The sequence below is a fragment of the Bos indicus x Bos taurus genome, chromosome 13, assembly GCF_003369695.1.
Source record: "Bos indicus x Bos taurus breed Angus x Brahman F1 hybrid chromosome 13, Bos_hybrid_MaternalHap_v2.0, whole genome shotgun sequence".
In the NCBI taxonomy this organism is placed as follows: domain Eukaryota; kingdom Metazoa; phylum Chordata; class Mammalia; order Artiodactyla; family Bovidae; genus Bos; species Bos indicus x Bos taurus.
Genome location: NC_040088.1, coordinates 41,774,607 through 41,918,785, shown reverse-complemented (window position 1 = coordinate 41,918,785; position 144,179 = coordinate 41,774,607). Strand labels below are relative to the sequence as shown.

The window sequence follows — 144,179 nt, the reverse complement described above, 5'->3', positions numbered from 1 at the left end:
GCCATATTTTTTGAGTAATTGAGCCCAGTTTTAGAAAACAAGAAATGTCTGTGTCTGTCCTTGTCTTTCAACCATTACTCTCTGTTTGGTTAAGCTATACAAACATCAGGACTCTGATGTAAAAGACTTTTCTTTTGTGCATTGCACATAAATGTCTTTAATCTTTTGAATTAGGAATTTATTGGTTGGGTCTTCTAGGGTAAATTCAGTGAAGTTCTGAAATGTTTTCCTCCGAAAAGAGAGGGAGGAGGAAGAGCAGGGTCAGGGAGGCTCATACCTTAACCCTCACCCCCAAGAAAAATGTTTTACTGGCACAAGAGAGTAGGGGAGAGTCCAGCTGGTCTTTAGCCAGCTGAAATCTGGGACCCAGAGGCATGTGCCTTGGGTCAGGCCAGGGTAAAGGGACTGCGGTGCAGGTGACCAGTTGCAAATAAAGGTCTTTCCTTGGGATTTCAACAGCAATAAGCAAACAAGCTCATGAGACAAGGGTTAAGCCTCACGGCTATGCTCTGCCCATTGGCTTTGGTCCTTCTTTCTTCTGACCCTTTCTGCGATGTCTCGGTCAAGGTCACATCACAGTCTGGCAGTTCCCTATGGTTTGCCCATGACTTGGGGTTCAGCCAACTCCCCTCCCTTCCATGGGCTCCTAAGGACAGATAGGAGGAGCCCCATGAGCAGCTGGGAGACAGAGTGAGCAGAGGCTGCTGTTTCTGTGTTCTTTTCTGTCCCCCTCCTGCCCACTCTCTGCCCCATCACAACATCGGCCTTTCTAGCCCCACAAAAAGATTTCACGTGGAATTAAGGTCTCTAGAAGGCAGTTGGACCCATTACAGGTTTGCTTGGCTGTTTTCACATGAGGGGTAAAGTTATAATGAAATTTAACTGAATTAAATTGAATGAAATTTTAATACCTGAAAAGGTCTTTATCTTAATACTCAAGACTCTCAGAACTTGCATTTTTTTCCCCCCTGGGAGTTTTCAAAACATAACTCTCTGTGAGATGTCACCTAAAGGACTGCTGGGAACTGGGTGTATGGGTTTGCCAGAGCTGCTGTAACAAACACCACAGACTGGGCAGCTTAAACAATAGAAATAGGAGGTCTCTCATTTTTGGTGGGCAAAACTGAGAAGTCTGAGGTCAAGGTGTGGGCACAATTACTTCTTTCCAAGTCTGTGAATCTGTTTGTCCTCCCTCCCAGCAGCTAGTGGTTTGCTGGCCTACAGGAGTTCCTTGGCTTGTCGACATATCAACCCCATCTCCGCCTTCCTGTTCACATGGCATTTCCCCTCCTGCCGTGATGGATTGGGGGCCCATCTACTCCAATGTGACCTCATCTTAAACTCAATGTACTGCAATTACCCTATTTCCATCAAAAAATCACATTCTGAGGTTCTGCTGCTGCTGCTAAGTCGCTTCAGTCATGTCTGACTCTGTGCGACCCCATAGACGACAACCCATGAGGCTACCCCGTCCCTGGGATTCTTCAGGCAAGAACACTCAGGGTGTTGTAAATTCAAAGCATAAATGAGGTGGGAACCCTGTTCAATCCTTCAGCCCACGACATGTGGTGGGGAACCCTGTTCAATCCTTCAACCCAAAACATGTAGTGGGGAGTCAGTGTGTGTGTGCTCAAACTCCCTCCCCACACAACTACAGACACAGATTGATCATCTAGTATGTTGTGATGGTGGACAGCGTGTTGGTGGGAAGTGGGGTGACCAGCTATCCTGGTTTGCCAAGACTAAGAGGGTTCCTGGGAGGTGGAACTTTTGGTCCTAAAAACCACAAAAGTCCAGAACAAACAAGGACGAGTTGATCACCCAAGGGAAATTGTAACAAAAACACCCACAGAAAAGCATCAGTTCATGCCAAGTTCAAAAATTCTATCAAACTGAGACTTTCGACTGAAGAAAGATTCATAGGTTGTTAGGACTTGGAGTCATCTTAGGGATCTGTCTGCGGGGCTTGGAGGGGTGGAATGCCTATCTGTGACCCCACCCCACATACACAGAACACTGCCCAGGCCTGACATTCAGCAGCTTCTTAAGGAAACCAGTGGATGGATATATTCTTTATAGAGAAGTTGAAGAAAGAGTGACAAACAGCTTTTTTCAAACACAAGATTCATAATTTAGAAAAAAATGGATTATATTGAAAGACAGTTAAAGATATAAATATAGATATAGATATAAAGAGGGATAAAGTGAAAGTGAAGTCTCTCAGTCGTGTCCAACTCTTTGTGACCCCATGGACTGTAGCCTACCAGGCTCCTTCACCCATGGAATTTTCCAGGCAAGAGTACTGGAATGGATTGCCATTTCCTTCTCCAGGGGATCTTCCTGACCCAGGGATTGAACCTGGACCTCCTGCATTGCAGGTAGACACTTTACCATCTGAGCCACCTGGGAAGCCCGATAAAGCTATAAAAAATATTGTGGGGAGCACATACCGATACTGTTGTTGTTTAAGCACTAAGTCATGCCCAATTCTTTGTGACCCCATAGACTGTAGCCCACTAGACTCCTCTGTCCATGGGATTTCTGAGGCAAGCATACTGGAGCGGGTTTCTGTTTCCTTCTTCAGGGGGTCTTCCTGAACCAGGGATCGAACCCTTATCTTCTGTGTCTCTTGGACTGGCAGGCAGATTCTTTACCACTGAGCCACCTGGGAAGCCCTCATATAGACAAAGACTCATTTAAAGTTATTTCAGGTTATATATCAAGTTAGAGAATCATATAGGACTTGAAAGAGTTGTATGAAAAGAAACAGGCTTCCCAGCTGGTGCTAGTGGTAAAGAACCCACCTGCCAACACAGGAGACCTAAGAGATGAGGGCTTGATTCCTGGAACGGGAAGACCCTGTGGAGAAGAGCGGTAACCCACTCCAGTATTCTTGCCTGGAGAATCCCATGGACAGAGGAGCCTGGTGGGCTACAGTCCATAGGGTTGCAAAGAGTCGGACATGACTAAAGTGACTTAGCACGCATGTACATGCATGTAAAGAAAACCTTTTTTAGTTATATGGAGAGGGACATAAAAATATATATAGCAACATTTAGAAAATTGTATCAAAAATGTTACAAATTGAATGTAGACAGTTATGGAAAGAGCTGTGTAGGGACCAGCATGCCTCAAAGCTAAAGAGATTCCCGGGGGAAAACTATAGAAGATGGTATAAATGTTGCATCAGAGGAGAAAAGGAAAGAGTGAGTTTATTCCAAGCTTGTTCAGAACACTGGATCTCATATACCCTAGCTTGAACCCTACAGCCAGAAAATCTAGGTTTGAACCATCTGCAGTGACCTCCCTCCCCTGAGGCTCAGACCCCAGACCCCTCCAGTACTGAGGATGGATGAGTGTGGACCCCCCTGACACTGGCCTTGAACCACTCCCCACCCAAGTGTAATTGTCACCTCCCACTTCCATCCAGGCTGTGCCTTCAGGGGTGACCAGAAGTTTCCCAAAAGCTGAGCCTGTAACTCTAAGTCTTATAGCTTTGAATTATTTGGCAGGTGCTCCCTGGAAGCTGGAGTGCAGGGTGAGGACAGTTCAGTTCAGCTACTCAGTCATGTCTGACTTTTTATGACTCCATGGACTGCAGCAGACCAGGCTTCCCTGTCCATCACCAATTCCCGGAGCTTGCTCTAACTCGTGTCCATCAGGTCAGTGATGCCACCCAACATCTCATTCTCTGTCATCCCCTTCTCCTGCCTTCCACATTTCCCAGCAAAAGGGTCTTTTCTAAGGAGTCAGTTCTTCGCATCAGGTGGCCAAAGTATTGGACTTTCAGCTTCAGTATCAGTCCTTCCAATGAATATTCAGGACTGATTTCCTTTAGGATGGACTGGTTCAATCTCCTTGCTGTCCAATGGACTCTCAAGACTCTTCTCCAACACCACAATTCAAAAGCACCAGTTCTTTGGCACTCAGCTTTCTTTACGGTCCAACTCTCACATCCATACATGACTACTGGAAAAACCATAGCTTTGACTAGATGGACCTTTGTTGGCTAAGTAATGTGTCTGCTTTTTAATATGCTGTCTAGGCTGGTCATAGCTTTCCTTCCAAGGAGCAAGCATCTTTTAATTTCATGGCTACAGTTACCACCTGCAGTGATTTTGGAAACCAAGAAAATAAAGTCTGTCACTGTTTCCATTGTTTCTCCATCTATTTGTCATGAAGTGACGGGACCGTATACCATGATCTTAGTGTTGGAAAAGGAGACAGAGGAGTAGGTGTCACTAGGCAGTGGCTGCTGGGAGCCACCAGGACCCTGGAGAGGAACCTGGGGTCTGTGCCTCTCATCTCCCCTCCCAAAGCCTCACCCCTAGACCCTCTTCACTGTCAGGGGGCAGTCTCAGGGGCTTCCCAGCCAACAGATGAGGGAGAAAAGCCCAGGGTGGAGGTGCGGGGAACAGCAAACTACATAGCCCTGGGGAGACGAGGCCATTCTGGGTGCCCCTCCCCATGCCTGCAGCCCCCAGACTTAAGGATCTGGGGCCACCTTCTCATCCTTCCAGCTCCCCTCACCCCCTCCTCCCCTATACCCAGCATCACCCTCACCCCCACCACCCACAGCCTGAGCCCTCAACTCCTGCCTGTCAGCTGGAGTTCTCCCCATGTGGGGCCCCTCACCTCCTGGCTCCCCTCTTGCCCCAGCCTCCTGGGTGCTGCATGTGGTATCCACCCTTCTCTGAGAAATCCTAGTGCTTCTCAGATACCACCTCCTCCACGAAGCCTTCTGTGATCCCCGTCCTACCCCACGAACACACACACACTCCCCCACCATCACCACCACAAACAACTTGTGCACACATGTACCAGGCCACACACCTCACACATCCCCCACACACACACCTCATACCACCCTCTATCACACAGACACATGTACCCATTACATACCCTCACATACATATCCCACACATACAGTACACACACCACCCACCACACACACCCCACCAGCCACCTCCTGTTTCTTGTGGTATTTTGCTTAGAGGTCTGTCGTTGGGCACCACATGTGACTTTGTAACAGTTACTTCTTTGCCCTCCCAACTTTGCCTTACTCGGGCCTTGAGCAAGTTCTTTGCCACATTAAATTTTCTTCCCCCAAAACAAATCAGGGTCACATGCATGGTGGCCTCAGTGAACACGAGGTAAATTCAACCTGCTACAATAACACTGGAGTTAATCTAACAGGTTGGAGAAATGCAGGGTGGTGGGAACCCCAGGCCGCAGGGAAGGCAAGCTGGGCATGAGCTCCACCTGAAGGACAGGGCACCCATGGGCCCACACCCTAACTTCAGGACCGCCACACAAGAAGTCCATGTGGGTCTGTGGACACTAAGGCCCCTCTGATGGCCGCCCCCCTGGATCTGAGGATGCGGGGCCCAGACATCAGACCAGGGCTGGGCCTGGAGTTGAGGGGCTTTGTGCTTCAGCCTGCAAGTTAATAACGGATCATCAGGTGTGTTTATGTGGAAAAACCGTCACATTCTGCAAATGAGCCAGGTATGTGGTGTCTCCCTCATCGGGAATTCCGCACACAGCTAGATGCACTCGCAAATTCACAATTCAGAATTAATTGGTTTTTAGGCCATGCATTTAGGTCAGATCAACCAGACACTCCATTTCCTGTGGTGAAAAGAAATTAAGTCAATTCCCACCCCCCACCCCCCAGCAGCCAGACCCCTGGCACTCATCTCGCAGGCCTGGCAAGCCGGCCCTCTGAAAGCAGGGAGGAAGCCAACCTTTAAAGGCATTCTCATTATCTCTCCGGGAGATGTCATTAAGTACTGTAAACATGTCCTGAATGAGTCCATGTCACAAAGACTGCAAAGTGTTTAGAGAATAAAAACCTATAAGCGCCCAAGTGAGATAAAACAAGGAGGGGGAGAAAAGGGGAGAGGAGATACTCAAAAAAAAAAAAAAGAAAGAAAAGTAAAAGAAAAGGACTTCTTGACCAACCAGTTGAGGGAAATACGGGGATGAAAAGGTAAATTTGTTCTGAGGAGCTTTTACCTGGGGGTTGAGCCGGAGAAGCAGGGACAGAACCCACCTGGTCTAAGGGCTTCCTGTCCCTGGTCCCAGGCTCCTTGCAGACATCACCAATCTATCACATCGATGTTGCCCACTGAATCCACACCTGGCAGACATTGCTAATCAATCACATCCGTCTTCCATTCAAAATCCACCCTGGCGGACATTGCTACTCAATCACACCTATTTGCCTTCTGAATCCAGACCTGGTGGATATCACTAAATGACCACACCCATCTTTTTTTTTTCTTTTTTCCCCCTCAGCATTCATGAGCTATATTTGATGGATGACCTAGTATAAGCTTAAGGTGTACAAAGTGTACAATTTGATTCATTTACAAATTGCAAAACAAGTCCTACTATAGGATTAGTTACCACCTCTATCCCATCACACAGTTACCACTTCTTTATCGTGATAAGAACATTTCAGGGGGGACTTCCCTGGCAGTCCAGTGGTTAAGAATCTGCCTTGTAATGCAGGGAAGGTGGGTTTGATCCCTAGAAGGGTAACTAAGATCCCTCATGCTGCAAACCAACTAAGCCCACCTCCCACAACTACTGAGCCCTCATGCTCCCTGGAGCTCTAGCCACAATTAGAGAGTCCAGAGTCCGTGTGCCATGAAACAAGATCCCACATAATGCAACGAAGACTGACACAATCAAATAAAATAAATAATTTTTAAAAATTTCAGATCTACTCTCTTAGCAAGTCAAGTGATCACACCCATCTTGCCCTCTGAATTCCCATCTGGCCTCAGCATTCTTGAAAAGAAAGGATTCTAATCAAACAGTCTGACCTTTCTGATATTTCTGTCTTTGAGGATCTGGGCTGTCTGTCTTTCCAGTCTATGAGTCTGTACTGTAAGGAGGAGCATGATTAACTGAGATGAAATGAGCACATCTCTTTATTTGTTACTTCACTTAGCTTATAGTTTACAATCAAGTTAGGGAAATAAGACACTTGAAGGTCTGCACTGATTTTCATCCCTGGGAGGGAATACTATGGGCTCACACAGGCCCGAAGATAGGGTTCAGAGTACATACTGCGTGGAATCAGAGGGTCAGGGTTTCCAGGGAGAAATGACAAAACCAAGTTTCTCCTTTGGACTCTGCCCTCTGTCACCAGAAATGCTTCCCCCACCGCTACAGACAGCAGGAAGTCCTGGAAGTTTACCACCACCACCATCCCCCACCAGGCAGGCCTCAGCCACCAGCAGGCTGTGTTAAAGCATAGCCACCTAGCTTGGGTTGGGGAACTTCTGAGGTGCACATTATGTCCCAGGGCCCTGGGAGGGAGGTGGGGGGCTCAGGCTGAAGCCACCTTCTGCGCAGCTTTGAGGTCATAGCCCTGCTTGGCTTCCTCCCTTCTTGCCTCACTTCTTCCCTTCCTCAGCATCCTTGGGGATATGTTCTTAACACTTCATCATTTGACATGAATTCTCATCTTGGGCATAGAAAACACAGCAGATGATGAGCTCAACATTCAGAAAACGAAGATCATGATATCTGGTCCCATCACGTCATGGGAAATAGATGGGGAAACTGTGGAAACAATGTCAGACTTTATTTTTGGGGGCTCCAAAATCACTGCAGATGGTGACTGCAGCCATGAAATTAAAAAGATGCTTACTCCTTGGAAGGAAAGCTATGACCAACCTAGATAGTATATTGAAAAGCAGAGACATTACTTTGCCAACAAAGGTCCGTCTAGTCAAGGCTTTGGTTTTTCCAGTGGTCATGTATGGATGTGAGAGTTGGACTGTGAAGAAAGCTGAGTACCTAAGAATTGATGCTTTTGAACTGTGGTGTTGGAGAAGACTCTTGAGAGTCCCTTGGACTGCAAGGAGATCAGCCCTGGGTGTTCTTTGAAAGGAATGATGCTAAAGCTGAAACTCCGGTACTTTGGCCCCCTCATGCGAAGAGTTGACTCACTGGAAAAGACTCTGATGCTGGGAGGGATTAGGGGCAGGAGGAGAAGGGGACGACAGAGGATGAGATGGCTGGATGGCATCACTGACTCGATGGACATGAGTTTGAGTGAACTCCGGGAGTTGGTGATGGACAGGGAGGCCTTGTGTGCTGCGATTCACGGGGTTGCGAAGAGTCGGACACGACTGAGTGACAGAACTGAACTGAACTGAACTGATGAGCTCTTAGAGGGCATAGCACAGCCCTCACCTGTTCTCTGTCACCCTCAGGTGGACCACACCGCTCCTACTCAGGTGGGCTTGACCTCTGCTCCCAGGGCATGTCTGGCCAGGTCTATACTGTGCAGAGTCAGGGGCTGAAATGGCTGGAACAGACCTGACAGGCTGCACACGTAACCTCCCTTGGTGAGGATGGACATGGTCTGCCCCACAGGCAAAGAGCCAAGTGGAGACTTCCTATGGGGGGCCCCTAGAACACTGTTGTGGCCACACTGGCTGCCATGAAACCACTAAAGGCTATGCAAAACCTACCCAGGAGGAAGTATGAGAAGAAACCACACAGGGTCACCTATCTCTGGCTGGACGCTGTGCCTATGATGCCCCGGGATCCTATCTAAGCCTTCTCAGGACCCTCAAGTCTGATTTGACCTCTGCCTGCCTGGTCTTCTGCTTTTGAAATGTGGTGTTGGAGAAGACGTGAGAGTCCCTTGGACAGCAAGGAGATCAAACCAGTCCATCCTAAAGGAAATCAGTCCTGAATATTCAGTGGAAGGCCTGATGCTGAAGCTGAAACTCCAATGCTTTGGCCACCTGATGTGAAGAACTGACTTATTTGAAAAGACCCTGATGCTGGGAAAGATTGAAGGCAGGAAGAGAAGGGGATGACAGAGGATGAGATGGTTGGATGGCATCACCGACTCAATGGACATAAGTTTGAGCAAGCTCCGGGAGTTGGTAACGGACAGGGAGGCCTGGCGTGCCGCAGTCCATGGGGTCACAGAGTCAGACATGACTGAGTGACTGAACTGAATTGAACTGCCTGATCTGGTCATACCACAGTGCTTCTGCCCTTCGGTCACCATCACAGCCAATGGAGCATTGCAAGAAAACCCTGTCTTTTCCATCTTTGCCGGTCATCTGGTGCCCAGTGTGGTATTTTTCTCAGAGTTGAAATCTGGATTCTGAGTTGAAAGGTCCTGCGTATGAAGGAAAGAGGAGCTTGTATAGCTGGTCCCTTCCCACTGGCCAGTCCTCAGATGTTGGACCAGGGCATCTCAGTACTGCAAGATGGCCATGACCATTATCCCATCTCTGCTTTGTAACACTGCAGGTTATGTGCAGTGATAGCGTATTCTAAGGCCAGGGAGGTGAATCTTGTTTTCCACCTGAAACAGAGCTGTCAGATTCTGAGCTGGCATCCTCTACCTGTACTCCGTTGTCTGGAACTCCAAAAACTGATTGCTCTTTTTTTTTTTCTTCCTTTGCAGGAAGTGTGTGTGACTCTGGCCAGATTCTGAAAAGAGTGTAGATTCATTTTCCACAGCTGCTGTGACAAATGACCATCCACTAAGTGACTTAAAGGACAAACTTCTTTTTTGATGTGTCTGTAGGTGAATGGTCCAACCAACGTTGGTCACAGGGGGCCAAAGTCAAGAAGTGGACAGAGTTGTCGTCCCTTCTGGAGGCTAGGCAGGGGTGGGGGTGGGGTGGGGGCTATTTCCTCAGCAGACTCACTCTCCTCAACTGTTCCACTGTGGCTGGCGGCCTCTTTGTCCATCATCAAAGCCACAGTGGAGGGGTGGGGGTCTTGAGGCCTTCCTCTGTGCCCGTCTTCTTCTTTCACATCCACATCTGAGCACTCCTTGTCTGTCTCCTGCTTCCACTTTTAAGACTCTGGTGATTATATTGGAGGGGGGGGGTCCCACAATACTATGTTCCATAAAACTATCCAAAAAGCATGTCATGAGATGTCATGGATGTTCACTGGTCAATACTTCATCAATACTCACTCATTACGTGTTAGTGAGCATCTCTGCTCTGCTGGTCAATGTGCTGAGATGGTAAGTACGTGCTAAGTCACTTTAGTCATGTCAGACTGTTTGGGACTCCATGGACTGTAGCCCACCAGGCTCCTCTGTCCATGGGATTCTCCAGGCAGGAATACTGGAGTGGGTTGCCATTTGAGACCCAATTATAAAAAAGAAGTGAGAATGACAACCATCCTGATTTTCTCAAGACAGGGGTTTCCCAAGACACAGGACTTCCATTGTTGAGGCTGGAACAGTCCCAGGCAAACTGGGATCCTTGGTCACCCCAGGTGTGATCTCTGCCATGAGGACTTTATAATCCAAGAGGGCCATGAACAAAGGGCAGCAAAGTTGACTTTGCTGGTTGCTGTACGTACTTTGAGACAAAGAGGAAAGGAACTGAAACAGAGATGGACAAAAAAGTAGTCCCCCTTCTCTTGGGAGACCCCCTTTTGGGTAACACTGACCACACTCAAATTCAGGCTCAGCCCTACACATGCTGCTTTTTTAAATTTATTTTTAATTGAAGGATAATTGCTTTACAATATTGTATTGGTTTCTGCCATACATCAGCATGAATCAGCCATAAGTATACATATGTCCCCTCCCTCTTGAACCTCCCTCCCACCTCCCATCCCTTCCTATCCCTCTAGGTTGTTACAGAGCCCTGGTTTGAGATCCCTGAATCATAGAGCAAATTCCCATTGGCAATCTATTTTACATATGGTAGTGTGTATGTTTCCATGCTACTGTTCACACCTCACAACAGCCACACGAAATGAGGACAGTTATTGCCTGCAGTTTACAGGGGAGGAGACAGAAAAAGAACTCACTGGCTTAACATCACACAACCACTGTTTTAGGTCAAGTTCCCCAGAAACCGGTGTCCACTTCAGCTTTTAAGTGGTAAAGAGGAAGGTGGAGCCAACCTTGCAAGTCCCAAAGCAGGGTTACTAAATCTCTCTTCCATTCTGTCTGCTTTCATATTCTTACAAATTTTCCTAAAACACAAGATTTATCTTTGATTTTTAAGAATTTTTCTTCTGCAAGAATACTCTTTATTCACCGGGACTGGGGTCACACAAATATTTAAGCTCAATGTGTGCTTCCATTAGAATGGACAGACAGGTGCGCATTGAGGCATGTTGGTCATTTGCTCTTTTTTCCTTCTGACACTCGCTAATAACAGAGACCTACTTAGTATGTCACTGATAAGATGATGAAGATTCAGTGAAACTCTCTGGATCTCAGCAGTTTTTCTAATGGCTTTTAGGTGTCATAACCCATCATGGAATTTACACATACATGCACACACACGCACACACAGGTCGTAATTACACCAGTGCCTTTGTGTGAATGGGAAACTAGGAGGCAGTGTTGTGTCTTTTCAGAATTATCCCAGGAGTGGTAACTCCTAATTTCAAACATCAGAAGGCCTCCTTATTCACTGCAAATGTGATGTTTTAGTGTGACCTTGGCTCCTTACTATCTCAGAGAACAGATTCTTTATGGGCTCCAGATGGAAAGTGGAAAGTTAATAACCCCTTGTAGACAAAACCCATATGTTTTCCACGCACTACAGGGATGCACTTTGTTCACAGTGTCATTTATGTAAAGTGAAATTAACACATAAATGATGATAGATTGCTGTTTTCAAACTATTCTAGATGTAGCAAAAAAAAAAAAAAAGTATTTAGTAATGCAGAAAACCTGGGTTCCATCCCTGGATTGGGAAGATCCCTTGGAGAAGAGAATGGCTACCCCCTCCAGTATTCTTGCCCAGAGAATTCCATGGACAAAAGAGGCTGGTAGGCTACAGTCTGTGGAGTCACAAAGAGTCGGACATGACTGAGCAACTAACACTTTTACTTTCATAGACATTTAAAAGTCTGAAAGAAGAAATAGGTCTTCCAAATGATAAATAGGAATCACCAATTTCTCTTGTAATTGTGTGTGTGTGTGCACATGTGGTCTATGTATGTTTGGGGGGAAGCCATTCTCATGCCCCCAAATAAACACAAAGAATCTTTATTCAAAAATTATTTATGTATTTGTATTACTTAGATAACGTTTGACTACAAGTAACAGGGATAGAAACAAGAAACATTCATTTCTCTCAGATGTAAAATCTAGATTCTACTCCATAAATTCCTTGGAGCCCTTTGCAGCTTAAGTTTACTGTGTCTAAGCTTCAGCCTTGGTCTTCAGAGCAACACTACATCCATTTTCAGGCAGGAAGAGTCCACACAACAAGGCTGTTTCATCTTATTGGTCTGACCTTGGTCACATGGCAACACCCAGCCCCAGGGGAAACTGGGAAATGTAGTCTTTTACTTGAGTAGCCAAGCACCTTGCTAAAAACTGGAGTATGTGACTGTGAACAACAGGTGAATGGACGTCAAGGAATAAGAACAACCCTGACAAAAGCATCTAGGATAATGTCTAAAGATGTCAATATGGCTAATTTCAATAAGGATTACTCATGTTTCTTCTTAAGTCAGAGGGAAATTCTTCTAACCCTTGGCTTGCCAATTCCTGGGCAAACTAAAACCTGAGGTCAACTCTAATTGTAATGTTTCATGAAGATTTTTTTGGAACATGAAAAATCAGTCTGGCAGCACCAGCTCCCTTTATCAGGACCAGATTCTATAATACATCTTTCTTTAATTAAAAAATTCTTTATCAGAATGTATCCTTACTTTCTCTTCTTCGGCATCCCACATCCAGTGACTTATCCATGTGGGGACATAAAGACCTTGTCTCCTTACTTACTCAAGGTCAGCACTGAAGGGTCATCCACCTTCAGAGTTCCCAGGGGTCAGATGAGGCTTTCTGGAGCCTTCATTTCAGCTCAGGACTATGCTGACCATGCCTTATCCTCTTCCTCCTCCAAGAGCACTTTGCAATAAACCTGCACATAGACCTCTATCTCTGAGGCCACTTCCCAGGGAGAAGAACCAGCCAAGTGGCCATACTGGGTCACTCTCTTGTCACATCCCTTACATTAGTCAACTGTCTCCATATAGTGTCTCCACACACCATGCCAGTCAGTGAGCATCTCTGCTTTCTGCTGAAGGCTGGCTCCACTCAGCTGTCCTCTCTCATGCTAAGGATCCCTCCAGATCCTTCATTATTTGTGAGAATAGACACCTTTTGGAGGATCATAATAATTAGGGACATTATGCCATCACAAAGTATGGAGGAGAAGGGGAATCTGGCTCCCTGAGTTCCCTCTCTGCTCTGCCATATCCATGCAGGGTGAAGCTGGCTGAGTAGATTTCCTCCTCTCTAATTTGAGGACAACAACCTTGCCTTAGAGGGCTATGGATTAAATAAGCTAATATGGTTTCAACAAAAAGCTCTTTTTTAAAATTTTGGTCACTTTGTGCAGCTTGAGGGATCTTAGTTCCCTGACCAGGGACTGAACCTGTGGCCAAGGCAGTGGAAACGCCAAGTCCTAACCATTGGACTGCCAGGGAATTTCCTGACTTTTCAATGCTGTCCTACTCACTTCTTGTATACCCTAGGCCAAGGTAGAATTTACTTGCTGGAATGGCCAAGGGCATGCATCGGCTTTCTTATTGAACCTTGCAAAATCCAAAAGCTCCTCAAAAGGGATATTCATTTTTCTGGTGGTGCCAGCCTTCCCCTGTGTCGATAGTCACTCTACTTCCAGTTTCTGTCTGTGCTCATTTTGTTTTCGACCTTGTGTGGCTGCCATGTGCTGGATCTTCCCCCCACCCACCTGCCCAATCTTTCCCTCTGGTCGTAGAAATTCTTAGCTCAGTAAAACACAGAAATTTCATGTGCTCACTCTCAGAATATGAGACCCAACCATTGATACAAAGTCTGCTCTTCCTGATAACCTGAAAACTGAGTCGAAGCAGTGGTTCTCAAAGTATGGGTCCCTTAACCAGCAGCATCATCAGCCACAAACTTGTCCAAAATGTGAATTCTTGGCCCCAAAACAGAGACTGAATCAGATTCTCTGAGGGCAGAACTAAGCAATCTGTACTATAACCAGCTGTCTAGAGGGGTCCTATAAAGTTTGAGAGTCGTGGTTAAGAGGGGCCCCAAAATATATAGACAGGTGAGCTTTCCTGGAGAAACCTACACTAGCCTTCAATCCTTCCCCTCAAATGCATATAAGTGTTGGGTACTTACCTTAACCCAAACAGGTTTCCCAAGGTCTTAACAACCTTTGGGAAAACAAATTCATTCATGAAATTTTTAGAGCAAATGAATACTAGGTCTGGCAAATCTTTTCCTACCTGTCCTCAGCACTCCAGCAGCAAAAAAAAAAAAAAAAAAGAAAGAAAGAAAGAAAGAAAAGAAAGAAAGAAAATGGTTGTTAAACTTTCAAGCCACCTGACCTGGAAAAGACTCCAGCTGCTGACGGTGGATCTGACCACACTGCAGGCAATAAACGGCTGGCTAACCTGTCTTTATTTGCTTTCTGCTCAAGATAAACATTTATCACTGGGCGTATTGACTAACACCATATCACTTTCCACCTTACACTTTCACAAAGGGAGCAGGCTCCCCTTGGGAACTCAAACCTTTGTGGGGCTCAAGAGACCCCCAAGTGCTGCTGTGGTTATGAGACACCATGGGATTCAGCGGGGTGTGGGGTCCCCTCTGCCGAGGAGAGGTTACAGTCGCTGTGCTCCAGAGCAGGGTTGATGAGGAGCAGATGCTCTGCCCATGGGAACCGATCAGGGAGCAAGATGGTTGCTACCCAGTGAGATGTGGGGGCCACAGGAGGCCGGCTGAGGTTCTAGGAAGTGGCATTGCCCAAGTGCAGGTCTCTACTCCAAATGCCTGCATTATTCTTGCCCTGGGAAACAAGTTGCAAATAAACCTTCCGTTTATTGAAATATAGCTTTTTTTTTTTTTCAATTTTTGCCAATGATGGGAAGTCAGAGCTAGAGAAAAACCAGCCATATTGGCTTCATTTGGAATTTACACAAAGCATATGAAAGATTCATTATTGTCTGTGAAAGTTTTCATCTTTGAAGCTGCCTCTTTTCTGATCTAGACATCAAGGAAGGGTATAAATGAAAAATAATGGGTAAATAGGTATTTATTCACAACCAGCTCCTTCTCTGATTTTTTGTTTGGTTGGTAACCATTCCTTGTAGCTATGAATGTGATTTTTGAGTTTATACAATTGGGGATTATATTTTTAAACCATGCATCTTGAGAGAAGTAGTTTTTAAATTAAACATAGTTTAAAGGGGTCCATACATAAGGACTAACCCAACCTACTATTTTCCAAACAAACTGTTGTGACATTAAATTTAACGTTTTCCTATTTGCCATCTATTTTCATTCTGGAGAGAACCTTGATTGTCTGTGCTTCAGGGGAACTGATGTGGAATGATGGCTTTGAGGCTACTCCTCTGAGTCCAGGGACAGCCCATGGTGATGCTGAGATCACTGGCTGCAGTTGTTTCTTCATGTTTTTCTGTATGTATTTTCTGGCTTAAAAAATTTAAAGTCATCCTTTAAAAAAAAAACTGATCAAAAGCAATCTTTTCCAGTCTTTGATTTTGAGATATTATAAATTCAGGTACAGTTGTAAGAAATCATACAAAGAGAGTCCATGTATATTTCAGCCAAAGGCACTGCTGAAGGCAAATTTTTGGGGTATCTCCCAAAGAAGAGAGGGCTTTCCTGGTGGCTCAGTGGCAAAAGAATGCAAGAGAGGCAAGTTGCAGCCCTGGGTCAGAAAGATCCCCTGGGAGAAGGAAATGACAACCCACTCCAATAGTCTTGCCTGGAAAATTCCATGGACAGAGGACCCTGGGGCTACAGTCCATGGATTCACAAGAATTGGACACAACTTAGTGACTAAACCATTACCAATATCCTGTAAAATTATAAGCTATTGCAACAGGATATTGACATGATGGAGTCAGGATGTAAAACATTTTCATCACCATGAGGATTCCTCAAGTTGTACTTTTTCAAACCCTCATCTTTCCCATCCTAGCCTCTCCACCCCTGGGAACCACAAATCTACTCTTCACCTCTATAATTTTTTCATGTCAAGAGTGTTATGTAGGGCTTCCCTGGTGGCATAGTGGTAAAGAATCTGCCTGCCAATGCAGGGGACACAGGTTTGATCCCTGATCCAGGAAGATCCCATGTGCCACAAGGGAACTAAGCCCATGCACCACAAGTACCGAGCCGGTGCTCTATAGCCTGGGAGCCGCAACTACTAAAGCCTGCAAGCTCTAGAGCCCGTGATCCACAACAAGAGAAGCCGCTGCAGTGAGAAGGCTGTGCACCACAGCTAAAGAGTAGCCCCTGCTCTCTGCGACTAGAGAAAAGCCCGAGCAGCAGTGAAGACCCGGCACAGCCAAAAATAAGTAAATAAAACTTAAAAAAGAGGAATATTATATAATTGGTATCACACAGTATGCAATCTTTGGAGATTGAATTTTTCCCCTTCAGCATACTTCTCTACAATGTATGCAGAGCATTGCATGTATCCATATTTTCCTCCTTTTTATTGCTGTGTAGTCTGTCATGGTACAAATGTACCTTCTTTTATTTAACACTTCACTTATTGAAGGACATCTGGGTTGGTTTTAGGCTGTTGTAAATGAAACTGCCATAGAAATTTGTGCAGATTTTTGTGAGAGCATGTCTTCATTCCTCTGAGATAGATGTACAGGAATACTATTTCTGAGTCACATGACAATAGCATACTCAGCTTTCAGAGAAACTGCTGAATGGTTTTCCAGAGTGACTGTAGCTTACTATCTTCGCACCAGAAATCTAAAAGTGATTCAGGTTCTCTATCCTTGTCATTATTTGGTATCATCACTATTTCACATTGTGGTTTTAATTTGCATTTCTCTAATGACTGCTGATTTCCCTAATCCCTAATTGATTTCCATGTGCTTATTTGCAATCTATGTAACTTCTTCTGTCTTCTGTGAAATGTCTCTTCATGCCCATTTTTAATGGGATTGTTTGTTTTTTTACTGTTGAGAGTGCTTTACATACTCTATAATACTAGTCCTCTTTGGGCAAGTGGCTTGCAAGTGTTTTCTCCAGGCTATAGTCTTGTATCATCCTTTTAAAGGAAACTTTCACACAGTTTTGAATTCTGGCAAAGTCCTATTTATAAATTTTTTTCTTTTACGGATCATACTTTTGATGTCAAGTCTCAGAAGTCATTGCCTCATGCTAAATCCCTAAGATTTTATCTTATGTTTTCTTCTAAAAGTTTTATGTTTTACATGTACATTTAAGCCCATAATCCATTTTGAGTTAATTTTTCTCTAAGGTTTGAGACTCAGGTCAAGGTTCCTATGTTGCCTATGGATGTTCAGTTACTTTAGTATCATTTGTTGAAATGGTTCTCTTTCCTCTATTGGATGACTTTGTAGCTTTGTCCAAACTCTTTGGGGCATATTTCTGTGGGTTCACGTCACATTCTTTATTCTGTTCTATTGATCTTTGTATCTATCCTTCTGCTAATTCCTCAGTGTCTGGGTTATTGTAGCTACAAATAAATCTTGACATATGATAAACTGATGTCTCTGTCCTTTTTCAAAGTCATTTAAACTATTTCAACTGCTTTGCCTTTTCATATACATTTTAAAATAATCTTGCTTATAGATATAAAAATCCTTACTGAAATTTTGGTAAGAATTTCATTAAACCTCTAAGTGAATTTGGGGAGAATTAATATTTTCACCATTTTTGGTCTTCTAATTCATGAACACAATATGTATTCTCCATTTATTTATATCTTATTGGCTTTTCAAATCAGTATTATGCAGTTGCCAACATAGGAGTCCTGTATATATTTTGTTAGATTTATGTCTAAGAATTTCTCTATTTTTGGATAATTATGAGTGGTATTATATTTTAATTTTGGTATTCAGATGTTCATTGCTGTTATATAGAAATACAATTAACTTTTCTGCATTTATCTTCATCCTGCAACTTTCTGAATTGACTTGTAAGTTCTAGGAGAATTTCTGTAAATTCCTTGGGATTTTCTATGTACCAATAGATAAATCATGTTGTCTGCGAGACAGTTTTATTTCTTCCTTTCTGATCCATATGCCTTTTGTTTACTTTTCTTGACTTATTGCACATGTTAGAAGTTTCAGCACTAGGTTGAATAAGAGCAGTTAAAGTGAGCATTCTTATCTTATTCTCAATCTTAGGGGAAGGTTTTCAGTTTTAATATTAAGTATAGTGATTGGAGAAGGCAATGGCATCCCACTCCAGTACTTTTGCCTGGAAAATCCCATGGATGGAGGAGCCTGGTAGGCTGCAGTCCACGGGGTCGCTAAGAGTCGGACATGACTGAGTGACTTCCCTTTCGCTTTTCACTTTCATGCATTGGAGAAGGAAATGGCAACCCACTCCAGTGTTCTTGCCTGGAGAGTCCCAGGGACGGGGGAGCCTGGTGGGCTGCCATCTCTGGGGTCATATAGAGTCGGACACGACTGAAGTGACTTAGCAGTATAATGATAGGTATAGATTTCTGTAAATGGTCTTTATCAAGCTGAAGACATGCTATCTATGCCTATTTTTACATGAATGAGTACTAAATTTTGTTAAGAACATTTTCTGTGTATATTTATATGATTATGTGATTTTTCTTCAATGACCTGCTATTCTGGTAAATTACATTGATTTTCAAACCTTGAACCAGCCTTGCATTTCTAGAATAAATCCCATTTGTTTATGGTGTACAATTCTTTCTGTGTTTCACTATATCCTATTTGCTAATATTTTGTTAAGAATTTTTGGTCTATGTTCATTAAGGATACTGGCTTGTAGTTTTCTTTCTGAAATGTCTTTGTCTGGTTTTGGTATCATAAAATGAATAAGAGAATATGTTTCTTCTCTTCTGTTTTCCAGATGAGATTATGTAGAATTGATATTAATTTTTCTTTATATATTTGGTAGCATTCTCCAGTGAAACTATCTTGGACTGGAGACTTTTTTGAATGGGAGAGTTATTAAATTACAAATTCAATTTCCTTCATAGTTATAGGGCTTTTCAAATTATTTTACACTGAATGAATTGTGGTAGTTTGTGTTTTTCAAGAAATTTGTTCATTTTGTTTAATCTGTCAAATTCATGTATTGTTTTTAGCATTTCCTTATTGTTCTTTTGTTGCCTGCATGATCTATAGTGATATTGCCTGTTTCATTCCTGATATTAGTGATTTATGTTCTTTTTCCTTTATCAGTATTGCTAGAATTTATCAGTTTTATTAATCTTTTCAAAGAACACACTTTTTTCATTGGTTTTCTCTATTTTCTGCTTTCAATTTCATTGATTTATCTTCATTATGTCTTTCTTTTGTTTGCACTGAATTTATTTTCTCTAAGTCCTTGAGGTAAAAGCTTATTTCATTGATTTGAGACTAACTCTTTTCTAATGCGCATACTAGTGCTATAAATTTCCCTCTCAGAACTGCATTAGCTGTGTACCATGCATATTGATATGTTGTATTTCCTTTTTTATTCAATTCACTCTTTATGACTTGAGAATTCTTCTTTCAATAAATTTCTGTTTGTATGAAAGTGAAAGTGAAGTCGCTCAGTTGTGTCTGACTCTTTAGTGATCCCATAAACTGTAGTCTGCCAGGCTCCTCCGGCCATGGGACTATCCAGGCAAGAACACTGGAGTGGGTTGACATTTCCTTCTCCATAGGATCTTCCCAACCCAGGGGTTGAATCTAGGTCTCTTGCATTGCAGGCAGACTCTTTGCCATCTGAACTACCAGGAAATCCCTCTGTTTGTAGAAGATATCAATTTTTATACAATTTTTGAGATTTGTTTTGTGGCACAGAATATTGTTAAAATTAGCATATGTCTCATGAAAGCTGAAAATAACGTGTATCCTGCTGTTACTTGGTAGAGGGTTCTCTAAAGGTTGAAGATGTCCCATGGATTGATAGTGCTGTTCAGTCTCTCTTTTCTTCTTGATCAGTCTAGCTGAAGGTTTGTTGATCATTACATAGCACCAACTTTGGCTTTTGTTTCTTTCCTCTACTGTTTCTCTATTTCATTTATCTCCACTGTAACAATAATAGCTGTCTTCTTTCTGATTGCTTTTGACCTAGTTTCCTATCCTGTAAGTTACTGATTTGAGATCTTTCTCCTTTTATAATATAGAAAAACACTGACAATTTTCAATTTTTACAAATATTTTAAGGGGAAAAAAAGGGATTATGTACAGATAGATTTCAGCCTTTGACCAGAGATTTCATATCTCCCTTATAGCCTGGTTTCTCTAAATATGCTGGTCAAGAGTTCATTTTAACTGCTGAAGTAAGAAATAAATCATGTCCCTGCTTTTTAAAATGAATTATAAGTTTGAATAAAATTAGAGCAGTGAGAAGGGAAAGTTCCATTTTTATTGAACACTCTTGAATTTGGCCCTCTGAACGTGGCCTCCCTCAAGGAGGGAAATTTTCCTGAGTGTAGGTGCCATCCCACCCAGTCTAGGATTTCTCTTCTGTTCCACATCGCCCATGTTTCTCTTGTCCTTTTCTTCCCTTACTGGTCCTCCATCATTTACTTGTTCACAGGAACATTCATTCATTCCTAAGTTCACTCACTTATTCACTGAACCAAACTTACAAAGTGCCTCTGCGAGCAGGTCCTGGGGATTGAGGACACATGAAACAACCTGAATCTTGACCTTGAGAAGCTCACAGTCCATGAGGGTCCCACATGTTCCCTTGTCAGGAACCACCCCAGGAGCAGAAACATCCCACTCTTGACAGTCTACTTATTCCTCAGCCACAGGTTCATACGCTTAAGGTTGCTGGACTACAGGACATAACAATAAGGGTCTTTTATTTATTTTATATATATATATATATAAAATTTATTTTTCTTGCCACACCATGCAGCATGGGGAACTTCTGCAACCAGGGGTTGAATCCTTACCCTCCACAGTGGAAGCATGGAATCTTAGTCACTGAACTAAGAGGGAAGTCCTAAGAGTCATTTATTTAAAAAAAAAAAAAAAGAACCAAAGGATGTCTATTGAAGTGAATATAGAATTCTTCAGAACAGTCACTTGGAAAGGCTAAACTCTATCAGTGTTTACAATGGTTTAGGAATTTGTAGCACACCCATCAGTACCTTGGCTCTTTCCCAGGGGTCACCTGCCAAAGGATCTAAGCATGCAGGAGGCTTCACCCTTCTTCTACCTGAAGGAATTCTCTGGTGCACTTGGGGCAGGCTGGACACGTGGAGGTGCCAACACCGTAGAAGCTGCCACTAGCTGAACAGAGCAGGGCAGGGTGGGTCTACACCCAGCTTCTCCCCCTTAGAAGGAGAAGGGGGAGGCATGTTCTACACAGTCTCAGGAACTCTCCAGTTGATCTGAACCCTAAATTTGCAAATATTTGAAAACACAACTGCTTTGTATTTTAGAATATTTATATATTTATCCATGCCTATATTATGAACTACAAGGATATCCTGGTGAGCCCTCAGGGAATGGGTCACTGAGGTGGCAGGAAGAATAACTTTATCTTTCGGGGGCAACTTGATTGTCTGGATTTCACTCTCAGTTCTGCAACTAGCTGTGTGATCTTGAACAAATTATTTAGTTTCTCTGTAAAGTGGGGATAATGACAGAACATACTGTAGGGTTTATTGGGAGCAAACACATGACAAGTGCTTAAAATAGTGTTTGAGACACAGTAGCGCATTCTAGAGGTGTTGTCATTATTATCATTGTTCCTATGCCTTTTTTTTTTGTCATTTTGAAATTTGTGCCATATTTATGTATGAAATTTTTCAAAAAGATATGTAACTTGAAAACTTCAGTAGACATCAAAGTAGTTTTCTGACAAAAATCAATCAGAAATTTTTGTTTGCATTTGATCTGTGCATGCTAGAGGAAACCTTATCTGTATCTTTAACTCCATAAAGAATTTTAAAATGCAATGATCATTAAATAACATAAAGAGAGGAAAAGCCTTTGGGAATAGGCCAATAGCTGGTTTTTCCATTCGGCTCCCATAAGAATCTGCCTCTGTGCCAGTTTTACAAAGTGCTCCTTATAGTCATTTATTTCTGGTTTGACAACTGGAGGGTTTTTGTTTGACTATGATTCCTGGGTCCTGAGTAATTCAGGCAATGGTGATATCAACTGCGTGCAAGCCTTTGCAAGGGAAAACCAATTATTTATCAGCTGAAAAAAAGGTGAATCATTTCCTAAAATTGTTTGCTGACTTTGAAACCCACACTGGGTGCTTGCACCGAGTGGGGACCTGCAACCCTATCGTTCTCTGGAAAAAAAAAAAAAAATCAAGTTTAGGAACAATGGGGAAGTATACAAAATAAACACCACCCTGCCTCCCAACAAACACCACCAACAAATGGCAGTAGCCTGGTGGAGCCATGCGGGGACTATAGGCTGCTCCCATTCATTCCGTGGAAAGTAGCGCCCCACACCCCACCCCACCCCACCCCACACCCTAGCGCGGCAGCTGTGTTTGAGCTGGCATTCACCAACTCCGAACAGCATTCAAGTAGAAAAACCTCACATGGCTTTTTTTTTCCTCCCCTTAACTGGGAATCCAGCAGAGTGCTATATTGAAATATCAAACACTGGTAATCATTTTAGCGGTACTGTTAGTTTGGATAAAATGTCTTTCCTATGGTAGCTAATTGCTTAAATATCTGCAAACTGATATCCTCTTTGTAGACATTTATGCTGTCCTCTTTTTATAACTTTATTTCATTTTCTGTTCATTTCTGATGTTGACTCAAAGGGCCTTTATCACCTCGTGCTGATAATCTGTGCTTTATGGCCGCTAGTGTGATTGCGAGCAGTTGAAGCCGCGTGCAAAAATACACACATATAAATATTTGAACAGGAAAAAGAAAGTCTGATGTAGGCCAAGGAAGAAATGCATGCATTTCAACAAATAATGCCACTAGAGGGAACTTGACTCTAAACCAGGACCAGGCAAGGTCACCCTGTCCTTGTACCACCTGTCCAGTGGTTATAAGTGCCAGGGTCGATTCCAAAGAGCCGGGTCACTCCAGGTCCCGCAACCCAGGGTGCCCAGCCAGGGGCCACGCTGGCAGCCCTAGGACATCACTGTGGTGCCCTCTCTTGGGTCAGGATCACTCACGTCATTCCCTCTGCACAGAGCAAGTTCACTCTTACAGGGAGTTAAAGACCTGGGAGGTTGGAACGAGTTTCTCGGGCCATGCATCTGGCGCCAAACCTTACGGGGGTTCAAAGGACATGTTGCAGTGTGGCTGCCTTGCCCATTTTTGCGAGGGGAACTTCCCTGGTTTTTCATGCCTCTGAGCTGAAAATGAGTGCAAAGTGGCATTCGACTTGGAGAGGAAGAGCACCCAGGAAGCAAACGTGCAAGCAAACAGAGCAGCTCGCTGGGCAGCATAGCTGCCGCTGGCCGCCGTTGTCCCTGACAGCCGGGCGACACGCCACCACCTGTGTTTGCACACCAGCTTTCCCCGATCTGCGAGAAAATGGCCCGGCCGGTCACATGGCAGCCAGATCGGCCGGCACCATGGGAATACAAAAGCGGAGCTTTTAGCAGAGTTAATCATTAATGCGCCTCTCTTTGTCCAGCCCGGAGTGCTGACAGCGCTTTGATAGCCATGTTTGCCATGGGGGAGGCTGGGTCGCAGCCAGGTACTAAAGAGCCCAGCTCCCCTTGCAGTGCCCGCAGGCTTGAGACCAACCTGCACGCTGCCCTCCACCCCAACCCCCCAGTGCACCCCTTGGGCTGGTTCCTGGACACCCACCTCGAGGCCCATGGGAGCCCCAGGGTTGGGAGAGGCATGATTAGAAAAGACCATGATCCTCCCCACCCCACAAGTCATCTCTCCCCGCAACCAGAAAAACACACACGCATAAAACTAAACTGAGGATGTTTTTCATTTGCTTTAATGTGGGTCAGGGGTGGCCTATTTTGGTATAACAGCAAGGGGCATGATAGTCCCAAAACTTAGCTTAGAGACTCACCTGTATAAGTGTATTCTGGTATTTCCGTCACAGCAACTAAAATACAAGTGTCCTTGACAATTTTTTTTAAATGGAAAATCCCATCTTAACAACTGTGAAAGAAAGTAGCTTGTATGCCAAAGGACTGGACTGGAGTTAGGGTAAATGCAAACCAGGTTAAGATCCCCTGGCTACCTGCTTTTTTCTGACTCTGTGAGGCTGCCCCTTCCCAGGTATAGAAATATCCAAACCTCCCCAGATTCCTGCTTTTGCCTTCAGCTTGCCGAGAATGTCCTTTGGATTCATGCAGTCAAGTCACTTTGCCAACCCCCTTGAAAACATGATATAAACCATGAATGTCCCATTGTCCCTTAGGAACAATTGAAAACAAGCAAATCAAAAGTCCATCTTTGAAGTCTGGCTTACAAAGGAGCAGAAATTTTTAAGGTTGGGGCCATTGAAAAGCAGAACTTTTTTCAAGGAATTTGAGCACATGAAAATCTTGCTGATGGCAATTGATCGCACATGAAAACATGCTCAGAAAAGAAATTAACCTCAAAAAGTGGTCCTCCTGTGTGTGCTTGTGTCTCCTTTGGGAAGAGTCAAAATACCTTTAAAGATTTTATCCAATTGATCTTTATAACATCTAGGGCATACTGGAGAATGACAAATTTTATTGCCACCTTTTTTTTTTTTAATAGATGAGGAAGTGAAAGTCGACTGGCTTTTGCTTCGTCACCTTGGAACTGTAACTACAGATGAATGATTGGGATGATTCAAATCCCAGGAGGATTAGATTGTGCAACCCATGTCTTAGGGTAGACTAAGTCCTTGTTTTTGTTGTTGTTTATTTGTTTGTTTGTTTTGCTTTTGCACTTTGCACTCTGCATTTTCAGCCTGGCTTTACTCAAGGAAATTGTTTAACCCTGCTCAAGCTTCTCGGTCACCTACTATGTACTACAAAGTTCTTGGCTCTGGAGGTAATACAAGTGGAGACAATGTGGTTCCAGCTGTGAAGAACCAACTCAGGAGGAGAGTCACACAGCACAAATAAATCCAGCACCAGAGAAAAAGTGGGCAGCACTTAACTGCCGCAGGATGAAACGCCCAAGTCCTGACATAGTGGAGTTTTGCCCCAGATCTGAGAACCCTCTGCAGCGTGGAAAAGCAGGTGATTTCAGAACATGTGGATGTTAGAATGTGGAGAGCATCCAATTCAAATAGTGTTATCAGTTTTAACATAATGAGCAGGGACTGTGGTATTATTTAATCAGCCTTCCCTTTTTAAAATGCTCTTTGTCCAGCGAACACAACCAAGCTTCACATCCTACCTTGATCATTTCATCCCAGGCTCATCAGCCACCGTTTTGTGGGTAAAGTTAGAGTTGATGTTATTATAAAAATCCATCTTTTTTCCTCTACTATATACATGTGTGCATTCTAAGTTGCTTCATTTGTGTCTGACTCTTTGTGACCCCATGGACTGTAACCTGCCAGGCTCCTCTGTCCATTGAATTCTCCAAGCAAAAATACTGGTGTGGGTTGCTGTGCTCTGCTCCAGAGATCTCCCCGACCCAGGGATTGAACCCACGTCTCCTGCATTCCAGGCAGATTCTTTACCGCTGAGGCACAGGAGAAGCCCCTACTATATACAGTTGGTCTAGAATATAAACTTTGGTTTTGCAAGAGGCAAAGCTGTTATCTAGGCATGCATTCATTCAAATATATTTCAATGCATGCAAGGGGCATAAGAGAAAAATATGCTGTTATTTTAGAGGCTTAAGATGTTATCAGAAATTAAATGGTCATTTGGGGAAGATGGTGGAGGTCAAATGATGCCTTGATGTTGATATATTGATATTAACTGACACTGACATTTTCCTGTCATTGCTGAAGTGGATTCAATCCAGAGAGAAAGATGGATCTGTAGTGTGTGTTGTTTTATCTCCTGTGGGGGTGGAGACAGAAATCTTAGTTCACCCTAAATGCGATGCAAGAGTACAGATAGTGTATTTGGAATGTGATTCCAGGAAACAGGGTGAGAAAAGAAGTGAAAGATAAGGGAGCATGTGTTAGTGGTCAGGCCACCACCGTGAAGCCTGCATCTTAACCCAAGAGGGTACATGGTTATCTGCCCACCAACTCCTGCCTTTCACTGAATCCTGGGGGTACAAACAATCTCTGAGAGGCCAAGGGATGAGAGGCAGGAGTCTACAGCCAGGACAGACTTCGCTGAAGCTGAAGTAGAGAGAAGAGAAGGGAGGCTGACACTTGGAGCTGACTGAGGTCAACGCAGCTTATCAGCAGAACCCTAGGCATGAACACCATTAAACGTGGGGTAGACAGATGCCACTTCTTAGAGCAGCTGCAGTTCTCTCTGGTGCCTTTTGTTTGTTATGCAAGCATACTTGAGTAGGGAGAGAGAGTCTCCCAAAGACCCAGATGTCCAGTCTTACAAGTCTTATCACTGAAATTTACTCAGTTGTGTCCAAGCTTTTGTGATCCCGTGGACTGTAGCCTGCCAGGCTCCTCTGTCCATGGCATTCTCTAGACTGGAGAAAGAACACTGGAGTGGGCAGCCATTCCTGACTCAGGGATTGAACCCATGTCTCCTGCGACTCCTGCATCATAGGCAGATTCTTTACCATTTGAGCCCCCAGGAAAGCCATGGTCAGCTCTGGGAGGGTCCACTGCCAAGGTTTTGCATGTGTCCATGTGAGTGGTGCGCTTCTCCAGTAGAGTGATTTGCCCAGAATTTGGGGAGCTCTCCTGGCTTGGCTGCGCTGTTTTGGAATGAAGATTCAGGAAGTGGAGTAAACGCATTTATTTATTTGTGTTTGTAGCATGTTTAGAGTCCTGATGCTTCTCTTTGCAAGGTCACTTTTCTATGCTCTGCTCAGTGAATCCAAGCCCCTTGCAGCAACTCAAGCCTGCTCCCTGTTCTGCCCAACAGAGTTGGGGGATTTTGGGGTCATCATGGGGAGAGGTTGGTGCAGCCAGGAGGGCTGAGTGTGTGAGGTAGAGTCTCAGAGCGTGGTCCCTGCACAGGCAGCAGCAGCAGCATCGCCTAAGACTTCTCAGGAATACAGGTTCCCAAAGTCCACCCAAGACCTACTCACTCAGAAACTCTTGCAGGGGCCCAGGCATCTGTGTCTCAGCCCACCCACCAGGAGACCCTGAGAGTAAGAGAAGAACCATAGGTGGGGCTGCTCTGGGGGCTCCACTTTGATGACTTCAGTTCCTCCTCCCACCCCCACTATTCTCAGTTTTATATACTCTTCCCTGTGTATTCCTGTTTTCAGTGATATTCAAAGTTACAATTGTTCAATCACTCAGTCGTATCTGACTCTTTATGATCCCCACGGACTGCAGCACGCCATGTTTCCTCATCCTTCACTATCTCCTGGTGTTTGCTCAAACTCATGTCCATTGAGTCGGTGATACCACCCAACCATCTCACCTTCTATTGTCCCCTTTTCCTCCTGCCTTCAATCTGTCCCAGAATCAGAGTCTTTGCCAATAAGTTGGCTCTTCTCATCAGGTGGCCAAAGGATTGGAGTTTCTGCATCAATATCACATTACTAACAGCTTTGCAGAATGAGAAATTATCCTGGTCCTATACACATTCCCATTAAAAACTGAGTGAATCAAAACCCACGGGAAACATGAAATCCTAGGAAACAGGTGTTTGGGTTGCCCCACATCAGAATCTAACAGCCTGAAGGTGTTTGAAAGGCTGGCAGTCTGTTCCAGGAGAATATTTTCTTCCCTGTGTCCTCTCTGGACTGATCTTGAGCACAAGAGAAGGAAAGTAAAAAAAAAGTCCTTCTGCTCCTGGAGCAGCGTGGAATTAAGCAGATTCAGGTGTGTAATTAGGGCAGTGAGGAGGGAGACGAGGTCAAGACTACAGCACTGCCCCCCCCTTCTATCCCCAAGATCACACTCTCTGCAAGTTCGGGGGGAACCTGCATTTTCCTGCCCCCACCCCCAAGTCTGTGTACCTTTGGGATGTACTTATCTTACACTGGGTTTTGGAAAGCCATCCTGAATACACAGTGGCCTCGAAAGGCAAACCGATGTATCTCCCTGTGCTCCAGGTCAGCTGAAGACCCCTTATCTATCCCAAAGCCTGGCCCCTTGCAACCACTGAAAGGAACAATGTCAGGCTGCAGGGAGACCTCTTCTGATGGGATTGTCAGGGATAAATTTGGCTACAAAGACATTGCAGGTTGGGTTCCTTGGGAAGCAGACACTGAGCTGGAAACTAGCAGGATGTTTATTAGGGAGCGAGCGCCACACTTGGGCAAAGAGATCACCTCAAAACCTTAGCTGTCCCCAAGGGTAGGCCTTACAGGTAGTTCCTACTGGGTACAAGGAGTGGCCTGCCCCTCCATGCTGAGACACTGAGTGGGAGATGCTTGGGCAGGGACACAAGCTGCAGATAAGGTCTGCCTGGAAGGACTCCCTGTGATGCCTCCCCTGATCTAGCACAGTGGAGTCTGCCTTGTCTGTGGACTTAAGTATGGACCCCCATAGCAGAGGGACCTGGCAGCGTTCAGATCTCCACTCATGATTTTGGAAAATCATCTGATATTTTATTCTTATTGCCAAAAAAAAATCAGCTAAGGCTTCCCTGGTGGCTCAGTGATAAAGAATCTAACCTGCCTGCCAATGCAGGAAACACAAGTTCAATCCCTGGTCTAGGAAGATCCCACATGCAGTGGAGCAACTAAGCCAGTGGACCGCAAATATTATGCCCATGCTCTAGAACCCATGCTCTGAAGAGAAGTCACTGCAATGAGAAGCCCATGCACCGCAAATGGAGTAGCCTCTGCTCTCCCCAACTAGAGAAAAGCCCACGTAGAAATGAAGAGTCAGTATAGCAAAAAACAAATTAATAAAATTATTTAAGAAATCAGGTAACAAGTAAGACTTCATTTTCCCTAATTATTAAAAATAAAAGCACAAAGGAAGCATACTTTTGTGCCTTTTTTTTGCAGGACTTCTTAGGGGCACTCATTTTTTCCCTCAATAGTCAAGTGGAGGATAATTTCTTATTCCTGATCTCACTTCATCCCCAGAGCAATGTTTCAAACACAAAACATACATTTTGAATCATTTCATGCCACAACAAGAATTGAAAGTGTAAACTGTGGTGGGGTTTGGTGGATGTTTATCAACCATTAGGATGCTTATGTTGTTGTTCAGTCGCTAAGTTGTGTCTGGCTGTTTGCAACCCCAAGGACTACAGCATGCCAAGCCCCTCTGTCCCTCACCATCTCCCAGAGTTTGCCCAAGTTCCTGTCCATTGAATCAGTGATCCCATTCAGCCACCTCATCTTCTGTCATCTCCTTCTCCTCCTGCCTTCAATTTTTCCCATAATCAGGGTCTTTTCCAATGAGCTGGCTCTTCACATCAGGTGGCCAAAATATTGGAACTTCATCTTCAGTGTCAGTCCTTCTGATGAATATTCAGTGTTGATTTCCTTTAGGATTGGTTTGATCTCCTTGCTATCCAAGGGATTCTCAAGTCTTCTCCAGAGTCTTCTCTTAGGAACATTAAGATAAACCTAAAACCACTAACCTGTTCATAACAGCAGACTGGGATAGCCTATGTTGTCCACCAGCAAATGAAGCAATAAACATGGTAAATCTAAGCCATGGGATACTATACAGCAATGAGGAAGAAGGGACCGTTGACACATGTAGGAATATGAATGACCCACAGACATTAAACTTCATGAAAGAAATCTGGCTTGAAAGACTACATATTGTGTGATTCCAACTACATAAAGTTCTAAAGCAGAAAAAAACTAAGCTCTGGTCAAAACTTAATAGTGATGGCCTTGGGAAATGAGGCACAAAAAGGTAGACTGGGATGAGGCAGGAGAGAACTCTCTGGGTTGCTAGAACTGTTCCATCTTGTCAGGGACTTGGCTCACACAGATGTCTGCATTTAGCCAAATTCAGCGTATGGTAAATGCAAGGTTAGTGCCTCCCACCACAGGTTAAACTTTTATCTTAAAAAACTTCAAAAGAATAGTGAACTCTAGTCACAATAAAATGCGTGCTAATGTGTATAGGGGTGAAATGTATGGATGTGTACAACTTACTTTGAAATGCATCAAGAACAATGGTGGGTAAGGAGGGCATGTAGGAGGAGAAAAGGGAAAGTCAATGGTTGTGGGATCTGGGTGGTGGGCATGTGGGTATTCACAGAAAAGCTCATTCCAACTCTTTGCATTTGAATTTTTTTTTTTTTTTTCTTGGCTACATAGGGTGACACATGGGATCTTAGTTCCCTGACGAGGGATCAAACCCATGCTCCCTGCAGTGGAAGCACGGAGCCTTAACCCTTCTTTGCATTTGAAAACATTCATTATATAATCCTAGGGTGGTGGGGGGGAAGTCATTAAAAATAAGTCTACACCTCTGCTATACAGATGGTGATTGCAGCCATGAAATTAAAAGACACTTATTCCTTAGAAGGGAAGTTATGACCAACCTAGACAGCATATTAAAAAGCAGAGACATTACTTTGTCAACAAAGGTCTGTCTAGTCAAGGCTATGGTTTTTCCAGTGGTCACGTATGGATGTGAGAGTTGTCCTATAAAGAAAGCTGAGGGCTGAAGAATTGATGGTTTTGAACTATGGTGTTGGAGAAGACTCTTGAGAGTCCCTTGGACTGCAAGGAGATCCAACCAGTCCATCCTAAAGGAGATCAGTCCTGGGTGTTTATTGGAAGGACTGATGTTGAAGCTGAAACTCCAATACTTTGGCCACCAGATGTGAAGAGTTGACTCATTTGAAAAGACCCTGATGTTGGGAAAGATTGAGGGCAGGAGGAGAAGAGGATGACAGAGGATGAGATGGTTGAATGCCATCACCAACTCAATGGACATGGGTTTGGGTGGACTCCAGGAGTTGGTGACGGACAGAGAGGCCTGGCGTGCTGCGGTTTATGGGGTCGCAAAGAATAGGACATGACTAAGCGACTGAACTCAACTGATTACTGAACCTACCCACCTGCTTGGTCATCACAATCCCCAAGCCATGATGGAAAAACCCTTTGCTTCTGCATGAGACTCTTGAAGGCTTTTACACGAGTGAGGGGAGAATGTCATGAACACTTCAGAAGTATGTGATTACAGTCACTGCTTGGTGTGGACCAGAACCAAATGATGCATCTGTTTAGAAGATGTTGAGTCACTCCCTCCAGCTAGGTCATTGAGAGCCCAGCATGAACAAGGAGGGTCTTCTGTCATCTCTACACTCGGCCAGAGTGTGTTTTTCCATCTCCAGTGATAAGAACACCTCATGGAGCAAACGCATGGGCTATGTTCTGTGTTTTAGATGAAGATAATTCTTACTTATGAACTGAGTATTCATGCTCTCCTAAAACTCACCAGTTGGTGCCCTAATCCCCAAGATGATGGTATTTAGAAGGAGGGTTTTCCTGGTGGTTCAGACAGTAAAGAATCTGCCTGCAATGCGGAAGACCTGGGTTTGATCCCTGGGTTTGATCCCTGGGTTGGGAAGATCCTCTGGCGAAGGGAATGGCTACCCACTCCAGTATTCTGGCCTGGATAATTTCATGGAAGGAGGAGCCTGGTGGGCTACAGTTCATGGGGTCACAAGGAGTCAGGCAAACTGAGCGACTTTCACTTGGGGAAATAATTAGGTTTAGATGAGGTCATGAGGATGGGGTCCCCATGATGGGATTAGTGTCTGTGTAAGAAGAGATGAGAAACCTTGCTTTCTCTCTCTCCTTCTCTCTCTGCCTCTCTCCCACATAAGAATACTGAAAGCCAGGAAGATAGCATTCAGACACAGAACCTGCCAACACCTTGATCTTGCACTTTCGAGCCTCCAGAACTGTGAGAAATACCTGTCTGATGTCCAAACTACCAAGTCTCTGGCATTTTGTTATGGCAGCTCAAGCAAAGACATCATTGCTCTGAAACCTATTGCAAGATTCAGGCTTATTCTATAGACTAGGTTTTAGTAAATGGCCTTAAGATGTCTCGTTGTTTTACCCACAAGGCGTTGGTGGAAACACATGTCCCTTAGTGCATTCACTATGGACAAGGGAGGATCCAGGAGAACAGGGGTGGGAGGCACAAAGTTTCTAGGTCTAGTGTCATGAAGGAGATGCTGTTGGTTGTGGAAACCTCCAAACGCTGCAGCACATGAAGCAGAGCTGCTATTGCCTTAGACATAGGTTTACAAAGGTGAGTAGGGTTGGTGGGTTCACAGTGGAGACCTTTGGAAAGCTTGACAGAGAAGGGTGAAAGGGACATGGACAGTAAAAACTGTTAATATTTACTGGGCTCTTACTGGTGCTAAGAACAACTCTACAAGCTTTACAATTAATTCTTAGAGCTCACAAAAATTCTATGAAGTAGGTGATTATCACCTCCACCAGACAGCCCAGGAGATGGGGACTCACAGAGCTGAATAGGGCTCAGAGTCCCGTAGACAGCACGCTGGAGGATGGGAGTCTGCCAGGGGCCAGACCTCCTGGGCTCTCTCATGAGTTCACTGTACAGCTCTGACCCTCAACTTCTCCCATGGTCAGTGGGGCTAATGACAGCTGCCCAAGAGAGGGGCTGGGGGACTCCGTGGAATGGAGTGAAAGCATGAACGTGTTTTGGAAAATGAAAATCTCCCCAAACATCAGAAACTGTGATAGTTGTCCTTCCGATCTCTTCTGCAGAAGAGAGGTCCCTCTTTGATCAGTTGAGGGAGCATCCCAGGCACCAAGTGATGGAAGTTTCTCTATATCAAAGGGGACAAGCAGCCGCCAGGCACACGAGTGGAGTTGAAGCCTCAGATCCTTGCTGGCAAGAGTCATGGTTTTGCAGGCAGGTGGCCTTGGCAGTGAAATGCTGGGAGTTTCTAGAGAACACCTGCCTGCCGGGGAGGCCCCGGCCACTCATCTTCCACAGGGGCCCTCAGCGGCTGGAAGGCCCAGGTGATGCTTGGCAGCCTCATTCATCTTCAGCAAGAGGGCCTGGTGCTGCACTGGCTCATTGATGGGCCTCCCGCCCTCTTGATGGTGGCAGCTGCCTTTCCCATGTGGCCTCTGTCCTCACTTGGAACGTGGGTGGTGAGGAGGGACCCCAAGTTTCCAGGCTGCCTGGGGCCACCTGCTCCATCTTTGTTTGCAGACCTACTTGTTCCCCACCCTACGGGCCCTCTGCATGCTCAGCAGATGTTTTGCTCATGCTGTTTTCACAGGCAAAGCTTTTTTCTTTCCCTTTTTTAGTATCAAGGACCCAGAAACAGCTGTCCAGTTGACCATGTGTTACTATGGACATAAATTATGAACTATGAACACCTTTCCTCTGCAAATAACTGCTTCATTTAGAGCTGTCCTCAGACGCCATCGTCCCCTCCTGGGCGCCCCATCTCTGGCCTCTTCACTTGTCAAAAGTTTCCCCAGGAGGATGCCAGAGAAAGTCAAGCTGAAGATGCATCTTTGGACCAAGTTCTGCAGCCTCCTGCAGCTCAACAGGGACTTGGTGAAGCCCCAGCTCACCCAGCTTGGGGTGGCCTCTGCCTTCCCCACCTCACCATGGCCCTGGTGCCTGGAAGAGTCATTCTTGCCATTGAAGAAACCAGAGGGAAATTTGAGGAAACTTGAATCACCTGAATGTAACCTCTCTGTCCTATATAACAGATATATGTCCTATAACCTCTATACCTACAGCTATCTTTTCTAAGCACCCAAATTCTGCCTGTCTCTATGACCTTGGTGTGAAAGTGTTTCCTCTGTGATCAGAGACGTCAGTAAAGCAAGAGGGCCCAGGATACCCAGACAGGGAAAATTTCAGGGAAGGAGGAGTGTAAAGTGGCCAGGGAGGTGTGTGAAGATGATGTTGAGAAGCCCAAAGCCATAGTTTTTACGTCAACTTTGAAATGGCCGCCATTTTCGCCTGCACTGTGGACAAGCTCTGGAGTAGTGACCTGGGCCTTGACCCTGTCTTCTTAGGCTCAGTCAGCCCTGGAGGCTGAGCTATAGGCTTGGACTTGACATCTCATTCAGCCCAAGGAAGCTTTCTTTTTCTCACTGGGATACTGTCATTGGCCTATTTGCAAAGTGCATGAAAAGAAAAATATGGATAAAATCGAGTAATACATTCTCAACACCAGAAAACCAGTTTTAAACCCTGCTGGAAAACTGGAGTGACTCTTCTGTTGCTTAGGGAAGCAGCAGACAGAACGTGACAATTTCTGTCACACTTGGACCTGGTGAAATGGACAGAGCCTTGGACTTTGAATAAGGACCTGTGGGTTTGAGTTCCTGCTTTGTCAGTGGACAGTGTCTTGGGAAAGTTATAGATCTGTCGCTTTAAGTGCCTCCAAAATAAGAGGTATAATTATGACCAAAACCACTAACACCACCTCTGCATCTTGATTAATCTTCCCAAGTTGGGAGGCAGGTGCTTAGGGTTCAGGTGTGAAAACCAAGGGCACAGAATGGGGCAAGTGGAGATGGGATACTTAGGGGATCTGACATTCCCAGGGGGTCCTCCTGGAGTCACCTCCCCCCCCCAAGGATCTATTTCTATTGATCTGTCTCACAATAGAAACTACTAGCAGTCAACACTCGACACTTGCCTTCCAGCTGTCAGCCTGAACCGTAGCCCTCCATGAGCTCCACTCACCAAAGGGGGAGACATGTCATGTCAAGACCCATGGTCTTGGCTTTGCTCCACTGCCTCAGACCAGCGAACCCCCATCTCCATACTAACTTGTTGGTGCCCTTCTCCACGCTCTTGACTTCTCCACTGGCTCCTGTCAGCAAAGGCCCTCTTCTCTGCCTGGGCTCGGTTTACCTGATAATTATCTCCAGAATGCCTTCCCCTACATTGTTCTGGGTTAGAGTTGGCCCAAACGGACATGCGCACAAGGTTAGAGCTGCAGAAGCAAAGCAGTGGCCGTCACCAAGGGGTTGGATAAAACAGGCATGACAACAGACAGAACTACCTGACGAGGCTCAGCTTGTCTTGGTTCTGTGCCTTTGTCCAGGGCATCTTCCAGATGCTCAGCCCTGCTGACCAAGAACCAGATTGGATATCCAGAGCGGAGGTGACACAGAGAAACAGCTTCCCCTAGATCTCTTCTGGAACTCCTCCATCACAATCACTCTTCAGTGATAGGTTGTGCTTGTCTTTTCAGATTGACTGGTTAAAGCATCTCTGATTATCCAAGCTCCCTTCCAAATCTTCACTTCTCCAGCTGCTCCCAGAAGCATGAGAAGTCCAATCTTCTCCTTTAACATCCACTGTAGCCTTGCTTCCTGTCCACACAACATCCCCAAGGCTTCCCAGAACCACAAGACAGGACGAGTAAAGAAAATCATGAGATACCCTGAGTGAAAAAGAAAATTTATTCCACTGCAGCATTTTTATAACAGAAAGCTCTGTCATGAGTGATTCATCACTGCATTTTACAAAATACAGGAATCCCCTCACAAGACCAGCAGACACATTTTTCAGCACCTTACTTTCTGAAACCTTTGGGGTGATCCATCAGAACAAAATAGAACTGAGGGCTAAAGCCTAAATCAGGAACATTCCCAGAAGAGAGTAATGATTCCTGACACCTGAGGGGCTCCATAAATATCCAACGATGTGGCAAAATTCTAAAATGAGAATTACCTAAATTCACTCCTAACATAAAGGGCTGGGAAAAGAGAAGGCCGATGGGAAATGAAGAAAGAGAAATTACAAAATCAAATGAGCCAGAGGACACCTCCCTATAAGACAAGGAGGCGGGTTGTGAGACGAGACAGTGGACCCTCTTGAAGTGTTCCAGAAGTAATGCCCATGGTCTGGTGGCCAGTGCCCAGCCTGTAGTGGCTATAAAGAGAGTGTGTCAGGTGACAGATGGACTCCAGCACTCCTGGGTGACCTTACCTGGGGCACGGGGTGGGGCCTGAGCTGAGGGGCCTTGAGGAGAAAGATCAGCAAACAGGAAGGAATTAAAATGTCTCCTACCAGCCCTGGAGATAAGCCTTTTATAGGGGCAGGCTGAGCAAGATTTTTTTTAAAAAAAAGTTTGTCCCAGAAGAACAAAGAAGTCATTCTATTCCTTTGTTACATGGTGGATGGGGGTGGGGCTGAGTGAGGAAATCTACTCAGAGCTTTCAGGAAACTAAGGCAGCCTTTGAAATTTCCATTTTGAATTTAACCATTGACATTTTTATCTGCTAGGTATGATGCAGGGGACACAAAGAAACCCAAAAAGTGGCTGATGGGACTGGGCTGCAAGCCACCCCACATGACACGTGTGAGTGATGCTGAGGCCAGGTGGGGCTCAAACAGGGCTCTGAACCAGGGAAGGGGGCCCTGGCCTGGGGGTGACACCAGAGGAGGCACAGAAATGAAGAGGGATATCTTGAGGCAACAAGAGTTTGCCTTCCCCTTCGCATTCAGAAGAGTGAAAGGAGATGAGATGAATTTAGAAGACAGGGGTCACTTGGTGAGAGGCTCACAGGTCCAATGAGGATGGCAGGCTTGGTCCTGGGAAAGCGAGGCTCTGGACACCGGCCATGGGCATCTTTTATGTGATTAGGCCTGCTTTGGGAGGCCAAATTTGTTCAAATGTAATACCATCACTACTTCATCCTTGAGTTTTTAAAGCATTAAATTGAGATACCTGAAAATCTTGAGGCTCCAAGTGTCATTCCTCTTTGGAACTAGCTAGTTGGTAGAGGTCCAGTCCTCACAAATTGATGGAGCTTCTCTCCCTGTGGGGGTCTGGCAGAGCAGAGGGGCTAGGTGCCCCGGCTACAGAGAGAGGTTGCAGAGGTGAGGCAACACAGGAACGTTGGCCTGAGTCAGGGTCCTGAGGGGCCAGGGATGGTCCAGAACTCAGCTTGGATGAAGAGGGAAGAAATCTGAGTAATCGACAGTATAAAAGCCCACTGCCAGGTCTCCGGAAGCCCAGCTCCCTTGGCCGCTCAGGACAAATGCAAATCATCTTTGCCAAGACAGGAGGGCCTACAGGACAAAATGGCCCTTTTTGCTAACCTCTCACAGAATCACAAATGATAGGAAACAAATGTTTGATATCACCTCCCCACACCCCACATAGCCTGTCGTTTTTAATTAAATAGGGAATTCTAGAAACATCCTGGTGCCTGGGGAGCCTCTTCTGATTGGCTGGTCTGATGGCTAGGAGTCCAGTGTCCTTTTCTTGCCTTGTTCATATCGGTGTGTTCAGGGTCTATACATGTCTTCTGTGTGCATGTCTACGTGTGTGTGCTCACCCAGTAGAGCAGGGGTCACTTGCATGCTACATTCTAGGCAGAACTAAACCACATCCTTTAAACAGGCCGAAAAGTTTCTCATAATTTCCAGTGAGGAGGTTGAACTTGCTCACTGCCCAGGCAACACTTAGTGTTGAATACCCTGGCGATTCTTCTGGGGCTTCTGGTGAGGACACTGACTCCCACTTGCTGGCCAAGATTCCGGATCTGTGGGCTCTGAGCCTGCAGGATGCCTGACCCCACAGTGGCTCATGGGTACTGTAGAGGCCTGGCCACTTATCTACAAGCCATTTGAAAGACTGGTATCTCAGTTAGCCACCAGTCAGAATCCAGACCTTGTCTCATTTCTGTTCTGAACACAGTAGAGCTGCAGCTTGGGAATTCTTAAAGCAGGGATTTGCAGATCACAGGTAGGGCTCAAAGTAACCCCTGGAAAATCTCTGAAATGACCCCAGAAGATAATGCTACATCAAGTCTGGCTATGTATACCCTCTCCTGTCCCTCTGTCAGTGCCAGAAAATAGTCAGCTCTTCACAAAGCAGCTGGGAAAGGATGGGCTAAAGTCCAGGATCCATTTGTCCAAAGCTCCTTGATGGTTGGTGAAGCAGCTCCTGCCTGGAGAAACAGGTGGGGATCAGAACCAAGGGAGCAGTAGGCCTGCAGGCCAGCAGCCAAGGCCGGGGGAGATCTCAGCCTAGAGGCGCTGGACTCAGGGAGGCTGAGGACACACAGGGTGGTGCGTCACCTGTTGCTGCCCTACCAGCTGCCCAAGCAGAGCACAGTCACCCCTGCGTCACACTCCCCACCTCTCAAAACCAAACTCCGGCCAGGCCATTGGGCTGGATCTCCAGAGTCTGGGTCGCCCGGTGTCCACATGGGTATCTTTGGCCCCACAGAGGTAACAAGCAGGCTAAGTCACTGCAGTCGTGTCCAACCCTTTACAACCCCATAGACTGTAGCCCACCAGGCTCCTCTCTCCATGGGGATTCTCCAGGCAAGAATACTGGAGTCAGTTGCCATTTCCTTCTCCAGGGAATCTTCCCGACCAAGGGATTGAATCCAGGTCTCTTGCATCTCCTGCATTGGCAGGCAGATTCTTTACTTCTTGCACCACCTGGGAAACCCAATAAGACTTTTGTTTGAACTGACTGCTTCTCACCCCTAAGAAGCTCAGAAATGAGCTGGGTTTTCAAATTCACTTCTGAAATAAAAGTACACGGGGTACTTTTCTGTAGCAGGCTAACCAAAAATACATAATATCGTAACACAAAATAAAATAATTTTTTCAAGTGGTAAAGGCTAACTGAGATACCAACCTTTCAAATGGCTTGTAGATAAGTGGCCAGGCAGTACCCATACAGTACCCATGAGCCATTGTGGGGTCAGGCACCCTGCAGGCTCAGAGCACATAGTTGAGGAATCTTGGCCAACAAGTGGGAGTCGGTGTCCTCACCTGCTTGTCACCTACCTAAGGTCACCCAAACACATTTTGACCTGGATAAAAAAAGTAAAAGAAAAGAAAGGAAAGGAAGACAAGAAAGGAGGAAGGAAGGAAAGCAGAAGAAAGAAAAAAAAAAAGAAATGAAGGAAGTTTGGAGGGAAGGAGTAAGGAAGGAGAGAGAGTCGGAGGGAGGGCGGAAAGGAAGGAAGGAGAAAAAGGATTTTCTCTTTGAACAGGAGGGGAGGTTGCCTGGGACTGACAGAGGGAAATAAGAGGAGGAATTAAAATGGCGCAGTGACTAACAAAGCTGCAGGTGTAAATGGCTGTCTGAGATCCTTGTACATGTCTAGTACCTACAGTCTACTGGCAGCTGCCTGCTTCCCACAGCTTGTGAGAGGCAGCAGAGGGTTGGGACCACAGCCCAGACAAAGTCAGTACACCTGGCCTGTGGGCTGCTCTGTGACTGAGGGTCCTTCGGCCTCCCAGCCCTTTACGTGATGGAAGCGGAAAACACCTAAGGATGAAAAGGTGCCTTTAGGTCAGTAATTCAATGCTCCTGAATTTTGTCCAACCATCAGGCAAGAGAAGCAGGACAGAACCTGCTGTCTGTGTTGCAGGTCAAAGATATGGAACATTACTAAAGTTGCACAGGGTGTTGACAATCAAACGAGACAAGCCCCCAGCTCTCCCCTGTCCTGTTCTCTCCATCATCATGACCAGAAGAAGAAGCTGTAAGTGACAAAGAGCTTGTGGCTGATCAACTTAATGTATGTGGAGGCTGGAGAGCTTGGGAAACTTATGTCAAACAGGCAAAGACTCAAGCCATCATCAGAATAACTCCATATCTGAGAGGCAGGGTTTTCTCCACTCTCTTTGGCCTTTCTGTGACCACCCACGTGGGCTCTGGGTATCACTGGAAACCTGTCTCCTCAGTTTTTGCTCTGCTCCTGTTTACCTGTTTTATCAAGAAGGGGGCAGTGTGTCTGTTTGTGCTTTGCTGGGCATTAATAAAGATAAGAGAGGCCGTAGCTACCAAACAGAGTTTTCAAAAACCCTCCCTGGTTTCCCTGGCTGCCAGGCTGCGTGCACAGACATACAGAGCCACTGATGCAGGAACTATTATCACCATCCGATTATTGTCATTGTAATGCCTATTCAACAGCCCCTTTGTAAGTTCCTAGAGGGCAGGGACCGTGTCTTGGGCTGCTTTTCATGAATTCATGCCTTCCTGCTCCCATTCACTGATTCTACAAACGTTTATTGAGTGCAGACCTCACCATGCCTGCCACAGTGCTGGGGACACAGAGAATATATCATATGCTGGGTGTCCTCAGTGGCACAGCCCTGCCCTGGAAGCCAGCCCTCCTTCTGTCCACCCTTCCAGGAAAGAAGCCCCCCATTGGGCATGGGTTGGGCTGTCTACAGCTGCCTTCAGGCCACAAGACCTCTCGATATCTTTATTCCATCTGAACTTCTACAGTGTGACCGTATTTCTTTAACAATAAAAACAAAAAAATCTAATGAAGTCTAGTTTTTAAACCTATCATTTTAAAACTAAACTTCTACTTCTCTCATCCTTGACTGCCCACTTGAATCTCCTTGGGGATGTTCAAAGACGGATGCTGGGTCCCACGTACAGCATGTGCGATCTCATTGGCCAGTGCCCCAGGGATCTTCAGAACTCCTAGATGATTTGAACACGTGGCCAAGTTGAAAAATACCCTTCAAAGAAGGGACAGAGGAAAGAAAGCCTCAGGCTCGCAGGTGGGGGCTGCTTTCTCTCAGATTTGTTTTTTGTGCCACTGCCTGTGTGGCAGTGAGGTGAGGTGAGGAGAAGATTTTGACTCTCCCCGTCCTGAGCCACTTGCTCCCCGTACCCGAGACGTCCGTGCCTTCCTAGCTGCCCTTGCCTCAGGATACCCTCCTCTGCCTGGGACATGCTACTGTCACCTCTGGGTCAGGTAAGGCTCTGGACTCTGGCCCAACAGGGAGTCGTCCATCTCTTTCAATTCTGGCTTCCATACCCTGGACTCCAGGATCTCACCCTCCTGTTTTCTATGACTCACACTGTCGGATACAAGCTGCTCTCTTTCCTGGTGGCAATGATGTCCTTTAGGAAGGGGTACCTCTTAGAGGCATCAATCCTTACACCAATATGGGGGCTTTGGGAGATGCTAGGAGAGAAGGGCCCCAGAGCCTTCCTGACACATGGTGGAGGAGCTCACCCACACCTGTGTCCTTGAAGTTCATCCCCAAGGAAGTGCAGACCAAGAAGACTCCTGGAATTGCGAATGGGCAGTCCCACTTCCTGCCCACTCAGAGGGTGAGCTTTGTTTAGAAAAAGGAAACTGAGTTTTGGCAAGGATGTGGAGGAACGGGAACTCTGGAACCTGTGTGGCTGGTGGGAAAGTAAAATTGTGTAGTTTCTGTGGGGGTGAGTTCCTCAAAAAATTTCTGTAGAATTGTCCTGTAACTCTGAAATTTCACTGCAAGGTATGTGCCCAAGGAACTGAAAGCAGGGACTTAGACACATGTACACACGTGTCATAGCAACATCATTCACCATGAGCAAAAGGTGGGAATAGCCTGGATGTCAGATAAATGGATGCATTTATGATTAAGTTATATATATATATATATATATACACACACACACACGTATGTGCATGTATAAATGATTATCTAATGAGTAAATATATATTTATTCAATGAACAATACACATATTAGGAGACAACATGTTAATACAATAGGCATTAAATATTAGATGATGTTACAAAACACATAATGTAATCAAAATTGAAACTGAAGGATGAAATTAAGAATGCAAAGAAGAGGACTTCTCGTAGTTCTGAGAATCCGCCTGCAATGCAGGAGACCCCAGTTCAATTCCTGGATCAGAAAGATTTCCTGGAGAAGGGATAGGCTACCCACTCCAATATTCTTGGGCTTCCCTCGTGACTAGCTGGTAAAGAATCTGCCTGCAATGTGGGAGACCTGGATTCAGTCTCTGGATTGGGAAGATCCCCTGGAGAAGGGAAAGGCTACCCACTCCAGTACTCTGGCCTGGAGAATACCATGGACTGTATAGTCCGTGGGGTTGCAAAGAGTTGAACACGACTGAGTGAATTCCACTTCACTGGTAGTCCAGTGGTTAAGAATCCACCTTCCATGGCAAGGGGCGTGGGTTTGATCCCTGGTCAGGAAACTAAAATCCTGCATGCCACAAGGCACAGTCTTAAAAAAAAAAAAAAAAACACGAAGGAATTCTTACTCAAGCTCCCAGTGGTGACCACCCACCTCTGAAAACTGCCCCCTATTGTTTCCCTTTGCCTTTAAATTCTGAGAGGTCAAGTCTGAAGAGGTTCCTCACCCTCTATCCTGCTCTTCTTCTTGGATCCCATGAAAATTTAGATTTAAGGATAAAGTTCTTTGTGCAGCCATTTTTAAGGTGTCTGTTTTGTTGCTCTGGAAAGACACTGTGGGTATCTAAATTCCTTCCAGTGGGTCTGTCTGCCCTGAAGACAGGATTTGTTTGGGGTGACCCCATGAGGATGACATGAGGCTGGACGGTCACCCAGAGGCTCTGGTGCCTGGGCACCAGTGTGGACACATATATGTGAGAGTCTCCAAACACAGAGTGTTTTCCACTTTATACTTGATGCTCTTGGGAGCCCTTGCACGCATCTAACTTCCTGTTTGCCTCTAATCAAATCCAGTCCCTTGGATAGATAAGAGTCTAAGTGAGACCCAAAGATAACACAGCTGGGTGGTGACGGGGTCAAAGCCTCAGGTCTCTGAGGTTGCCAACATGAAGACATGCCCGAGACAACCATCATTCCAGCAACATCATGATGCCTATAAGACAAAGATGAGGACATGTTACTTCTGAGCAAGGAAGGCAGAGCAGGAGAAATCAATGTGAATTTTGAATTCACATTGAAATTTTGAAAAAGCACACTTTTTTTTTAACAAAACGAAATCCGTGAATTGATTTTGTTATTGTCTCATATCTCTACCCTAACGTGGGCAGTTGTGCAAGGAAATCGATCTATTGAGTCATGTGACAATGCCTAGATGTGACTGTTACAGACCTCAGAAAACATGAAGTTCAAGTGGTTGAACCCAAGTCTTCAATAACATAACCTGCAAACTCCTGAAACTGTGATATTTAATCAGAAGATCTTTTCCATACATATAAAAAAATATATCTGAGGGGAGGGAGCTTCTAATTTCAAGGACAAGAATGAAAAGAAAATCAGCAGTTAGTGACATTGGAGTGAATATTGGAATTCCCCTAAAAGAAGAAAAATTGGGGGAAAAAAATCAAATAAATGAGTAAAGTAATTATACACATGGAGCCATGCAAAATGATCGATGGACAAATACAAAACCCATATGCCCCTTTCAAATGTCCTCGGGCAGCAACCACAGTACATCACGGAGCGAGGTGTGAAATTCACATGAGACAGGAAAGAGCCGAGGGTCCCCGTCCAGTGAGCAGCCAGTGGACATGTTGGACGGGGCCAGGGTTCCAACAAAGGCTGCTGCTCTGTGGAACAGGTACAAGACAGATGGCTCGTTAAACATTGCCAGCATACTTGAGTGGTGCCATTCCGCGGTCAGAGCCTGGATAATGGTCACAAGGACATTGTGTAGCAGCAAGTTGGCTAATTTCAACCGGGCTAAAGCTCTTGCTTATCTTTGTTGGTTTTGCAAAGATTAAGGCCCTTTCTCTGCTTTGAATGCACCACAGCTGCCCAGCAAAGCATTCCTGAAGTTTTGTCTGAATTCCCGCTGTTAAGAGGGGGCCCTGCAGAACTTGGCACATGCAAAGACTTGTTTGGTTCGTCCTTGGAGTTGCTTCTCCCCAGAAGATCTGGGCCACTCTTTCCCCTGACTTCTGAGTGAACGATCTGGAGTCATGGGGGTCTTTGCAGGAAAATCTCCCCCGTGGGGCTTCAAAATGCATCTGCTGTGGATTTTTATTTCAGATTAAGACTGATCCATTCACTACTTTTGTGGAAAAGGGTAAACACTGTCGTAAATTCCATCCGGTGAATCATGGGGGGTGGTGGTTCAAATTCAACGTGTTTGCTTTCGAAAGGGGGCCCTTGGCTTCTTATCTTTATGTACAAAAGAAAATCGGACTCAGCCTGGTCCTGCAGCCAATGGACGCACACCTGGCCTGCTCAGCTGCTGTGAGGCCTCCAACCTGAAGCTCCTCTCCCCTGTTTGCAGACAAAGGCAGGGGGCGAGAGGCTGATGCAGAGGGGGCTGGGCCAGGGTCTGTGCCCACAGGCCCAGAACAGAGCCAGTTGTGGGCATTATCTGGGTACGTTATGAAAAGTGATGCCTTGACTGATTAGGTGTTTCTGGCAGCTCAGATGGCGTCTTCTCTTGTAGATGGTGTGTGGCTATCCTACCTTGCTAAGTGCTATATTTACCTGAGGCAGCTTCCTCTGCCCAAACTGATCATTTCCAGCTATATACAATTGAGAATTTGTGCCCAGTAGATAAGCTTTAAAATTAATCTTTTTGACTACATCTATAGAAGCAAAGAAGGAACCAAGAAAGTTGATTTTACCTTCTTCTCTCTCTCTCCCTCTCTCTCTCTCTGTCTTCATACACACACACACACACACACACACACACACACACACGTACCCTAGATCCCAGTGTCTCTCTGTAGTGTCAGGTTTTGTCAGGATTAAGCAGTAGCTTCTGGTGAGCAACCAAGTTCTGAGGATGCACTTGAGGAAATGAAAGATATTTCATTCTAAAGAACTTTCCATTTAGAAACTTCAAATGGGAGAAACCAGTGAGAAGTGGGGTGTTACATTTTGTGTTATTGTATGTTTGGAATTCAAGAAAAGAGAAAAGCATCAGCTTGGGAGGTCACCCCAAATTTTTTATAACACTTAAAATAACCTTCTATATCTCTTTAAATGCAAAAAATTAGAATTTTCTTGGGCTCAAAAATCACTGCAGATGGTGACTGCAGCCATGAAATTAAAGGACACTTGCTCCTTGGAAGGAAAGCTATGACACACCTAACCAGTGTATTAAAAAGCAGAGACATCATTTTGCTGACAAAGGTCTGTATAGTCAAAACTATTGTTTTTTCAATAGTCATGTATAGATGTGAGAGTTGGACCATAAAGAAGGCTGAGCACCAAAGAATTGATGCTTTCCTACTGTGGTGCCAGAGGAGACTCTCGAGAGTCCCTTGAACAGAAAGGAGATTAATCCACTCAATCCTAAAGGAAATCAGTCCTGAATATTCATTGGTAGGACTGATGCTGAAGCTGAAGCTCTAATAATTTGGCCACCTGATGTGAAGAGCCAACCCACTGGAAAAGACCCTGATGCTGGGAAACATTGAACGCAGGAAGGGAAAGGAGTGACAAAGGATAAGATGGTTGGGATGGCATCATTGACTCAATGGAAGTGAATTTGAGCAAGCTTGGGGAGATGGTGAAGGACAGGGGAGCCTAGTGTGCTGCAGTTCATGGGGTCGCAGAGTCGAACACGACTTAGTAACCAAACAACAACAACATGGCATGGCATGTCCACCCAGGGCTCTTCTCTTGATTTATTCTGTTATTTTCCCACCATCTCCCATCCGTGTTCTGGCTCCACAGCACACACTGGTGTTCCCCCTGCACCGTGGGGTGTGGGCAGGTCCTCCAGATAGGAGGGGCTACCTGTGCTATAGTTATCTACTTAGAAAACGGTCCCTTCTTTGATTCTAGGTCAGCCTTCTTTGATTCCTCTAGTCAAGAATCACTAATTTCCCTTATGACATGGTCCATTTACCCTGGTTCAAATATGTATTTATATATAGAATGTCATTCCCACCTTTGTTCACTCACTTTTCAAAGAATCAGATTGCAGTGGAGGTCTGGGCTGTTTCATTGATTTCTCTTCTTATCTTTTTTATATTCTTCTTTATTCCTACTCTGGTTTTATTCTAATTCTCTTTTTTCCCCTAGTATGTTTCATTTTGCCTTTGGGTCTTTGGTTTTCAATGTGTCTTGCTTATGATAATGTACTCAAAATGACACAAAACACAAAATGCCACTTAGGTATTGGCCATAGAGTTTGACATTTTCATCCTTGTTCATTTATAAAAATTTTGCAATATCTTTTAATTTTGTCCCTTGAATACTATTGCCTATGTGTTATATAATTTGTGAGCCCAAGAGATATTTGACACTTTCTTCTTCTTATTTTGTTATGATCAGAGAGCGTAATCTGTGTATACTGATAATTTGGCAATTGTTCTTTTGTTCTGGGAGAACTTATAAATGAATATTCTGTTTGCAGGTATATGTTTATGTATACCTATTAGATCAGCACTGTCTAATAGAAATGATGCAAGTCATATATGTGTGTGTGTGTGTGTCTGTGTGTGTGTATATAATTTTGTATATTTTTTAGCAGCCATAGTAGCAAAGTAAAAATACACCTGAGTGTCAGTGACTCAATCATGTCCAGCTCTTTGTGACCTGCATAGACTATAGTCCCCAGGCTCCTCGGTCCACAGGATTTCCCAGACACAGTTACTGAAATGGAATGACATTTCCTTCTCCAGTGGATCTTCCTGACCCAGGGATCAAACCCAAGTCTCGTGTATTATAGGCAGATTCTTTACTGCTGAGCCACCAGGCAAGCCAGAGAATACAAATACCAAATTCCAATGAGAAGTCCAACAGAAGACAGTGGTTTGGAGACTCCAACATATTTGGCTAATATTAGCATACGACTTTTCAAAGTGGGATCTATTCCAGATACCCCATGCCCTGAAGACACCTCCACTTGTAAGTGTTATGGGAGTGTGCCCAGCTGGCCTGTCCCCAGCAGCAGTGACCTGGGTGAGGTTGGATTGATCTTGGGCACCAGCTCTCCTTCCTCAATAAAAATCTATTAGACCAGAAGCCAAGGGATTTGTTTCCTACATCCTCGGACAGGGATGTTTTTCTAGGATTTTGCTTCTTAAAGGCGAGTTCACTTTCTTGGACAAGTGGGTGTCCCAGTGATAGAGCCCAGCTTTCCATGAGTGGACAACAAACTGCATCCTGGGCCTGTGTTACCAGCATTTCTGAATTTGAGTTGGAATTTTAGTGTTAGAAGCAAAGCTACAGAATTGATTATAGAGAGAAAGAGTAAAGGAACTTGGGAAATTCCCATGTCCTTCCTGCTGAGGATCAGCAGGACAGGAGGTTGGGAAGAGGACTGAGTGGAGGTGAGCTCTCCTGCAGGCATCTCCATCCAGCCCCACCTGTCAGCTGCTGCCCCGGAACTGGAAGCTTTCAAAGTATCTTAAGCAACCACATTAAATCCCCAGTCTGTCTTCTGTATCCATATGATCCCTTTTATCTGAGAAGGTGAAAGTGAAGTCAATCAGTCGTGTCCAACTCTTTGTGACCCTGTGGACTGTAGCCCACCAGGCTCCTCCATCCATGGGATTCTCCAGGCAAGAATACTGGAGTGGGTTGCCATTTCCTTCTCCAGGGGAATCTTCCCGACCCAGGGATCGAACCCAGGTCTCCTGCATTGCAGGCAGACGCTTTAACCTCCGAGCCACCAGGGAAGCCTGCTGAGAACTATCTTCTAAAGATTACGAACAGAGCCTCAGTACTATCTTAGATTCTGGGGTGACTGAGGCCATGAAATTAAAAGATGTTTGCTCCTTGGAAGAAAAGCTATAACAAACCTAGGCAGTGTATTAAAAAGCAGAGACATCACTTTGCCAACAAAAGTCCCTCTAGTCAAAGCTAAGGTTTTTCCAGTAGTCATATATGGATGTGAGAGTTGGACTATAAAGAAAGCTGAGTGCCAAAGGGTTGATGCTTTTGAACTGTGGTGCTGGAGGAGACTCTTGAGGTCCCTTGGACAGCAATGAGATATAACCAGTCAATCCTAGAGGAAATCAGTCCTGAATATTCACTGAAAGGACTGGTGCTGAAGCTGAAACTCCAAAACTTTGGCCACCTCATGCAAAGAGCCAATTCATTGGAAAAGACCCTGATGCTGGGAAAGATTGAAGGCAGGAGGAGAAGGGGACAACAGAGGATGAGATGGTTAGATGGCATCACTGACTCAGTGGACATTGAGCAAACTCCAGGAGATAGTAAAGGACAGGGAAGCCTGGCATGCTGCAGTCCATGGGGGTCACAAAGAATCTGATAAGACTTAGCAACTGAGCAAGAAAAACAACAATGTTCAAACTCCATCCTTGTCCAGTTAACAATGGGCTTTTGGATGGTTCATTTGGCCTTTCAAAGTTTCAACTTCTTCCTCTGTGTAGCAGTGATAAGACCCACCTCACAAATTTTTCAGAACTGGAAGATACAGGGACTGAAAAACTGCCATGGACAGCTCTTGATAGCATTAAAGATTTGCTCTAGAATGGCTGCCACCATTATTGCTGCTCTGGATCACTCTTAACCTTCCTGTGAGTCCAGTTGTTAAGTAAAAACTATGGCCCAAAGGCCTGCAGTGTGAAAGGCAGACATCTACCACTGGGGTCCCAGGGCAGGGGCTCAGAGTGACTCATGCCAGAGGCTCCACTGGCTTCTTTCAAGAAAAGCGCTGGACCATCAAGAGACTTCTAGATCCAGGTAACGCTCTCCCAACCCTGTGACCCTAGATGGGTGTGCAGGAAAAAAAGGAATTAGACGGGTCCATCCAGCCCCTCCAGCTCAGTACTCTTGTGGTCCTAAACCTAAGATTCTGGCCTTGATTGACTAAGAGAAGAGTAATGGAAGGTTCATGCACCATTATCTTCCTAAAGAATGCTAAGCATGCCACCCCAGAAGAAATCCAGTTTTCTCAAACCCTGAGCAGCCCACTCCAAGACTTCTACCTCCAACATTGCCCTTTTGGCTCGCCTGCTTAGGAGGCTCTGAAGAGGTCAGAGGAAACAGGATGCAGCCTCCCCATCTCAAGAGGACATCTTTTGGGGAATTTCCCTGGTGGTCCAGTGGTTAACAATCTGCCTGGCAATACAGGGGATGCAGGTTCAATCCCTGGTTGGGGAAACGAAGAATCCTGCTTGCTGGGGAGCAGCTAAGTCCAAGAGCTACAACTACTGAAGCCCGGACACTCTGGAGCCCATGAGCCACAACTCTGGAGCCCGTACACCACAAAGAAGATGTCACATGATGTAACAAAGATCCTGCGTGCCACACCTAAGACCCAACACAGCCAAATGAATAAATATTTTTTTTAAAAAAGAGAAGACATCTTTCAACTGAACTAGGGTCAGCTTCATTTTCAACTTGGGGTAACATTCCAGACTGATATAAAGAAAATGGATTAGGCTGGCAATTCCTTGATTCCATTCACAGACCCTGAGAGCCTGTGGTGGTAAGTGCTGTGCTGGCCCCTGGCTGAAGCTGAACGCTGTCTAGAAAAACAAAGCAGGTTTTAAAGAATAATAAACGTCATTTAGGATGTGACTAACAGATGCCCACTCCCTATGTGTGTCTTTATGTCTATAATCTTTCTGCCTGTAACTTTCAGGCAGCTTTCCTCTGACCCACCTTCCACCTGGGCCCAAGAAGGCATATGCTGGGAGAACGACGGTGATTCCGGCCAGCACGGTGAGTCAGGGACATATGGTGTCCTGAGCTCCCTGTTTACTCTTGTTCCTGGGGGATTAGTCAGCCAGAGGTGCAGAATCAGCCTGAATGCCATCTGCTGTTCTTCAGTGCAGGCTGAAGGGGACAGGTCAGCCCTACATACCTTGATAGCTAGGGGAGGGCCTGGACCATCCAGAATGCAAAAGCTGCAGCCTGATGAAAGCAAGGCTTCTGTTCTTCCTACTGGCAGGCTGTCCTTTCTCACCAAACAAGGGAAGAGCTGCATCTGGGGAAGGAAGATGGACCTTGAGCTACTGTGGTTCTGGTTTGTCCCAGGCTCCTTGGTGGACTCTTCACAGCCCCAAGACACCAGCAGCTGCCCTCACTCCACTTGGACTGGTCTGCAGCCTTGGGAGTTGGTCTAAGAGCTCAAGGTATTCTGCACAGAAAGCTGCTGATTTGTCAGTGGAAAGATTCTAGTCTTTGGCCCCTGCTTCCGCCTGCTTTTAAGGTCAGGTCTTGAGGTCTTGGGTAACTTTTTCAACCTCCCTAAGTCTCCCTTTCTTTGTCTATTGAATGGCGATCTTCACAAGGCTGTTGCCTAGGATGAACTGATCTGAGATAATCTATGTAAAGCACCTGGATTTAGGAGGAGTGCAATAAAAGTGAGTGCCCTTCCCCCTCCCCTGGATTATGTGCCTTTTACCCGCGCTTCATGGAGATTCCTTAGTGAACAGAAAGCTGTTACATCATTTGCTTGTAATCCTCATGATAAAATAAAATTCCCATCAAAATAATGTTAATGGCCCATTGGCATGTCTGGGTCACAGAAATAATGATGTGGTGAAAATAAAATTGAGGCTATTGGCTCAAGGAAAGAGGTTAGCAAGTCACAGTGTGCAGAGAGAGAGATAAAGAGAAACTGGCCTTGGGGGAGCCTGAATCATTCTCCATCAAGAGCAAAATTTCACATACAACACAGGACTCCTGTGAGCTCTCAAGACACATGCTTTGGACAAAATACTCCCTAGTCTCCAGCGTTCTAAGTTCACTTCTTAGAGTTTTCTATTTCATCAACACTGACTCCAGTTCCCAGCCCACCAGCCCCAGGAGGAGGCTGATGTGGCTATGGGTTTCATAACCTCCTTGTGGGAGATTTTCTATCATTTGGGTGACAAGGTATAACGTTGCAAGTCACAAAACTCCAAATGATGAAGGCATCTTCATCAGATTTCTGGGCTTCCCGGTGGCTCAGTGGTAAAGAGTCTGCCTGCAATGCAAGAGATGCAGGAGATGAAGTTTGAGTTCCTGGGTCAGGAAGATCCCCTTTAGGAGGAAACGACAACCCATTCCAGTATTCTTGCCTGTAGAATCTCATGGACGGAGGAGCCTGGTGGGCTACAGGGTTGCAAGAGTTGGATAGAACTGAGTACACACCACCAGATTTCTACTAGTGCCATGAGTTTTGTTATAAGAATTGTCCCATTTGCAGCCACCAGCTCCCAGGTGCAATTTTCAGCACAGAAATCCCCTGGAGCCAGTTATAGGGAAACTGTGACAACATCCGGCCAACTTCAGAGAAATTGATTTGGGCTGGGAGGGTGGACTTTGTTCACCCATGGTGTTCCAATGAATATTTTCAGGCTTAAGGAACAGACCGTCCAAAAATAAAATTCATTGATTTTTCCAAAGGGCAAGGACAAGCAGATGGCCCTAGTAAAGGAGGTCTCTGCCATGGCTTTCCTGAACTCACTGTATTCATGTTGAACAGATGCTCTTCTGGAGGATGAAGAGAAATCAAGACAATCAAACGAGACAAAATTACAGTTGGCTACCATGAAATATGCAGTGGGCATTTTTCTGTAGGAAAACTGAAGAATCCCCACACTCCATGCCCTAAGCACATTCATCTCCAGCTCCAGGGACTGTTGGACCTCCGGTTCTGACTTCTGGTCCCCATACCAGCAAAAGATGTCTGGGACCAGGACAGCTCTGTTCATGCAAAATAAGACGGTCAGCAGAGTCCAGACAGCACAGGCAGGAGGGGAGCCAACTGCACAAGCTTCTCCTTGTTGATACAAAATGGTCCCCATGGCCCGGGTGAAAAATAAGGGCCTTCAGGATCCATGAGAATGTGCTCTGGCTCCAGCGAGCTCACTTCTGAGATAATCTGGTCTCTTCCAAGATGGTCATGCTCTCAATTCTTCCCAGGCTCTCATAAATGGAATAACAACACCTGTGTTGAAATGGGTTCTCAGTGTACATTAAATATGTTTTTAGAGCAAATGTGGAGACAGTTGACTTGCGCTAATGGAGGAATTTAAAAAAGGAAGCTGGAGAAAGGTAGGCTGAAGAGCCAATGAGGATCCCTCCTGCCCCAGACCCCATGGGCGCTTTGGCTGGTGGTGAGGCCCAGGTCCCACCTTGGTGTCTTCTTTGAGCACTGAAGGCTGCTTTCCAGGTGGGACGTGGACACCAGAGTATGGGCCATTCTGGAGAAGCCACTGTTTCTGGTGATAATCCACATTTGAGCCGTGAACAGGGCCTGCCTTTGCTAGTGTCAGACGGGAGACGTGGAGAGGGTGGTGTTAGTGGTTACTTTTCAGAATCATCCAGAATCTTTCTGAATTCTTCTCCAATGGAGACAACCTAGCTCATGTACACAATTGCTTTTGGGGTCTAACTGTTGTCTAAATTAGCCTTGCTTCCACAGACAAAGATAAATGGTATCTTGAGAAAAGTGTAGGGATTCGATGGATTTGAAATCACTTACCAGCTGGTCTTTACTCCTCACATTGACATTTATGGTGGCTAGACTCCAGTGACACATGCCCCTGCCTTCCATTCCTGAAAAGATCCAAAGTCACAGACAAGCAAAATCTGGGAGCTGAAAGCATTATAGAAAACCTGCCATTGGTTACTACATTGATAAATTAAGGGGAGACATTTTGTAGGAGCATGGCTCAGCTGAGAGCTCAGCACTGGTATTGCAATGGCACCTGTCTTGCTGTGTGGCCCTAGGCAGTCTCCTTAAGCTCTCTGATCATGCATTTCCTCATTTGTAAATGGAGAGAAGACACCTGATAACACCTGCCTCAACTATACCTTATGGATGTCCAGGATCCAGTAAGAAAATTGGCCTGAAGGCCTTTTGAAAAATCGGAAAGGCTATAAAATCTTATAACAGTACACTATCATGGTTATTATGTCCAAGGAACACCAGCTGGAAGACGACAGATCGTCCTCTATCTACTGGTTATTGCTGCTCAGCATCTTCAAAGATGTATGTTTGTGTTCAAAGGTCACCCTGACTCAGTCTGTGGGTGTCAATTATAAAATTCTTCCAACTTTTTTGTGCATTTGAAAAATGTTCTAATAAAAATGTTGGGATATGAAAAGGATCACCTTATCTGAACACAGTAGTCTTGCACAGGTCTAGAGGCAATGAGTTTGGAGTCTCCATTTTGAACAAAAAGAAAAAAAAATGGCAGCATTATCAAAATGGGAAATAAAACAAGTCATAAATTCTGGCACAATGAAATGTGTCATAGTCTATGATATTCACCAGTCTTATGTATAGTAGAACATCATTCTCTGAAAAAGAAAAATGTTGAGTCTGCCATGGCACATGACTTTGAGCAAATGCCCTTTACCTGTTAAAACAATGTGTAAAAAGATGGTACAGTAACTCTGTACCTGTAATGATGTTCAGTAAAAGAAGCAGCCAAGAGGCAGATTTTTATATACTTATGGCAATTGTGTTCAATAAAAAAGAAAACAGAATGACTAGAGGTAGAGGTACCCAAAAGATCACAGTGGTTTAGAGTGAGAGGGTTAGGATCACAGGAGGAGTTCTTCTTTTGTGTAAAATTTTCCTTTGATGTAGTTTTACTCCATTTATTATAGAAAAGAAGAAATATGATTTTCATTTAGTGTAATTCTTTGATATTGAAAAAATACATAAATGGCAATTTGTGTACACAGGTCCTCTGCCTGGCACAGCTGGCAAGAGCAACTTTGCTTTGAAAGAGGACCTCATGGGCTGCCAGGAGCATTGTTCATCTGTGGCTGCCCCGTGACTTTGGACACAATAGTTGCCAGGTTAAGGAGCGCCCGCTGGGAGCCCGACCTGGTTCAAGCCCATTGTTACTTTAAATGCTCCTTGGAGGAGCCCACATCGCCAAGCTTTGAAGTTGTGTTCCCAGAGCCTGCTTATATCAGAAAGGCACAGACTTGGTGTCGGAGGTGGGGAGATGTTCAAGATGATCCCAAAGATCCTGATGGTCCCCACATGTGGCCAGGGAGCACTGAAGACCCCCTGCAAAAGGCCAGGATGTTACCAGTTAGAAAGCTGGACACAGTTGGGGCATGTCTTTTAAAAATCTAGCCAGTGATCTGCCCAGCCTTTAGGGAAACAGCTCTCAGGCAACACTAAGCTGCCTCTCACAAAGGAACCCAAATTGTTCCTTGTTCTCAGGCAGCAAGAGGCAAGGTCACTTCTCAGAAGATCACATGGAAAGATCTTGGTTTCCCCACCAGGGCCAGCCAAGGCCAAGAGGCTGCAGGGCACCAGGTCAAGACTGTGGAGTCCTACCTCTGCCCTGCTCCCAGTCTCCAGTGACCTCTATCTCCGGAGTCTCTGCTCCAGCCCCCACTGCCCTGGGGAGAGGTCCTCAGGGCCTTCTTTTGCTTTGGAAAACCTAAGATTCTTCCCAAGGCACTAAGCTCAACAAGTTAGCCGCAGTATTTTCTGAAGACCATCTATGTGTAAAGAGCTAAAATGATAAATATAAATGCACCGTGACCTTCACAGAGGCATCCACTGTGCAGTATTAACCGCTAATAGTTCTTCCCTGATGGTCCAGTAAAGATGCAGGGGACACAGGTTTGACCCCTGGTCCTGGAAGATCCCACGTATCTCCAGGTGACTAAGCCCGTGCACCACAGCTACTGAAGCCTGAGCACCCTGGAGCCTGTGCTACACAACTAGAGAAGCCACTGAAGCAAGAAGCCCAAGAACCATAACTAGAGAGTAGCCCCTGATCGCTGCAACTACAGAAAGCCTGCATGCAGCAATGAAAATCCCGCCCTGCCCAAAGTAAATAAATAAATAAAATTTAAAAACAGGTATCAAGGAAGATAAGGTTCTATAAGTAATAGAAAAATGCTACAAGTCGAATGCATTCAATTGCTTTAGTCGTGTCCAGCTCTTTGCAACCCCCATGGACTATAGCCCACCAGCCTCCTCTGTCCATGGGATTCTCCAGGCAGGAATACTGGAGTGGGTTGCCATGCCCGTCTCCAGGGGCTCTTCCTGACACAGCTATTGAATCCATGTCTCCTGCGGAAAAAATCACTGATATCTTCCAACCTCACCACTTGCAAAGCTGTTTTCTATGGACTTTCCCTGAATAAGCTCATTTAAGCCCCACCACAGCTCTTTGACATGGATATTATTTTTATATGCATTTTACAGAGAAGGAAACTGAGGCGCGGAGAAACAAAGGCACTCTGGCTCCAGCGCCTGGGGTCCTGATCACCTGCTGTAGCGTGCCCCCGCCATCTCCCACGCAGTGACAGCTGTTGTGAGCTCTTAGCTGGGCACTGGGGTAGGGAGGCAAGAGCACTTGTCCAGGTGTTATGGAAGTTTTCTACTACAATTTGGGCTTTTTGACACTGTCAGAGAATAAAATTCTTCATTCATTTATTTCAAACTCTCAGAGTGACACTAAATAAAAATATTTGGTGTCCATGATAAAAACAATATAAACAAACTACAAAGAACTTTTCTTAACTGAAGACAGGACCAGAACATGTTCCTATAACCTCAGTGCTTGCCCTACCCCAATCGCAGTAACGGTCGGGTGCTTTTTCTTCACCGTTTCCCCACATGTTTTCCCCACCATAAGGCTGGATGCTTTGTCAATGCTTGATCCCTGGCACACAAAACTTAGAGAATGGGTTAAGGATGTGAGGACAAGCATATAGAAGAATCCAAGCAGAAGGAAGGGAGTTTTATTTTTATTATTAAAGACTTTTTGATATGGACCATTTTTAAAGTCTTTATTGAATTTGTTCCAATATCACTTTTATGTTTCAATATTCTGGCCCCAGCGCATGTGAGACCTTAGTACCCTGGCCCAAGTTCGAACCCATGCCCCCTACATTGGAAGGCAAAGTCTTAACCAATGGATCGCCAGAGAAGTCCCTGAAGGAAGGGAGATTTTGAGCAAGGTCCCTGGAGCCCCGGGAGATGGGCCGCTGAGAGGAGGTAGGGGAGGAAGTGGGAGTGGAAGCGCATCTCGCAGTCATGCTGCAGGACTAGAACACAGCTGTGGAGGCAGGGGGGCCCAGTGGGGTTGCAGTAGAGCCTGCGGGGTCTGACTTTCTCTTATGAAGGGTCCCCATGGAGGAAGCATAGGAGAGGAAGGGCCAGAGGTGGTGACGAGAAGGCAGCGCTCCCAGGAAGCAGACAGAAGAGTGGCGGGGGGGGTGATCTCCTGAGGACAAGGCCTAGGTGATGGTCTGGTTGTGAGGGAGGAGTTCACGTGCCTCCCAGGTTCCTTGTATGATGTCACCCAGCGTACAAAAGGCACATGAAAGAAGGGCATGGAAGGGATCCTCTCTGTGACTCTTCTGGACTTTACTGGACTCACATGCATAGTGAACTACCAAGAGAGGCCAAGGTGCTGCCCAAATATTCTGGCCATTGGACACTTTCCACAGAGCACTTTGAAGGGTCAGTGCTTGCAAAGCCCACTTTGGGGAAGCCCACATTAGGTACCACAGCATCTGCACTGGATACAACAGCGTCCTTGTAACCAAGCTGGGGGTACCAGGTAAGACCATGTGTGCAGAATCCCTGGCACAGCTGGGAGTCAGTGAGCATTGGTTCTTTCCTCACATCAGATGATAAAAATGGAAGTCATTCTAAAAACCAAAGTAGCTCAAATGCATACAGAAGATCTCAGGAGGCAACCTGGGACCCTACATCCTGCAACCTCTTCTGAGAAATAGCTGGGATGTGGGCTCAAGTACCAGATTTACAATGTCCTGGCTGTGTGATCTGGCAGGGGTTACTTAACCTTTCTGAGAAACGATACAGGGCACAGAGTCAGGTAATCTAGTGTGTAATACCAGTTATACCAGTAATGGGCTACCCCAAACTCAGTGGCTTAGTCAACTCATTCCTTATCAACTTATTTATTGTCTCTCACTTATTATCTCCTACCTATTGGTAGGAAACCAGGCAGGTTTAGCTGGAACCTTGGCTTCAGTCACAGCATTGGCCAGGATGGGGTCTCATGTGAAAGCTTGACTGGAAGAAGATGGCTTCTCAGCTCAGTGTGGTTGTTTGTAGAATCGGGTTTCCTGAGGCTCAGTTCTTTACTGGCTATTGACTCACCCTCGTTCCTTCCCCTGGGGACCTCACCAACACAACTGGTGGCTTGCTCCATCAGAGCAGCGAAACACAGAGATTGCCAGGGAGATGAAGGTCACAGTCTTTTGTAATCTAATCATGGAAGAGATGCCCCCTCACTGTGTTCATATATTTATCTATTTGTCAGAAGCAAGTTACTCAAGGGGCGGAGATGACATGAAGCCATGGATCCAAGAGGTGGGAGCGCTGAGGATGGTCTTGGAGACTGCATGCCACACAGATGCATTGTCGTATGGGACCCACTTGTTTATACTTGTGTTGTTCCTGTACTGCTGCTGCTACAGTTAAGTCACATCAGTCGTGTCTGACTCTGTGCGACCCCATAGATGGCAGCCCACCAGACTCCCCCGTCCCTGGGATTCTCCAGGCAAGAACACTGGAGTGGGTTGCCATTTCCTTCTCCAATGCATAAAAGTGAAAAGTGAAAGTGAAGTCACTCAGTTGTGTCCGACTCTTAGTGACCCCATGGACTGCATCCCACCAGGGTCCTCTGTCCATGGGATTTTCGAGGCAAGAGTACTGGAGTGGGGTTCTCAGTCTGTTTAAAACTTCCTGTGAAAATTGATCAGTCAGTCATTTTAGCTGATCATCACCTTAGAGACAGCCAAAATATCTCAAAGAATGCAGGTGGGAGAAGGAAAAAAGAAACTCAAAATCAGAACAGTGGCTATGGTACTTAGCACCTTGAAATGATCTTAGACCAGGAAGGATCCAGAAAGCCACTGTCCATATTTTTCACTCTCAGATACCAACAGTCTTAGAATTATGCCATTAGCTATCTCTTTTTCAGAAAGCAAAAATAATGATAATTCATTGTTTTTAGGACTTTATATATAGGAACTTATTTAATCCTTAGAACAGGATTAGGTTCTATTATCCCCATTTACAGATGAGAAAATGAGTAATAGAAAAATCACAGGACAGAGCTGATTCCCTTGTCCCTAGTGAGTGGCAAGCAGGATCCTGACCCTTTTTGTGACTCCACTCTTTCATCTCAACCACTTCTTGGTGTAACCTGTTAAGGGTGGGGATGCATGATCTCTGGTCACTGTTAATAAGGAGAAACCAGAGACCAGGCTCCAGAAAAACTCTAGAGATGTGAGGCAGGGAGAATGGGGTTGGGGGTGGGGACACCAGGAAGATTCACTCCCATGTCAATTTGCCAAGGTCCTTACCCCCATTCTGCATCTCTCTGGATGCCTGTTGGTCAAGGCTAGCTGAGTTCCTGATGAAAGTTCTAAAGGACCGGGGTCCTAGCTACCCTCCTGGGAGCTTAGATGAATTTCTTGGACTTTCTAAACTCTGAGGTAAAGAAGATACTTTAAAAAAACAACAACAACAAAAAAAAAGCTCTAAAAATTGCCTTTCCTATGATCAAGAGCCCACAAACAAGCAGGCCTGGGTGAACTTCAGAGGCAAATTTGGGCCCCAACCTATAAAGACCACAATGGCCCTCTTCACAGATGGATGGTCTATGTAAGTGCAAAACAAAGCTTGGAAGTCTGACAGCACGTGTGCATGTTCTGAGCTTGGGCAAGCCAGGGTCATGGTATGCCACCTTCAGGGGATGTTCTGGGGAAAAAATTGTTACCATGGGGTGTCAGAGTGGTCTCCTTGCCTTCTTCTTCCTTGCAGAGCAAAGCAGCAGTTTACCTCCAAGGAGAAAAGAAAAAAACTCCAACTTTCTCACAATTGGGTCCTGGTGGTGACAGGGATAACCATGGACATTCTAAAGATGCCACAGAGTTAACAGTTGAGTTTAGAAAGAGACAGAACTCACCATATCATGTGACCACGGGAACAGATTGGAAGTGGGGCTGAGAAAGCAGGATTGTCTACCTCCCTTCCTCACCTCCTAAATAACTGAGAAGCCAGTTGAGAAGTCCAGGATTTTTGCCATTGTTCTGCTCACCTCTGGGACTAATTAGCACCCCTCCTCCCCCAGAACTAAATTAGTGCCACCAGAAATAAAGACGATGCGGGTAGAGGGTGGAGAACAAAGCACTTCCCAGGGACTGGAGGTTATGCTCTGGGCCTGAGGCTGGGAAAGCGAACCAAGGGGCCATGTGACCTGCAGAACTGGGGTCCAGCTCTGGGAATCCTGCCCTGGGGAGCCTCGATGGGAGGCTCCTCACAGCATCCTCTGAGAAGAGCACTATGAGCCCACACCCGCATGCACACAAGCACCCTGCCTTCACACCGCGCTGTGGGGGTGGACCGTGTTCCCCTCGAGGACTCCACACACCCAGAGCCAGGTAGGGGAGCCCTCATCCAGAAAAGAGGAACATGATCTGACAGATCAAATCTTTCGTTGCCTCCACAAGTCCCCCAGCTCTAAAAAGCCTGCCTTAATTCTAAATCAACGTCTTATTATATCTGGGCTTGATACCTTTGAGGAGAAAAGAACGCTTTTGAGAAGTCTGGGGACCTGAGAAGCTCTCTCCTCTTTTCCTAACCATGGGAGTCTGGGCTTCCCTCCAAGTTCCCCATTTCCTAGCTATGTGGCCTAATCCAGGTGCTCGCCCTCTCTGGGCTTCAGTAGCATCCCATGAAGGTCAGAAGCATCACAAACAAGGTAGCTTAGCATTGAGTGCTGAGTCGTATAAAGTCCATGATGACGTGCCTCTTGGTTGGCCCCTCACTTCTGAAGCATCTCTACAAAGATTCTGAAAGGCACTCATGTCTCAACTCACACAGTCAGACATGGACAGGCTCAGGCCTCCCAAGGCTGCCCTTTTCGCATCCTTCTTAGCATCCCCTGATGACCGACACTCAGGCTCACTCCAGACTCATGGGAGAACTGCCCACATGGTCCAGCCTCTTGGAGTGCAAGCTACTGGCCAACTCAGCCCATGGAGCAGGGCCTTAGGATTTGACTGGCAACACGAGAGAAGACAGGGTGGATGAGTTTAGAGGGAGAGGAAGTGAGTTCACATTGCACCCTAGGTGGCCGTGGGCTGGGGAGGGCAGGGGTCCTGTGCACAGGTTACATTTACACCTGGAGTTTCAAGGAAGGGTTGTCCTTGGAGATGCTGACTGGGCAGATGTCTGCAAGTAGCTTGAGGAACCTTCAGTGGGGACGTTAGGAGTCACCAGACAGCTCATGTATATAGGCCTTTCCTGCTGCCTGACGTTGGTCACGTTGCTCAACCACTTGAGCCCCACTCAGTTTGCTCATCTGTTGAGGGAGAGTCAGGGCCCTTGTGACCTTATTCAGGAATGAAATGAGTACAAACAGGCCTAAAGGCTCATAGTAGGCAGGACAAGCACTCCAGAACCTTCTCTGCCACTAGGAAAGGAGAAGGGGGGAGTGGTGCTGAGGGGAGGGGCCAGGAACAGCCCCTGGTGAGGGAAGGGCTGAGGAAGGGTCTTCAGAAAGGAGGGAATCTCTGAAACACAGTGGGGAGCCAAGTGAGGGGCCTCTGAAGCATGACCCTGGACTATTTCACAAGATCCAGGGAGGAATCAAGGAGGGATCCACAGGTGAGACAACCCAGAGGCCACTGGCATCACTGGTAGGTGGGTGGCTGCAGTGGGGAGAGAGAGACCAGAGGGGCAGAGGGAGATGACGGCTCAGCTGGAAAAAAGAGGAAGCAGGCCGTCCTGAGAACAGTTAAAGCAGCTGTGCCAGTGAAACCCGTCAGTTCGTGTGATACAATGCATCCAGGGGAGTCTTGTGCTTGTGGTACAGCTGGGCAAACCGAGGCTCGGAGAGGCTGGGAGACTCATTCAAGATCTGCCCCTCCTCTCTGTCCCCTGCACCATCGCTCAGTTCTGCAGCCCTCACTTCCTGCCTGGATTTGCCACGTCTCCTAACCACTCTCCCTGCCCCATCGGACCTCCTGCGATTTGTCTTCCGGCCAGATGTCCAGGTGCTTTTTCTAAAATTCTGCACTCCTCGCTTAAGCCCCTGCCCTGGTTAACCATTACCTTTGAGATAACATCCACATTCCTCACCACCCAATCCTGGCCCCTTTCTCATCCATCCCCCCTGCCTCTCAAGTCTCCTCCTCCACCCTCTGCCCCAGACTAACTGGATTGCTCGAGTCGTCAAGGTAATTACAAAAACAGCGTAGACTCCTGGGCTCTCACTAGGGACTGCACAAGTGTCTCTCTCCTTCTTTGCATCCACCTGAGATGGACAAATTATTCATCCCTCATAAGTGAGGCAGCTGACGTTAAAGAGGCTGAGTCACTTGCCCAGAAACTGGTTTGTCAAACCCAGGTCTCAGTAGCTCTAAGACCCATGCTCTTCACCATCAGGCTCCAGGAAACCGGCTGACTGCACCGTGTGGACCACCTTCCATGTCCTTCCCCAGCCCCACCCAGGCAGATGCCTTCTGGTCTGAATGCAAGGCTCAGCCCTCTGGAAAGCCAGGTGGAGCTCTGGCTCCCAGGATGGCTCCAGTGGCTCAGAAGACTTCCCTTTATCATACTCCTTTCAAGTGATGATCCCATCTTCTGTAGGATGCATCCTGGGCTTAATATTATCTCTTCAGGAAGAGAGAACTCCCACCATGGGAAATGGACACATCCTCAAGCCTGTCTCACACTACACACACACACACACACACACACACACACCAACTCCCATGCAAACAGCTAAGTCATTTTCTGGGAGCCTGTCTGCTTTGGTCCAATTCCTGATGCTACTAGGCTGGGCCTATGGAGGGATTTTTATCCCATTTTGATACCCTTGATACATGGTAGAAGCTCCATGGATGAAACTTGAGGGAGTAAATAACGAAGAACAAGAAAAACAGCTAGTCTTTCTTTTTTTTTTTTTTTTTTGAGAACTTACAAAACACCAGGCATCAAGCTAGGCATTTGGCATGGATTATCTTATTTTGATTGCTGACAATAAAAACTATGAGATAGGGAGTTTTCTTATTTACAGTTTATTGATGTGGAAACAAAAAATCAGAGAGGTTAAGCATGTCACTTAAAGTCCCACAGCTACAGTGATAAAGGATTGAGATTTTTAAACCAGTTTGGCTGATGTCAGAGTTTGAGGTCTTAACCTTGGGCTGCCTTTCCAGAGCATGAAAACTTTTTACTGCTCCTAGGAAATGCCATTCAGTCCCCCACCTCCCTCCTTCCTGTCCCCACCCCTAGGTCAAACCCACCAAGATCATGTCATACTGTTTTCTTTTCTCAGTGTTTCTCTTAAAAAAAAAAAAAATCACATACAACTATGACAGTAATTTAAGCATGGGGCTTCCCTGGTGGCTCAACAGTAAAGAATCTGCCTGCAACACAGGAGATGTGGTTCAATCCCCGGGTTGGGAAGACTCCCTGGAGAAGGGCATGGCAATCCAACTCCAATATTCTTGCCTGGAGAGTCCCATGGACAGAGGAGCCTGGAGGGCCACAGTCCATGGGGTAGCAAAAGAGTCGGACACAACTGAGCAACCAAACAACAGCAACACATACATAACTTGTCCAGTTTGAAAAACAGTAAAATTAGTACGTCCTTTGACCTGGATGCCATGATTTCAACCTATTCAATAACTGAGACACGCTGTTATGTCTTATGCATATGTCTTATGCTTCTTTCAACTGAAGATTCTATTATATGTGAAATGTAACCTTGACGTAATAGTGTCTTTGCAGGAAGACAAAAACCTCACATGGTAAATGCACACAACACTAACCCCTCCCTCACGACATGTATAAAAATAAACTCAAAGTGGATGACAGAACTAAACATAAGATTATAACACTTTCAGGAAAAAAGCAAGTCAGAAAGCATTTGGGATCTTGAATTAGACAAGTATTTCTTAAACATGACATCAAAAATACACAGGAAAAAACACATGAAAAAAACTATAAATTGGACTTCACCAAAATTAAAAAGCAAAACTATTCTTAAAAAAACACTGTTCAGAATTCTTGGGTAGTCCAGTGGTTAGGACTCAGCTCTTTCATTGCTATGGCCTGGTTCAATCCCTACTCAGGGAACTAAGATTTCACAAGCTGTGAGGCTCAGCTAAAAAAAAGGCACTGATAGGAAAATGGAAAGACAAGACCCAGACTTGGAGACAACATTTGCAAAACATGTATCAGATAAAGGACTTGTTATGTTAAAAAAAAAAAAAAACACTTTAAATTCAAGAAAAAGAAAATAATCCAATAAAAAAAATTTTGACCAGACACTTCACCAAAGAAGCTGTATGGACAAATCATCATATGAAGAAATGTTGTTCATCATCATTTGTCATTAGGGAAATGCAAATTTAAACCACCATGAGATACTAATATACCCATATTAGAATTTCTATAGAATACTGACCTTCATGTATTGCTGGTAGGAGTGAAAACTGGTATAACAACTTTGGAAAACAGTTGGGGAGCTCCCTAAAAAGTTAAACATATGCTTACTATATGACCCAGAAATCTTCCTCCTAACTATTTACCAAGGAGAAATGAACACCTATGTCCACACAGAAACCTGGACATGAATGTTTATAATGGCTTTATTCATAATAGTCCTAAACTGAAAACAACACAAATGTCCTTTAAATGAAGACTAGGTAAACATCCTGTGGAGCATCCCTGCCATGGGTACCACTCAGCAGAAGGGACTGATGACTAATACATGTGAGAAAGGGGATTCATTTCAAAGGCATGCACAGCGCAGAAGCCAGGCACAGAAAGGCAACACGATCTAATTCCATCTCTGTGACATTCTGAAAAAGGATGGAGGATTCTGAAAAACTCTAAGGATAGAAAACAGATCCTTTATTGCCAGTGACCGGGAGGGAAGGTTTGACTACAGAGAAACACAAGGGCACTTTTTGTGGAGCGTTCTGTATCTTGATTTTGAGGTTTTTATATGACAGTATGTGTGTGTGTGGTCAGTCGCTTAGTCATGTCCGACTCTTTGCAACTCTATGGACTGTAGCCCACCAGGCTCCTCTGTCCATGAGATTTTCCAGGCAGCAATACTGGAGTGGGTTGCCATTTCCTCCTCCAGGGTATCTTCCCGATTCAGGGATCAAACCTGCGTCTCCTGCCTTGGCAGGCACATTCTTTACCACTGAGCCATCTGGGAAGCCCACATGACACTATGCATGTGTCAAAACTCTGGGAACTGTACAATAAGAAGGATGCACTGAAGTGTATGTGAATACCTCATTAAAAAAAGGAATTCCTGTTCAGAGAAGTCAGTGGTGGAGGAAAAACCAGGTGACAATGAGTTGAATATCTGCACTCAGGTAGATTTTCTATCAGGAGCTACTCTACCTGTGAAACAATTAGTTGCCTTTGACACAGACTTTAGGAGGCATCTGAAATTCAGAAGCAATAGAAGGTAGAGAGTAGCCTCTTAAAATGAAGGAAATACAGTATGTCATCTTGTGATTATTTAATGGAGAAATAAATGGCAACTCACTTCAGTATACTTGCCTGGGAAATCCCATGGACAGAGGAGTCAAGTGGGCTATAGTCCATGGGGTAACAAAAGAGTTGGGCACAACTTAGCAACTAAACAATAACAACAACAATGTATAATTTATGTTTAACCTCGTGAAGGCCAGCTTATCCAGACCTTTTCTGACCCTGAGGCTATGTGTTAGCCGCCCACCTCCAGGGTCCCTGAAAGTGCGGCGAGCATCCCTCCTATTTCTCTCCCCGGGGTGAATGTGGAAATAGGACAGTAGCCATGAAAGCAGGGATGTCCATCTATGTGGACAGCTTCCAGCCAGCCTCCTCTTTCAGGCATTTCTCAGTTGACGGAGAATAGATGCAGGGTCTGTGTTTCCATTTCCCAAAGCTTAGCGCTGGATGGAGGATCCACCTTGAGATTTGAGACCTCCCCTTCAGCGGACATTGGCTGTGCAGGTGTCCTGGCCCTGTCTCTGTCCCTGCCATAGGCGTGGAGACCCAGCCACGCCTGCTAATCCAGCTGCACAAAAGCACAGTAGCTGCTAGGATACATCTGCCTGGCTTTCTTCCACCAAGAAAACATTCACACCCCAGGCTTCATTCTTAGAAAGTCCACAGACTTTTTTACTGAGAAAATAGATTCCAGGAAATTATACCTTCAAAAGCCTTTTCCTTTAGAAGAATAAGTCATTTGTGATCAAAATCAATACCAGCAATGCAGGGAGGTGGACCACTGTGTTCCTGAAGAGATGCTCTGGGCAGGATTTGATATCACCTGTGGGTACCCGGCAGATGAGCACAACCTGAATCTCATTATGAGGGAACAGGGAAAGATGAAAATAAGGATCTGTATTCTTCGAAACTGTCAATATCATGAAGCATAGAAAAGGTTCTAAAACTATTTCAGAGAAAGGAAATCACAGATGCATAGTATCATGTGCTGGGGATGGAGAATACCAAACAGTACGTTCTTGAGTCAAAATTACTGATTAAATCAGAACACTAATGGTAAATTAGGAAAAAACACCGTCAACGTTAAATTTATGGAGATTGTCAACTGTGCTATGGTTATGCAAAAAATACTCCATTTCATAGAAAATAACACACAGAAATACTTAGGAGTAAATAGGAGACATTTGGTAGGGGAAAGTCATGCTGTGTGCAACTTACTCTCAAATGGTTTGGAAAAAAATAGTTCTTGAAATTATTTGCATTATTATTGCTGCTACCATTGGGATGATTATTATTGTCAAAATTATTAATAAAAAACTTTTAGGGACAGGGTCAGCCAGGCCAAAAAAATAAAAGTTTTGAAAACGTTAACACAATGACTTGTCCTTAACGCAAGTCATTTTGAATATACATTAAACTCCGTGAACTTGGTTAATTGCAGAAGGTTGGAGGAGGAAGGATGAGAAATGTGGTTTTTCTGGGCCCTACAAAAACCCCCCGTAGACCAGATCCTTATGAAAATGTCAATTCTAAATATCACTTGACAGATGCTTTTCCCAGGCTTTTTATTGGGACAGGCGTCAGGCGCACTATCTCCTTCAGACAATGTCTTGGACTGTGTGGGGAGGCCCCTGCAGACACCCGCCTGCCAATCATTTCCAGCACCACCATTTCCATTTTCCCCCTAAATCCTCCAAAGAAGGACTGAATATTTACAGCCGTCATGTTAACATTTTCCCTTTTCCACTGTTTGGCTTGGCCGAGACATTTTTGGCTGCATCGATGACTGTGCTGGTCAGTGACCCAGGCAGTCCCACGAGGTCCTTCTTCTTCTCGTGGTCATCGTATTGCTCCTTCTTAGGGTGGGGGGCGGGGGTGCATAGATTATAAGGAGGAAAAAGAAATGAACACCAGTCCCTTACTTTCATCATACATTGTGGTCTTGATAACATGTGTTATTAACAGAAGAGGGAGGAGACCTTGGCCTTGAGTTTGGGGGTATAGATAAAAAGCCTTATAGCAATTGCCAACTCTTAGAAGATTAACACACTAAAAGTGCAATTATTACACCCACAAAATCATTAGGGACCGGATGGATCTCCTCCATGTGGTGACTCAAGGACCCAGGCTCCCTGATGCTGATGTCATCAGCATCTCCACATATCCTGCACCAGTGCCCTGCTGGGGAAGAAGGGAGGTGCAAGAGGAGATTTATGAAGAAGTCCAGTGGCTCACATCACTTTAGTCCACTTCACACAATCAATAATCTATCATCGATATCTGCACTCCTCTCCTGAGACACAGGATCTCCTTCCCTCCCCTAGAACCTGGGTGGGCCTTTATAACTAACACGGCAGACATGATGGTAACAAGTGACTGTGCATGACTTCTAAGACTAGATGATAAAGGCAGCACACCTTTAGCTTGCCTCACTCTCTGTGTCTCTTGGGCTCACCTCAGACACCAGCAGCCATGCTGGGAGGAAGTCCCGGCCGCATGGAGATGCCCTGTGTGTGCATTCCAGCTGAACAGTTCCCCAGCCACCAGCTGGGATCAGCTGCTAGACCAGTCAGCAAATGAGCCATCCATTGTCCTTTGCAGAATTTTGACCTGTGAAAAAAAATGAGACATAAAATCTTTTTGTTATTGCTTAAAGCCACTAATTTTGGGCGTTACTTGTCACACAACTGTAGATAACTAACACAATGAGCATGTTGCCAGTCTCTGCCATGATTCTCAAGCCTCTCTGCATGGTTACTCATCAGGACTCCATGACTACCAGCCAAGGGGAAAATTACTGCAACCATGGTAACCTCCACCACCATCACTATTGTGTCCATAGGGCCTTAGTAAGAAGTGTAGATGTCCGACCGGAAAGAGGAAATTGTGGAAAATTTTGCCAAGGCCATTCAGGCAAGATTGAGAGAACTTACTGGTGACACACCCTGCAACTGGCAACCACAGAATGGAGGTGGTATTACCATCCTAGTCCTGAAGGGACAATGTGGGGACTGGTTAGTGGAATCTGATATAACCTCTAAGTATAGAGAACAGATCAGCTGAGAGGGATTGAGACTTTCAGAATGCAACCACCGTCAAATGGAGGCCCAGCAAAGACAGAGAGAGCTAGGGGAACAAACACCCAAATTCTCTCTCCTCTCATGCTCTGATTTTTCATTGATATTTCCTATTGGATGAACTCAACAGAAAAAGAACAAGCAACCTGGCTGAACAGTCAATAGGGTCAGCCTCCCAGGGGATGGAGCAGGATGAGAAGGTTAGGGAGTAGATCTGGAGGGGGGAATGCAAATGTCATGTACATGAACCATCAGCCCCACCGTCTTCCTCCCATCGGCCCCACCATTATCACCCCCAGCATCACTACCATTACCACCATCACCCCCATCATCACCACCACCATCTTCATCATCATCTTTCAGTTCAGTTCAGTTCAGTCGCTCAGTCATGTCCGACTCTTTGCGACCCCATGAATCACAGCACGCCAGGTCTCCCTGTCCATCACCAACTCCCAGAGTTCACTCAGACTCACGTCCATCGAGTCAGTGATGCCATCCAGTCATCTCATCCTCTGTCGTCCCCTTCTCCTCCTGCCCCCAATCCCTCCCAGCATCAGAGTCTTTTCCAATGAGTCAACTCTTCACATGAGGTGGCCAAAGTACTGGAGTTTCAGCTTCAGCATCATTCCCTCCAAAGAAATCCCAGGGCTGATCTCCTTCAGAATGGACTGGTTGGATCTCCTTGCAGTCCAAGGGACTCTCAAGAGTCTTCTCCAACACCACAGTTCAAAAGCATCAATTCTTTGGCGCTCAGCCTTCTTCACAGTCCAACTCTCACATCCATACATGACCACAGGAAAGACCATAGCCTTGACTAGACGGACCTTTGTTGGCAATGTCTCTGCTTTTGAATATGCTATCTAGGTTGGTCATAACTTTCCTTCCAAGGAGTAAGCATCTTTTAATTTCGTGGCTGCAGTCACCATATGCAGTGATTTTGGAGCCCAAAAAAATAAAGTCTGACACTGTTTCCACTGTGTCCCCATCTATTTCCCATGAAGTGATGGGACCGGATGCCATGATCTTCATTTTCTGAATGTTGAGCTTTAAGCCAACTTTTTCACTCTTCACTTTCACCTTCATCAAGAGGCTTTTGAGTTCCTCTTCATTTTCTGCCATAAGGGTGATGTCATCTGCATATCTGAGGTTATTGATATTTCTCCCAGCAATCTGGATTCCAGCTTGTGTTTCTTCCAGTCCAGTGTTTCTCATGATGTACTCTGCATAGAAGTTAAATAAGCAGGGTGATAATATACAGCCTTGGCATACTCCTTTTCCTATTTGGAACCAGTCTGTTTTTCCATGTCCAGTTCTAACTGTTGCTTCCTGACCTGCATACAGATTTCTCAAGAGGCAGGTCAGGTGGTCTGGTATTCCCATCTCTTTCACAATTTTCCACAGTTTATTGTGATCCACACAGTCAAAGGCTTTGGCATAGTCAATAAAGCAGAAATAGATGTTTTTCTGAAACTCTCTTGCTTTTTCCATGATCCAGCGGATGTTGGCAATTTGATCTCTGGTTCCTCTGCCTTTTCTAAAACCAGCTTGAACATCAGGAAGTTCACGGTTCACGTATTGCTGAAGCCTGGCTTGGAGAATTTTCAGCATTACTTTACTAGCGTGTGAGATGAGTGCAATTGTGCGGTAGTTTGAGCATTCTTTGGCATTAGTACCTCAAACGTGCATACTACTTCCGGATTTACAAAATAATTCCTCATACTTTCTCTTGTTCATTCCCAGAAGGTCACCCCTGTGGGATCCCCTGCATCTAGCAGAGGGTTTGGTCCATAACTGGTGTTTAGTTCAATACTGCAAATACCAGCATATCCGGTCTACTGAAGGATTTCAGAATCACAGGCACAGAGAGTAACATCCCAAGACAAATATGTCAAGTATCACAAGAAAGACACAAAGTGTTAGGAAGGTTTGATTAAGAAAGACTCATGGGGGTGGTAATGCCCGAGACTGGTCCTCGGTGTGAAGCAGATCTCATCAGGAAGAGAGAGAGCTTCCATGTCCTGACAGCCACATGAAGGAAAGATTTAAAGGTGAGGAAATAGAAATCATGTTCTGGGAAGAGGAAATACTTCCATTTTGCTGGATCATGGAATCTACAGAGGTAAGACCTAAGTTACAAAATTGAAAAAAAGTGAAGTGATCATATTGGGATAAGTCACAAAAGCCAAGAAACACTTACATTGAGTACATCAGGTGCTGGGGAATCAGGGATGGTTTTTGAGCAGAGAAAGAAGCAATCTAACTGTCCTTTGGAGAATTCGGTTTACAGTGGTGGGAGGATAAGTGGAGCGAGTGCATAAATGAGGTGGGGAGATGACCCACGGGGCTGCCCTCACTTCAGAAGCAAGCCTCTTGCTAAGGGAACAAGAGCAGAAACAGAAGAAAGGGTGCGGCCACACACTGACAGGCTGAGACGGAGAGGGTGAACAGTGCTCTTCTACATCAGGCACAAGGGACTCCATAGTTCAACATCATGCTTTTTAATTGAGTGACTGCTGTGTGCCAGGCACTGCCCTTGACTCTGTGGACACAGCAGGAAGCCAGATACATGAGGCATCTCCCTTCTCCCCTGGATTCAGTAAGAGAAAAATAATGCCCTCAGATCAAGCAGGAAATTCAGGACTAAGAGATGGCATATGTGCTCTCCTTTACCTGGAATAGCCTTCATCTCTTCTCCTTTGCCTAGAAAACTCCTATACATCCTTCAAAACCACCTGGAACTCCCCAACAATTGAAACACTTGTCTCTGATTCTTCCCACTATGCTTTTCTCAGTCTTTTGACATCTTCCTTCTCAGATAACTAGGATTTCAAAGGTTTCAGAAAAGCTTTTATAATTACAATAGATTGTGAAAGGTCTCTTGGAAGTTGTGTTAAAACTCTAGTAAGTTTTAATGTGTAAGACATATAAAAAGCAAGTTTGGGATTATCTTTCAGAGCATATTTGCAAAGGGAAAAGGCAGCTTCAGTGAGCTGTGTTGGGGAAGGAGGGGTAATGTGATAACTCACTCATCTTCCTATACCACCTACCCAGTCCTCTCTACAACCCCTCACACTCCATCCCAAGGTACTTAAGCCAGCAAGAGGCACCATCGGCAGAGTTCTAGTCTAGGTAAACCACAAATGTGCTCTAGTCAGTGGTATTTTTAAAACCAAGAAATACAAGTGCATTTATTGGGGAAGGGGGGAAAGGCAGAGCATTTGAAAGTGGGCATCTCCCAGGAATCTGCCAATGGGCACACAGCTACTTGGGCATCTCTACCCGTACATGACAGGACAGGATGGGTTGGACTTAGGGTTGGGTAGGGGAGGTGGTCACAGGCGTTTACTTTGCAATTGCTATTGGACACTTTCTGTCCTCAACTCTAGGCTGAGGGCTGCAAGGCGTAAGGTGAGGGAGACAGCCCCAATTCTAAAATGCTCATGTTCTCATGCAAGAGAGAAAATTCCTGTAAATGAAGTTAACTCGTAGTTGTTACATGCCAACTGCCCGGTACAGCAGGAGAGGTGAGCCCTCACACCTGGCGGACTCAGAGTCATGTTTCCACCAGGTGCCCAGTGAAGGGTGGGTAAACCATGTTGATGATGCCAGGTGAAGCAGTTTGCATCTGTGGCTGTGAGTAAGCTGGGTCCTGGCTTGCAACAGGAAGAACCAGCCTCATCCCCCAGGAGAAAGAACCGGGAAGATACAGAACTCAAAGGAAGGATGATGTCAATAAGCAGGTTAGTGTAGAGTCTTCATGCTGGGAAATGAGGCTGAAAGAGTCATTTGAGATCAGATGGAGGCTGGTGGAGAAATAGTTCAGAATTTTGTCCTGTAAGAAGCAGGATGGCTGAGCTCAGGAGTGGGGAGGCTCAGTGATACTTTCTGGATGCCAGTCCACAAAGCAAAAGATGCTGGGGATGCCAGCCCAGAGGTGAGACAGGAGAGCCTGGATGTATGTGTGGTGAGAATGGAGAAGCATATCAACGAGAGATGAGGCTTCATGAAAGGAGAGCAGGCAAGAAATACTGTGCCTCAGGAAACATGGAAACAGTGCATGTGAGGTGATGATGGAGCCTCCAAGTGAGGCTGTCTGGTAGCTGAAGAGGTGAGACTACAGAGGTCAGGAGGGAGGCAAGCTGGATCCTGAGAGGAGGGTCGTCTATGGGGAGGTGATGGTTGGGATGAAGAGGAGAATGAGCGGATAGTTATGGATGTGGCTTCAAAACCAGAAGACAGTCAGTAGCTGCATCACCATGGGAGCCAGAGGGAGAGAGAGTGTCAAAAAGTGAATGGTGTTCACTGCTGTCACAGACAGCATCCCAAGGGGGACAACCATCAGACTGGTGTTCGGGGGTCACCCCCTGAGGGTACTCTGTTAGTAAACAGAACCGCAGGGAATGAGGAAAAGCATGAGAAGCAAGGCCGTTGCTGCATCACCTACTGAGGACTTGAGCCAGATCAGCAGTCACCCTAAGGAGGGAAGAGGACGAGAATCCAGGAGAGTGTGGGGCCCAAATGGACAGGAAGATGACCAACCTAGAACCAGTCTACCTCTGACATTAAACTTCCAGGAGATTTGGGGCAAATGTCATAATGAATGTGAGCCCCAATTTTTCCATTTTGTATTAATATTTTGGAAATGTTCAAACACCTTAAAAAGAATAGTATATTCCATCACTCTGTTCCTACAATCACTGACCCACAACCAATCCCAATTTACCCTTACTTCATCCACCTTCTTTCCCAATTGGTTCATCTGGAAGTTAGGTCTAGATCTAACTCCTTCTAAATCACTCCCTTCCTTGATTAATTCTTTGAATGCCACTTGAAAAGATAAAGGCTATTGTTCAGTTGTGTTTGACTCTTTGCGACCCTATGGAAACCATTGCTACATCTAAACAGTTAGCAGTAATTCCTGAACAGCCCAGACATGTTTGAATTTCCCCACTTATCTCATAGCATTGGAGGAGGAAGAAGTGCTTTATCCCAGTGAAAATCCAAACAATGTCCACCCATGGCATTTTGCTAACGTATGTTTTCAGTTTCTTTTAAGTTCACTCTTTTACTTTTTTTCTCTTTTTGATGGTTATTTTTTGCAGAAACAGGTAATATGTCCTCTTTCCTGACACAGGGCTTCACTGACTGCACCCGCATGGTGCCATGTTAGGGGCTTTTCTGACCCCTGCTGTGTCTCCTGCCAGCTAGAAGTTAGACCCAGAGGCTCGATATGGCTCACATTAGACTTGTTTCTCTCACATCACATTGATGTGGATCCAACGTCCTGTGACCTCTGTCTCCATCCTGCTCTGATTGGTGTGTGGATTAAGGCAGTCCACCCCATCTGTCCATTGTAAACCCCTGGTACTTTTTGCCACATTAGCAGAAAAATACAAGTTCTTTCTTTCCTACAGAACATCTAATTCTATTTTGATCAGCAGAAAAAATTAAAGACTCCAGATACAGTAGATCAGCACATATAAAACATCAATATTTCCTAAGTATAAAAATTGTGTTCATGACAAATTCGATTTTTCCAAAATGAAAGCAATATTTAGAATGTGGCCTGTCACAGACATTGATGCACTAGGTGTGAAATGCTTCATGAAAAGTATGATGTGGTACTTCCCTGGGGGTCTAGTGTTAAGACTATGTGCTTCCAAGCCAGGGGGTGCAGGTTCCATCCCTGGCCAGAAAACTGAGGTCCTGTATTCTGCAGGATGCAACCAAAAAAAACACGAAAAAGTACAATGGTAACGAGGCGGAAAGCATCTGGTGCAAAACGCCCCCCACCACTATGCACTGACACAAATTCTAGGGACCAACTGCTGGTAACAACATAGGTGGTGCCGGAAGCTGGTTTTCTTCTCCATCAAGATTTTCCTTGTCATACAGGACCTAGACTACGGTGCTGGCAGAGAGAATGGAAAAGTCATGAAAAATGTGACCTTAGGAAAGAAGAGCTAACAGGATTTGGTAAATAATTAAAAAGGGGGAGAGACGAGATACTGCTCATACCTTGATCAGTGAAATCTTAAGTAACAAAAGAATGTAAATTGGAAATTTCACAAGGACATGGAAACTGCTCCCTGGTTTAAGCCAATGGATGTCCCCAGCTGGTGAGACTCTGACTTTGCAGATAACAGATCCTCAGATTGCCCCCAGAAATGTCCCTGGGCTATCAGAATCCACCTTTTCATCCCTGGATTCATCTTAGAAAACTGCTAATACGTAACAAGGAGTTCCATCAGCTAGGGGATATTCTAAAGCACTGGGCCATGTGCCAGACAGCATTTTAGGGGAGTTAAGTATTTACCTATTTATCTGAAAAGTACCCAAATGCTTCAGATCCTGAATAATGAATGGTTAAGGAAATATATGGGGGTTGGAAGAGCTGCTGACACCCTTGCACATATAAAGAGTTCTGTAGAGTAAGTAAAAACTGTAGGTCCTTCTATGTAATCAATGCTATCAGTGGTTTAGCAATGGCAGAGCCTGCAGGGCAGAAGCTTGAGGACAGACAGTGTGGAGGGCACACCCAGGAGCCCACATTTGGGTCCCCAAAATGAGGAAGAAATAACAGAGAAGAGATGTTGAAATGTAGAAAATAAAAGTGTGAGGGACTGCCCTGGCAGCCCAGTGGCTAAGACTCTGTGCTTCCACTGCAGGGGGTGTGGGATCGATCCCTGGATGGGAAGCTATTAATAAGATCCCACAATCCCACGTGCCTCACAGTGCAGCCAAAAAAGTGAAATGAAATAAAACATCACACTGAGAAACCACTCAGAGCTGCATCTGGCCCCAGGACTTATTAGAAGCGACACGTCAAAATAAAGCATGTAGAAGTCAGCAGATTAGTGACAGTACCCGCCCCCCCCCAAGCCTGTCATTAAACCTATTTATCAGTGGACATTCCCAGACCACAAAACAACCATCAGCCAACCATTTCTCACCCACCAAGGTGCAAAATGACCCTTGATCCAGGGCAAGGGTCTCACCCCTCCCAGCCATCTCCCTAAGATGAGACCTAACCACAGATGCTGGCATCGACAAGGGATGGCCCTTGTGGGCACACGGAAGAAAGTGTCTACCACGACAGCAGTGCAGGCAGGAGGCTGATGCCTGAGAAGAGCCAGCCCCAGATGACCTGGCCCTCTCAGGGGCCAGCCTGCTGTTGAGAGGCCCGAGCTCAGTCCAGAGGGTTCCTGGGCTCTGGCCCAGAAGGAGTCAGTAGTTCCTGTGAACATTCTGCAGAGGTGATGAGGAAAACCTAGACACCTCTTCTCTGTTTAGGAGGAAGCAGTGGAGGCCTCTGGGCCCAGAGCTGGTGGCTGAAGATCATGGTCACTGTGGGAAAAGCAACTGTGTAGGGTGTGGGGGGGATGGTGATCCTGGGAGACTTGTTGGCCAATGGGACTTGAGCGCTTGCCCCTCCTGGTCCTTGAACCTCACTTGAGACAAATTCTTAAGATAATCATAAAAACCATAGCAACCTGACGCTGGGAGAGATTGAGGGCAGAGGAGAAGGGGGAGATAGAGGATGAGATGGTTGGATGGCATCACCAACTCGATGGACACGAGTTTGAGCAAGCTCCGGGAGACAGTGAAGGCCAGGGAAGCCTGGCGTGCTGTAGTCCATGGGGTCCCAGAGAGTCGGACATGACTGAGTGACTGAACAGCAACAAAAAACAACCTTGTTGATGTTGGGATTTGCACGAGGGGTAGGGCAGGAAAAACAGCTTCAGTGTCTTTCTCAGAGCAGGCGAGAGGACAGGAGGGCTGCCTAGTGACTCTCCAGTGCTAACTGCTCCATCCTCTCCTGCCCTGTGTTTCTAGAACAAGAAAGAGACCTGAAACATCAACATCACTCATTTCAAGGAAATTTGTCGTTTAAACATCTGACTGTAAAATCGTTTTTGTTTTATTCTCTGACAGAGAGAGAGAAGCCGAGGCCAAAAGAGAGGAGTTGGCATTTCCAATCTTTTCAGGGCAGCGAGGCTGGATCTGGGAGCAGCTGGAGTCAGTCCTGCATCACGCAGCAGTGCAGAGATCGCTGTTTGGAGAGCACGTGACAGGACACTTCCAAGGCAGGAAGACTCTGGGCTTGTGATGGAAGGGTGAAATGAAGGGAATGGTGAACGGTCTCCTGTGTTGTCCCTTGAACCCAAACCAACTGGAGGGCACGAGCGAGCCCGGGGAGGGGCGTGAGGATCACGCTGTCTGCTGGAAGCAGGAGGCATGTGTATGTGTGTATCTGTGTGTGTGTGTGTGTGTGTGTGTGTGTGTGTGTGTGGAGATCCCAAGAAGCGGGCAGAGTGAGGACCAGGAAGATGAGGCAGGGAGAAGGAACAGCCCTGGGCTGGTCATGGCCTCAGGCAGCAGGGGCTCTGTCTGCTGGAACCCTGCTTAGAGCAGAGTGGGGGCCTAAAGGGTTGTGCCCAGAGTAGCAGCAGGAGTCCCTGTCCCTCAGGGCCTGGGAAACAGCCGTGGGTAGAGATGGGGCCACCCTCTGACTTGCCGCTGGCCGGGCTAGGTCTGGTGGGCTTCCCAAGGTCAGAAATGCTATATCAATGGCAGCTGTAGAGTGACCCTTGTGGACGGACCTCCCCGGTCATAGTAGGGGTCAGTGGGGTGGTAAAGAGACTGTGAAACAGGCCCCAGAGAAGCCCCATGCCTCCCAGACGTGACAAAAAGTTAATGGAAGCCACTGATGGCCCACGTTGGCCTGTGGCCCTGTCTCCTGCTACCCTGCCCTTGTCCACCAGGAAGGAGAGCCTGGAAGCCGTGTCCAGGGCAGAGCCTCTGCCCAGGAAGCCTGTGGCACCTCCCCGCCTGCCTGCCCCGATGTGAGGAGCCCAAGAGTCTATCCTTCTTAGATACAGAGCGTAGTGCGGACCCAGGGTTTTCAGAATTGACTCACACAGGCACATTTTCAAGTTGTTCTCTCTGACTCTGAGTGGTGAGGGTCATTGCTTCTCCCTTCCCCTCTCAGACAGATTCCTTGGAAGGGAGTTTGAGCCTTCGGTTTCCCTCCAGAAATACTCCCAAAGGAGAGTCCCCACCCGCCCTGCCCCAGATCAGTGCCCAGGGCCCCTAAGCCCCAAAAAGGAAGGGTGTGGGGCGGGGAGAGGGCGTTCCTCTAGGCAGAGGGAGAGGGATTCGGGTCCTGCCCTCACTGTCCACCGCGCATGGGGGACGTAATGGGGCCGCCAAGTTTCCGTTTCTTTGTTTGCGGGCCTGTGACCACGAAGGTGGGAGCCAGGACCCAAAAAGTATAGAAGCCTCCAATTTCCTTCTCAGCTCCCCAGGTGTGGCGAGTGAGACCGTCACCGCCTGGCTCGTCTTTACTGCCTTGGACACTTCTTTTTCAAATAACTGTTGGCCCTTTCTTCGGGATCTGTATGATAACACGTCATTGTACAAAGTTCTTTCCCCAGAAGACACGTCATTGACGTGATCTGGAACAGTCAGATCACAATTCAGAGATTTTAGTGTTCCCCCACCTCTGGCTCCCTTGAGGAGAGTCGAGTCAGGAGACCCTAAAGGACGTGGCCAGATCTTCCCCTGTTTTTCCTTCCCAAAGCAATTACAGAATGAGTTGTTTTATTTTGTTCTGTTTCTCATATACAGGCTTTCCAAGCCTTGGACCTTGGGCTGCTGGCATTTTAATTAACCTGACCGCCTGCCTGACCCCCCCATCCCCACCCCTTTCCCCAGTGATTTCAGGAAGGGAAATAAAACAGCAACACTGCCTCCCCCGAACACAAGGCTGGGGTGATTGTCTCATCTGTTACAAAGGGAACACCAGCCCTCAGGATGGCGCTCCCAGCTCCCTAACTGGCCTACCCCCTCCCAGCACCTCCAGTCAATTTTGAAGTTTCCACTTCAGATAGAAATCTGTTGAGTTGGGGGAGGAATATTTCTTCTTTTAATAAGTAAAATAAAAATTTCCTCTGGATCAGCTTAGAGGCTCTCTTTTCTCATTCCAAGGTCGCTTTTATTCTGAGGTCAATACTACCTGTAAACCTTCATTTCCCAACAAGAATGCAAGACAAATACCTTCAGATTCCCAGAATCTGGCCTTGAAACCAACCTGATGTTTAAATCAGCATGGATATCCCTCTGTTGTGTCAAATCATAGTTTCCCCAGAGATATTGTGTTTCTTGTTTCTTTTCTAGTAAATTTTTATTTTTCACCCCAATATTCACAGCTTAAGCATTTTTATCCAGTTTAAACGATGGGGATTTAAATTGCTATTTTAGTGGAAGAGGCTTGATTAAAACCTGTGTCCTCATCAAATTATTGGACAGTGGTTCTTGGGCTCTGTTTACATTAGTGTCAACCTTAATTTAAATTCTGCATAACTATATTTGCTTCGCTAAATGCATTCACCAGGAACACACCACAAATTACTTTGCATTATGAGCAGACTGTCTTTGTCTATTGCAAAGTGTTTTGAAATTAGCACCATAAGTAACTAGCTGTAAGTGTCACTCGATCTCCTTAATGCCTCATTAATCAAACCCTGTGGCAGCTGGTGTGATGTCCAAGCCCATCTCATAGAAGATCGGTATCACTTGCTTCTTGCTCCTGACCACAGTCTTTTAAACCTGATTCATGACTTGTGCATCCTCCCACCCTCTCTGTGGCATTCTCCACCCTCAGAGGTCCTCCAGCGAGGGTGGCTTTGCAAGGCAGACCAGTTCCCGAGTATTCTTTGCAGAAATCGGCAATAAAAAACCACTTCTCCTCTCGTGGAAACCCATGATCTCAAAAGGAAGAAGGTCATTTCCCTGTGTTGAATCTTTGTGGAACAAAGATTCAACATAATTTTCAGATCACTCTTAACATGCCATTCTGGAAAAAAATTCCCTGGACTAGTTTTTCTTTATAGCAAGAGTTAGAGAAACAAAACATATTCTCCCAGGAGACTGCCGTTTCCACCCTGGCCTCAGTTTTCAGAAAGATGGTATACATTTAGTCTAAGCACTTAACCAGGAGAGAACAATATATTTGTTCCTTTAAACATGGGGTGTGATTTCTGTCCTAAATACAAAATTTTAAAATTTGTACTTGCAAAGGAAATAAAAAACAACTCAGATTTGATATTTTTATTATAGTCCTTAAACAAAAAAGACTGTCATTCACACATACATGTTTATACAAAGTCATACCAAAAACGACATATGTTACAAGATTATTTTTTTTCGTCTATTGCTGGGGCCATCAAACATGCAAATACCTAAAAGAACACATGCCTGTTGTCCATCCCCTTTCCCTGCATTGCACACAGGCTGGAACACACACACACACACACACACACACACACACACACACACACATCTACACACAAACCCTTTTCACTAAATTTGATCTCCTTGGTGTTAAAACTACTTCGCAGCTCTACTGGACAAAGGCCTCCCACAGCAAATCCTGAGTAAAGTGGGCAGTCGCTGAGTATGTGGGTGGGCAGGGTCACTCTATCCCGTGTGGCCCTGGCCATGGCCGTGGGGCTGAAGCGAGGGACCCCGGCTAGACACAGGTGCTCTGTTTCCTGCGGGGCCACCTGTGAGGTCGGTCTTTGGGAGCTGCGTCTCGATGGACAGCCTTTGGTTTCATGGCCTTCCCTTCTGACAATCCAGCAGGAAAAATCCACAGCAGGGTTTTTTCCTACCGGTTTTGTCAGTGTGAAACACACACACACACACACACACAGGATTGAAACTTCGTATTTCCTGCAAGTGGCTTTCTGGTCTGGCATTTTGTGCAATTTTAGTAAACTATTAATTTTCTTTGGGGTTACACTTTTTGCCTTTTCACCTTACAAAGCCTTTCAAGCTAAATAAACCTTATTAGAATAGAATGCAGCCTTGTCGCCCAGTTCCCAAACCAGCGTTTGTGGCAAAACCCACTGAGTTTGAACACACTGATGGGGCAGATCTTAACTTTAAAACCAACCTAATGTAAGTCATACTTTATGTTTATTTTTATATTATTATCACGTCTACTTTCTCTTATAGTATTTAAAATAGGCTCTGACTTTAAAAGAGCAAATGGGAAAGAACATTTCAATCATATCTTAGGAGACATTTACTTGGATTAAAGGAGTAATTTACAGAAATTACAAACATGTTTTATGTCCCATCACCAGCTCATCCTGTTCTCTCTCTGCTTATGGCAACCTCTATTCACTAGGACTCTGAAAAGATTAAGTGTGGAAAGGAGGAGTCCAAAATGATTTTCAGAAGTGACGAAATCATCATTGAACAATTTCAAAATGGCTAATTCAAAACTTCCCCTTCTTTTCAGCAGCTGTAAGAATGTGAGTGTTTAAATCAAAAATTTTACCCCCCTCCCCTTCCCTGTTTTACACACTCACCTCCTCCCCTTTCGTTCCCCCAAAGGCAACATTTTGGCTTGGCAACCAATACAAGTCACTGAACCCTTCCATTGAAATACTCCACAAAGATCCTGCCTGATCACAGCTTGGATTTCAGAAAGAAAGAAAAAACTCAGGAATTCGGACACTGGGCATGTCACAGTCCCCCGCTCCATTCTGCCCTTCCCTCCCTCACTGTCCTCTGTGAAAGAAAAGACAGCCACGCCTCACCCGTTACAGTAAAGACACCCCGAGATTTAGGGGGATGAGTGCAGCCTTACTTAGCTGCAAGGCTGCAGCTGTGCTCTTATCTGGCCAAAGGAGCCAAGAGACAACAAAAGACTGCAAAGAAGGGATGGTGGCTGCATGGGAAAGCCACCAGCCCCGCATTGTGGTGCCCTTCTGCTGAGCAAATAGTTCAAACTGTTCATTCCCATCTCCTATTCTCTCCCTGGTACATTGTTTGTGCCCTTGCATTTCATTCGGCAAGGAAGGTTGCTCTCTGGGCCTATAAGCAAACAGTCCAGAAAAGAGCTAGCCATCCCCTTCTCTTCCCCGGAGAACTAGCATTTTTATTTCGGCTCCAAGCTGTCAAAGACCTGGAGAGTTTATGTCAGTGTCCTGAATTAATTGCTTTAAGCTGGAGCAGGCTCCACGGGCTACCAAATGTCCAAGAGATGTTTATTAATAATGCTTCCTTCAGGATTCTGGCTCCAAGCTGTCCCTTGGTGGTAGCCTTTATCCGGCTGCCACCTTCTCCCCCCTGGCCTCTTGGTGCTGGGGTGGTGGCGCAGCCAGTGGTAGAGTGGCTTGCCTCTTTTCCTGTCATTGTGACAAAATTTAGAAATGCCTGGAGTGAAAAAATATCCACCTGTGTATCAGGATATGTGTGATGGTTATCTTTGTCCTGGCCCCAGGAAGCTGCCAGAGTTACAGAAACTGCATGAGCGACTTCGAAGTGGCCCAGTACAAGCTCATTTAGCCCATACAATTAACAGAAGCAGTCAGAGAAATTATCTCCCCCTGCCCCCTCTTCTCTTCCTCCCCCAAAAGAAAATTCAGTGAGGCTGACAACTTGATGTATTTTGAAGTTTTCCTGGTACCAAATAAAAAAAAAAAAAGCCTCTTTAATAGAATGAAATAATAAACCAATTTATATACCGATATAAGACCAGGATCGCGAGTGCCATTGTGTAATTTTCCACTTGACTTTTCATTATCTACCTGAACAAAATCAATCTATATGTATGGGATCAGCATACAATTCCGGAGATAAAAGCTGAAAATAAATGTGCTTTGCATATCCCAGAGATAAAAGACACAGTCCTTCGGACAGCCTTTTCTTCTCCAGCATATGTATTTATAAAATAAATCGTCTGTCAAGGAAAAAAAACTGAGACATAGTGGTGTATCTGCAATGTGGACTCTTTTGCTGGAAATATTGATCCTGCAAATGAGCGCTGGTTAATAAGTGCCCTGTCAATGATAGCGGGTCTACCCGAGTGCCGGCTGGGTCAGCGCTGCTCCCAGCCAAACTGCCCCACCACCAAAAAAAAAAAAAAAAGAGAGAGAGAGAGGAGAGACTTCCCCTATTAACACGGATTTAAGGCTAAGGACTTCAAGGGCCTTCTGAAGCCTCTCCACAGAGACAAAGCACATTGAAAAAATAACACTGTTAGAAAACCCCCCTGAAGCTTGTGAGGGACCCTCAGTCTTCAAAAAAGAAGTTGAGTTCCATCCTTTTTTTGTGGGGGGGACTTTCTTTACCCTAAAACCTAGAAATGGAGCTAAGGGCAATACAGCCCTGTCCACACTGGCCTCCCTTGGGTCATGGCCAGTCCCTCCCTCTGGGGATGCATCCTCATCAGCACTGCAAGTGTGTGCCGTGCTGGGCAGATGGCAGAGGCATCCAGGCATGTGCCCATCAGGTTCTGGGCTCCTTGGGGCACAAGCACCCCCCTGGGGGAAGTTCACGGGGCTTGTTTCCAGGCTGGCCACTCTTGTCCCTTCTGTGAGGCAGTGGCCAATTGCCCATGCTTTATTGGCCAGCGAGGAAACCCACGAGGCATGGGTCCTGAACCACTTTTTCCCCCAAACAATCACTCTGAGCTTGTGGACTTTATCTGGTCATTGAGAAGTAATGATGCCTTCAGCCAAGGACTTAGACAACTTGCTGCTCATCGTTCTTCATTCATCAGAAGCTTTAGTAACTTTGGGGAGGTTAAGCGTCTATTTGGGCAACTTTAATGTTTTATGTTTTCGTATCTTGGTGCTGACTAGTTCTGGCGGTTGTTGGTCTGGTAGTTTGGCCCAAGTCTGCAAATTGTGATTTTCATGCATCGCTTCCCTTGTGCCGAGAGCTCATATTCACGTCCAGAACCCACCTCACTCCCCAGACCCTCATGGGGAACTGTGGGGTAAGGTCCCCAGGAGCAGGCTGACGGCAGGGTTATGCACTTTTAGGAACTCTCCTGTGAAGGTCGGAGTTCAGCACCAGGAGAAGCTTGTGTGCTTTCAGGCATGTGGGCCTCTTAGGAGCACAAGCATCCTCCCTCCAGCCCATCTTTTTGTCCCAGTACCTGCGAATAAGCAAATCTACAGAAAACAGAAGAATACAGTCAAAGAGGGTTAGGCTGTCGTTAGAATCTCGTTTGAAAAGTAAACCGCATCCTGATGGCCTATTTTGAAAAGTCCCTATATTTTCATTACAAAGTTGATGGCTTTTATGTCCAGAGTATTCAGCCTCCATGAACTCAAGACATGTTTTGTCCGCTGTTTAATTATTCCATGATCCACACATTTAATCTGCATACTGGAGAAGCTATACTGGTAACATGTGAGCTTCATCCACCAGGTGAAAAGTCCTGTAGGAGTTTTGTAGCCCCCACCCCCAACAACCTCCCAGAAGAAAGAGGACATAAACAGCAGGATGTTTCTACACCAAAAGGCACATTTACCCATCCTGCATAACTGTCTCCCAGCATAAGCAGGGTCCTGACCCAGATCCAAGCTGCAGCCGCTGTTTTTGAAACAAGTATTGGCTAGAGAGAAGAAACTGAGTTTTTCCAAAGGTATTTGTAGTCATCGTGTCAGTGGTATCCTGGTTTGATGTCATTCCCCAAGAAAGAAAAATGGACAGTCAGAAGTCCAGTAAATGTATTTGGGTGGACACATTCAGATAAACAGAACCAGATGTCAGCGTCAAATGTCAATGTCAAATGTTTGACGCCAGATGTTAGCATCAAATGTCTCTAGTGCTGACATTAAAAAAAGAAAAAACCCATATATCAAGCAGTTAAAATATGTAAAGGAGATGAAGGATGTAACTAAATTTAGGCAGAGGGTGAACACATGCCCCTCTTGGTCTTCTTGGGGGTCAGTTAACAGAGGAGGATGAGCCCCCAGCCCCCAGCTGCTGCTCAACCCCTCTGGAACCTAGGAAACTGAAGACATTATATGTGAAAAAGTGCAAGCTGGCCTGATTGTATTTATCTGCCTAGGAATCCTAAGTTAAATCACTTTGCCCCTCAATAGTTGTCTCATTCTTTCCTTTCAGTGAGCCAACAGCATCTTGACAAAGAACCAAAGTGATCTCTTGGTTATCTCTTGAACTCCACCCAAACCAACAGACACAAAGGCAAAGGCCCGGTGCAGCCCTTCCCACCAGGCTTGATGGAGAAATAAAGAGCCCATTTCCAGATGAAACACTACAATGGCATCCTGCCCTGTGGATGAGGTACTTACCTTTTCAAGAATGGCCAAATGGGAATATGTTTCAATGTTGTGTTTTGTTTTCTTTCTTCCTTCTTCCTGCCTTCTGTTTTGGAGGGCAGGGGAAAACTGATGATGGGAACTGGATGAAGCATGGCCCTGAATCAGAATCTCTTGCATACCCCTGTAGCACCTTCCATTTGAGTGCAATCAAGATAGAACCCCTCCTCCAGGCTCTATGAATTGTCAACACAGAAATCCATTCAGAAGGCGGTGAGACCCAAAAATGAAGCCAGGAGAGAGGGCTCTGCCATGCTCTAAAGATGCCGCAAACTTTTCCACAGCACTTAAAATGCACTTCAAGTGGTCCCAGAGCAAGAGGGTTGCTTTTTGAAATGAGAAGAAAAATAACTATAAGTTATCCATGGTGACAGTTTGAAAAATGAATGAAATTTTCTAGTGCCTACTGTCATTGTGAAAAAAATTACTGGATTATGACACTACACAATGCTAAAGAGACATGTATAATTTCTTGTGTGTCTCATAGTCTACAGCAAGTTGTTGGAAACATTTTTAAATGTGAAGAACCAGATGAAAAATCTCTATAATTAAATTAACATCTGACCCAGAAAGTGTTGCCTTAATCATAGGATATATTCAAGAAGATGGATTGACACTCTATATGTGTGCCAACTTTTCTTGACTTGAAATGTTTTCTTTTCTTAAATTTAATTTTATTTTTAATTGGAAGATAATTATAATATTGTGATGGTTTCAAACATATTTCTTAAGTATGTCCTTATTATCTGACAATAAGAACTATGTATCCTTATTCAATTTTTTTCTGCCATGTTGTACACAAAGAAAGCATGATACCAAGGAAAGGAAGGAATCAGGTTTCTTTTAAAGAAATACAAAAACAGTTGCTCTATTATATGATTTGGGCAACAACAGCCTTATAACAAACTCCTTTAAAACAACACTTACCACTCCTGTACAGAGGAGGGCACGACAACCCACTCCAGTGTTCTTGTCTGGAGAATCTCACGGACAGAGGAGCCTGTCAGGCTACAGTCCATGGTGTCTCAAGGAGGCGGACACTACTCAGAGCCTAAGCACACACACCCCTGTACAGATGAAGGGCTGGGCATTCTATCCTGACTTCTGGCTGGCCCCAGCGATTCCATCCAGGTCCAGCTTGTTGACATAACATGAGCTTCATTAGAACCAAGTTAAATGTTCAAATGCACCTCATATTCTTTTCCAGTGATGTTACAAGAGAAAGATGTGGATTTGCAGCCTCAGGCAAAGGATATTTAGTCTCCGTGAAACCAGAGTTCTGTCTATTCAGTGTCATTTTAAAAAGAACTGCCCACTCGATGCAGAAATGACAGTTCCTTGTCTCAGGCATCACTTTAAAAAGTTCCAAAGAAATATCTGTAGCCCAACCTGGGAAAGGATTTTACTTCCCAACCCACTGAGACTTTATCACAGTTAATGCTGGCAGTGGACTTAGATGAATCAGGAAAACCATCAGATCATCTTCATACACTCATCTGTGAATTTTGGAAGCCAGACAACATTGGTAGAAGTTTTCTCTCATTTTCTCTCACTTTTCTTTCCCCTGGGGGCTGGGGAAAGAGTGAAAGACCAGTAGGGAATACACCGGAACTCTTTTTACTTTGAGGAAAGTTGAGCCTCCATTTTCAAGTAATTTGAAAAGTGAGAATTCTGATACTGAAGAATTTCAGCGCTGGCTTTCCTAGAAACTCAAGACTGATTTTCAAATAGCAAATACCAAGGTTCAATTTCTTTACAGTTGCGAGTTTCATTGTGAAAAGAAAGAAAGGGAGCAGGGCAGTAGATGATTATATATTTTGCTCGATATCACACAAAGTAATTTAACATTAATGAAGGACTAGTGGATTTTACAATTTTTACTGTTCCTGTTGTAGCTAAAAAGTCATGTCGTGCCCCAAAACCAGGCCTGAGTTGATAGGCTTTTTAATACAAATTTTACGTTAGATGAGAGGATTTTGCAGAAGTCTAAGTCATGGTTTGGGGTGAAACTGAACAATATGTTTGAATCCAGTGTCCATCTGAAGCTCATTTCTGTTCACATCTTTCTCCTATTTTGCCAGCATCCTGCAGTTTCCCAGCTCTGGGGTTCGAATACAGATGGCTACATTCTCATACTGGGCACCCAGAGAAGGTCACATGCTTTACATCAATGGCAATTAGTTCCCCTTTTTAAAATGGAAAATGTCATTAAGTTCTTGAATAATTCAAGAGTAGAGGTCACAATACAGTGTCCCTTTTGGGGGTCTTTATGGTGCAAATGGCAAAACAAGGCGATCCTATCAGTAAGAGTAGATCTAAGGTTTACAATGTAGCTCTATTTAGTGTGACAGGAAAATTAAATTACACGAGGCACTCATTCATCGTCACCCGTTAACAGGCTTGGGAAAATTGTGGATCCCCGGGGACAAATCACTGACAACGTGCGAGGCAAATAAAAATATGTCATTTTAATTGGCCGCCGTTTCCTCCGCTTGGTTTTGAAAATGACAAACACAAACTGGTCCCCCACAACTCTCCTTGGATATACGGTCCCGAGTGGCCAGGGCACGACCACACCTTAAGGACGGGTTAAAAATTCTGGGGGACACGGGTCTGTTTTCATAGCCGTAGTTGAGCTGGTCTGGATCCAGGGGTCCCTGGAAAGGAAATACAGGGGAAGGTTTCACATATAAACCGGCGTCCGCGGCTCCCCAGCCCGCGCCTGGGGATCTGTACGGCAGCCACTGCGTTTCTGGAACCGGGGCTACCCCTCAGTCTGCAGGGTGTCAGGAAGAGGCCAGGAGTGGGGACCGAACGACGCCGGGGCCACCAACCTCCCTCCCTCCCCAAGGGAGAGAAAACACGCACGGGCCTCTGGGGGCCTGGCACCGGGCTCCCGGGCTGGAGTCCAATGGATGGGGTCGAACCAGAGGCAGCGCGTCCTCTGAGGTCACCGACCGAGGGGAAAGCTGTTCCCGAGCCGCGCCAGCACATCCCCTCCACAAAACGTTCCCTGCGACCCCCACGATCCCAGTTCGGGCCGGTGGGCGTGGCCGCCGGGGACCAGCTCGCACCCTTAAGCACCCCCGGGGCTCGCAGAGCTCTGGGCCGCTCCACCCGCGCGTCCCGCCGCGCGCCCTGCGGTCTCCCGCCCATCGCTGCGCCCTGCGCACCTGCGGGGCCCCTGCCCTGCTTCCCGCTTCTCCCGTAGCAGAGCGTGGTGAGGGCGGACCCCTCCCCGGGGGCGCCGGGGCGCCTGGGCGCCTAAGGGTGAGGTTGACCCTTCCAGTGCGTGGGGTAAAGGACCTGGTAAAGGCAAGAAGGACCACCCGTCTGCCTGTTGCTTTTTTTTTTTTTTCCAAGAAATAATATCTATCTGGCGCTTCCCTTTTTCGGGCTCCCAGACCAAGACGCTGCGAAGTCCTGTGCTGGCCAAGTGAGCGCCGAGCGGGGCTAGGCGGACCCTCCTGCCCTGCACCTCGCAGTTCTGCGCTCATCGCCGCGGGCTCTTGGCCGCGCGGGGAGGCCCGGCTCGGATGCGCGCCCCAGGATGCGAGGACCCTGGAAGGGGGCGGCTGCCTGGCCTTGGCAGAGGGTCCAGGCTGCTAACGGGGAGCAGGAGGCCGTTTCAGAGACTGCGGTTCCCAGAGGAATGAGGACCGCGGGGCCGCTGGGTTTCTGAAGCGGTCCGACGTTAGTAACGCTTAGGTAAAGCAAGACACTTCATTTTAAAGAAAAAGTTCTTGATTTCAGCGTGACTGCTGCTTCGGGCGAATAATGGGTGTCGGAGCCTCCGTATCTTTGTAGTTGAATTAAAAGTCGAAGTAAGGAATACATTTCCTTCCTGGGGTGGGGGGAGCAGAGGGGTCAATTTAGAGGTTTTTCATTTTCTAAACGCTTCAATTTAAGCAAACACTTGGGGGCTCCGGGCGGCTGTAATTCCAAAGACAATTTTCCCTGGTTTTAATTCGATTTGCATTTTTTCAACTTCGATAATATTCAATTTCATGGCTGAATACACAGGTAAACACTGTTAGGTCGTGTTTTTTCGCCCCCCTGCACCAAACACAATGTTGCTTGTCTCAGAATGCCAGGGGAGGTGACACCCGGTCCCAATAATATCTGCGGGTTTTTCCTGAATTATTTTCCGAAATATCTCGGCTTCCTCTGGGCACCAGAAGCGTGACCTATAGCTGAAGAGCTCTGCAGGTGTAGGGAGAGCAACACAAACATGGCCCAAAGGAAGGAGGCAAAGCAAACAGGTTCTTATTCTACATAGAATCTACTCTAATTTTACCTAGAAACATTTAAAAATATTTTATTAGTAGTTTTAACTAATCAAAAAATGATCAATATATTTACTTCCCCCAGAAATACTTTCAGTGTAAATTTTGTCGCTAGAAAGACGAACACTGAGAAATACAAAGAGATAGTCTTTGCAAGAAGTTTAATTAGCAGCTTTGAGCTATTTTATCAAACATAAAATTTAGAGAAAAATATGTCATGAAATTGGTTAATTAGCTTTAGTTATATCAAAGCTGATATTTAACAAAATGCCACTGTTAGTAACCTTGGGGCCAGACGCTCGGAGCTGTGTGCAAACAGCTACACCAAAGGCTAACACAGGTGGACAGTAATCCTCGGACACATCGTCCACCGTGCATCTTGTAAAAGATAGTTGAGCATCATCAAATATACAGCTAGATTGGCACATAGTAAATCTATCACAAGTCCAGTGCATTTTATATTCCTTCATGAAACTGTGGCACAAGAGGTAAGTAGCAAAGAAACGACATACTTAATTGGTCGGTCCAGGGGTATTTATATAACAAAATAGCACTCTCAGGAACAATTCCTCATTTAAGGAATATATATTATATATGTGTGTGTGTGTGTGTGTGTGTGTATAATTTGGTTAATGGTCATTACTCTGAATCACTATTTCTATTTTAAATCCTAAAATTTTACAGATTTGAATGTCTGTCTTATTTTGTAAGATTTTTTTTTTTAACTGAAGAGCTCATGGACTATATTAGTGACTTTAAACAATTATAAGATATTAGAGTTTGGGCATCTTGGAAAGAATAGATTCACTGATTACAGTGGTGAGATGTTCAGAAATTTCTTTGCTTGAGGCTGGCTGATTTTGGCAAACAGTATCGTGCCGATCTCCTTGGCAAAATACTCCTTTTATCTCCTTGGCAAAATACTCCTTTTATCGTACGAAAGGGGTTTAAGCAAACGAGAAAGGAATGTCTTTTGAGATAGTATTGACTTTGTAAAAGAAAGTTCCTTAATTTTTTAAAAACATCATCATCATAGAAGGCTTACTGCACCTAAATCCTTCAGGAAAACTGACCTTTATCATTTGACTTTTAATTTTTTTCAACAATTATTGAATTTTAAATGATCATTGTTTAGGATTCATCCTAATCCTCCGTATTGTGGGTGACTGGCAATTATGTCTTTCTGTTTATCTTACACAAATAGATGGTGGAGTTCGATGTCCACAGATGACAGCCATGCAAACCTCCTCCTAGAAAAGAGCTCATGACGGGGACTCAGCTAAAACACACCGTCCGCTCAGAGGATGGCAAACTACGGGCAATAGGAACCTCATTTTCTTTCTCTAGTCCTAATGCAGGAGGAAACGGGGATCTTGCTAAGAACCTAAAAGCATTGATCATCAGAGTAAGTTTGCCAATTTCATTTGCTTTTACCCCCAAAGAGTAAGGCAGGCAGGCGATCTAGAAGCAGCTGTCAGGCGTAGTGGACAGCAATTGCCCCCTCACCCCCAAATGTTCAGCTGTGTCTGAGCAGCCAGAGATGGAGGAGGCTCGGCTGTCCTGGGGTGGGAGGGGGAAAGGAGGAAGGCCTAGGGAGGTTCTGAGAAGTAGATCTTGGGGGAGGAGGTGGGGGGGGGCAGGTGGGGGGAGGCTGGGAGGAGAGGGAGCCCAAGTCTCAGTAGGGAGCTTTCGCTACAGACGTAGGAACATGGGAAGCTGTGTCCTTTGGGGGAGCCGTTAGTTCTCAGAGGAAGGAGTAGCACCCCCTGAAAGACCCAACTGCTTTAGGGAGGATAGCTGAGGGTGCTCCAGTGGTAAAGAAATTGCCTGCCAATGCAGGAGACACAGGAGACTCGGGAGATGCAGGTTCAATCCCTGAGTCAGGAAGACCCCTAGAGAAGGGAGTGGCAACCCACTCCAGTATTCTTGCCTGGAGAATCCCATGGACAGAGGGGCCTGGCGAGCTACAGTCCATGGGGGTCACAAAGAGTCGGAAACGACTAAGCAACTGAGCATGCACAGATAAAGACTGTGGTCTCTCTGTCCCTTCATGATTAATAAGAGCAGGAGCCTAACGCGGGGCGGGGTGGGGGTGGTGGACTGTGTGTGTGTGTGTGTGTGTGTGTGTGTGTGTGTGTGTGTATGTGTGAGAAAGAGAGAGAGAGAGAGAGAGAGAGAGAGAGAGATTCTGTTAAATGCAAGGGAGAAATCCTGCAGTTACTTTTAGTTGTTTACTGAGCAAGGGCAAAATCTAAAGAGCGATTTCCAGGATCAATGAAGGGATCGTCTCAGGTTCCAGAGCTGAGCCCCCTAAATGAGTCTGGCATCCTGATAACTGCAGGTTAGCACCTGAGATCAACTCCTTCCCGTGGCTCGATGCTGGCAAGAGATACGGAGGCATCTTGTTCTGAGCTCTGGGAAGGGCAAGGCGAGAAGGGGATTTAATTGTCTGCCTGGATGAATCGAAATGTCCTTCTAAAGCAAAGAAATCAAGAGAGATTGGCCTTTAATTGGCAAACTCGGCTGGTTGGAGGGGAGTGGTGATTAAAGTGGAGGGGGGTAAAATGCAGATCAGACCCCCGCCCCTAGCTCGCCCCCACAAATTCCAAGTTTCCATTCTCCTCCTCCTGTCTAGAAGGCTAGGTGCCTGGGCTGGCCTGCGCCTGGTCTGACCGTGGTGACTCTGCCCTTCTCCCCATCTCAGTCTAATGCCTCCATTATCAGTTTGCAGTGGGGAGACTGGTTTAATCCAGAACTCTAATTATTTCCAAGGGCTGGTCATCCCCACATCCAAGACATCATTGGGTGCAGAGCGGGTCTTAGGACTCAGTTGTCCAGAACCTCCCCTGGAATCCCCAATGGGGAGGGGCCCCATCTGCAGGAAGTCCCACCCCACTTAAAACAGTCTGGGAACTTATCTTCCAGTAAGTAGAAAAGAAAAGGAGACCTCCAGGCCAGGAGGGCCTGGGGCAAGCAGGCAGCAGCCATCCTTGGCTTGCACACCCGTTTGCTTGTGTGCAGCTCCACTGGGGTGGCACTCTGCCCCCAGACTGCAGGCTTACTGAGGTGGGGTCCCGGTCTCCTTCTGGGATCGAAGCAGGCCAGTACCCCTTCCACCCACCCCCCCCTCCACCCTCTCCTCCAGCATCCCATTCTGGGCCAAACCTAGTGGCAGGTGTTTACCAGATCTGCATTTGTATGCCGTTGGGGGAGGCGGCTGTGGGGGCAGGGCACAGCTGCCTGCACAGCTGCATTGGAGTAAGGGTGTGCAAGGGCCCAGCTGTGGTCAGAGTGTACATTCCAGCTGTGCTGTCACCTGGGCTGTTGGGCCACCAGGTGCAGGTCAGAGGGAGGTCAGAGGCCCCTGATCAAGATCCCTGGTAAGGAGTAGAACTGACAGGTGACGCCTTGTCTGTGGATGGTTTAAGTCTATATGCAAGCCATTGTTTCTGCCCCTGACATTTTCCTCTTCTCTGGCATTTTTCTCTCCTACTCCCACTGGAAGAGTCATCTAGCTGCTGATTCTCTGCCCTTCCTCTCCCTTCCAGCCTTAGCCTGTGGCCCCCAAAGCTTGAATGGGGAGGAGTCATGGTCCAGGCCTGACTGATCCTCTGGTCAGCTTTGGGTCCATGGCGCATGGGAATTCTAACTCCAAGAAAGAAAAGGAGACCCTTTCTAGGACAGCGCTGGGAGGGTCTCTGCCATCCTTCCAAGAAGTGCCCAAGCCTGTTCTCCTTGAGATCTTCTTGTGTCTTTCCAGCCTTCTTCTAACACTGGGGGCTCCTTCCCCAACCCCCTCCTTGCTTACCATCAGTAACTCACTTTGAAAACCTGGGGGTCCTAGTGAAAGCAGACCTCCTATTGCATTAGAATCAGAGAGTTTTGCGCCCATATCACATGAAACCATGAAAAGTTGAAAGAACACAGAGGTAAAAGGCTTGGATTCAATGCTGAACTGTGAAATTGGAGCTCTTTCTCTAATTTCTCTCTGCCTGGGCCCATCACCCATAAATTCTGACAGCTGCTGGTCTTAAATGAGGTCATGTTCATTGAAGACACCTAGCTTGGTGCATGGTACAGAAGGGGACCCCACTCAGAGATGGTGGATGGAGTATAGTCATGATCAAGAAAGAGGGAGAGGGGCTGGGGCAGGAATGAGAGAAACACTAAGATGGTAGAAGATTTTGCCCCAAAATGCACTCATCTTTTTTGGGTAGACGGTAAATTTTCTCTGCTAGCAAGTTGTTGAAGTTGCAACTTCTTTCTGTGTGTAAACAGCTCAGTTTCACGTAGCTCAGAATTGCAGACTGAATAGAAGATACATAGTGAAATTGGTGTCCTTTATTTTAAATTTCTTAGGCTGGGCTTTAGAAGGTAAGGTGAGCAGAAAGCTCAAGTGGAGGGTCATCTCCTTTCTAGCAAAGTGCACAGGTTGGCATTTTGATCTCTCTGCTAAAGAAGCCTCTGGCTTCTACACACAACTGCCTGTGACCCAGGTCCTGTCCTGGCCAACAATCTACCCTGGTCCTCCCCAGAAAATGTCATTCCTTCGTCATCTGCCCTCCCCAGCCCCTAGCTCCCACTTCACACCTTAGCTCCTCCCAAGTTCTCTCCGTCAAACACTTCCCAAGGTTGTTTTCTATTTTCCAGGAAGGCACTCTGAACACTCAAGTCTTCAGATTAAGAGTTGCATGCTTTTCTTTATGTGAGCCAACATTTCAAGAAAATCCATTATATAACTACATCTGCTTTGTGAAAACAAATGGGATGATGAATTGAGGCCATATTTCTAATGAAATAAGTTGAAAATCCCATGGACGGAAGAGCCTGGTAGGCTGCAGTCCATGGGGTCGCTAAGAGTCAGACACGACTGAGCGACTTCACTTTCACTTTCCACTTTCATGCATTGGAGAAGGAAATGGCAACCCATTCCAGTGTTCTTGCCTGGAGAATCCCATGGACAGAGAAGCCTGGTAGGCTGCAGTCCATGGGGTCGCACAGAGTCAGACACGACTGAATCGACTTAGCAGCAAGTTGAAATTCACCCACATGCCCCTTATTTTGATTTGCTGGGGTCATGAGCAACCTCGGTCCAAAAATGTTCCTACTTGTTCTTGAAACCTGTGTTTTACCTTTTTTCCCCAAGAAGTGAAACCATGGAAATGCTGTTTTGCCTAGGAAGAAAATCTAGTCCTCAACCATATAAGTGAGCAGAAGTGGAACCACTTAAGCAAGTAGAACTAAAAACCAGCAAACAGTTCTGATTCCAAAGTTTTCATCTACATCATACCCAGTATTTCCCCCTCACGCACCTATCTTTATGATGCACAAGTTTTCCCTCTCAGTTCGTTTGACATATTTAAGTTCAGTCAATATGGCCTTGCTGGCACGGCATCCTGGCATAGCAGGGACTATCAGAGCCTCCGAGTAGCTTAAAGAGTGTCTCAACACAGGCACTTGCCCTAATGAGATGTGAGAACCTCTAGTTTTATATAAATGAATGCAGCTTAATTTGTGTCACTTTTTTTCCAGCACCAAGACTATCAGTTGTGTTATCTGGCAGTGACATTGCCCACCTTTTTTTGAGAAAGAGGTGTGTGTAAAGAGTGAGTCGATGCCTTCTCATGGGAACCTGGCGGGGATGGGGGGACATGTATAACAGGGACATCTGACCAGTGTTTTGTTAGCAGTGAGCACGGAGCTCTGAGGATCAGCCACTAAGGTAAAAAACTGAGGACACTGCTGTGCAGATGTGCTTGTGACACCATCCTGTGTCCTCAGCACCTTCTGCAGAGGATGAACAAAGACTCTGGAACAAACCCCAAGGGTGCAGGGGCTGGGGGAAGGGAGAATAGGAATCACTTCCAGTCTGGCAATAGGGACCAGGGAGGAATGACAGCTTGTAAAATAAGCCTCCATCAGTCTCCCAGGAGACAGCCGGCCTCAACTTGGGTGTTCCCTGCTTGTTAGCCTCACTCATAATTGGTCTCCCCTCCCATCCCACGTTGTTGGTTTTCTGTGTGTGGCTTTTGGTGTGAGCGTGTTAGGTCATCAACAAATACAATGGCGGGAGGGGGTGAGGGGGGGACACACATGATTGTTTTAAAGAAGAAAGGAGAGAAAGGATGAGAGAGAGAGCAGGAAGGCTGTGAACAGAATGCGGAAGATGCCCTAGGATTTAGGCTTCCAAGGCAGCCCCTGGAGTGCCAGGGGCAGCACGCTCCCTGGGAGTTTTGTGTAAGGGAGGAGCAGCCCGCCAGGAGCTGGGGACCCCACTGAACTGGGGACCCCACTGAGCACCACTGGGGGCACCATTGACTCCCAGCAGTTTTTGTTTGCTTGTCTCCGGAGGTGCCTGTAACACACTGCCCATATCCAGTGCATCTCATTGAAAAGGAATTTCTCAAAAAAAAAAAAAACAAAAAAAACCAAAAACCCAATTCTTGTGCCTGCCCAGAGAAAAGATATGGTCTCAGGAGCAGCCAAGGACCCACGGAGATGGGTGGGTTGGGTGGCCGGACACACAGGCCCGTGCCAACTGGCCTTTTCCCCCATCCATGTTAAAACAGTTTCTCCCACCCTCCTTAGGATCTTTCCCTCCAGCCCACATTCTCTTTTCTCCTCTTCTCAGAGGAAACCAAGTCCTGGGAGTAGTGGCCGTAAGAAAGCTGTGGGCTGACCTCTGTAAAGTGGAAAGCCAGCTGGCTTTCCAGTCAAGGGGTGGTGGGCCCCGGGGGGTAGGGGTTGCTGTGGACTCACTGTATTGTTTTCACTCCAAAAGGGCCTGAGATCCTCAGATATCTGTTTACTACAAAAAGAACATTTGATGGGGAAAGGAAGCAACTGATAAGTAATTAAACGGAGTAGCAAACTTTGGGAGAGTTTTTTCTTGTTTTTGTTTGTGTAATTTCGCTCCACCAACCATTGGGCGGCCTAGGTTGCCATGGTGCTATAGCCTAGGCTGGTGTCCACTGGGTCTCTGGCCGGACAGAGGCTTCTAGAGTCTGAAATCTTGCTCTTCTGTGGGGTTGGTGGCTCTCAGAGGGGTTGGTATGAGGGAGTCTCTTCTATTGGGTGGGATTCAGTGCCTGTAAGTCTGCAGACACTGGCCACAGTTAGGTTAGGTCCATGGCGGGGGTGGTTTGCTTGCTCAGATTTTTCCTCCTCCCTCCTAGCACAAAGGGGACATTCCCACCCCAGAGGCCCTGCCACGTTCTCTGGAGAGTTCTGGACAACACAGTTCAGAAGATCCCGGCTCCAAGTGGAGAGGATCTGCAGAGCCCCGATCTCAGAAGGGTGTGCTGTCCCAGAGAAAACCAGTTACCCCGAGGTACCTCCAGGTACCTTGTTGAGCAAACACACCCTCTCCTTACTCACCCCGCCCCCCCTCCCCCACCACTGAGCTTTTTCTCTAACCTCTCCCTGCCCCACGCCTCCTCACATTAAAAGGCCTCCAAAGCACTGACGACGGGCTTCTCTGTATAAAGCCGGGAGAAGGCAGGCGATAAACATCAGGCGTTTAAATTGGCCATTTGGAAGATTACATCTCTTCAGCGAGGGTCTTTCTTTCAAAACACTGAATTAAGGGCCGCGGCTACTCCGCACCGGCTCTCAGAGCCCAGGCACCTTTTTTCTTCGGCCGTGGAGTGGGCCGGGCGCGGTGACCCGGCGCCATCAGAGGCCCGGGGAAAGACGTGGGGCGACAGCGTCTAATGACAAGTAATTGACGGATTCGAGGCCGCGCATTACCAGCGGAACGGGGAGGCATTAATTATTTAAAAACGATTAGCCGCGCGTGTGTCCCGCAGGCGAGCCGTCTCGTTCAGGGAAGATAACCAGCCACGCGAACCGAAGCTGGGCTGGGATCACGGCAGGGCAGGCGCGCACCCCAGCCGGCCTTGGGCGCGGTGGACAAAGGCGCACGCCGCCCCGCGGGGACGGGGGAAGGAGGTGGAGGGCGCCCAGGCTCCCTACACAGGGAGGTGTCCACAGAACTGACCATGCCAATTTTCAAGACCGATTTCTGGCCTTTTGGGTTTGAGATATGTGTGACTGCGGTGGGAAGGGAAGAAACTTTCCAGCTATGGTGGCGGGTAATTTCGGTGGTCCGAGACCTAGCGAGATCTACGTCCTGGCGAAATACCAAACTGATCGAGCCGGCGCGAGCCTCCAACAAGCCAGACACCCAGCCCTAGAAAGCAAACCCCCAGGCAGAATGCAGATTTGGAGTGGGGAGGAGCACCTGGTAGACCCCAGGGGAAAGACACCTTTTCTACCCCGTTCTCCAAAGTCGAGGGTCTTGCTGTGTCAACTGGCAGCCTCGGAGCCGCTAGTTTTCCGAGCGGGCGCTTTCCCGTAGGCGGGACAGATGCCGGGCGCTGTGACCCGGCGCCATCAGAGGCCCGGGGAAGGGACATGGGGCGACACCGTCTGTCTGATCCCTCCAAACCCGGTGTCCAGGGCCAGCGCGGAGGGGAGGGCAGTGGTCGAGGAACCGCCCCGCGGCCGGGTTCAGCATTTCCCTCCTGGAACCGGCTAGTGGCCCCGAGGCTCCCGGACCTTTCTGCGGCTCTGCGCGCTCACGGCGAGAACCCGGGCTTCCCGAGCCGCTGGGAAAGGCGCTGCCCCTCCTCGGCTCCCGGACGGCGGGGCCCCCATCGCCGCTGGGCCTCCGCGTCCCTGGAACCCACGCTCGGGCCTCGCTCTGCAGCCTCCCAGGACCAGCGCGCCATCTCCCGCCGCCCCCACCCCAGCTTCTGAGGCCCAGGCCGGCTCCCACCCCCGCCTCCCCGACTGTCCCAGGGCGACAGGAGGCCCTCGGATCGAATCCCCGGCCCAGAGAGGCTGCGGGAGCCTGCGGTGGCTTCCCGGCGCTTCGGGCCCCCGCCAAACTTTCCAGCTGTGCGCAGGACCCAGGTTCACTCTGGGTCCCCCAACACCTAGCATCCTCAGAATTCCCCGCGAAAAGGCCACCTCCCCAACCCCGGATTCTCTCCGGCTTGGCTTCTCCCTCCTTCCCCGCCCCTCAGGCCTCGGAGCCCCGGGTAGGGCTAGGGTCTGGCTGGGGGCGGGGAGGCGCGCGGACGGCAGTGGGGGGCGCACTCCCTACCTGCGGTGTGGCGGGCGGGCGGGTGGACGGACGGGCGGCGGCAGCAGAGCGTCCAGAGCGCGGAGGGAGGCGGCCGACTGCTCCGAGCCGAGGCATCCCCGCATTTGAGCTCAAACCGAGCGACTGTTGACTTTAGCACACAAAGCAAAGATTTCACTGCCCGCTAGTTTAAAAATGAATATTTTACCAAGATATCGATCAGCGTTATAAAATTCAGTTAAGTACAATGGGATCCTGCAAAAAAAAAAAAAAAAAAAGAATAATAAAGGAGGGGGGCAATATAATATCTGTGCAAATTTGCTGAAGTGTGACGTGGCCTGGAAAGTTTACCCTCCTGGAATTCGGATCTAGAATGTTTTTTTCGGTTGTTTACTGACTGTTTATTCACAGATCACGGTTGCTTAAACCCGCGCGCAGAAAAGGAAGAAAAAGAGAGGGAGAGGGAGGGGAAAAAGAGACGCTGCACCCTACTACGCAGAGTTGGGGGACGCGGGCGGAGGGCAGTGTGAGCGCCAGTTAAGCTGGGGGCCTTGGCGGGAGTAGGGGCTGGGGCGAGAGGGTAGGGCCGAAAGACTCAGGATGCGCCGAAAAGCCTCCGGAGCGGCCTGCTCCCCGACATCCTTTTTAAGTATTCCTACAGAACTATATCTTATCGGCCGGGATCAGTGGAGGGGGGCGCGCTAAGTAGTTTAAAACGACCCTCGCACAATGGGCGTGCGATAGGAAACATAGCAGGTTAGGGCAGCGCTTTCAGCCCTCATTGTCCCTCACTCTGCCCCCGGCCCTGCCTCTCGGCTCCTTCGCCGCAGGAGCCTTTTATGTGATAATGAAACACATTTCAGGCTGGGCTCACGACGTGTGTGTCCCTGCCAGGGGGAGAGACGGCCCTGATTGCTGGCTGCGGCCTCCGGATCGCCTACCCCTCCACCATCCCCTCTCCTCCCCCTCCCCCTCCCCAATTTCTCTTCCTTGTGTTCTTCGGGACAATGTGGCATGTTAAAAAGGGATTTGGAGGCGGGAGGCGGAGGCGAGTACAAACCCCCCTCAAGCGCCTGGGAAGGCCAGGGTTTGAGGGGCAGAGAGATCCCGCGAGGTGGCAGAGGGCGATCTGACAGGCAGTGTCCAGGCTTCAGGCAACTGCCAGGGACACTTCAAGTTTGGGTGGTCAAGAAGCCCAAAGATCTAGTCTGGACAGGGGAGCTTGGGCTTAGAAACCCAAGGGCTAAAGTTTTGGCCTCTCACTCCAGAAATTTTCACCCTATGCAAGCTAGCTCTGCCCTGGATGATCCCAAGTCTCTGGGGGCCCCTAGAGCCCACTGGCTCCTGCCCTAGCCTGGCCAGCTGGCAGGCCAGCAGATGCCTCTGGCAAAACCAAAGCAGAGCCCACTCTGCCCACACAACCCCCATTTGGCCTCTGAGGTTTCCGCTCTTATTGGCCCTGATTTTACTCCTGCTAGGCTATTTTTGAAAGGAGGCAGTGTGATTTGTAAGAATTTATTCTGGGTCTTCCTTTATGCTTTGGGGTTTTCCTTTAAGGATCACAGCATACCCACTCATCTCCTTGGCCCTGTAATCCTGGCTTGCTAACCTGGCCTAACAGGTCACTTGGCAAGGTCCCAGGAGTTTGGAGGGTAGGGCGCAAACCTGCAGACCCCTGGAATCCAACCCTTGGCAGGGGGCACCTGGCCAGACATGCCGGACACCCTCTTACCTCTGCCTCATTCCCCAATATACCTATTTTAAAGATTTCCATCAGAACTCCAAGATCCCTTTTAAAATCTCTTCCAGGAGAAAGTCCTTTGTTTCTCCAGACCAAATGCTCAAATGCATGATTCCAGAAGCCTCACTACCTCTGGGCTGCAGCGAGTTCTACCAAGGTTGTGCAGAACATCTAAGTGAAGGTAGAGGGTGGGATGGGGTGGTGGTGGATCGTAAACAGAAGCCTGTTGTCAAATGCAGGTAGAGACCCAATTCCAGGAAAAGGTGAAGAGAGAGGCAATGACAAAAAGGAAAAGGGCTGCACCAGGAATTTGCAAGTCCAATCTGGACTCACTGTGAAGGTAGGCCCAGGATTGGGAATACAGCAAACACACACACACACACACACACACACACACACGAAATCCAGGATTTTTTTTTTTTTTCCTCCAAGAGAAACCAGGCCCAGTGTGCAAGAGATGTCAACAACATTTCACCTTCACATGGCCCAGCTGGAAAATATGGATATGGAGTGTGGTTTTTGCCAGGCTTTGGAGATGAACCTGCATCAACCCCATAACCCCCAGAATGGTTCACCTAGGATCTTTGAGTTTCATTTTGTGTAAAGTTAAACTCAAAATTCAAAAAGTCACCTTGAACAATGTTGAGTTCCATTAATGATGTTCTTGCTGGAGTATTTAGGGTGAAGTGTACTGAAGTCTGAAATTTACTCTGAAATGCATCTAGGAACATAAGTAGACTGATGGAGGTGTGGATAGATGGGTCAGACATCCAGTATAACAAGTATACTGAGCTGAGAACTATAGGATCTGAGCAATGGGTGTGTGTCTGTTTACTGTAAAATTCATTCAACTCTAAGTTTGTCTGAAATGTTGACAATAAAATGTTGATAAAGCAGCAACCATCGCCCTCCAAATAAAATGAAACCTGCAACCAGTCAGGGTCTCCCTCCCTCAATTTTAAAATATATCCCGGATATGTTTATTTTTTTAAATCAGGCAAAGGAAAAAAAATCTTGAAGATTCAAAGCAAAAAACTGGCAATAACACTTTAATATAGATTTGTGGAACTCTGGTCCTTGCAGTCAGAACACACATTTATAAGCCATAAATAAAGCACGCAGAAACCATAAATTAGTCAGACTTGAGACCTGGATTTCACCGTATCAAGAATGCGAATGCTTTTTTCTTTTCTTTTCTTGGGCATTTACAACAGTCCCTTACATTATTATTTTTTTTTCTCTTTTTAAAACAATAGTACAACTCTTGTTTTCTGTTAAAACTACATAGTTTTACACTGAGTCACTCACAAAAGTTTGTGTTTTTTTCTTTTTCTTTTTTTTAATAAAGTAAGACTTCCCTGCAACGACAGTAATGAAGAGGAACCACAACAACAAAAAGTCAAGAATTGGCAGGTTCTTAGAGAAGCAGGCGTCTACACAGTAGTGGAAACTGAGGCTTTTCTTCTTTTTTAAAAACTGTTTAGCTTTTTCTTTTTCCCTCCTTATATAGGATGGTAGACATCAGTGTGGCCCACGTGAGGGAGGGAAGGACTGCAGAGGGTGAGGGGAGACCTCTGTGGGGGGGCAGGGCAGGGTGTGAAGGGTCCTTCTCCCTTGCACCTTTCCAGCAGCCCTTCCTCAGAGTCTCCACCCCACTTCCTGTCTCTCCCATCTGGGTCCCGGGCTAGCCGGGTCGCCGCTGTCTTCTTACGAGGAGTTCATAATGGGCCGGGAGTACACCCCCTGGTAGTAGGAGGTGTCTGCGGCCAGGGGCGAGGCATCCAGGCCCGCTTTGTTCGTGACCGGGCCCATGGCCAGGCTTCCCGGCATGGGGGACCCGTAGCCGGGGTAGTGCATCACCTGTTCGTAGGCCTTGAGGTCCATTTTGTGGGGCTGGTGGTGGTGATGGCTGTGATGGTGCTGCTGCTCTGACGACATGAGGTTGTTGATGGAGAAGGGGTGGTTGAAGGCGTAGTGGTGCTCCGGCTTCAGGTGGGCCTCGGGCGGCAGGCCCGGGTGATGCGGAGGGCCCAGCAGGTGGGCCGCGGCCTGCTGCTGCTGCCCGGGCGAGGGCGCCGGCTCCGGGGGGCTCAGCGCCGAGGCCGGCGTCCCCTTCAGCTCCCCAAGGCCCCCTCGCTTGTGCTCCTGGCACGGGGAGGCGCTTGAGTGGGGTGACTCGGTGCCCGCCGGAGTCTCGGGAGCCGGCCCGGCGGCCGCCTCTCCGAGCGGACCCTGCGAGGCCTGGGCCCCGGCGGAGGCGGCCGCCTTCTTGCCGCCGCCCGCGGCGCCCGCGGCCTCCTTCAAGGCCAGCTGCTTCTCGCACTTGAAGCGCTTTTGGCGGCGCAGGTAGCAGCCGTTCTCGAACATGTTGCCGGAGTCGGGGTGCAGGGTCCAGAAGGAGCCCTTGCCGGGCTTGTCGGGCGAGCGGGGCACCTTGAGGAAGCAGTCGTTGAAGGACAGCGAGTGGCGGATGGAGTTCTGCCAGCGCTGCTGGTTCTGCCGGTAGAAGGGGAAGAGGTCCATGATCCACTGGTAGATCTCGCTCAGCGTCAGCATCTTGTTGGGGCTCTGCTGGATGGCCATGGTGATGAGCGAGATGTATGAGTAGGGCGGCTTGGCGTGCGTGTAGCTGCGCCGGTACGTCTTGGGGTCGCGCGCGCGGCTCAGGCCCGCCTGCCCGTACATGGGGCTCATGGAGTTCATGTTCGCGTAGGGCGCCAGGCCGCCCATGGCCCCGGCCGCCTGCCCCCCTAGCGGGCTCAGGCTCGGGCTCAGGTGCGGCCCCATGCCCCCCACGCCGGCCGCCCCGGCCGAGCCGCTCATGCCGGCCATGGCGCCCGCCCCGGGGGACATGCCGGCCAGGGACGGGCTCATGCCCGCGCCCACGTACGACGACATGTTCATGGAGCCGGCGCTCATGTTGCCCGAGCCGCTGCCCATGGCGGCCGCCGACATGCTCATGTACGTGTTCATGCCGTTCATCCCCAGGCCGGCGTTCATGTTGCTCACCGAGGAGTAGCCCTGAGAACAGAGCCCGAAGGGAGGCGCACAGCATTAGCACCGCAGCTGGAGAGCTCCCGGCCGCCTGGCCGGACCCCCGCCCCACACCCCACATCCCACGCCCCACACCCGGCCATCGGGCCAGCCCAGGCCCCCGCCTCCAGGGAGGCCTCCAGGGAGCCCTCCAGGGAGTCCTGCCTTCGCGCGGCCCCGGCCGGGGCCCCGACCCAGCGTCCGTGTCACCCGGAGCGCGCCGCGATCGCCCTCGGAGAGGGGGCGCAGGGGCTGCGGCTCTGCGCTCGTGGTCACCCCTCAGCCCTCCTGCGCCCGGTTCAGATTCTACAGCAGTGGTCTCCAGGAGCGCGCTGAGCCAGGCACCCCCAAATGCATCTCCCCTCTGCAGAATCTCCCCGACTCTCAAGCCAGTACACCGAGCAGGCGCCGCTGCCTCGGAAGCCACCTCCAACCCTGGCCAGCGACCTGTGGGACACGGCGCCGGGCGGTCTCCCGCGGAGACGATCCCAGGGTCCTCTCCGTTCAGCCTTCCTCCCGGACCCCATCCTGGTCCCCGGGGGAACCTAGACGCGGTTCCCGCGCGGAGCCTTTGGCCACCCTGAGACATTGAGTGGCGGGAGGGGAAGGGGACCGCGAACTGAACTGCTCGCGGCTGGGCTCTGTAGCCACAAACTTTCTTCCTCTTTGTCGTCTCGTCCTCGACCTTTTTTTTCTCTACCCCAGCCCCCGACTCCTGCCCACCTTCTCCTCTCCAGCTCCCCACCCCCTCGCCGGCCGACCTCCCACCCCTCCCCAGCCGCGCGCTGCCAAACACAACTCTGTTAGGATAGTGCGTGGCTCGGCCACGGAGAGGATTTGGAGGCGCCGCAAGTCAATATTTGATCACAAAGTTAATATTATCTCAAGGCTAACAGTGTGTCGTATAAAAAAAAAGAGAGACCCATTTGAGTCGAAGGAGGGTGGGAAAGGCGGCTGCCCCGAGAGGCTGGGGTGGTGTTGGGGGTGGTGTTGGGGTGGGGTGGGGGGCCGGGAGCCGGCCAGTGAAGCGGTCCCGAGGTTGGGACCGAGGGCAGACGCCGCCACCCAGCTTTCCCCGGCAAAGCCGAATGCCTACCTCGGGCTCGGTGTAGTAGCTGCTCCAGTCGGACGGCTCGTGCCCTTCCATCTTCACCGCTCCCAGCATACTGGAAGCCGAGTGCATGGCAGTTTAAAATTTAACAGCCACAACAAACGATCGGCAATCACCCCCCCCACCCCCACCCTCCTTAAAAAAAAAAAAAAAAAAAAGTCGGCCGAGGCACGGTCCCCTCCCTCCCTCTCGCTCTCCCTGTCTCTCGGCCCCGCTCCCTCGGCCGGCCGGAGGCGGTGGTGGGAAGTGGGCGGGAGGTCTGGGTCGTGGGAGGAGGGGGCCGGGGGTAGGAGGAGGCCCGGAGCCGAGCCCCGCCGCCGGAGCGCCAGCCGCCGCCGCGCTCGCGGGCTGCCCGGTGGAGGCCGAGGCTGGCAGTGCCGAGCTGCCCGGAGGCGGCGGGAAGCGCGCGGCGCGGGGGCGGGTGGGGGGGCGGAGAGGAGGAGGAGGAGGAGGAGGAGGAAGGGGTGGAGGAGGGAGGGGGAGGAGGTGTGGACCGCGCAGCGGACAAGTGCCGCAGTGACGTGGGCGGCTGGTGATATAGCGCGGCGCGCCGGCGCGGGCCTCCAATCCCCAGACCCGGGGCAGCCCATTTGAATAATCAGCTCACACCTGGGCGAGAGGGAGCCCCGGCCTGCGCCCCGCACCTGCCCGTCCCCCCCACCCACTCAGCCGCCCTGCACCCCCGCGCGCGGAGCCTCGACAGGAGAGCCAAGAGGGTGGACGCGGGCCTCTCGGGGGTCCAGCCCCCACTTTCGTCTGCGGGGCGTCCCCGCGGGAGGAGGACCCCTGAGGAGGCCACCCAGTGGAGCGGCCCCGGGCTCTGACCCCTACCACCAACCCTCCCCCCGCCCGCCGAGTCTCATTGTGCCGGGCGCCTGGTACGTCGGTCCGAGGGCGCGTCCGGCCTCCGCTCAGGCTCCGCAGAGCCTTATCAAAGCCACATTTATTTATCCCGGTTTCTGCGCTCGCAGGGTTCATTCCCTGTCAAAACAGCCAGCTGGTGACAGAGCCAGTTTGCAAAGCGCTGTCCTATGTAGCAAAACTGTGTACACACCTTGAACTCCCCGGCCGCTGCTGCTGGGAGGCCACTCCCGTTACAGTTAAGACCCAGAGCGGCTACGGAAGGCCTGCGGTCCCGCCGCCCCGGCTTTTTGCCTCCTCCGAGCCCGGCTTCCAGGGCCCGACCGGGCGGCTGGCGGGGACAAGCCCCGTCCCACTGTCCCGGCGCCGGGTGCAGGGCGCAAGCGGCCCCGCCAGCAGCTGCGACGGTTGGGAGACTATTTGTCTCTGACAGAACAGAGTGTTTCAAGGTTACTTTTCAGCCACAACCGAAGTACCCACAGCGTTTCATAACTAAAACAAACAAGGCCTGAGGTGAGGGGTGAGGCAAGAGGAGAGAGGGGAATTAAGGAATCAATACTGGGGCAAAAAGAGTCCGCCCGAGGGGCTCTGTGGTCTCCGCTTTCCCGAGGAACTGTTTTATGAGAATTTGCAACCCTAGCACCATATTCGTCCTTTTATTTTCGATCCAACTTCCAATTCAAATGATCATCTGTTCTGGGTTAGATACGGAGACCTCAGTGAGCCAGATTTGGGGTGGGGGTGGTAGGGAATACTACTACAGGTGTTTGGAGGTGGACACACTTTCTTGATTCTAAAAACCCAGCTGGGCCGTGAGGATGCAGCCTTGAGCCCTCAACCCCACAGAGAGAGGAAACAGTGGGTATCTGCCCCACCTGTCCAGAGTTGTGGGGAGTGGTGGCCAAAGACAGAAGCGAGGTGGCAGGCACGGAACTGAGCATCTAGAGCGGAAGGCCGGGTAAGGGTCAGGCCAGAGGACAGGGGCGGAGCAGTGGGCTGGGGCAACTCCCACCCCTTTCCTCTACTCCAGGGCGCTAGAGCCTGCAACGCTTTGAGCTAAAGGTGCAGGCACTGCTGATCTGACTAATTCATAAAGAGGGCGTTAATGTATCCGTTGAGCGAGGGCCGGGGAAGGGTTCCCCATAGCCAAAGGTCTTCGTCTGCCCAAAAGCGAGAACCCCCAAGAGGGACAGGGAGGTCCTGGGTACAGCCTGGGAGTGCCCTGGGTGTAGGCACACATAGTGTCGGTGTGTGCGGGGGGAGCCGAAGGGACCAGACCCTGGGCATCTCTCACCCGTCCCCCATCGTGGGTGGAAACGACCTGACCACTCTCCAGAGGGCTGGGAGAGACGGTGCGCACTGGCCTGTTTTTCAAAGCATTCTGTGCAGGCCCAGGGCAGAAACACACAGACACAAACGCGCACGCACGCGCCCTTCCTCCTCCCTGCGGGGCCCTTCTCACACTCAGTAGTGTGTGTGCTTAGTCACTCAGTTGTCTCCGACTCTTTGCGACCCCATGGACTGTAGCCCGCCAGGCTCCTCTGTCTATGGGATTTCCCAGGCAAGAATACTGAAGTGGGTTGCCATTTCCTTCTCCGGGGGATCTTCCCGAACTAGGGATCGAACCCACGTCTCCTGCATTGCAGGCTAATTCTTTACCGTTTGAGCCAATAGATCAGACAGTAAAACCGGAGAAACGACAGACAACTTTCCGGGGTGCAGGAGATGGAAAGCTCGAGCGTCCTGGTTAACCTAGTATGTGCGTCTATGTGTGTCCACTCCTCTCTTTTCGCTCTTGGTTCTGGAAACCTCTCCGCCCGCAGAAGAGAGCACGGCCGGGTTGAGGAGGGCGCGCCCCTGGGTGGCCCGGCCCCGGGTCCCCGGCTTCCGCAGTGATAGGGCTCCCCCTGTCGGTCACGCGGCCCCGGGATAGACCACAGCCCTACGGACTCCCGCGGCCCTAAGCCCGCGCGACCCGGACGCTCGCGCCGTCCGACGGCGTCTCCCAGTCTCCCGGAAAAGGCTTCCGGTGGGCAGGGGGGTGCTGGCGCTTCTTCCGGGTCCCCGAAGTTCTGCACAAATCCAGATCGGCCTCCGTCGCCTGTGGCGACGCCGCGGAGCTCGGGCGACGCGGCCGCGAGGACCCTCCCCGGGAAAGTCGAGCGCGGCCGGCTGATGCGGGGAGCGAGCGCTCACGCCGCGGGCCCGCCGCTGGTCTCCACGCCGAGGCCCGAGGGGGCGCTCCCACCCCTGCGACTCTGGCTTCTTCCCTTCCCGGCAGCTCGAGTTTCTAAAGGTTGATTCAGAGCGTCTGGCACGAGAGCCTCTGGCTGGAATGCTGTAAATTGCTCCGGGAGCTTCTCTCCAGGAAAAAAGTTCTCGGGTAACTCGGGCTGAAAACAGATGTTTCTCCAAATCTCCCTCCACCCCCTTATCTGAAGGAGGACTGAAATCTGCACAACTTTCCTTTACCCTTGTCCCCTGTTACCCAGTCTTGTCCGGCGCTGCGGGGTTTGCGTAAAAGTCGCCTTATAATCGACGACTATGCTAGGGGTTAGCGCGCACTGATTTTATTCCGGGTGCTGTCCCAGCGCATAGACTCAGACTCAAATCTGGGCCTCCTCTGGGCTCCCTGCAATTTCCAGTAACACTCCTTCATCCGCGTGGCTCTTCATCATGTGAAACTAGCCAGTGGGGAAGGAATATCAACAAATAGAACTCAACTTCCCAAAGCGATGACCCATAAAATGCCAAAGGGTGGTGGTGGTGGGGCGGGCGCTTCTGGCTGATCAAGATTCAAAAGGAAGCCTTTTGGAGAATACATACTGGGACAGGCTTTGCTTTAGGGAAGCTGTCCCCAAACTTTTGGCACCAAGGACCTGGTTTCATGAAGGACAATTTTTCCAGGGACCAGGGTCGGGGGAGATGGTTTCCAAATTACATTTACTGTGCATTTTATTTCTATTATTATTATTACATCAACTCCCACCTCAGATCACCAGGTATTAGATCTCAGAGGATGAGGACCCTTGCTTTATTTACCGCATTACCAGACAGGTCTGCCGGTGAGGTAAAAACAGAAGAGACAGAGAAAGGTGACTTAGCAAAATCTTGTGAAAATACACGTTTTACCTCCAAATAACCCTTGGTTTGGGGGAAATCAGACACCCACCCCTCCGTTATTCATTCACGGTGGCATTTTCAGGGTGAGTCCCAAGTCTTAATAAAGAAGAGGTATATAGTTGTGTCAAAGGTTGTAATTAACATTTCATTTTCTGTGGGTTGTTATTTCTGAAATTTCGTTTAGAAAAATCAGACTATCAAAATTAGTCTACTTGGCGTTGAACATTCAGATACTTTTTTTGCTGGCTTTCATAGTTCTTTGATGGCCAAAATCCCAGTTGTTTACAGAGAGGGCAATTGAAAAGATAATTAGTGAAGAATATCTTTCAAAGGAGATTTATGTGAAAACACACACACAGAAGAAAGTGATTTTAAGTGAGAGAAAAGCAAGATATGACACTGTACGTTTATACACAGTAAGTTTATACACATGCACACAATCTACCTCTCTTGGTCAAGATTCACAGGAAAATATGGGAAATAAGTCCTAATAAATAATGATAAAATAAGATAAATATGTTGCCAGCAACCCTAGTTGTATTTGGTGGTAGGATTGTCTCTTCAATCTATATTTTTCCTTCAGTATAGTTGTATCATTTTATATAATAAACTATTATTTTATGATGACATTATTTTTTATTATTTTAAGTGAAATATATAATAAGAATATTAGATTTGACATCATGGAAACTTTACCAAAATAACTTACACTATATTCACTCAGTTCTCACCTGTGCAAGAAGTCACCGTTCCAAGGGAACAAGGATTTGAGTTCAGAAAACAAACCAGTATTATGTTCTCTGACCTGTGTTGGTGCCCTTCCTGAGTTAAGGGAGGAAGAGAAGCTATTTGCATGCCAACCCCAGGCGATGACTTCCTAGCCTGATACCAGGGAGGGGTGAGGCTCTGTCCACAGGTCCCATTGGATGAATTAGGTACTCACATCTCTTTCTCTGATGCTTGTAGAATTTGATGGCTGTTTGGATGGTTGGGTTATGCATTGTGCATTTTTGTGAGCTTCCTTGGTGGTCAGGTTGAGCAGTTGTCGACCCCATTGCCATCTTTGTAGGCCTGTGGAGAAGATCAATGATCTGCCCATTCGGTTCCAGGGTCTGATGAATATTTCTAGTATCTTCTTGGCATCCTGTCTACCATTGTTGAGGCTTTAGAACATTTCTGTATGTGGGACTCTTAAGCAGGTAATTAATCTAATTGGAAGAGATAAAAATACAGCAATTACAATTTTGAGTAGCAGTAACAACATGTCAATGTGAATCAGAATAAGTTCCTCTTAAGGGATGCCTAAATTAGATGTATCTGTATTGGTGGCCCTGTGAACTCTTTCATACATTTAGATGTTATTCTTGGAGGTAATCTGTTATTCCTGCCCAAAAGGCCAGCAATAGAGGATGGGGGTCACGGAGAATCCATCATGAACCTGAAGAATCAGACTTGGACATTCCTTCTTAGGAAAGTGGAGATCAGAAGGAGGTTAGCAAGGCCTGGATTTGGTGGCCTTAGGCCGCTTCTGCCTTCCATATCAGAGTGATATGGGGGCTTTGGATTAACAGAAAAAACATTAGAACCAACTTGCTCTCATATTAAGCAGATGAACTCCTCTCATGATGAAGAGGAGTTTATAGATTTCTGGTCCATTCAGCAACTACTTTAATGAGTAATTCCTATACTACATACGGCGAGACTGCAGCCTTGACCATTGTAGACAAAGCCATGTGCTTATAGAGGTCATTTTCTTCTACTTGCTCCTCTTCTTCTCCTCTTCTGACATGGGTTCCAGCAGAACTTACTCTGCTTATGTTTTCAAGTTTCCTTTCAGCAATGACCCAGGGATTTTTCCCGAGGGCCAGAACCCCATTCCAAAGGGGAGTCTACCTGTCACCATTCAGAATTAACTGACCTGTTGGCAGGGATGCGTGCAAACCTCGGGTGAAGTACCCTGCCTGTGTCGACTCAGAATTGATGGGGGAACCAAGGGTTGGGTCCTCTGAAGCCAGCCTGATGGCATGATGCCAGCAGAAAGTAGCCAGTCAGGGGCATATGGCAGGCCCCTCCACTGCCGCTACCATTTGTAATCTCTCTCGAGTACCAGCTTTCCATCCTACAGGTACTACGGGGGTTCTGGCTCTGGGAAGAAGGCAGAAGGAGCACCTGCTGTCTTGAGCGGTGCCCTGTGTTTGTGTTCGTGTGTGTATGTGAGAGAGAGAGAGAGAGAACATGCAAGTGTGTAATACACGAGTCTGTATTCACTTCTTATCTACTTTATTTCCAAGAGTCCTTTCCGAGGAAGGATTGCGGAGCTTCCTGAAAAGTGAGAGCTTCATTTGACCGGGAGGGTTAGCATATTGCAGCTACTGTGACCCACTAGGTCCCCGATAATTAACCAGGGCTGGGACCACCCCTCAAATTTTTATGTGCATAACCTTCCCCTGGGGATCTTGTTAAAATGCAGATTCTGATTCAGCTGGTCAGGGGTGGGGCTTGAGAGTTTGCATTCTAACAGACTTCCAGGTGGTGCGGTGGAGGCTGGTCCTAAGACCACGGCTGGAAGAGCCCCGCTTCCCCAAGTCATCTTGCCGGCGGTCCTGAGCAGGGTGGTGGTTTGGGCCTTGATGAAACGTGAAGTGTTAAGTCCATCGTCACCTTCAGTGGGTTCTCCCCTCCCACTCGCTCCGGCCGCACGGACCATCTCCGAAGCCAGGATGCACCATCCCAGGGTTCGGAACGTGTTCGCAGCTTGGGGCGTGGAGAACGTGCTCTCCCCGGCGCCCCTCCCCGTCCCCACCCGGCATTGTCTGCTGCCTGCACCTCCCGCAGCGCCTCTCCTGGGACCTCCCTGGTCGACTAGGCAGAAGTGGGAACCTACAGCAATGATCAGTTTGTGATTTGGAAGCTGTCATTTTCCGAGCACAGAAAAGTGGTCTAAACAAAGTGTCACCTGCGATCGCGCTGCATCACAAAGATTCCCCCTTCGCTCTTCTCGGAAAGCGAGAGCCCAGAGCACTCTCTGGTCCTGCCTCCCGGCGAATCTGGCCCTGGACTCGCTGACCTTTTCCTAAACATCCCCCGACCTCATCACTGATCCCAGTGTGTATTTTTAAGTAGCAAAATAGATTCAAGGAAAGTGACAAGGAGATTCCTGTTTATCAAGTTTGAAATGGAGTTTTCACGTCCTCCTCTTGGGGAAGACCTGGGTCTCCCGTGGAAGCGACCGGGACTGGGAATTTTCTTCCACAGACGCTGACCCGATGCTGAACTAGCACCGCCTGGCCGATGCTCCAGAAAAAGAACAAGAGCAGGAGTAATGCAGTCTGAACCCGCAGACACGCCAGAATTAACCGCCCCCCCCCCCCGCGCCCCGCCCCGCCAGGAAATACACGGTTTCCCTTGCTCCCACCCAAATATTTTCCAACATGTATAATAGGAAACGTTTAGAAACTAAAGTGTGAGTCTCTAAGGTGAGAAGAATGTAAAAACTCAAGCTGTTCCTTTAATGCTTATTCTATTTGCAGTGTGCACCCATAATTAGCACTCAGATCATCTTCCCCTTGTGGGAATTTAAATAAGTCATTCCTTCTGAAAAGGACTCCTTCTTTCCAGGTAAGAACTGCTAAAAAGGAGTAAATGTATTTCTTTACTTCTATGGGCAGATTCTTCTTGTTTCTACTATACTTATAAAAGCACATGGAAAGATCAATGTAAACCTAATAAGAATTTTAGACCAAGTCCTTAATATGTTTGATTTTAAAGCAGTAAAGGGCTGGGGGTGCAAAAGCTGCGGAGGACATTGTATTCAGCTGCTTTGAGATCCCTGGATGGAGCTGGATATAAAGCAAACTTATTGCAGTTTCTTTCACCCTTGCTGGCTACATCACCCCATAAGTTGCCTCTGTCATACTAAAGGGATAGAGATTCGAGATGCTGTTTTCGCGAGTATTGTTTCACATCATATAACAAATGATCAATGCTGTTTAATATTCTCCAGAAAACTCTACATGAATAGATCTGTACCTCCCCAAATCCTGAGAGTTTAGCTCTCCCCTTTAAGAGGAAACCTGGCAAGGTCATCCCTCTAAGTCTTCAAAATAAAGTGCTAAGTGGATGCTAACGATGAGGACCATCTGGTCCTGGTGGGAGTTCTGTGTTGCTCTCACCTCCCCAGGCTTTGTGGTCACATAGAAATTGGAAGAAGCCTTTTTTTCTTCTTCCCTGTTTCTTTTTATTATTTTCTCCTTTTTATGCTTAATTTAGAACTACAGGTAAAATTTTTTTCTTTATGTTTATTCCTCAGGTTTACTGGCCCCCAAGTGACCAGGATCTTCATGGTGGGAGGGGTAATATTTGCATCAGTTCCCCAGACTCCAGGGTTCCTTAAACTCCAAGGTTCCCTCTGGAAGGTGGGAGTTCCCTTTGTCCTTGGGGAACTGGAGTGAGATGTTGAGGGCTTGCCTCAGACCACCCAGCCCTTCTGTCCCAACCTGGGACATTTGATCCAAACCTTGAATTGTTTCCGTATCTCCATATTTTCTGAGGGAGAAGTCATCAGAAGCACGGGAAAGAGAAAACACTCACGGGTAGAATTTTCAGTTATTGGTACTCAGTGTGTGTGTGTGTGATTGGTCTACAATATGTCCAAGATTGTAACTCTCAAAGAATAAGGCTAAATAAACCATTTATTGTTGTTGTTTAGTCCCTAAGACATGTCCAACTCTTTTGCAACCCCATGGACTGTAACCTGCCAGGCTCCTGTGTCCACTGGATTCTCCAGGCAAGAATACTGGAGTGGGTTGCCATTTCCTTCTCCAAAAATCTTCCTGACCCAGGGATCAAACCTGCTTATCCTGCATTGCAGGCAGATTCTTACCCATCTTAATTGTGGAACATTAAGAAACTGTTAAAAGAATGATATAAATCTCTCTAAAATTATATAAAAAGTGTATCTACTTTATGATGAAAGGTTAAATACTCATTCGACTGGGGTAATTTTATTTAATTTTTGTAAAGATAATTCTGACTCTATGCACAGAAAAGGTTTGAAAGTTGCACACAAGGCTGTTAACAATTACACCCCCAGAAGTTAGGACTTGGAAGGCTTGTGAGAAGACTTGCCATTTTTACTTTATATTTTCCTCTATTTTAAAACAATTATTTCTTCTCTTTTTGCCATTAAATAATGTTAAGTAAACAAACATTGAAAAGTGCAGTCTTTGCCACTGGGTAGATGACAGGCTGCACAGGGTATTTCTTGCTCCTATGATCAAACATATATTTTTCTGCCTCTTGGTTTGGAGAAAATGAGTGAGTCTGCTGAAGACATTTTTGCAAGAAAAGGATCAAACTGGGAACACCCATGGCCCAGGAGTGTTAGGTAAGAAAAATAAGCTGATAAGACTGAAGAAATCTGTTCTAACTTAAAAAATAAAAAGCGAATGTCCCAGGGCAGATCTTAAAGAACTGGGCAGTGCTTAAACTGCTGTGGGTCTTAATCGCTGATGGTTCTTAGGAAAGGAAAGGATTGAAATGGAGTTCTCTGCGGTTCAGCTTAATTAATATTTATGGCTTCAGAAGAAAATTAAATAAGGCAAATGGTGTAATTTTAAACAGTCTGGTGCTGGTAGCAGGACTCACAATAAATTCAGAAGCAGGAAGAGAGTGCTGAGGAATGGTTCCTGAGTTCAAGCTTCTTCCCCTCCCCCGCCTCCCAGGCAACCTTTTTTTTTTTTTTTGGTACTGCAGCATACTTCAGTACTGACATCTCTGAACACTACTGCCTGGTTCACTTCTGTTTTCTGTATGTTTTTGTCTTTGTGACTGATTATCTGCAGGAAGATTTTCTTTCATGGGGCATGCTGATGGGAAGGATTATGTCCTAGGATGTTAGCTCTGGCACCATCTCTAATGGCCCCACTGAGTGTTTCTGGGGCATGTACCTGCCACTTACTGATTCTTTCCATGGTTTGATGAGTTGAGCTTTTCTATCTTGGGGGTGGAGAGCTGATGAGATAGCACAGTTTCCCTATCATGGGGAATCCTGACCTTAGATCTGCTTCTGCACACTAACAAACATTTATTGGATGGATGGATGGAAGGATAGTTGGATGAATGGATGGAAGGAGGGGTGGATGGAAGAACAGAAGACAGTTGTTATGCAACTCTAATGGAAAAACTCATAGTTTACCCATGAGGACTGGCATTGGAGGGATAAAATCAGATTAGGACAAGTTGTGGGCAAATGCTTTTCAAACTTCAACTGATGGCTCATCAGTGTGTTGGGGCGGTAATCTACTTCACTGAAATGATCATTAAAGGAAGGGAGTAGAATAGAATCTCTCTGTGCGTCGCACATAGAAAAGGCATGTGTAGTCCTGAAAAACTTATTTTTGTTATAAACGTGTGTGTATCTGTAGCAGGATGGAAAATTCATTCTCTACTGGGTTAAGTGTTAGTCATGTCCAATGCTTTGCTACCCTATGGGGTGTAGCCTGCCAGGCTCCCCTGTCCTTGGAATTCCCCAGGCAAGAACACTGGCGTGGGTTGCCATTCCCCTCTCCAGAGGATCTTGACCCAAAAATCAAACCTGGGTCTCCCTCACTGCAGACTGACTCTTTACCTTCTGAGCCACCACTTCAAAAAACCTGAAAGACCAGGTCCACTGGGAGCTCAGGGCTTCTTAGCAAAAGAGCTTCAGATTTCCCATCTGGAGTAGAGATAACAGCAAAAGCCACAGAATGGGTGAGGATGAAATGAATTGAGGATTTGATGGGTACCTGGTATTTTGAGAACATCTGATCACTCTTACTCCCCACTCCCCCACCACCCCCCTCTCCCAGCATTGCGCACCAGGGGGAGTTCCAACCCTGCCCAGAGAGACGTGTCATGCCGCATCCTACAGTTTGTCCCCTCAAATCTAACCAAATCAGCCTTCTTAAAAGATAGTTAAACCTGCTCAAAATGATGCCACGTATTTGATAAGATCATTTTCATTTCTCTGGATGAGGTCAGAGCTGTGCTGAGCCCTGGGTCAAGGACCACTCCAGAATGATCAAAAGTGTTCTACCCACTTGCAACTCTTAGCAAGAGCTAGACCTTGGTTTCAATTCCATGGCTTTCTCTTCCTTGGAAGGTTAAATTCAGCGCTGACAGTAAGTCCAGCAATAAGTCCTGTCCCTATTTCCAATGCTTTCTAAACCCTCTACCATTTGCTAAACCATTCATCTTCCTCCCCCCAAACCCATCCTCTTCCTGAAGTCATTTCATCCAGAAAACCCCTGCATCCCAATGTTTTTGTAACTCCCCTCTTCACCCTTCCCAGCTTACCACTTCTCTTTCTGATTCCCATTCTATTCTCCTAACATTCTTCACATTCCCCTTCTTCCCCATCCACCAAGCCATCTTCCACCCAGTCATGTTCTCCTGGTGACCCAAAGCTGGCAGAAGCCCCATTCATCTTTCTAGAAGGTCCCTCAGCTGCCACAGCCAACCTGCTGCCTTTTTCCTGCTGGCTGCTTCAGATCAACCTTGGCACCTATGCTGGGGAGGAATGCTTGCTAACTTTCAACTATTAGATTGAAAAAAAAAAAAAAAACAATTTCCACTTTGACTTATTTCAGGTAACTTCAATGTTTTCACTCTCTTGAGAGGACCAACATAGCCACCTGTTTTGTAAGAAAATGAAAACTTTGCTCTTAGTGATGGAAAACTCTACCCTTTTCCATGGGACCTGGTGACTTTGCAAACTTTGCTCTTACAATGAGTACTGCAGTGAATCTTCCGTGAATTTGTATGCACGTGCCCATATTCCTCTAGTGCCTGGAGGTTCTGGAGAGATCCACGCATTACCCTGTAGAGGTCATTTCTGCAGATGAAAGGGGGTGCGCTGGGGTTAGGGCATAATAAAGGAGACTTTGTCTTTATCTGTCATGTTTTAATTTCTTTGCAAAGAGGATGCGTCCACCTGTTATTTTTGTATTTAAGTTATGCTGAAATGATTCCAAGAGCATCAACAAATTCCAACACTAGCAGTTCTCATCAAGAGGTTAGTCAAGCACCTCCTTGCTCTGCGCCTCTTTCCTCTGGGTTGCAGCCAGTGGTCACGGTGATGGGACTGATCCTCCCTTGCATGGGTCCTCAAGGATTAGAAATTCTGTTCTGAAGCTTCCTTCTTTTCAGTTCCTGCCACACTTGTGACAGGATGTGTAAACCAACCTTGGCCTTAACTCTCATTTAAAGACACTTTTGTCCATATTCTTGGAGCAAGCCGGCCAGTGTGCATCTGATAAACGTATGCAAATCCCCAGCCATGCCCCTTGGGTTCAGGGCTCACAGGGCATCATGGATATCTTCAAGGAGTTTCCAGGGTCGGGAGTGGACCAGAAATCAGCACAATACGGTGTGTTAGTTCATCCCAGGGGGCAGCAATCAGATCTTCCTGAGATGGGAGGAAGTCCTACCTGGGGGAAGGAGATGAGTTCCCCGGGATGAAAGGGACCCAGAGCTCCCCTAGTGGAGGAAAGCGGCAGCGCAAGGGAGTGCCCCAGACCCAGCTGGGGAAGCCACAGCCTGGAAGAGAACGTGAGCTGCAGGAGGACAGAGGATGGGTGTCACCTAGGGTTTGGAGTGGCTGTTCCCCTGACAGTGTGGAGGGAAGTGAGGCTGGACCCAGGACCACCTTTCATCTGGCTCTGGTCCAGCAGGCTGACTGCTGGGAGTGACAACAACAATGGGGTTCCTGGGCTGCAGAGGTCATGGCCCTTCCTGGGATGGCCCATATTCCATCCTGATGAAGGAGATCTCAGGCCCACTCCAGACATCTCTATGGGCTGCACACGAGCTCCGAGGTACCCCATCAGATTCTGCAAGGCTGCTTTGGGGCCACATGGAAGCTTAGCTTGCCCATTTGCCCACAGCTACCTCCACCCCCACCCTCCTGCTCTGCTAGATGTTGAGCCCATCGGTCCCCCATGAACTTGGCACAGGCTAAACCTCACCGAGAAGCTGTCTTGGGGAGTCCAGATGAACAACCACTTTGGAGCTGCAGCATCAATCCGGGTGGAGAGACTCCCCAGTGATGGAGACATCCTAGTTCTACCTCTGGCCTCTGAGAGTGTCTCCAGAAAACTCCAAGCTGACACAGACAGGAAAGTATTGCGTGACATAAAAATACAGAACCAGGGGTCAAAATTCTCTTAGTTCCCGTTTCCCCATGAAGTACAAGCCAAGGAATCAATGGCAAACTGGCACTTGACTCAGCAAACACTGGGAAAGCACTGGGGATCTGAAAGCAGGAAGGGAAGGCAGCTGATAAGGGGCTGGTGGTGAAGTCAGTTCCTACTGTGGGCATCTGGAGCTTCACCTACAGAGGAGAAACTGCACTGTGGACGTATCCCTGGGAGTAGGAGGGCGTGGGGGGTGTCTGTTCCCCAATCCTGCACTGCTGATTGACAGCTACTGTTGGGGGTCTTAAACCTCCAGACACTTCCAGTCCTGAGCAGGGAGGGTAAAACCCTTTTGCTAGAAAGCTGCCCATGGAATCCGGCAAATGCAAGGAGGCTTTTTTGGGGGGCGGGGCGGGGGGGGGGGGGGAATATTCAGGGCCCTGCCAACATCTCTGTATGTTCCAGGGTCTCCGTTTCTTAATAGCTCAGCCCACCTGAGCCTCAGACCCTGAATCATCAAACAAGGATAATGCTTATGAGGGCTTCTCAGGGGTGAGAACTTTAAATGTGATTTTGCTTTAGTTCTCAAATCATATGGTTAAGGATGAGTGACATGGTGGGGAGATGGCCATGTCATAGTATTAATCTTTGTCATCACACACCCTGGCCCAGCACTGCCCTTCCTAAGTGTGGAGAGGCCACGAGTCCCCTCCAAGATCTCCAGGATGGAATCCACCTTCCAAATATGAATTTTCAGAGTCACGTGCAGTTGGTCCCCTGCATTCACTGAAAGTTATGCTCTGCCAGTTCCCTCTAGCACTGTCAAAGAGCCACTCAGAAGAGTGTTGCAGAATCCAGGCACCATGTTCTTTCCATACTTTTTAGGGCTAACATCTGAGGACAGTGAGGTCAGTGTCCACCTGGGGGCTGAACAGGGTTGAAGGTCCTCCTGTCTCCATGGCAGTGCTTACTGCACCACAAGGAAAGCAGATAGAAATGCCCAGTTTGAAGAGAAACCTTCTAAAAGTGTGTATTTTCAACATTCAGGTGAAAGAGTCAGCTGAAGTATTGAGTAAAGGTGAACTTTGTTCCTTATTAAATAGAAGGTAAACTGTTGCCTTGCTCCCAGTTTCCTGGTGAGATGATTCACTTGCAGTGAATGGGGACTCACGATAACATTATATTATCATGGAAAATCCTCTCCGTAAAGGCCGGATCTCTAACTGCTCCTTAAGCCCCAGAGGCCAGAGAGTACAATACACTGGGCTCAAACAGAGCAGAGATCACAGAGGAAAGCTCTTATAAATCGACCCTAAACACTTTTGTGCAAAAAAATCCAAGACTGTTGTAATTCCCACCATGTGTGAGAAGGGATATCCCAATTTCAGGGCTCTTTCTACAAAGTACTGATGGAATTTCTCCCATCCTTGTAAGAACTCTCACTCCCTGAGTCCCAGATTACTTTTAACAGAAAGCCTTTGATTAGATCCCCATGAGGTTAATGAGACCTTAAATCTGTCACAAACCCTTCAAAATTTATCTGGAAATTGCACCCGCTCTTTATTTTTATCACTGTTCCAATGGTCCTTCCTATAATTGAGTTTTACGTTCTAGACATTAATCATTGTAATTTTTAAATCTGGATAACATCTGAAGGACAAGTTCCCATTTCCTAATCTTGTTTTAGGCAGTCCTGAATAATAAGCTTTCAATTCAAGATTAAAAAAAAAAAATTCACACATGCACATAAACTTGAGATGTTTCAGACTTTATGATCTGAACATAAAAAAGAAAGGGTTGAGCCTTTGATTCATATTCTATTCAATCACGGTTACACCAGTGCTGGAGGGATTTGCATGTTTAAAAGAGTGCGCAGAAAAGCAGCCCACATAATGAATTCTGCGGGGTCTTGGCGGAGGAATTGGTATTCATCCTTGGCGCTCGTGTCTGCTGCAGGGTCTGTGTGCTCTGCGTGCGCTGATTGGGCGCCAGTGCCCAGCAGCGACCAATCATATGGCGTCGGAGGGAGGACTCCATCTCAGCTGGACTTGGACTTGGGAGGAGAGATGAGTTGAGTGGCTCCAGGGTCCGCAAATTGATTTGCAGGGTGTGTGTGCGGCAAGAGTCGAGGAGTGGGTGGTGGGGTTGATTCCTTTCCCCAGACAATCTCTTGATAGGAAGCACCTCTTTCTTGGGGGTTTGAAGAGCCAGAGGCACCCTTTCTCCAGTTTCTGTGGGCAGTTGCATCAGTTCAGTTCAGTTCAGTCGCTCAGTCATGTCCGACTCTTTGCTACCCCATGAATTGCAGCACGCCAGACCTCCCTGTCCATCACCAACTCCCGGGGTTCACTCAAACTCACGTCCATCGAGTTGGTGATGTCATCCAGCCATCTCATCCTCTGTCGTCCCCTTCTCCTCCTGCCCCCAATCCCTCCCAGCATCAGAGTCTTTTCCAATGAGTCAACTCTTCGCATGAGGTGGCCAAAGTATTGGAGTTTCAGCTTTAGCATCAGTCCTTCCAAAGAACACCCAGGACTGATCTCCTTTAGAATGGACTGGTTGGATCTCCTTGCAGTCCAAGGGGCTCTCAAAAGTCTTCATGGGTCACCTGTTTTTTCTGGTGGGAGAATGTGCTGGAAAATGGTCTGAGAATGAGCTAAATAGTCTTTAGCTCTCAGATTGGTCAGAACTTCGACATTCAAGTGTTCCACAGGCTGTGCTAAAACTGCCGCGGATCCTCAGGACCTGGAAATAGCTAGCTATGGTTGAGGTTATTTAAAATTTTACAAGAAAAGGTGAAGGCACACCACTAGGGCACATTGAAACCACTGTTTCTGAAAGGGTTGTGTGAGAAGGAGCCGGAATGGGGGCCGGGGAAAAAAACCTCAGTTTTCCTTTAGCTCAGGCTTACTCATCACCTTTTCTCTCCACTGTGTCAACACGGGGGCAGGCCCTCCTGTCAGTCAGCAACTTTGATGTCTGGGAATCCCTCCTCTCTGTCCTCATCACCCACTGACTCTGTCAGGGGCTGCTGCTTCCCTGGAGCTTATCATCTAGTTGAACAGGTGGTCTAGCCCAAAAGTTTTCATGGCATGAGATAAATGGATGATCGTACTTACAGCATGACTTTTAGAATCAAGACTTTGACTTGAGTCTGATTCTGTCACTTCCGAGCTGGGTAACCTTGATGAGAATCCAGAGCCTTTTAAGTCACAATTTCTTCATCTTTCAAGGAAGGTAATGATTGTTTCTTCCTCTCAGGATGGTGGGGACCATGCCTGTCAGGCACCCAATGGTGGCTCCCAGAGAGGGATTATTCATGGCCTCTGAAAATACAGTACAGTTTATCCCCATCATGGCTACAGCTTGCTATGGGAAGAGCCAAATGGATTTTCACTGAATTTGGAAATGGCCTTACTTCCAACACTATGAATCTCCTTTGGGGGGCTCTGGGAGGAGATGTTATCCAGGGTGGCTAGGGCCCTGTCTTTCATCCCCCACCCTGCCCACCTGTTCATCCAGGTGAGGGAAAGGGGGGCATATTTCTTTTGAGGACACTTAATGCTTCCTCCGGTCAGATTGAAGTTCTGACCACTTGTTATGACAGCTTGCTCCTTCTCCTCATCGTTATAGGAGAAAATCCTGGTGCTTGAGACTAACACCTTGGAGAGCATCCTATTCTCCCACAGAAAGAGATGTAGAAGACAGAACTGTTCTGACCCAAGGCAAGCATTTCTAGCTTTTTATCATAGTTATTTCTAAAAGCAGAGAAATAAACATTTTACTGGCACTGTCCTCCCCAAATGCATGGGAAAGATGGTGGGCAGAGACTCAAATGACCCAGCTTTGCCCAGAGTTTTGTCTCGGAAGCTGGGTGACCCTGAGTAAGCTGGTTAAGCCTGGGAGCTTAACCTTTAAACCGAGCAAGGACATGCACACGAGCAGAGACTATGAAGGTGACCAAAGATCATGGTGGTTGGTCGGGGAGCACTCAGTCCTATGACCTGGTGTCCAGGGACACAGAGCTGAAAGGGTCTGAGAACTCCTCTTATGAACCAGTTACTTGTCTGGGGGGACATGGAGTGGGTTTGGCTCCTCCTAAGAGCTTACTTTTTTTTTTTTTTTTTACAAGTGTTCACAACTACTCATGATGACTAGGATAAACCCTCGACGTTGCAAATATTGAACCAATGCCTTCTTTGGTCCCTTGCCAATCACGCTGTCTTTTTTTCCATCCACTATGAAAGTAAACCCATGAGAGAAGGGTTTGGAGTGTTTTCTAGACTCTCGCTAGTTAAACTTGACTGTGCACCTGAGTCATGGGGTTTTGGGGAGTGCTGTTTTCTATTCAAAGGGAGATTCTCCCTCTGAGGGTCCCTGGGGGCTTGAAGATCTCCATTTCTGACAGGCTCCCAGGCAAGGACAATCCGCCACCCCAGAACCCATATGAGAATGAAATAGTCATTGACCTGCTCAGAGGTGCAAAGTTCTCTTTCCTGAGTCTGTAGCAAGGAAATAATTTTGAAAGCTAATTTTGGGAGAAAGAGAAAAAGATGTTTGAAGCTTTAGAATCTTCCTTCATATGTCAGGAGTGAGGATGGTCAGATTCAGACCCTAAAGCTCTACATGAGTCTGGGGAATTAGGGAAGGGTATGGGAATAGTTGGGAGGGGTTTGCCTGAGACTCAGGACATCGGGGCTCAGGTTCTCTTTTTCAACCTAGGAGGGAAGCAAGGGAGGAAGTGAATTTGGGGTGGAGGGTCTGGAGCTGGTGTTTTGAGTCTTCCTCACCTGCCTCTGTTGGGGGAGGGGAGCCAGGCACTCCTGTAGGCTAGTGGGGGGAGAGTGCCCAGAGTCACGGACGAACCAATCCATCAGGCCCTGTGGGCTGCCAGGTAACGGCAGAGTGATGGGGAACTGAAGCTAGCGTTGAAGGTGAGTGTGGCCAGGACTCAGACTCTGCAGCCCCACAGGTGAGAGTCAGGCGTGTGTGGACCCCAGCCCTGATCCAGGTGCCTGCTGTGCAACCCCCGCCCTGGCACAGCTCCCCCTAAGAACCACGTGAAGCAAGCCCTGGGCAGTGGCACCAAAGAAGTGGAGTAGCCTTCACCTGGGGTCAGTCAGACCGAGAAGAGGTCCTGCCTGGGACCAGGGGCTTCCCCACCACCTGAGGATGTGAGAGCACTTCCTGAAACTGGGCACATCTTGAGGAGGACAGCGGTCTACAGCTCTGGTGGGACGGTGCTTTTCCAACAGATAGGATAATGAGCTGACAGAGGCTGCTTAACTGGAGGAGGAGACTGTGTGATGTTTAATTAGTAACCTTGCTCAGCACCCTGCGACACCCCCTCTCACCCCGGTCTTTAGAAGGAATGCAGGTGGGAAGGACTTCAAAATTGAGTCCAAGCACGGGAAATAAAGAAACCCTTTTCTCTTGGCATGTGGGAATAGCTGTGTGTCATTTCCTGTTACAGTGTCAGGAGCAATAAACTAAATCTCACTCCCCCAACACAAAACCATTTCATTCCTCAAACTTGTATCCATTGAGTTGGTGATGCTATCCAACCATCTCATCTTCTGTCTTCCCGCTTTTCCTCCTGCTCTCAATCTTGCCCACCATGGGCTCCCATGGGCTTACCCAGGCCAACAGTTCAGAACCTGAGTGGGAACACAGCAGGGGACATAGGGCTCTCCTTACTTAGTCTACTTATTTTTTAAAAAAGTATTTATTTGTGTGGCTGTGCCAGGTCTTAGTTGTGGCACCCGAGATCTTCCGTCTTCACTGTAGCATGCTGGATTTTTAGTTCCCTGACCAGGGATCGAACCCGAGTCCACTCCATTGGGAGTGTGGAGTCTTAGCCACTGGACAGCCAGGCAAGTCCCCACTTAATCTGTTTCTACTTTGATGTTTATGCCATCAAAACTCACTGGAACACTCAGGATTATTTTTCAGCTGTAGGTTAGAGAATCTAAACCCACAGGTTATGCTGATTGTTGGGAATACTGTGTTTAAGGTACACATATTTGAAAACCTTTGTATACTCTATTTTTCCCAGTAATCCTTCGTAACACCCCAGTCTTTAGTGCCATATAGTGAATTCACCGTGAGCTGCTCAAAGTTACCTACTTGGCCAGATTTGACTCCTGTTTAAGTGCTGCCTGATCCAAGTTTACACGAGTGACTCCTGCTGAGCAGTTGCATACAAAGCAGCGGCTGTCATTGGGCAGCTTTGCAAGCCCCACTGTTTTCACTGGTCTGGGTGTGTGTTTTAAGAGGAACATGGCCAAAAATCTGCAGTTGGCTCTGCTGTCGTTACATGAGGACGCCAGCACCCTGTGAGGGCCACACAGGGAACAGATGCTGAAAAGGTCTAGGTGTAGGTGGCAGAGTGGGAGGAGTCTCTAAAGTTTCCCTCCAGAGCCCATGGTTCATGGATACAGGGCATCACATCCCTGACTTGGTCTGGGATGCTGGGAGTGATGTGGAAAATTCAGCAGGCACCGTGCGTCTGGGCTGGATGGGGAAGGGAGGGGGGAGGGGAGGTGGACAAAGAGGGAAAATGCAGCCAGAAGGAGACAGAGTTTAAGATCTCCCATGACTCCCAACCCCTGGTATTCATAGCCTCTGGGGGTCCGCTCCTCTGGTGCATAGCCCAGACTTGCTTCTAGCCAAAAGACTATGGCAAAGGGGAAGGGACTTTGTAGATGGGATTAAGGTCCCCAGTCAGCTGACCTGGCCTTAATTAAAAGGAGAGAATCCCAGCTGAGCCTGACTTTATCAGGGGAGCTCTCAGTACTGGGGACAGAGGCTGTCCCTTGCTGGTTTGGGGAAGTAAGCTGCCAAAGTGTGCCTACCGATGAAGAGGACCATGTGCCAAGGGCTTGTGGTTCCTGGTACAGGTTTGGACTAAGCTGGGGGGTGGGGGGGATGTTGGACCAGAGTGGGTGGGGTGAGTGGGAGACTTCAGGGAGGCCTCTTTCTGAAGTGGCTGTCACCTTCCCGGCCACCCCAGAAGTCAACTGGCCAGGCTGGGGCCTGCCTGGGTTTGGGAAGACCAGCGGTGTATTAGAAGACCTGACCCACCTGAGGTGGCTCCTCAGGTCTGTTTTTTCTAGGCAAGTGGGCCCCACCACATCCATTTCCTGGTCAATTCTTGGTAGCTCTATAGCATATATATCCATACCCTTTCCAGTGGTCATACATTTGGGGATGTTCGTACGTGCCTTAGGCTCTGTTGAGGGTCTTGAGGCTCAGGCCTGGGCTAATTAATTCAACTTTATGCCCAGACACAGGTATCAGTTCAGGGGTGAGCTCTGAATCCATGAGACCCTCGGGAGACACGTGCTGGGAGCAACTGGAAAAAGAACTGCTTTGCTCTTCTGAGACGCGATCCCCGCCTTCCCTCCAGGATGCGAGGGAAGAATGATCATCGTGAGAGTCTCCAGGAGCTGTTGGCAGCCCTGCATGAAGCTGCCCACTCAGCGTAAGATAAGGAAAGCAGGATGAACCCAGGGTCTTGCTGTTCTTGTTGTACCCCTGAACCACACAAACCAGAAGCTTGTCTCTCTCTGGACCTCAAGGGATGTTATCTCTGCAGTCCATTCTGGTATGAGCCAGAGGGCTTCTGCTTGGGGATGGCTTTTTCCAGTCAAGGTTTAGTTAGGTCTCCTAAACTTCTAGCAAAGTAGAACCTTATTGGCAGAAAAAATGGCCCTTTGCTGTGTTTGTACCATTCAAAGACCTCACTGCCCAGTGGACCTCGCCAATGCTGGTAAATTTCCCTCAAACTATTGTTAAATAAAAACCATCATTTCCAATTTGCAAAATATCTCTAAAAGCCTTGGAGGCTTACACCAAAGTAGCATTTTTCTCTTAAATATATCTACACCAGGATTCCAAAAATTATCAAGATTACTATTAAAAAGAAAAATTCCTGAAACTTTGGGGACTGGGTTTTGCATTTGCAAAATGATTTGCAACCAGACCTGTCAGGTAGCACTTCATGGAAATCAAGAAGTTAGGTTTTGAATATCTAGGTAATTTTCTTCTCAACATCCAAATCCATAGTAAAATCAACTTTCTAGCTGTCTAGACTCAGTGGGGCTAGATAATCAGGTTAGCGCTCCATCAGGTGCTGAGTAATTGTGATAAAAGTAGGCAGAGCTGGGGGCTTCCCTGGTGGCTCGGTGGTAAAGAATCCACTTGCCACTGCAGGAGACACAGGTTTGATCCCTGATCCAGGAAGATCCCACATGCTGAGGAGAAACTAAGGCCACGTGCCATAACTATCGAGCCTGTGCTTGAGAGCCAGGAGCCTCAGCTGCGGAGCCCATGAGCCACAACGTCTGAAGCCCTTGTGCTTTAGAACCTGTGCTCCACAACAAGAGAAGCCATTGCAACGGGAATCCTGCACACCACAACTGGGGAGTAGCCCCTGCTCTCCAAAACTAGAGAAAAGCCTGCATGGCCATGAAGACCCAGCACAGCCAAAAATACATACATACATAAAATTATTTTTTAAAAAAAAGTAGATGTAGCTGGGAAGCAGTCCTATTGAATTAACTTAATTCTTTAAATCCATCATTTTTTTTTTTTTTTGCCCCAGAAACTCCTCAATTCGGTTGTTCTGTCCTGCGGCCACCTTCTGTAGTTGGCAAACCTGGCCCCTCCACCCTAAATAACTCTGAACCTGTGGCATTGGATCTGGGCTGGTTTGAAATGGCAGTATTTTCCCACTCATTTCTTCATTCAGGATTTCTTTCCTTCAAAGGATGCTTGTGTTTTCCATGTCTGCATCCCTGCTTGTATGAATCTAAAATGAATCTGAACTAAAAGTACTTGTTGAGTGGTTATGCTCCCAACTGTAATTTGGAGTCAGGGTATGAATATTTTATACTCAAAGAGTCACTGAAAATTTGTAGGAGGCTTTTTTTTTTTTAAAGTAAATGAATACACTCATTTTTGTTGGCACAGGTAGACGATAGCTGGGGAAAACAAAAATACAGGACAAGTCCTCAGTCATCAGTCTTTCAGAAATGAATCTGGATCTGTGTTTGGGGATGATCAGGAGTAAGTGTGGTGAGGACACAGTGTCCTTGGGAGGATAGAAATCCCAGGATGAAGGGGAGCTGAGTAGGAAACAAACACAAAAGCCACCCACATGCTCCGATCTCAGCTTGAACCCACCCAGATTCCCAAGGTGCCTTTCCAGAAGGTTGTCTTCATGCCCTGGCAGAAACTAGGTGTCAGGCAGGGGAGCCAGTATTCAGATGTCTGTGGCTTCCTTTCACTGCAAAAATAGATTTACAAAATAATCCAGTCTTTGGTCAGGTCTCTTCCAAGACGGGGAGACCTGACAGCCCCTGTGTGTTGGGTGTTCCAGCTGCCCTGAGCCCACATTTCTGTGAGCTCATGGGTTGCTTCAAAGCTGTTGAACGCAGTTGAAACAGAATATTAATACATGTGAACTGAGTCTATGCGGTTTATTCTCTTAATAACGTCTCCAGGTTTACAGGGAGGGTCCTGTTAAGTGATTTTCTTTAGCTTTAAAGAACTAGAAAGTAGAGAGAAAGTGTTTGGGCTCTTTTAACCTTCAAACATGACCACACTGAGGACAGAGATTGCCCAAGAAATGCCAGTCTCTTTCCTGAGACTTCTGAAGGGTCGTCGTCACAAGTCCTTTCTTACGCTCATCAAGGTCTCAAAATGCGTTTTCATTGTGCCTGATGCATAGTGTTTCTCTGATCACAATTCCGGTCTTACTAAGCAAAGTATGGGGCAATTTAGAGGGGAAGAGGGACCTTTTTAAACCTTAATGGGGCAATTGCCAAGATCATGACTCCTTGTGGGTGTTGGACACACTGCCCTTTAGTAAAACTTAAATGGCCACACTTCTCTCTTCTTTCCCTCCATCCCTAAGGGTTTCATTCCTAATGTCTGACCTTTATTCTGGACTCAGGATTCTGGATTCTTTAAGTAGATTCAACCTGGGAAGAGTTTGTAAAGATTCAGATCTCTGCAGTGTAAAAAGCCCAGATAAAATGTTTATTTATTAAATTGGACAAAGTTTTACACTTGTTAGTGTGCAGCACTGGCCAAAGTGTAGCTGAAAATGCTAATTCTTAGGTTGGCTGTGAGAGTAAAATGGCTGCAACCTCTAAGGATGGATTGGTGGCACTATCTACCCTACGATTTGTCTTTTAGTTGTTTATCCTCCAGCACTGAAAGTGAGCAGAGGTTTATAGATTGCATTTGTGTTGATAGCAAAACAACTTCTATGCTAATCAACAGGGGCTCCAACGCATATAGACACACAAAGGAATATTATGCAACTGTGTAAAAGAAAAAGCTGATTGAACTGTGGTATCATTAAGACCATTTCTAAGACATGGTGCTTGAAAAAAAGCAAGGGGCAGAACATTATAGTTTAACCTCATTTGTGTTAAAAAGAAGATGTGTGTGTGTGTATTATACATCTGCAGAAAATTTCTGAAGGGACAGGCATCAATTGTAATGATTGATATTCTCCTTGTTATGGAACTGGGGACCTGAGAGGAGAAAAGGGAGAATTTACCTTTTGTGTTATATACTTTGGTGTTACTTTAAAAAATTCTGATGGAGACATTCCTGGTGGTCCAGTGGTAAGGAATCAACCTTCCAATGCAGGGGATGCAGATTTGACCCCTGATTGGGGAACTAAGATCCCACATGCTGTGGGGCAAAGAAGCCCATGTGCCTCAGCTAGAGAGAAGCCTGAGTGCCACAATTAAGACCTGAAACAGCCAATAAATAAATATCTAAAAATCATAATGTCTATATTGTTTGATTGTGATTAGCTTGTTAATTTTAAAAATAAGCACGTAAGTCCAGCTGTGGTTGTGAATCTACATCACCTGCGTCAATCCAGACTGCCTTCTGTTTAACACCGATCCTCCCACTCTTAACCCAGTTCCTTTGCCAGCCTCTTTGTGGCCACATCCATGCTCAGCTCTTCATGGTCTGAATACAGGAGTGCAGTAAACCCTTCAGAAAATGCCAAGGGGCTGGTTGTGCCCCTGATGTCTTTATTCCCAAGTGATGATCTGATTTTTCTCAACCCAGGTCCTAATAACCTCCACGAATGCCATGGTATTTGTTTTCATAATAAATTTTCACAAAGACAGGAGCCCAACATGACACACACTTATTATCTCACCATATCTGTGGTCAGCAGTCCAGCACAACTCAGCTGACCCTGTGCCTTGGCTGAGTTCCCTCAAGGCTGAGTTCAGGGTGTTGGCTGTGTCTGTGATCTTATCTGAACACTCAGCCGAGGAAGGCTCTCCTTCTAAGCTCCGAGGTTGTTGGCAGGAGTCAATTCTTTGCGACTTATTGGGCTGGGGGGAGACGGCCTCGGTTTCTGGCTGGTGGTTGGCTAGAGGCTGTCTTGGATCCCTTGCTTCACTCAAGCCAGTGAGGGAGACTTGATGGACCTGCCGTTCTTGTTAGGAAATCATGGCTGTGATGAATCATTGCTCATCTGTTGGCCAGAAGCCAGTCACAGGTTCTGCTCACAGTCGGGGGAAGGGATTGGTTGGGCAAGGGTGCAGATACTAGGAGGTGGGGCCCTTGGGGACCACTGTAGAATAGTCCCTTCCCATCATGAGCTGGTATGAGTGATGTTCAGACAGCCAGATACAACTCCATCAGAAGCATCTTAATGCCTCAGATGGTTTTTCCTTATGGGCTCCTTACCTTTCCAGTGATTCACAACTTCCCAGGGTCTTTCTAGACCACTTTCCATGTCTCCTGTGTTCATTCCTATATGTCCTTTATGCCTGGCTTTAGCCAGTGATGTCAGCCTGTATTGAAAGATTAATTCCCCTCTTTCTTCATTTGTGTCCACCCCTGTAGTCCTGAGCATTGGAGGAAAGTGACTTGGGATCAACGAGGGCTCGGATATGTAGCAACTAAGTGATTCTGGTTCCTCTGGGCTCCGGTTCTCGGCCACCTAGTCATGGTGCGAGAACCCCTGCTGCACCCCTGCTCTATCACTCACTCCATGTCACTTTCTTGTTGATTTTCTTCATGAACAATCACTGCTTGATGCTCTCTGGTTGGTTATCTGTTTCCTTGTCTAGGATCCGCTTCCCTCCTACTTAGTGAGAAGCAGGGAATCTTGTTTTGTCTTGTTCATGCAGTATCTCCGGAATCTAGCACATGCTAAACATTTAACAGGTATATGTAGAATTAATAATTGATTTGCTGCTGCTGCTGCTAAGTCGCTTCAGTCGTGTCCGACTCTGTGCGACCCCGTAGACGGCGGCCCACCAGGCTCCCCCGTCCCTGGGATTCTCCAGGCAAGAACACTGGAGTGGGTTGCAATTTCCTTCTCCAATGCATGAAAGGGAAAAGTGAAAGTGAAGTCACTCAGTCATGTCCGACTCTTCGAGACCCCATGGTCTGCAGCCTACCAGGCTCCTCCATCCATGGGATTTTCCAGACAAGAGTACTGGAGTGGGATGCCATTGCCTTCTCCAATCCATGGGATAGTCAGTGCCTAATCAATGTGCTCTGTGAATCTTTTATGTGGAAATAAGCACTATTGCTGCCCTGGCCTTGGCAGTCATTTCTCACAGTGATTTCAGGGGTGCCTGATGACTACGAACCTAAACCTTCCAATCCTAGTGTTACTGACTTTGGCCTTGGTGATACCTAAGCATTTCCCACTCTTCACTCTCTCCCCACATTGCAACCTGCTCCAGTGACCCACAGCATCTAGAAGATGTTTCAGTCTCCGTGTTGGCCATTGGCTTCCCCCAAACAGGCTATAACCACAAAATAGTGCAACATTTGGAGCCTAACAACTGTTCCTCTTTACCTAAATATTTGTTGGCATAGATGACCTAATTATAGATGGGGATTGATAGCAGTAATAATAATACAAATTATTACAATCAAATATTACTCAACCATCAAAAGAATGAAATGATGCCACTTGCAGCAATATGGATGGACCTAGAGATTATTATACTAAGTGAAGTAAGTCAGAAAAAGAAAGACCAATGTTGTAAATTAAAGCATATATATGGAATCTAGACACAGTACTGATGATCCTATGTGCAGGGCAGCAGAGGAGACACAGACATAGAGAACAGACTTTGGGACACAGAGGGGGAGTGTGGGATGACTCCAGAGAATAGCCCTGAAACATATACATTACCATATATAAAATAGAGAGCCAGTGGGAGTTTGATGTATGATGAAGGGCACCCCAAAGCTGGCGCTCTGTGACAACCTGGAGGCAAAGGGAGGTGGGAAGCGGGTTTGGGAGGGAGGGGACACATGTATGCCTATGGTTGATTCATGTTGAAGTATGACAGAGGCCATCACAATATTGTGAAGTAATTATCCTCCAGTTAAATAGATATTTTTGTTTAAAAAGAGAAAGACAAATATCATAGGATATCACTTATATGTGGAATCTAAAATACAGTACAAATCAAAATTATCTATGAAACAAAAACAGACTCACAGATATAGAGAATAGATTTGTAGTTGACAAAGGAATGAGGGGAAGGGGGCGGTAGGAAAGAGCATTTGGGATTAGCAGAGGCAAACTACTGTATATAGATTGGGTTAAACAAGGTCTTACTCTATAGTACAGGGAACTGTATTCAATATCTTGAGATAAACCATAATGGAAGAGAACATAAAAAAAAAGAATATATCTGTGTAACTAAATCACTTTGCTATGCAGAAGAAATTAACATGACGTTGAATATCAACTATACATTGATAAAATTTTTAAAAAATAAAGTTATTATTATTTTGAAAGTGCTTGATGTGTCAGGCTGTCAGCTGTGCACTCTATCTGTAGTAGTGTCTCCTTCAACACCCACAGCAGTCTCATCAAGAACGGGAGATGGGGGGCTTCCCTGGTCGTCCAGTGCTTAAGACTCTGTGCATCAAGTGCTCCCACTGCAGGAGCGCACGTTCAATCCCTGGGTGGGCACTGATATCCCACATGCCACGTGACACATGCTGAGTCACTTTAGTCGCGTCTGACTCTTTGTGATCCTATGGACTGTAACCCGCCAGGCTCCTCTAATCATGGGATTCTCCAGATAAGAATACTGGAGTGGGCAGCCATTCCCTTCTCCAGGGGATCTTCCTGACCCAGGCATTGAACCTGCAACTCTAACTGTGACAAGGCCAAAAACAAAACAAAGTAAAGGGAGATGAGATTCCTACTCGCTGGGCCATTCACACTTCTAGAAACAACTACCTGATCCAGTGGAAATGTAGTCTCTAAGCCATCTTATTAGGCAGATGTCAATGAAAATAATTTTAATGGCATTCTTGCATTAGGAAGAAGCCTTAATGGAAACACAATTTTGCCATAATTAGATTGAAATAGTTCAGCACTGTATACATAATCTGAACTGATCTTACTTAAGCTCAGCTAGTACATTGACAAGTCACTACTATAAGCTTTTAAGAAATGGATTTCTAATATTTGATTTTTCATAATGTTTATTCAAAATTTAATTTTACCATTAAAATTTGCACTATATGAGTCATTAAGGCTACACCTTTCTCATTACTGTAACAGGAAGACACATTCAAACAAAGGCATTTCAGAGCTCAGGGCTGACTAATGAAAGTCCACACCTAGAGGCTTTCTTTGAGCTGGTCAGGGCTTTCTGTTCTTGGTGAAGGGCACCTTCTTTCCCATGGATAGGAATGGTCATTTTACATCCATTTTAAAGGCTTGCTTTTCTATTATATCTTTTTCTTGGCCTCCTCTCCAGAGTCTATCTCTGAAAAATAGGCTTAGAAGCCCTTCTAATGAAGGGGAGAATGTCTCTGCTCAATGCCATTCCCAGGGAGACTTGACCTAAAATACATGGGGACAGGCACAGTGAGTAAACAGCTGGGAAACTTTTTCCACTGGACTGGGACATTTCCTATATTCTGTAGATGGGTAATTAGACTCTGGCTCAGATGACTTAATTGCGGCATTTTCAAGGGCTTTGCAGGGTCTTAGAGGCAGTGAGCCATGCGCCAGGACTCCGGAATGAGATGAGACACTCAGGTTAGTCCTTCTGGACCACATAACAAAGGCTTCTCAGCTTTTTTGCACCTCCAATTTCCTTGTCTCTGAATCAAAAGTAAACTGAGATGGTATCTTCGTGTGTCTTTGGAGGCTTAGTATTGAATTATGGATACTCAGATACAATACAATTCCTTGACACAAAATAAGCAATAAAGTCGTGGTCCTTCTTGTCCTGTCCTCATGACCTGCCACCAGTTTCCAACATAGACCAGTGCCCCTTCTCATGACTCAAATAAAGGTGAGGTTCTGGTGGTGTGGAAAGGGAGCAACCCCAATTATCTCCTCAACACGCCAGCGAAAGAGAGGTGAAGAATCATCTTGGGAGAAAGCCTCACCCAAAGAAGGAAAGAGAATTCCCTGAAATGAGTCCTTCATATCATACTTCTTTTCATTTGTGTATAAGAGAACTCTTGCTTTCCGATCCATTCACCCCGTGTCCTATTTCCCTTTTAAAAAGACTTTTATTGGAATATAGTTGATTTACAATGCTGTGGTTTTTCCTGCTGTACAGCAAAGTGGACCAGTTATACATATACGTAGATCTTTTAGGTTCTTTTCGCATGTAGGTCATTATGGAGTACTGAGTAGAGCTCCCTGTGCAGGTCCTTTTTGGCTGTCTATTTTATGTATACAAATGACCTTCTTTCTCAAGTTTTGTTTTTATTAAATGTCCCTCCATTCATGCTGATGCTTATCCTCTCGGCTTTCCCTTCCCACTTCCCCACACTCCCCACATCTTCTGCATAAGTAAGACCTGTCAGCCCAACCTCCAAGCCCCTATCTCCACCTCCACTGTTGCCCTCACCACCCAAATCACCATGATTTCCTTGTTGTGTTAATTCTCAGGACCCTTTTAGGTCCTGCTCAGTGGGTTTTCTCATTCTGTGCTTGCCCCCAACCCACAGCAAACAGGGCAACGCTTTAAATGTGTCAATCTGATCATCTGCCTTCCACCGCAAAGCCAATAACTCCCCATTGACCTTAGAGTAAAATTCTCTGCAGAAACGTAGACAGACCGCAGGCCTCAGTTCCTAAATTGTAACTCTAAGGGGAGGACAGTCCGGATTTAAATAAAAGTGGGAAAGACTTCAAGAACAATTTAGTCATGTGCCGTCAGAGGAAGTACAATGTCTGGACAGAACTGCTCACCTGAAGCACGAACAGGATCATTGTTGAGTCATGTCTGACTCTTTTCAACCCCAGGTGGTGAATAGTGGCAAAATAACAAGGCAGTGAACTTGAACAGAGAAGAAAAAATAAGGAGATGCAGCACACTCTGTCTGTTAGAGCAGATCTAGCTGCTACTCTCATGAGATTTGGCTAGGGATGCCTTAGATAAGTAGGGAATTCCCCCGTCACATCCCAGGCTGAGAGGTAGGTGGCTGCTTGGCTTGGTTTAGGGCTCATTGACTTCAGGGCTCCAGGTCCACAGCTCTGCAGTTCTTGCAGCCTCTCCCTCGTAACAGCGAAACAACGACAGGAGCTCAAGCTTCATGACCACCCGGTACAGTCAGAGGCAGGGGACAGAGGGCAATGCAGGACAGGCTGTTTTCCTCACTGACCATCCTCCTATTACAGAGAATCACTCCTTCCCAGAATTTCCCCAGCTGGTCCAGACTTTACCTTGAGTCTCTTTAGCCAAGACTGTCATAAAACCACTCCGGCCTTCTTGTCTGGCACATCATGTCTGAGATTAAGAATCTCTGCTCAAGACATGAATGAGGTTGAGGTTTTGTAACAGAGCCAAGAAAAAGGAGGGTATTGCCCAAACGGGTGGGCAGTCACCATGTCTGCACAGCATGCCAGAAAGGGAGAAGGAGAATCCAGTTTGGAAGAAGGCAGAATCCCCAAAGAACAAAATTCCTTACAAGGGAACGAATGCTTCGTTATGTCCTAATATAACATGTTATGTCCATAACAGTCCTTCCTATTATGGAAGGACTCATTAAGAACATGAATCAGGACAAAGAGAAACAGGCAGTAACTCAATGCAGTGCGGAAGCCCGAAAGGGCTCCTAAGCTAGATAAAGGGTATTAGTGAGGAAAAAAAAAAAAATGATGAGATTGGAAGCTTAACTAATAATACTGTGTTAGTATTACTTTCCTGATTATGATCATTGTACTGTGATTATGTAAGACATTAACATTTGGGTAAGCAGGGTCTGTGGAAATTCCTTATACTATTTCTGTAACTTTTTAGTGAGTCTAAAATTATTTCAAAATGAAAATTGAAAAATAAAAAAATTGTTCAGAACCAAGAAAATGAAAAGAGTAATATGAGATGGTGGAATGTTTCCTTGCTTTAGCTAAGAACATAAATTGATAAAATACTATTTGTAGCTTAATAAACAAAATAGGAATGACAAAGAATGGGATGGATAGGGCTAAAAATTTTATGAGTGATAATAGAAAAAAAGTTCTCTATAATCACAATGAACCATAATTAGAAAATTATTGCAAATATTTTAGATATAGAGAGCAAAAACTCACATATAGAAACGTTGCTAATTTCCTCCTCTTTCAAAGCAGGAGTCAGATATTGTACATAAATATTGATCATAAAAATAATATCCATAACAAAGGCTTTTTTTCTTTTTTTTAAATTTTATTTATCTTTACAATATTTTATTGGTTTTGCAGTATATCAAAATGAATCTGCCACAGGTATACATGTGTTCCCCATCCTGAACCCTCCTCCCTCCTCCCTCCCCATACCATCCCTCTAGGTCGTCCCAGTGCACCAGCCCCAAGCATCCAGTAAGGCTTTTATATTCATTTTAACTTTAGAAAAATTGTTTAGAAATGATCTGCTCTGTCAGATCATATTATATGAAGTTGAGCATTTCTTCATATTTTACTTCATTCTCTTTTTCTTTGATTAAATAAATAATTAAAATAAATGATCAAAATACTTTAATCCAATTAAAATGTCATAAATACTATGAGGCAATTTTTCTAAAGGCCTCTGTTTCTCTCTGTCTGGCTATCTATCTTTTTTCTGTCTACCTATCTATTTGTCTATCTGCCTATTTGTCTGTCTATCGATCTTGCTGTCAATCTTTCTGTCTGTGTATATGCAAAGATGGATGCTTTGAGTAGTGTTTACTGACTTCTTGGAACCCTGCTTGTTTGAGTTTGGTGGATTTCTATTACCTTTTTGTGCCACTCTGAATTTTTAAAATTCACAGTTTTTGAAGTGAGTGTGTGTTTTATTCCTAAAAACATTTAAAAGACTAGATGATTAAAAAAAACAAAAACAAGTTACATGGTTGGAGATGTGATAAATAATATTTCTGTGTGTTGCATGTTCCAACAAGAATAAAGCATTAGGATTTGAAGCAGTGATTGTTCCCACTGCCTACCGTCTGGAATGCCTTCTTATTGCCTTTCTTATTGTTCTGCCTCATTCTTTTCTCTGTTTAGCTTCTCTTCTTTTTAGACCCAATTCAAACAAGGATCTCTCTCTCTCTCTCTGTGTCTCTCTCTCAACGGCTGTGACATTTCATGTTATTAACTATCTTATATGATTGTAGTGGAACCTGTGTTGACGACCCATCTTCCCATTTTCACACTGTTAGGGCCAGGGCCACGTTCTTTGTAATTCCCATGCTCGTCACCATGCTTTGGGCATATTCTAAGCTTCATAATTGATCATCCTGCATTTGATAGGTGATTAGAAAGCTGGGAATGTCACCAAGGAGAACAGAAGATGCAAAATGAGTTTGAACTGAAACACCAGTAAGTATAAACATTTGGAGTTTATGGGAATATGGTGACAAAATTTCCTCATGTGCTTTCACCTGGAGGATGGATGAGACAAAAGAAAGTCCACAGACACACACCCTCAGGACTGAAAGGGTGTGCACAGTCTCAGGCACAGCAGGTGGGCATCCAAGGTTGGTGTATTTCCTCCAGGTCTTGTGGAAAAGCCTTGCTTGGAGGCACAGTGTGTTGGTCCATCAACAACACAGGAATCCATGCTCTGCAAGTGAGACTTCACATTGTCTCTGTTTTTAGCAAGTGGTCCTTAGGAGCAGAAACTGCAGCTGGGCAAACCAGAGCTTAAACCTCAGTTTCCTCGCTTCCTATTGAGCTGTCGTTTCCGTGTACTATGGGGCCAGCCCTCTTGGGACTCACCTTGTAGGCCTATTGTGAGGACAAAAACAAGACGGCAGCTGAAAGGCAATTACTCCAAGTCTGCACTAAGTAACGGCAGGTTACGGAAGACTGTAGCCCAGTAGTTACTGTTGTTGGCTAGCTCTTCATTGTTGCACTATACTTCTTGCGTTTGCGCATGCTCAGTTGTGTCCGACTCTTGGCGACCCCATCAACTGTAGTCCACCAGGCTCCTCTGTCCATGGGATTTTCCAGGCAAGAATACTGGAGTGGGCTGCGATTTCCTCTTCCAGTGAACTTTCTGACCCAGGGACCGAACTCAAGTCTCCTGAGGCTCCTGCATTGGCAGGCAAGTTCTTTACCACTAGTGCCACCTGGGAAGCCCTTCTGTTCCTTTTGCTTTAGGTTAAATTCACGAATCCTCCTGTGCCTCTGTTTCCCCAGGAATGAACTTGGGAATGACCTGGTCTTGTAGATATCAGGTGCCAAGAGAGCACAAACATTTCGTACCAGGAAGCTGCAGTCGGCTCCAGGCTGATGCTGGCGGGACGGCTGACCCTCTTTCCTACAGTCTTAGCTCCTTATCTCGACAACGAGCACCAAGGAGTTGGCCTTTCTTCCAGGGCTGCTTCTTGGTGGAGCTCATAGCTGATGATAAAGTGCTTGACAAACATGGAGTGCTGAATGGTATCTGGTTGGAACCAGAGGTGAGGCATTGATAAGGAGGAGGATGGCGACAGGTTTTCTGATACCCACCACAGGCCCTTATGAACACAGTCTTTCCTGGATATTGTCATGCAGTGCAATGCACCAGCAAGATTAATCACAAGAATAACCAGCATTTACTGAGAGCTTATTCTGTTCCAGACAGTGGAATGCCTGGTGGATTTGGGGCCACGAGCAGGTCATTTTTTTTTCATTTTTTTTAAACAATCCACCTTCTGATACAATTATTTTCAGTATAATCTTGAAATAAAACAAAGTGTATTAGTGGTCATAAAATACACCTGGGCCTTGGAAACTTTTTGTTTATTGAGGTAGAGTTGATTGGCAATATTGCGTTAGCTTCAAGAATTTGGAAAGTGATTTAGCTATATATATATTTTTTTATTTTTCAGATTATTTCACTGAAAACTTTTGATTAAATGTTATATATATAATAATGCCTGCAAAAGTAACAATAATACAGGGACTTCCCTGGCAGCCGGGTGGTTAAGACTTTGCTTTCAAATGCAGGGAGTGGTGATTCCATCTCTGGTCTGAGAGCTAAGATCCCACATACCTTGCGGCCAAAAAAATCAAAACATAAAGTAGAAGCAATTTTGGAACAAATTCAATAAAGACTTTTAAAATGGCCTGCATAAAAAAAATCTTAAAAAAATTAAAAAAAAAAAAGTAACAACAGTTTGGTTCAGTTCAGTCACTCAGTTGTGTCTGACTCTTTGCGACCCCATTGACTGCAGCATGCCAGTCTTCCCTGTCCATCACCAACTCCTGGAGCTTACTCAAACTCATGTCCATTGAATCAGTGATGCCATCTAACCATCTCATCCTCTGTTGTCCCCTTCTCCTCCTGCCTTCTATCTTTCCCAGCATCAGGGTCTTTTCAAATGAGTCAGTTCTTCACATCAGGTGGCCAAAGTATTGGAGTTTTAGCTTCAGCATCGGTCCTTCCAATATAAATATTCAGGACTGATTTCCTTTAGGATTGACTGGTTGGATCTTTTTGAAGTTCAAGGGACTCTCAAGAGTCTTCTCCAACACCACAGTTCAAAAGCATCAATTCTTCCATGCTCAGCTTTCTTTATAGTCCAATTCTCACATCCATACATGACTACTGGAAAAACCATAGCTTTGACTAGATGGACCTTTGTTGGCAAAATAATGTCTCTGCTTTTCTTCTGAGAAATCTGTATGCAGGTCAAGAAGCAACAGTTAGAACTGGACATGGAACAACAGACTGGTTCCAAATTAGGAAAGGAGTACTTCAAGGCTGTATAGTGTCACCGCTTATTTAACTTATATGCAAAGTACATCATGCAAAATGCTGGGCTGGTGAAGCACAAGCTGGAATCAAGATGGCCAAGAGAAATATCAATAACCTCACACATGCAGATGACATCACCCTTATGGCAGAAAGTGAGGAGGGAAGAGCCTCTTGATGAAAGTGAAATAGGAGAGTGAAAAAGCTGGCTTAAAACTCAACATTCAAAAAACAAAGATCATGGCATTCGGTCCCATCACTTCATGGAAAATAGATGGGGAAACAGTGGAAGCAGTGACAGACTTTATTTTGGGGGGGGGGCCCAAAATCACTGCAGATGGTGAAATTGAAAGACACTTGCTCCTTGGAAGAAAAGCTATGACTAACCTAGACAGCATATTAAAAAGCAGAGACACTACTTTGCCAACAAAGGTCTGTCTAGTCAAAGCTATGGTTTTTCCAGTAGTCAGGTATGGATGTGAGAGTTGGACTATAAAGAAAGCTGAGTGATGAAGAATTGATGCTTTTGAGCTGTGGTGTTAGAGAAGACTCTTGAGGGTCCCTTGGACTGCAAGGAGATCCAACCAGTCAATCCTAAAGGAAATCAGTCCTGAATAACTCTAATACTTTGGCCACCTGATGTGAAGAGCTGACTCATTAGAAAAGACCCTGATGTTGGGAAAGACAGAAGGCAGGAGGAGAAGGGGATGACAGAGGATGAAATGGTTGGATGGCATCACTGACTTAATGGACATGAGTTTGAGCAAGTTCTGCGAGTTGGTGATGGACAGGGAAGCCTGGCATGCCTCAGTCCATTGGGTCGCAAAGAGTCGGACACGACTGAGTGAGGAACTGAACTGAGTCTCTCCTCTCTGAGACTTCACTCATGACCAGGGTTGCTGCACTGTCTCCAGAATACACACATTACCATTGTATAGCAATAACTCACATTTTCATTGTTTGTGTAGGTCTTCTCTTCTTCCTCCTTTTTTTCTTTTTAAAATAAATTTAGTGGTTTTGTTATTTTATCATCTTTATTTGAAAAATGTTTCATAACTGCAATTTATCAAGCTTATTGAAAAAGTACAGAAATCAGTTAAACGAAAGCATGTGCTCACTATCCAGGTCTTCATTTGTATGTATGGATTAAATAAAATAGTATAAAACCTCAATTTTCATCTCCACCTTTCTTCCAAGATGCAACTATATCAGTATATTTCTAATTAAGTCTAAATTACTTAACATCTCTGTACCTTTTCTAAGTGAAAAAAAAATACCTGAGGATGTTTTAAGTAACTATTATGAATTACTCTGTCTTTATTACAATTTTCTAGAGATAGATTATATATGATAAAAACAAAGTCATGCTTATTATTTTCAGAGGATGTAGTAAATGTTTCAGCTTATTTTATCCCTTTGTGTTTTTTTTTGCAGTTCAGAGTGCATTTGGGAAGGCACAAATGATCTGAATTCCTGGCTCCCTGAGAGATGCTGTAGGATTTAAGATGGCAGGCATCTCAATCCATATTTGAGAATATGTGTTTCAATGAAGAACCTGAATGTGCCAGCCAGACTGTAAAAGAAACATATCAACTGCTTCCTCTGTAAAGACTATTAAAAGCACAGAAAGTAGGGAACACTAATAGAAAAGTTCCAGAAAGGCTTAAGAGCACAGCTTAGAAAATATCACATAAATGACTACTTTGGATTCTCTGTGGAGTCTCTTGCAAGTAAGGGAAGCCATTGAGCTGTTCACATGTTTTTGTTTTTACTGCTGTAACCTAGTCATTAAAATTTCCCAGGGAGCCTCTGCTCAGTGGCACATGAACTGAGAGCAGAAAAGGCCCTCTTGTCTATCACCCCCACATGTCAATGTTTGGGAGCTATAAATCGGGATGTTCTAAAAGCTTCTCTTTCCCTGACATAATCCCAAGTGTATCCATTATACCTGTGGAATCATCTTCCAGGGATGTAGTGCCATCTTGTTCACATACCTCAAGGCAAACTTCTTCCAGGAATCCAGTCCCTTCTCCAAAATATAGGGGGAAAACTCCATTTTGTCTAAATCTCTTTAAATCATCAGAGTCTTTGTCTGTCAGCCTGATGGTCCATTATTCTTTCCAGCTTAGATTTTAAGACCCTACAAGAGGTAACGTCAGCTGGTCGACTGTCACGTATATAACATACCAGTGACACACAGGACAGGTTGGGTAGGTTTAGTCCCGTAAAAACCAACAGAAAATCACTGGTGTTCAAGTGGAGGTTCATTCCATTCATGTTGAATGATTCTGATACAAAACAAATTTTTTTTCAGTGACAAATATTAGGCTCCCCAGTTCTCTCAAGTAACTGACAAACATAAATTTCACTTTTCAGTTGTTTCCCTGGGGTTGAGCCACAAAGTCGAAGGCTTTGCAGCAAAGGTGACCCATGGAGCCATTACTCACTGGGCAAATAACCCTATCACAGGGCAAGAGAGTAACCTTCACGTCCACCACTCCCAGAGCTGCCCCGCCTCCCAAACAGAAATGGAAAAAGGGACCCAAGTGCTGCGTCAAAGACATTAGTTCTTGGTGTTTGTGTAATTTTTTTATGTGTTAGTTTTTTGCAATAAATGTCAAGTTCTGGTTGAGTTGAACATGTGCAAGTAGGTAGCAGGGGTACAAGGGAGATGAGAAAAAGACAAAGGCACACAGAGTAGCTGGAGCTGATCCTGAATAAAGGATAAAATCAAATTTTAAAGGAGTGTGTGTGTGTGTGTGTGTGTAAGTTTGCTTGGATCTCAACAGAAGCAGAATATCAGATTTTCTTCATTTCCACCAAAGACAAAACAACAAGGAATTGACAAGTCATTTCTCAAAGGATTAGGGTTCATGACAAAGGATCACCCTGATGGTGGCTGTGCTGCAAACACTCCTGAGATGGTTACCCAGGAGAGTTGGGGAATTTCTCTTCCTGGGGCCACATTCGGGGTCAGGGGAGGGGTAGAGAGATGCCCCTAGATGATTGGTACAGTCTTGGCCTTGAGGGCACGACAAAGCATTCCATCCACTCCCTCCTAGGGTCCCAACCCCACAAAGCAGAGCAAACCTCTGGTGCCTGGATAGGTGACATTGTGGACAGTGTTTATCTTTCTAGGAGGCCTCCAGCTGATGTTGTAACCAGGGCAGAGTTGAAGCGACAGAAAGTCCTCTTGACGGAGGCTTGGGTTGAGCATCCACCCGATGTCACTCTTCAGAGAAGCCCGTCTGCCCTTCCAAAGGCTCTCCATCATCTTGACAGCATTCTTGGTCAGCAGGTATTATTATGATAATACCTTGAGTTTATTTAGCGCCCAGCACCCTTTCAGGCGAGGTCAAAGCCAGTTGGGCAGTCAGTCAACAAAAGTGATTGAAGTCTCTTGGTGTTTAGAGCTGTGTATTAAATCACTGTCAAGCCCCCACCAGCCCCATCCTCACCACACACCAAATGTACCTCGGGGCCTGCCGGCCTGAGCCCACATGGCCGCCTGCCCCCCAGGCTTCACCCCATCTCATTCTCACTTATCGGCTTTTATTGACTCACGTTTACTTAGCGTTTGTACAGACCTCTCTACATACACACTTGGAGATTTCTCCCCTGCACATTCTCTCTGTGTCTGACAAGCCACAAATATCCTCTCTAGCTGCCTAAGCTGCCCACGTAGTTAAAAGCAGGAAGCACAGAATGCCCAGAAACGAAAAAGAGCAAACTGGCAAAGAAGTTAACTTGCTGTTTTAAGCCAAGAAAAGGAGAAGGCTGCTTTCTGAGAGCCCGTCTGTCCACCCGTGAGTGGACGGTGGACTTTGGCCCACATGCTCTATCTTTCACTGCTTCTTTCATGGGATAACAGGAAAGGGCCGGTCTGTGGGGGAAGGAATGCAGGTTGTGAGACTTTTCAAATGACACAGGAAATACAATTGCCCCAAAATGAGACAATTGAGCTGGGCAAAAAAAAAAAAAAGAAATTGTCACCAGTCATACATAGTCAAAGGACATCTGTTTCCATTTTTACGAACTTCTACTCCATCCATTCTTCCTCCATGTGTGTTTCCTATGTTTTTAATTATTTTTTATTGGAGATAGTTGCTTTATAATTCTGTGTTAGCTTCTACTCTACAGCAAAGTGAATCAGCTGTACATATACATATATTTCCTCCTTTTTGGATTTCCTTCCCATTTAGGTCACTGCATAGCACTGAGTAGAGTACCCTGAGCAATACATAGGTTCTCATTTGTTACCTGTTATGTATAATATCAATAGTGTGCATTTTTTGGTGTAACTAAAATTGTGTTGTTCAAAACAAATTATTTTATGTACATGTCATAACATGAAGTAAATGGTCAAATTTTGGATGGCCCTTTGAACTTCTGTATTTTTCCACATATAATGTGGATAGGATGCCTGTTACATTTCTAAAGCTGTGCTCCAAGAAACATTGGTGTTAACCAAGCAATATTCAAGTGCCATGTTGAAAAAGCATTCAGTTTTATGACAAATCACAAAATGCCAAATAGAAATTGATTTCATTTCATGAGAGGCATGCATTACTTTTGTTTTTGTGTGTGTGTGTGTGTGTGTTACTTTTCTAAGTAAGTTGTCATTCCTTTTCACGTAAAGAATATTGTTTTTCTGGAGTTCTGAGATTAGTCATTGCCATGAACTGTGAGTGGCCAAGAGTGGCCTCTATGTCGGGTTTTGAGATTCTCAGGTAAAACACCATCTGAATCCAGACAGTTCTGGGCTGGAGTGGGAATGCTGGAAAGTCTTCCAGGACAAAGTTTCCCTGTCCTTATGACCCTTTGTCATTCCAGACAGCAGGAATCAGCAAGAAGAAGGGACAGGCTGGTCCCTGCCAGAAAAAATCAGATTTAAAAATGACTATTGATCAAAATCATTAGAAAATTCCAAGACCTCATTCTAATCAGTCTGTGTTTATTTTTCTATCTTCCATTAACAGAACTGTCAAGGGTGGGGGTGCTCCAGCTCTGTGTCTCATTATTTTAATACTTGGGATGTGAGAGCCCCCCAGGGAGTGGAGAGGGTGCCAGGAGCTCCAGGCTGGGGATGCGAGGACCAAGTCGGATGCATGAGAACTTGGGCAGTGATGAGCTCTCCTTTCACTTTGACCCCTGAAAATGGCAAGAAAAAAACCATTCTTGGAAATAGTTTTGTCAAAAGAAAAGGAACATACAAATAGTCCTTGTTGTTTATTAGCAGTAATGTAGCTTTCCCAGTTTGGGATACTTAATACTAAATTTGGAGAACTAACTTGGAATTTTATTTGTTATACACCAACATTTAAAGAGATTCAAAGCCCTAAAATTTACTTCAGATAGTCCCTGTTGTTAGAAATAAGTAATCAGGACTACCCTCGCCATCCAGGGGTTAAGACTCAGTCTTCCAATGCAGGGTGTGCAGATGTGATCCCTGGTAGGACAGCTAAGGTCCCGTATGCTGCAGGGTGTGGCCAAAAGTTATAAAAAAGGGAAGAAAGGAGTAATTAGCATTTTCACTGTATAGTAAGCTTTCTCTGTGACACAGTGTAAATCCCAGGCCTGCCTACTTTACTTATCAATGTGTTTTTTCACTGGACAGATGTTTATTGAACACCTGCTGTGGGTTATAGATTGCTTTCCTTCTTTATATATATATATATATATATATATATATTCTATTTTATTTAAATTAATTCATTTATTTTAATTGAAGGATAATTACTTTATGATATTGTGAGAGTTTTTGCTTCTTGGGAGACAGATCTGAGACAGAGTTTATCATGAATAATGCTCATTAGGGAGCAGGCTCAGGACTGATCCCCCATGGCAGGAAGGAAATGGGGTAGGCAGAAGGAGGAGCTAAGGTCAATGCAGGCTCAGCCAACCCCAGAGGGATCAAACGGCTAGAGTGGCCATTCAGATTGGTCTCTGAATGGCTTTGTACTCCCATGAGCAGCAGTTACTGGGTCTCCCTGGGAATGACTATGACCTTGGACTGGGCAGCTCCCTGCAGGGTCCCCTGGGTGTATTTATTAGGGTAGCTTAGTGAGCCATTCAAGTGAACCAGCTTAGTGAGCTGACCAGAAGTGTATTTCTCTCTCCTATAACTGTCCTCAGGGGATTAGCCTATGTGGTAGGACCAGGTTCTTTCTGTCTTGTTCCTGTGTCATTCCAAGGTCATTGTCAAGAGCAGTATGGTCAAAGTTCCACTGCTGCTATGGTCAGGTTTCAACAGTGGAAAGGCAGAGCGCAGAGTGTGCAGCCCGAGGCCAAGACCCAGCACCATGCTCATCCCTTCTGCTCTGGATACACATAGCTGCAAAGTATCCTGGAAACATAATTCAGCAGGAGTCCTTGAGTCTAGTCACAGCTCCATCACTGTGGAAGAAAGGCAAATGGCACTGCTGACAGCAGCGATCTTGGTGACAGGGGTCAGAGCAGCCTCCAGAGTTGCTGTGACTGGATCCTGTGGGGATTTTCATCTCACAGATGGTATGCTTCCTGCAGATCACAGTGGTACAGCCGTGCCTGGACCCTGCTTGTCCTGGTACTAACTGCTTAGCTTTGAACTTGCTCTTGCTTGGTTCCACCCCAGAGTTTGTTGGTCTGGGTCCTAACTGGAACACTGGGGTTTTTAAAGCTTTCCAAATAATTTTTGGTACCATCAAGATTAATGGCAGCTAGTTTAGCAGAAGTTAAATTCTGGATCAATTAGGTGTGTGTGTGTGTGAGTGTGTGTGTGTGTGTGTGTGTGTGTGCATGTGTGAGTATAAGCAATTTTCTCCTCATATTTGGTTAACGGCTCAGGTGAAATGGCCGTGAAGGTGGATCTGGCTCTAGATAAGCCTTGATTCAGAAACAGAAATAAAGTCATCCAAACACAGTCCCTCTCACTCTCCCTGCCTCCCCCTCTATCCCTGCCCTCAACCCCTCTGTCTCTCCTCCATGTCTGCCCTCTCCCAGCCTGGCTATGACAGTAAGATGCTATCAGCCAACCTCCTCTTCAGATCTAATCCAGCAGGAACATAGAAGGGCTTTCCTTTTATCCTGGTTTGTTTGCAATCAGAGATGCCATATATAGAAAAGAATGAATGTGATGCATGTGTATAATTGAAAGTGTACTAATAAAACCGAGTCTTATCCTTCCAGCACACAGGAAAGGAGACAGAACATCATTCCCACTTTAGACACCCCTCTCTGCAACCATTCTCCCATCCCATCCCCGACTCAGAGCACACAAGAGACACAACT

The 144,179-nt window shown here is 46.5% G+C and overlaps 1 protein-coding gene across 11 annotated transcripts; it reads right to left on the bottom strand.

Annotated features, from left to right (window-relative positions):
- Positions 1–41,894: 41,894 nt before the first annotated feature.
- Positions 41,895–103,698, bottom strand: FOXA2 (forkhead box A2). Of its 11 annotated transcripts, XR_003514114.1 has the most exons (8): positions 102,542–102,627; positions 96,693–96,926; positions 81,911–85,954; positions 66,525–66,679; positions 64,774–65,925; positions 52,064–52,137; positions 49,454–49,576; positions 41,895–42,559 (listed from the first exon to the last, which is right to left on the bottom strand). XR_003514114.1 is itself a non-coding variant. In XM_027559572.1 (3 exons), the coding sequence occupies exons 2-3, from the start codon at positions 102,608–102,610 to the stop codon at positions 100,120–100,122; spliced, it is 1,383 nt and encodes a 460-aa protein (XP_027415373.1). In that variant the 5' UTR covers position 102,611; positions 103,611–103,698; the 3' UTR covers positions 99,427–100,119. The 11 variants fall into 11 exon arrangements, 2 of the variants coding, with proteins under 2 accessions (XP_027415373.1, XP_027415372.1); XR_003514115.1 differs by lacking the exon at positions 49,454–49,576; XR_003514120.1 differs by lacking the exon at positions 64,774–65,925.
- Between the last annotated feature and the right edge of the window lie 40,481 nt (positions 103,699–144,179).

Coding starts and splice junctions, on each gene's coding strand:
- FOXA2 (XM_027559571.1), bottom strand. CDS start 102,628: ATGCACTCGGCTTCCAGTATGCTGGGAGCGGTGAAGATGGAAGGGCAC. Junction 101,434..102,541: donor GCTACTACACCGAGCCCGAG/GTAGGCATTCGG, acceptor CTCTGTTCTCAG/GGCTACTCCTCGGTGAGCAA.